The sequence below is a fragment of the Cinclus cinclus genome, chromosome 8 (assembly GCF_963662255.1).
Source record: "Cinclus cinclus chromosome 8, bCinCin1.1, whole genome shotgun sequence".
NCBI lineage: Eukaryota > Metazoa > Chordata > Aves > Passeriformes > Cinclidae > Cinclus > Cinclus cinclus.
In genome coordinates, this window is record NC_085053.1 from 27580632 (window position 1) to 27713836 (window position 133205).

At 41.1% G+C, this 133205-nt stretch overlaps 1 protein-coding gene across 1 annotated transcript; it reads left to right on the forward strand.

Moving 5' to 3' along the window:
• Positions 1-34522: 34522 nt before the first annotated feature.
• On the forward strand, positions 34523-114318 carry FGGY (FGGY carbohydrate kinase domain containing). Its single transcript, XM_062497208.1, has 11 exons — positions 34523-35019; positions 47994-48122; positions 52067-52170; positions 71672-71779; positions 75057-75118; positions 80250-80397; positions 81726-81800; positions 84944-85064; positions 87665-87759; positions 112951-113012; positions 114218-114318. The coding sequence occupies exons 1-11, from the start codon at positions 34974-34976 to the stop codon at positions 114297-114299; spliced, it is 1032 nt and encodes a 343-aa protein (XP_062353192.1). The 5' UTR covers positions 34523-34973; the 3' UTR covers positions 114300-114318.
• Positions 114319-133205: the final 18887 nt, after the last annotated feature.

Consider the following 133205-nt stretch of genomic DNA (forward strand, 5'->3'; position numbering starts at 1 on the left):
ACAATCTGTTCAATGCCTAATGATGTTTGGGGCTATTTTGGGTCTAATGAGTCAAATTCAGTTCTCATTTTTTGTCGTCTGATATTCCTGAGAACTTTGAGTTTACACAGTGGTGGTGCTAAACAACAAGACAAGAATTCACTCAATACTGTAATGATGTGAAGAGTCTTGCAGTGGTGGCATTTCAGACAGTTTCACAGTTCTGAGTTGTATTTCAATCAATTTTAGAAATATTGATGTGCCTCCTACTTCTGCCTTGTTTTGTAGTCTGTTTTCAAGATGATGCTTGAGTGGCTGTGCTGTGGAGTGTGCAGTGTACTTAGCCAGAGAGGAATCTGCAGTGTCACCTGGATTTCTGTTCCCTCTGTCTGGCAGGTCCTCTGGAGGTTAATTTGGATAAAATGTTCTTTGCTTCTTGTTCTCATTTGTGAGTGATGCAGACTTGCCAAATGCTTTTTCCTTGCACTTCCAAAATAAAAACATTTCAGCAAATTATCCCCCTCCAAACAGTATTTTGGAAAGGAATCAGGGTGGTTCGTCTCATAACCACAGAAGAAGAAAGAGAATCCCTGTAGCTGATTGAGTTAATTTCAGTTCACAACATAATTGTTCAGATTTTTTCACAGTTTTGGTTTTTGGTCACCAAAATGTTCCTTTATATTATTTAACTAAATATGTGAACTTTTTCAGGAAGTTAGGGTTCTTTGAATGAAATGCAAGAGAACATGGTGTTCCACAGTTGTTGGATGCTCACAAGCCTGATTGGTTTCAGTCAGCATTCTCAGTGCTCACCATGTCCTAAAGTTGGCTCAGAGAGCTAAAATTTCAGTTTTAGATATCCACTGTGAATTATTAACACAAATAGAATTTGAGTTTTCAGTGTGTAAGTGAAAGTGTGAAGCAGTTTAGAGCCTTGTAAGTTAAAGTGCTGAGCTGGGGTTAACCCAGAGTTAAAATAACTCTTTTTTTCTGTTTTCCCCTCAAGGACAGAACCATAGGAATGTGATCATGTGGATGGACCATCGTGCAGCGAGCCAAGTCAAACGCATCAATGCAACCCAGCACAGGGTTCTGAACTACGTAGGGGGAGCCATGTCTGTGGAAATGCAGCCACCTAAATTGCTCTGGATAAAGGAAGTGAGTACATTTAACACTGGTGCATTTTTACTAGTGATTAGTGCACTTGTTAATTCCTGAGAATGAGATTTCTGAAACAAAAGTCTTTGGTCTTAGTGTTGAATGCCAAGTTGTGCAGGGTAAGGTCAGGGTGAAGTTGTGATTTAAACCTTTTGAGGTTCTTTCTTCCTCTCAGTTTTGTAGAAATATGTTTGATTTTATTGAAATGGAGTGTTCCCTGAGAGGAACATTCCATATGCCTTCCTTATCTAAGATTATATATTTTGTATATACAAATAGAGGTACAGATAATAAGTGAAGCATCCTAGGATTTAGTTATGGAAGTGTATTTCCTACTCCAGCTGAAGCCTGGAGTGCCAGAGAAATGTCTTTGAGGCGTCCAGCAATGCAGGGTGTGATGGTCTTGGCTGCTGGTAGAGGAACTCTCCACTCCCAGCTTCAGTTTAGTTCTGTCCCATCAATAGGAATAAACCATGTATAGAGGGAAGGTGCCCTGTGTGTAATGTGGAGCTCTACCTCTTGTCTCCTGTGGTTAAATTTGATGTGTTACAATGAAGTATGGCCTCTTAATAACAACTGTCAGATAAAAGGAGGATCACTTGCCACTTGAAATTTCTATAACCTCCTCCAGCCTGTTTTTTTCCATTTGGCCTCAATGATGCTCACTGTCATTTTAACAAAGCCAAATATAAATTACTTGCTGCCAGTTTCAAGCAGCCAAATTCTCTTGTTCTTGCAGGAGAACATTATGAGACATATGAGACATTATATTCTAACAAGGTGCAGATTGGGGAAAGTCAAAGGAATTGTCTGGTAGAAGCAGATACTGACAGATTAATGATAATGGAGGGTAAGGAATGTTGTTAATGAAATATGAATATCCATCTACTAGTTCTTCCCTTCTCGAGCTATGAGTATTGTACATCAGTCATTTTATAAATAATAAAATGTAAGCTGTAAAAACACTAAGTGAATTCTTTGCTTTTAAAGCATTTTTATATTGCAAGGTCTGGGATACCAATATCTAGCTGCTCAGGAAATCCAGATTATGGGGTGCCCAGGTGTGGTCACATGAAGGTGTGAGTCTGCTGTGACCTCAAAACCCTGTGCAAGATTGCTGTGGTGTAAAGGGGAGAGCATTGTTCCCTCCTTGAGCCAGTGAGTGGGACACAGGATTCTCCTGACCCCAGGTGCCAGCCAGCAGCAGGGTTTTCCTGGCAGAAGGGTGGCACAGAACAGTGCTTGTTCACATGTCCCTTTTCAGCTCCTGACATACCAGCTAAGGAGATTAGTGTCCTTAAGAGAGGGTTTTTTACCTCATTGTCTGCCTGCTGAGCTGACAATTCCTACGTCCTCACTGCTCTGGGCGTGACTCACCATTAAACTGCTTAAGCTTGCCCTGCTTAACTCAGGCACCTGAGCACCCACAGCAGCACCTCAGCTGCTCGGGAGCAGCAGCAGTTACCCTGGAGTGGGCTGTAATCTGCTGAGATTTGGTTAAACCTTTCAGGGATTGAGAGGCTTTACTGCTTCTGTACTCCTTGCAAAGTAGGAGGGAGAAAGGAATTAAATAAAGAGGGAGGGGTTATTTCGCATCCATGGCTCACCTGACATCAGGGCTGTCAGCAAAGGGTCACGTTGGCCTCTGACAGCTCAAACTCAGCCTCATGTAATGCAAGTATCCTCACTTTTTGCCACAAAAGAAGGCAAATCTTACAATAACTTTGAATGCCAGGTTGTTCAGAAGAAACCGACAACAGCAGTTTGCACATCAGTTGTTTTGCAGTGGACTGTCTTGAACTGGGCTGCAAATATAAATTTTTTAAGTCTCTTCATATTTTTTGTTATCAACATTTTATATATAAATAACTGTAACACAGATATTACAGATATGGAAAGGTATATTACAGGTCAGGAAAAATACTTACAGAATGGTATTTAATGTATTCTTCCTGTTTTTTTTAGTTGTATCATCTTTATTTTCTGTGTTTAGTGTATTTCCCAATGGCAGAGTGAGATTTTGATCTAGCTCACACACCACAGGGAAAATATACTTTATATTCTGACAACAGGATTATTTCTTAAGCTAGTGAAAATGCGCAAACTGGCAAAAAGGAAGCTTAGTGTTCAAATTCCATGGGAGAATTGCAAATTAGCAGGTAGACACGTTCTATCCTTTTCAACTATCTGAGGGCTTTACAAAGTTGAAACTGAAATTTTCATTGTGCTTCTACTTAAGTATGATAACTGGTGTTCAGAAAATGAGTGTACTGTACCTGGTTTGACCTGGTTACTGCCTGGAAAAGTTCTGCACAGTGTTCCCTCACTGTGCCTGGCTGTCATTGTGGCTTTGGCCTCTCCAGCTTTCCTGACTATTGAGTGTAAGAGATGGGTTTTTTTTTCCTTTCCTTCCTTGTTCCTTTCTCAGTATTCCTCCCTAATGTTGTCATATATCTGACAGCATCCCAGGAAATTAAGACAAAAATAGTGGATTGGGCACATTCTCCTATGGTCTGACCATAATCAAAGCTGGCTAAACCAAGGTATATCCAGGAGTTACTTTGAGTCTTTGTTCCTTTGGTTGGCTTCATGCTTTTGGAAAGGTTTTGATCGGAAGGCTTGACATGGCTGCAACACATTCAGCACAGGGATGTTTGTGAAGAAAACAAAGCAGAACAAAACCTCAGCCAGACACTTTGCACAGTCATTCTCCAGGTCAGCATGTACACCCTAATACACGAAGAATCCCTGTTGACTTTTGCTTTGAATTCTCTAGACCTTATTTTGGACTCCTTAGGAATTTAATGTTTCTGCTATTAAATGTTTTTGCTGTTTTTCCTCTGTACATCTGCCTGGGATCGGTGCTGTGCACATTCCACAGCTGCTTGCATTCATATGGGTTTTGCAGAGAGAATGCAGTGGGGGAAAGTACTGCTTTATGTCTGAAGTGGAATAATAAAATAGAAGTTAAGCAATGAAAATAAAAAAAATAAAAGATAAATTCGGGAGATCACTAGACGTACTTTTGGAAGGAAGTTTTTGAAGTACTGATACTAAACCATGGTTGGCCTGTTGTTACACTGAGAGGTTAATTGTGTGTACATTGTTACCAAAGCCTCCCTCTCCCTTTCCATGGTGCTGCCCTGGGTCTGGAAGGCCACATTAGGAGATACTCTTGTCTCATGTTTTGCCCTGGGCTCTCCTAACAGTATTTGTAGACCTGGTCTCTGTGAGGAAGGGTTTGACACGGGTCTAATCAGCAGTTCTGGTAAGTTGTGAGTGATTGATTAGAGTGTCTCTCAAAGAAAGAAGTGGAATTTATTTATGTGGCTTGAAGAATTTTCATCTAAGCAATTAAAAGTATTTCTAAAGAATGTGACTTTGCAAATTTACTGTGAATTGGTTGGAAGTAATGAAGAAGAAGGAGAAGGGGGAAAGGATGAAGGTGGCTTACAAGACAGTTGGAGAGGAACTTTGGACAAGGGCCTGGAGTGAGAGGACAAGGGGGAATGGTTTCACACTGGCAGAGGGCAGGTTTAGATGGGAAGAAATTCTTCCCTGTGAGGGTGCTGAGGCTGTGGCACAGGTTGCCCACAGAAGCTGTAGCTACCCTATCCCTGAAAATGTCCAAGGCCAAGAAGAGCTTGGAGCAGCCTGGGATAGTGGAAGGTGTCCCAGCCCATGGCAGGGGGTGGGACTGGGTGAGCTTTAAGATCCCTTCCAACCCCAACCAGTCTGGGATTCAATAATTACCTAGTTGTGCTTTTCCATTTCCATCACCTTGTTCCTGGAACTGAAGCTGCAGATGACCTTGCTCTGAGAGGAATGAGCTAACAGCACTGTACAAGAAGTAGATACTGGTCCTTATCTCTTGTGGCTTTCTTCTTCCTCTCCCCTTGTATTTATTTGTGGAGGGTTACTGCAGGTTTTCTTCCAAGTCACAAGTTACTATCATCTGCTTCCTTCTGACTTTCTTTTCTTTACAATCTTTTCTCTCTAACATTTCATCTCCCTACACAGCGTAGAGATGCAACTAGACTGGAGGCTTCAGGGTGTATTCTCTTCTTCCAGCTCTTCATCTCAATTCCGCTTTGAATTTGAATTAAAAACCTAAATTTTTAAAGGCCACAGTACTTTTTGAGATCTTCTATTTGATTTGTATTTGCTTGCATTCAATTCAGTTTGATTTGGGCTGAATCATTTTACCCTCTGGCACCTCTTAGCATTCATGAATTTCATTGCTTGGTCTTGATGCTTGTGATTGCAGATAGGTGTTCCTATGGCAGAGCCATCCCTGCAAGTGGAGTTTGTGTGTTGGGGACAGCTGTTGGCAGTAAATGATCAGCTGAATGCAGCTACTGTGAGGCCTGGGGGGCACTCTGGTTAAAGTGTGCACATCTGTGGCTCACTTAGGAGCTGCATTGTATTTTTCTGCCTGTGTGGATCACGTGTGGTGATAGAGTCCAGTGTGAAATGCAAAATCAAACAAATACATGATTTTTTATAAAGCTTGCTTTTGTGCATGCAGCCACATTTGACTTTTGAATGTGGTCACATGAATTAAGAGCATCAACTGTAAATGAAGTAGAAACAGAGAATCCTTTGACAAATATTTAGAAACTAGCTGAAAGATGATTCTGACAAAGTCTTCCTGAAGCCAGTAAGGTAAATTTGAATCTAACGTTCACTAAAAAGGAAACTCTTCCTGGTTACTAGTTCTTTTAAAATATCCAATTAAGTTTACTCCTTTTGCTTGTATTTCCTTAGATTTTGTTATTACAATTTTCTTACAAAACATTATTGCAAGGGTTTTTTACTTCTGTAGTTGCAGGTAAGTTTTTGTGCAGTTTACTAAGTGGGTTCTGTAATTTTGGTGACTTTGGCTAACAAAATTGGATGTTCACTGCCTGACTGAGTGTGCAGGTAGTTTTGGAGGGTAGATGGCTGCATGTGAGCTGAAAATGTGAGTTCATAACTCCTTCACTTGGGAATTTTGCTGCAGGAGTTTGTCAGTGCAACCCAACTGTACAGATATCAATACTGTGCCAAGCCAGTGTTAGAGCAGTGAGAGCACAGCTCAAACACAGCAATGCAAGAACTGCAGGGAAGGGTTGTCCAGTTCCAGAATTAGCCTGTTAGTCTGTTTTTTTTCCTAGAGATAGCAGAAGAAAAAAATGTTGTTTACTAATTTCGGCTGAAAATGTTATTGTAGTTTGTGCCAAAATGAAAGGATGCGTGTTATGTTTTCCTCATATTAATGATGTTACAAACCAGCTATTTCTGAAAAATAGTCCCATTAAATGAGAGATGCTGGATTTTACTGTTTATTTTAAGTGGCTGGGGGATGTTGGACTGGGGGTAGGTATTTTCTTGGTAACTGCCTTCAAATGAAGTGCAGTCTTCTGTATTGTGTTTTCACAACTCCACTCTTAATTTCATGTTCAAGAGTGAAGAGCCTCCCTTTAGGAAAACAAACCCCAAACCATGGTGTGTCTGCTTTGCATCTCATTCTTCTGCCATTGATAACTAAAATCAATAGTCATTGAATATGTTTTTTTTTTCCTAGCAGTCAGTGATTTTCCTGTATGCTACAGTTCACATCCTCAGTTAGAGCTGCTGTTTGATCCATCATCCTTCTTCCTTGTATACACCCCTGACTTGCAGCTACCAGTGGGATCATTTGCAGAAACAATTGAAACCTCTCTTTCCCTGAAAGGAAGGATAGTGGATGTAGTGGCATTAGCTTGGCAAGTAGCTCCTTTGCTGGTGTTTGTCTTCTTCACTGCTTGCTGCCCTTGCAGCTGGCTTTTTGTCTTGTTCAATGTGACTGAATATTTTTCCATTAAAATGAATAATAAATTCTGTGTTAAATGAGAATGACTCCAGGCTGTTGAGTTTGGAACTGAACTCTTGTTTAGAATTGTTTATAAATGTTTCAACACTCTGTGTTATCACAATCCATACACAGTGCAGACACACACATGCACAAGTTGTACTTCAGGCTGAGTCTGGTTTTTAGCTGCAGTTGCTGATCAGGCAGAAGTGCCATTTAGAAACAGCACTCACAGCTGGGAGATTTGAAGCACCTGCACCTCTGAGCATGTCCTGCTTGGGCTGTCCCCTCTGTCTCCTCTCCTCTGCTGTGGGACAAGGCTCCCAGCAGGCACACACTGTCTTCCCTGCCTTGCTCCAGCTTCTCCAGCTCTGATTCCACGTGCCTGCTCTGTCCCTCTGTGGCCCTTTCTGGCCTGGACTCTGGTGCTTGCCTGCCTGTGGTGCCATGCCTGGGATGCCTCAGGGATTTAAGGATGCCTGCCCCAGTTGTCTGGGTAGTGCAGGCAGTTTTCTCCCCCTTCAGCAGCAACCTTACTCTAAGAGTTTATTTTCCAAGCCCCTCCTCTCCCCCTGCCCTAGTTCCTGACTCTGATAATTCAGTCAGTCAGTCTTTTACCAGTCAGAGTGCAAATTGTGTCAAAATTGATCAGTTTGCAGCCATGGCTCTGGCAAGGATGGAACTTCTCCTCATGGCCTATCTTGGGTGTCTGGGAATAGCTCTATCACATGGCTTGGCATCCAGTGTGAAGTGTGGGAGATCCAAGTTGTAAATCCTTGCTTTGACTTGGATCAGGGCATGGGACGTGGGTTGTTAGATCCCTGTGAGTGTGTGCATTAAGTATTCCATTGTTCCCTTTCTTCCTTTCACACAATGTGCATTTGTTTTCTGTAATTTGGAAAAAGACACCGTATGTGTGTATTTTCAGTCCAATTAAGAAATCCCACATTTTCTCTTCTTGCCTAGGAAGATTAAAATACATTGCACTACATAATTCTTAAACTCTTCAACCCCAGGGGTTTGGGATTACCTGTAACAATCTCAAAACATTATTCTGTGCAGGTGTTGCTGTAACCCAAAGCAATCAGAGATAGAGATGAAGAAAGGGCACCCCATAAGTACCTCTGGAAAGCAGAAAGATTCTGAGTTCCTTTGCAAGTGAGTTTGAAGGGTGAGTCGCAGGATGTGAATACAGCATTGGGAACGTTCCTGGATCTTTTCCACAATCCTTTTAATGTGGTCACAGACTTCTGACTGGGTGAAAATAAATTTGAATTAACTACAGTAAGTGTCGAAAACATGGAGACTTTAAATTTGTTTGGAAAAAGCATCAGGGCGTGCTATGATTTTTTTTTTTGTCTGTACTAATTAGTGATGACACAGCATCAAGATGGCAAAAAATGAATCATTTGGATGTTCATGAAACAAAGTATTTTGAGTCTCACTGACTTGTGGCTTTTGGGAATTCTTGAAGTAATAGAATAAGGATCCAAGGAGTATATTTGATGAAACAGATTTATTTGAAGAGGACAGTTATTCTTAATCCAGTTTATTTTCTGATTAAAGTAACAGCCAGACTACTCCTGTTTATTGAAGACTCTCAGGTGTGTAAACAACATGTAATAGCTTTTCTTATCAAAATAATCAGGCTGAATGATCTTTGGGCTAAAGTATGGAGCACCTTGGCATTCATATAGGAAGCTCAGTTTGATGTGAGTAGCAACCACATATGTCTGGGGGATGAGCTGAACCTGAGTGGTCAGGAACAGACATCCAAAGTTTGTGTGTTTTATGTTAAGAAGTTGTAATCAGAGCATTTATTTTTTGAATTCAATAGAAACCCAGTAAGTTTAGAACTTTTTCAAGGTTTAAACCCAAAAAGTTTTAAGACAAATTCTAGGCATGATCTGAAACAAAACAAAATTTTGCTTTTTTTGGTAGTTACCCAGTTGCACCTTAGTTTCTCAAATCCATAGATTCCATTTCAGCAATTTTCTGGACTTGTAAGATATTGGTTTGGTATCACAGAGTATCTAAATTATGTTACAGAATAATAGAATCACAGGATTATTTGGGTTGGAAGGGACCTTAAAGCTCATCTCATTCCAACCCCCTGCCATGGGCAGGGACACCTTCCACTGTCCCAGGCTGTTCCAAGCCCTGTCCAACCTGGCCTTGGGCACTTCCAGGGATGAGGCAGCCACCACAGCTTCTCTGGGCAACCTGAGCCAGGATCTCCCCACCCTCACAGGGAAGAATTTCAAGAGCCAAATGTTATTTCTCTAAAACGGAATCGTGTTCTCTTTTAGTTCAGCCTGTACATTCTTGACATTGCATAGAATTAATTTCTCTTCCCATAGATAGACCCCAGCAAGGACTTTTGTTTCTAGTGCAGGAGCTGATCTTAAGTGAGAAAAGTTTGCACTTTTCAATTACTTATGAAGCTGGTGGAGGTTTTTCAAGCAATCTTATCTTCCCGTGGAAGTTTGATTTGTGACCCTTGTGGACTTTTGTTTAGTTTTGGTATTCTCTACTTATTTTAAAGTACTGAGGTTAGAGGTGACCGTTGGGATTGCTTTGCAGGACAGTGATACTCACTGTCTGTCACACTGGAATCCAGCATTACTCCTGGGAAAACTTTCTTTCCATTCATCATGGTCTGATACCTGTGGGTGGTATGGAGATTATTTGTGGAAAAGTAGTTTTGAGAATATGCAATGCTAACATAATCTGAAATCAGACTGAGCTTTGGAGATGGAAACAAAGATGTGGCCAGCCTTTTCTGAGAGTCTTCTTGCTTTCTGGAACATCATCTCTCTGCAGGCAGAAACTCCTTGTAAATTATCTGTCTTGGTAGAAGAGTTTTTTTAAGAGTTTAGGAATGTCATGTGGCTTTTCAGAAAATGGCTTTTCATGTGATCTGTAGGCTTGCTTTGTGCACTCACAGAGATCCTCGTTCTCTTCCTACACTTATAATTAACAAACATTAACATTTAAATCTTAATTTTAAAATATTTTAAAATCTTAAATGGCTTATTTTAGAAAATGGAGATTTTTTCTGGCAAATGTTTTTTGATAAAGTTGTTGACTTCGAAACTGCTCTGACATGGAGCAGCTGATGGGGAACAGAGACACCCCAGGTTATTGATCTGAAACTTGTGCCTCCATGAACTCTTTATGGGGAACTTTGCTTATGATCAGTCTGTGCTGGGGAAAAGGCTCAGATCTCCAGGCAGTAAATCAGAGAGAAGAGCTGACTGGGAGATCAGAACAATGAGTTTGAAAAAATAGTCATTTTTACCTAAATATCAGGATTTTAATTGCATTAAAATAAAGACATGACCGTGCCTGACCTCTAATATCTAGCTTTCTAAACATATTTTTTAGAACTTGCCAGAATCATGGGAGAAGGTTGGCTACTTCTTTGATCTTCCGGATTTCTTATCTTGGAAAGCCACAGGTGTCACTGCAAGGTATGTTAATTATAACAGTATGATTTTGTCTATTTTCTTATGTACATTTCTGCTTTAATTCATTCTGACTGGACCTGCTGTTGTGTACATCTGTGTGTAATTCAGCCAGCCCCAAAACATCTTGAACCTATCTCCTGCCTCCATTGTGCATTCCTGAACACAGTTGTTCCTAGGAGCAGTGGAATTCACAGATACACTGTGTTGCTGCAAAATGTCATTTTGGAGCATAAATATGATTGCTGGAGTTCTTGTGAAATACACTTCGAATAACTCTTTGAAATCTATTTTGTTGACAAATTTATTGACTTTTTTGAGAATTGGAAATACACACTTCTTTGCCGCAGGGGAGGGGTCTGGTAAAATCTAATTTAAAATGGTCACTTCATGTAAAACAGGCAGCTGTGCTGCTCCCCAAAAGCACCCTGGAATCCTTATTGAGTAATTGAACAAAACCCTCTGAGAGAACCCCTTAAAAATCTGTGTTAAAGTGACCAACACAGATTCTTGTGAGAAGTGGGGGCCAGTGTTATTTATTTAAAATCTTGCCCAGTTCAGTGCAGCTCACACTTATTTCCATTGCAGTTTGTGGAGTGGAATCTGTGCAAAATGTAGTCTCAGATGAAAACTGGCCACAGGGCAGTTTTAGTCTCTCTGGAAATTAAGATGCCTTCCTATCAGATGCAGTTCTTTTTATTTGAGTGCTTTATTTCTCCCTAGTTAGTTTTCCTGATTGACAGCTATTGTTAGAGCATTATATATTATATATTCCTTGCATTATACAGCAGGGAAGTGCTATGATTGACTTAAAAAAGGCAAAAGGAGGAGTTGTGCAAGGACTTGCCAGATGATAATTGATAAATGGCATCTTAAATCTTCTTCCTTTGGACTTTCAGTCAGATCTTGCTGTCTAACTCTGAATTATGTAACAGAAGAACAACTCCCACCCCACAGATCTTGCAATCTAAACAGTCCTGTCACCTGACCCAGCTCTACCTTCAAGAGGATAAATCCCAGGCTCTTAGATGATATTCCAGGATCTGCATCTGTGAAAGTACTCATGACTTTGATTTAGCATTAGCACCCTTTGGTCAGGGCATGAGGTGGGGGAGGCTCTGAAAAGGGAGGGCACAGTGGTCCTGACAGCTCCATGGTCCTGCCTGGCTTTGGCTTTGTGTCCTTGGCTGCAATTTCCTGGGGGTGAAGCAGAGAATCTCTCTGAAAAAAAAAAAAACAAAACAAAAAAACAAAAAAAAACCCAAACAAAAACAAACAAACAAAAACACACCCAAAAAAAAAATCAAAAAAACAAACCAAAACAAAAAAAACCCCAAGAGTTGCAGAGGATATACTCAAAAGTTGGGATGCCTGAATTTAGACTGGCAAGTTCATGTCCAAGCAAGGATAATGTCATTTCTCAAAATCTTTTGATTGTATTGATGAATGCTGTAAGGGAGAAATGAATGCTGGGAAAAGACTCTCTGGGTAAAGTTTCTATTTTGAATAAAATAGCTCCTTTTATATCCTTCACTGTTGTCTTTAATGTGCTCCCTAAAATCAAGCCCATTGTAGTGGATTGTCTTGTAGGGTAATGAAGAAGATTGAAAAAGACAGGAAAATAAGGACAAGAAACATTTTTCTGGAATCAAGCTATTTTTTTTTTCCTTTCTCTGTTTTACCCCAGGTACACCTGTTTTCTGAGAATTTTCTTGTACATTGGTGAAGTCAAGTAACTTGTCCTGCATATGCTCATAATACAGGGGAAGTGAGAATTTATCAACTATGGAATTATTACCTCTTACCATCCTTTCTGCCTTTGAGCACAAAGGAGTCTATTCACAGGGCAAGACACTGTGTTAGTCACTGTGAATCATACAGAACTTGGCCCTGATAAAAGAAAGATTTATTTTTTAAAATTTGTTTTGATGATGGGGCTTTTACCAAAATAAATGCAATTCCGAAGGCACTTTTATAGCAAAGACCTTGCTTCTTTACATTTTTAAGGGGCTCTCTGAAAGATTTTGTATGTATTTGACATTTAGAAATTCTGTGAAGTCTTTTTGCCTTCAGTGAGGTCACTGTGCACAAAGTTAAGTAGTGTGTGAGATCAGAGTTTGACGTATTTGAAAAGCAGTTCTTGATGTGTATTTCTAAATATGAAATGCTTTGTCTTTCACCTTTCATTCTGCTGGCTTGAACAGCCTTGTTGACAGTTTTTTTTTTCCAGTGGACCTATAATAAACAATAAATGTTTTTGACCCCTGAGCTGGAGGCTCAAACATCTAGGATTTTTTACCTTCTGACTTTGAAATTGCTGTGTATCTCACTGAGCAACATCCACTCAACATCCACAGTTGCAAAGGATGAGTTCCAGTTTTTTGATTCCCATTGTTTGTTCTTGGAAAGCTGTTGCCTGTGATGCTCCATATTTAATATAGTTATGTTTCGTTATTTCTGCTTTGAGCTGATGAATGACCATTGACTTGTCCTGAATGATCCAGGCAGCTGAGTCTTCTGCATGAAAAAAAAAAAAATGTTACTGACAGCTCTTTAGTTAAAAAATTTAAACCTAGAACTTCTCAGCTTTGGCCCCCCAAGGATGCAACAAGGAGTGTTGGTTTTGCTACTTGAATAGTCAGTTGTCTTCTGTCAGAAATGCTGTGGTGGAGAGGAAGAGCTGTGACAGACACTTAGCTGTGCTTTTCTGAGGCTCAGCACTTCTGCTCGTGCTGAGTGTGACTCACTGCTCTCCCTTCCCCATCTAGAACCTCTGGTAACCTTTCCTTTTTATGGTGCTTTGGGTACAGCTGTCTTCATAAAATCTAAACTCCTCTCTGCTTTAGTTACAGGCTACTGTGTTATGGATGGGGAATTCTTACCAGAGATGCACATCTGCAATCTTAGTGTGTTTCTGGAGTCATGCTGAGGGATTGCATTGCAGATAAGAATTGGGCTGAGCTGTTAAACTGGGTCAAATCCACACACCAATTTCTCAAAGGTCATGTGTGTTTAGACCCAGAATTCTGCTTCAGGGCCGTTTCCAATCATAGGCAACTCACTCACTACAACATGAGCAAGTGTGTTCTGGAATTTAGGATGAATTCTAACAAAAGAGAGATTAAACCTGTGAAGGAGGATTTGGAAATGTAGAGAATAATGTCAGGCTGACATTACTGAGATAGAGGGTGTCCAGCATTGTGCTACAAGCCACGTCCCAAAAATGACCAAAAAAAGTTGGAACAAATTGAATATTTATGCAGATTTTTTTTTCTTCTTATTATACTCTAGATATATTAATATTTGGGGAAAGTAATGTGCTGTTTAGTAGAGACTTCATCTCATTTATGAATTTGACCCAAATAATTTTCTTATGAAAATACTTGTCCAGTCAGTCTTCAGCTGCTTGCTGTCATGACATGGGAAAGGGTGGAACAGATGTTTCATATACTTCACTTCTCTAAATGATCTCCTTCCAACAGATCTCAGGATCGTGAGTTTCTCAGTTTTATAAGAAAGAAATTAATACTGTTTGTGGTAGTGATGGACTGCAAAGGGAAAAGCAAATGCTTGTAGTTGATAAGAAGCATTTCTGGGAAGCACATGACTAATATTTGTCTGTATCTCTGTGAGAGAGGGGGATCTTTCTTCAGTATTCATTCTATTTTCAACAGGAAGATACTTGACAAATCGTTTTATTGCATTTATGAGTTCCTTGGTTTGTGTGTGTTTGAGTAGCTGGCTCTTTATGTTAAGCAGTGATTGAGTCCTTAAAGTTTGTTTGTAACCTGTTTTGAGTAGCTGATATTTAGGGCTGGAGATGGCTCCCTGTCACTGATTGACTTCCAGACAACTCCCTGGACATTGTCAGAGATGAACAGTAGAGTCTGGTCCCTTGTTGAATTGTAGTGAGGGGAGCTTGTAATAAAACAGTAAAGTCGGGGAGGTGCTCTAGAATCCAGGAATCTGGATTCAGGTCTCTGCTCTGTGACTGGGAGAAGTGAAATCAGTCTGTGTCTTTGGAGGTGTTCAGTTGGCTGAATACATGTGAGGATTTGATGTCTGTTCATCCCTGTGTTTGTTCTTCATCTGTTCAACTGATGCATCCACACACTCTTGGGAGGTTGCTTACTTTCACTGCAGTGAGGTCTCTCCTGGCTGTGTCATGGAGCCCTCACCAAATATTCTATCCAGAACAGGCTGGAAACTTTGAGGAGGGAGAGCACTTTTGGAAGAGGAGCTTATGTTTAGAGGCACTGTTGAAAAAACAAACCAGTGTGAGTTAAGTGATTATCTGAAGGATGTCTGTGTCCTTTTCAAGGATTGGGCAATCCTTTCAGAGAGATGTGGTAACTGCAGCAGCACAGACACCACTTTTTGGGGCCAGCTGCCCTTCCCTTCCTTCCTAGCCCTGCCATGACTAATGGATGCCCTTTGGTTGGGATCTGGCACTTGGATTCTTGTTGATATTTTGTGCCTACTTCAAAAGATGCCCGGTCTAAAAATCAGGCCTTGTCTCTGGAAAGTAGGGGCCTAGGGAATATTGCAGAAAGCTGTTGTGATTAGTGCTGAGCCCATGGGGCAGTGACAGTATCCTGAATTGCACTCGGGTGTTGTGTCCTGTTTATGAAATGAAACCCAAGAGTTCAGACTTGCGGACTTGTTTAGAGAAGTCTCTGGAGGAGAGAGAATTATCTTGAAAGGCTGGTTGGGAGGGGAGGGATGGTGTTTTTGTGGATTGGACAATGTACCATGAATTTCTTGTCATGGAGCCAAAAACGAGTGTCCCTGTGATGGTATGTTTGCCAAATGAGAGAATTCTATTGCTATCAGGCTTTTAATAAATTCAAAACATGTTCTTTGGAGACTGGTGACACACAGGCTGATCCAGAAAATAGGAAATGTGTAGATGGAAAAGATATCAGGACTGTGAAGGGCAGGTGCAATGTGGCCATTACTGTTAGATTTTTTTTTTTTTTTTAATTTTAAAAACTATGTATCCTTGAGTCTACCAAGTAATCTGAAAGAGTTCTGTGTGCTGAAGAAGAAAATTGTCAGCAGGTCTCGTTAGTGTTAGCCAGGAAGCACACAGGCAAACAGGAAGCTTTAGCTATTGTTATTGTACAAGTGCCCTTTACAAAATATTAGCAAAGGAAGCTTAATGTGTTTTCCACAAGAACAGGAGCCCTTTAGAGTGTCTCACTGTATCTGCCCAGTGAAGAAAAACTGCACTGTCCCCTTCCAACAGCTTCAGACATACACTGAGAGGTTGCACTGCAGAGGCTTGCATTCAGATCTTCAAATATTTACTACTTTATCTTTTGAAGTTGTTAGGATTGTTAATTAGCTGTGACAGTATCTAGCCCTTCGTTTTCAATTGTGTTCATTTGCTGCAAAAAAAAAAAAAAAAAAAAAAAAAAGCCAGCTAGGTCAGTATAGAAAGGATTGGGGGCAGTGGATGTATTCCTGGCAGTTTGCCACAGAGACACTGAACTGAGCCAACCATGAAGTCATCGTGAACTCAGGGAGTCTCACTAATCCAAGGCAATGTGTCTTAATTTGACAAAGCAAAGGCTGCTTGATAAGCAAACCCAGCTAGAAATGCTGTGAAACGGGGGTGTTTGTTAAGTGGAGATTGTGCACAAGAAATGTGGTGATATGAAAGGAATCATCTTGGTTTCAGGTCCTTCCTCCCCCAAGCCCAAAGTCAGGCTTGGCTTCCTTCTCCCCTGCAGCTTGGGCTGTGCAGTGGCTTGATGTGAAATTTGAGAAACATATGTAGTTTTCTATTTCAGGAAAATGATCTCAGGGATTGAATGTGTGTTTTGTTGGCTGTTAAGCTCTGATCTTGCCTAGTGTGGTAGTTTGAAAGTGTGTGTGCATGTGAGTGTGTGTGTGATGGTTAAAATGTACTCCAGCACTTGAAAAACATAATAATAAAAACAAATCAGAGTTCATATATTCATTGTTGTTAACGGTCTCATTTTTTCAGTCTCAAAATGCAGCATCCAACATCCTAAGAAGACTCTTAAATAACTGTACTGTGCATATCAGAAAATGTCATTTACTTTTCCATAATAGTCATTAACATTTACTTGAGCTGATGAGTGGTGCACACACAGTTTCTCATCGAAGCAAAGCAACTGTTTAAACAACCATTTCACTGTTGGTCCTGTGCAGAAGCAATGGAGATACATGACCACTGTAATTATTAACTTCTGTAAGGTTGAGATGACAACCTCCCCTTAATAATATTCATAAAGAGAGGGGTGGGAGTCTGAGATTCCTCTTGCTGACATCCTCACTAATGGTGGGACTGGATAACTGTTCTTCACAGTTAGGGGCTGGAGGGGAGTTATGAAGGAGGTTGTGGTGTTACAACCTTAAATTCTGAGGAAAAATGAGACATAAACCACAGAGGAGTTTGCTGTCTTTCAGTTCTCTTAATATATATATATTTTTTTTACAGTCATTTCAGTTCTCTTCAGAGCCAGGCTGGGTGTTCAGGGTGTTTCTTTTGCATTAGCTCCTGTGAACACCATCAGTGATCAGACCCTCATGGTACAAGGATGTAATAAACAATCTGTCATCTCCTTCGAACTCTTCCTTATGTGAAACCCCATGGAAAGCCCCCTTGTCCCCTGTGAGATGGGGTCTCTGTTCAGCCAGAGCTGTGTAACAATTGCTTCCTTGCATAAATTTGAACCAGATAAGAAAATAGCCATGTTTATGAACTGGGTCATTTACAGTCCCAGCAGTGTTTTGGTGTGCACATATATAATGCATGTATTCACTGCAAATTCTTAAAAACTACCCCCCTGAAAACAATAACATTCCAGGAGCATTCTCATCCAGGGAAGGGAAGAAAAGCTATGTAGCATGAAATCTGTGCACTGTATGTGTACATACACTGCTTAGAAGTATTAAAACTCACAGAAATTTATTATCCCATAAAGGCCTCTTTTGTCTTTTCTTCTTTTTTTTTTTTAACCCCCAAACCTTTACTCCTCTGTAATACCTTGCATATGAAAGAACCTTCATAAATTCAGCCCTCAAATGTGCTCTTAAGCAAGAAAGTGGCATTGTTATTTTATAGCTGGGAAAAGAGCCGTATAATTTGAAGGGTAACATTGTTTAAGTGTTTTGCTGGGCATCCAGCTTTCTGTCTAACTTGCAGTGAGAATTAGGTGTTGTATTCCATAGGCATTTTCACAGATCACTCTATAAACTATTTATTCTGGACCAATTCTTCCTCCAGACTTCCCAAACAAATGCTTTTCACCACTGGAGTGTTCCTCCTCTGCCTCTCACTGTAATACATGGCTGTTACGACAGTCTTGGCCTGGAGGGCAGTTTACCTACAGCTTTGCTTTATTTTTTTTGGCTGACTCTCTAAATCTGCTTAATGTTAGTAACTTTCACTGGAAATTCTCTGCGTGCTTTAGGATGACACTGATGGTGTCAGGGTTGATTTACATTATCTCTTTAAAGTAGCATTAGCTTGCCTAGGACTTTTTCTCTTATTTGTTTTAGAATTCATGTTCTCCAGAGAGGAGCCTTTTAACTGTGAAATGTAAATAACCTGACAAGGAAGACTTCAAAAGAAAATGAGTCTTTGCCCATGGCAGTGATACCAAGCTTGCCAACTCCGTAACCTTTATAACAGAGCACTTTTATGCTTGACCTGTCATCTGCCTATAAAAATAATCTTAGATCAATGATACAGTGCTTTCAAGAATGTGTCTGAAGAAAGCAGGCACTTCTATGTATGTGTTCTGTCATTTCTTCATTGTGATGGACCATCTGCTGCTTTAACTCTCCGTAGGATCTGGTTATTGATTCGGTGTCAGTGCCTGGCTCTGCCTTTTGCTTGCACTGAGGTGATGAACACTTTTACTGCAGCTTGCAAATTGATGCTGCCAGATAGCCAGCCCGATATTATATAAATATATAATGTGTTACATGAAATCACCAAGGATTTGTTTTTGCCTTCCCCCATTCTTTATTCCAGTTCCATTCCATTAAGCTGTTCTTTAGATGAAAGGTTGTAATTCAGTCTTCAGTGGATGAAATGTATATGTACTTATGGAATCAAAGACATTCCAAGAAAGGTTGTTTATTTTCTTACTACCTTCTTTAATTAAATGTCGATGGTAGGATTCTGACTGTCTGACTTCAGAGAAACAGATGAAGCACTAATGGTTGTGGTACGATCCAGCAGGGATGACTGGAGTTGTGCTTCTTGGTAGTTGGACACTGCATGCATAGGAAACTTAATTCTCCTGTGGACAGGAGAGTTGGATTTTCAGATTTCACCATGACTGTTGGTTTAGTTTTAAAATGAAGGGCAAGTTCTGGAAGTTCTATGTTTTATATTTTACTATTATGTAACTTCAGGTAATATTTGAGTTACATATCTGTTTGGTTCAGCTTGCTGACTCAGCTTGAAACTGGAGCTGGGAATCTCAGTTAAAACCTGTGTTTGTTCACTTTATTGTATTTCAAGTGCTCTGTCTCAAACTTGTCAGCCTGAGTTCTGAGCTTGCTGCTGTTCTGCAGTGTGGATGTATCCTGGGCTGCTCCAGAGAGGGTATTAGAGAGCACAGGCATTCCTCAGAGAGCTGTCCCTGTGTTCCCTGGCAGGCTGGGGCTGTCCCAGAGGCACTCCCAGGATCCATGTGCCAGTGTTGGAGTAGAAGAGAATTTATGGAAGGTGACCCAGCTATTGCCCCTAGTACCCATGCACAAGGACTTTTTGTCAAAGTGGGAAATAAAGTAAAGTAGGAAATCCCTTCATGCTCTAGGTGTTTGGGAAAAATATGAGGATGTGCAGAGGGATATGCCTGTTGCATCCAAAACTCTCCCCACCCCCAAAGCCCACTTGCGTTTATCCATACATAGTACATGGAGTTAGGATGATGGCAATAACTTCAACTTTTACTCACTGTACTTTGAAACAGTTTTGAAACTATTTAGATACTCTCCTCTTCTTCCAATCTCATTTTCCAAGGTGAGCTTATTCATCTGAGGAATGAAGTTGGATCTGCACAATAAGGTGTTTTCATATTTAATTAAAACTGAGAAGAGGGGGAGAACATGCCACAAAATACAAAAAAACCTATTTTCCTGTGGTTTCCATCTTCTGAGCTTCCCTCCATGAAACTATTTGGGAGTTTTTGATGCTGGTTTGTCATTGTATATAAAATACCTCAAGCAGACTCCTTGGAGAAAAAGAAATACCATGATGTAACTTTACTTTCAGGAAAGAAATTGAGTGTTCTTCCTGTCTTCATGGAAAAAGTAGGTGTGGTGTTGTCCTAAATTCCTTGTGCACAGCATCTGTACAGGAGGTTAAGCCCCAGAGTGCTTTCATCTCCCTACAAAGAAGGAAAAACAGGGAATGTGTAAGAGCATGATAGACTGCTGGCACCTGTTCTTTATATCCATCCCATCCCGTGCCATTCTTACCCTCAATTCCACTCTGAAGCTCTGTGGGCACATGTGCAGTCTGGATTTAGTCTCCTTCACAGATGGCATCTTTCATGTGCCATCTTGGGCCATGCTGCCCATGAGGTAGATATAAATATAAAAATATATATATATATATATATATATATATATATATATAATTTGAATGTGTATCACAAAGACAAAGTAAAGTTCTTCAGTGCTTACCATTCCCCATGCTGTTGCCCCAGTAGCACCAGGTGTAAATCTAACAGGGGGCTCTCCAGAGGGATTCCAGTTTGTTTAAGATTTTCTGGGTTTGTATATTTTGTCCCGTAGCAGCTCTTCATTTTGTGTATAAAGGCAGTTCATAAACAGATGTTGAATCTCAACATGGTGCCTGCTATTTCCTGCTATTTCTGCCATGCCTGGAACACAGACAATCCTTATTCACACCAGTTAGCTCCACTGGTAATCTCCCCAAGAACATTTCCTGATACCTTTCTTTTTTAGTCTGTCTCTTTAAATGTGGATCAAAGGAAACTCATACCTACTTAAATGTTATGAGATTTCTGATTGCCCAACCTAATAAGAGACATATTAATTAATTAAAGGAGGTGCTCATTTGCTTTGGCACAAACAGAGAAAGGAGGTAGAATATAAAGAATGATGTCCAAACTAACACAAATTAATCTTGTGATGTGATACCTGCTGTGCTGATGGAAGTCACTTCAGGCTGATTAAGGCTTCCTCCACTATCTCATTTGCTTGTTGGTTTATCTGAAAGGGCCTCTATTTGTGTGTATGTGCATAAAATAGGGACTACAGTTTTACTTCATTAAATGTGAAACTCTGCTTGGAGTAATATTGCTCAAGAAAACCACATCAGGCCAAGGTTTTGAAAATGCAGACTTGTTTAGAGAATGCATTTTAATATATTGAAGCCTCAAGCCATCTACCTCTGCTTCTGAGAGCTCTACCTGAAAACTTTCAGGGCTGAATAATTTAAGGTTTGGGGTTTTTTTAATTCTTTTTGCAAGAAATACTAGTCTGATGTTTTATTTTCTTAAAGTCTGAACTCCACATAACTTTTTTTCAGAACTGTTTATCCTCACTCCAGACATGAACCTTGGAAAGGTGGCAGAAAAAACAAACAGCTGCTGTGTTTTTGGGCAGTCTGCATTCCTTTAAACTCTCTGAGATCAGACTTGTGCTGAGATTTTCAAATTACTTGTCCTAGGGCTTAACCGCTTTCACTCCTGCTTAAAAGTCAGTGAATTTGCCATACTGGTGCTTTTGAGAGCTGTCATGCAGAGCCTTAATGATTCAAGAACTATGAATATATGATGTGTTCTTAGGGCTTTTTATTATGTTTCATTCAAACTTCACCTACCTCCCTAATCATCTTTCCATTTTTGGACTCCAGTTCTTTTTTTAACTTAAGCACATTGCTTAAGATATTCTAGGGAACTTCATATTTTGGTTTTGGAGGTAAATTTGATACATATAAAAATGTTATTAATGGACCAAGGTGGAGGTAGCAAAAAAGACTGCCACATTCCCAAGGCCCGGAGTCAGAAATTAGCTGCTCGAGTTTGGGTTTCCTTCACAAGTTGGAGACAGGAAGAAGAGCCACCGACCCTCTGGCAGCATTTTGTGCCCTCTTTATGAGGTCTCCAAAATATGTTCTGTGAAGCTGGTGGAAGAGTCAGAGCAAGGCAGGCTTGTGTGGTAAATGCATATTTAATGGTTTGGGCCCTCATGTGGATTTTCCTGCAAGAGAGACGTGGAGATGCTACTTCTGCTTGTGCCTTTTAGGTAGCCTAAATCTAAAGGGGTCTTGCAGTGTCTTTCCAGTTACTGGAACTTCCCTGAGTGCAGAGATTGGTTGTACCAGGTCACTATTCTTGTGAGATGGGTTAAATCCAAACGTGTGTTTACTAGCAACTGGAATGGACAAACAAAGCAGTCAGGCCAGTTCTGAAGGGCTTTTCAGTTAACTGTACTCATTCTTTTCTTTGGGCCCTTTTCCAGCAAAGCACTTAGGCACGTGCTTAAAGTTAAAGCCTGTGCTTAAGTGCTCTGCTGGTCTGGGTCCTTTATTTGCTGTCCAAGCATGTTGGTATGAACAGGCTGTTGGCTCTAGGAATGTTTGGGGAACTGTTCTTAACACTGCTGATTTTCCTTCTCTGAACCTTTTTAGCTACCTATGGCCCAGAAGATTAATTTGTCCTTTCAGTATGACACAGAGAACAATTTGAAAATGGTATTTGAAAACCTGTATCAGGTTATTGATTAGTTGGTACTGATTGTGAAGAAACAGTGTGTTTGGAAAAGTCAAGGTCAGTCCAGCCAGAGGAGTTTTCATCTGGTGTCTTACTGGCATCATTTGTCATATGACAAGTACTATGGATTTAGTATCCGGAAAATTCAACTTAAATAACAACTGTCTTTAGGCACTTGTTATTTTTTGATCTGTATGCAGATTTGCTTGTTTATTTATTTCTGGTTTTCACTGCTGCAGTCCAGAGTTGCCAATATCTGATTCCTGCAGGCCAGCAAGTCTTGTGCTGTCCCTCCTCATCATTCCCACACCATCCATGGCAAGTCAGGGCAGGAGAACTCAGTTAAATTCAGGCCTTAGGATTTCTCTCCAGGTCTTGCAGCAGTGAAAGTTGGCCTTTCACCTCTAGAGACATTTTAGGATACCAGGGAGTTGATTTTCTTTGTGCTTTTTTTTTTGCAAGAGTGCAAACCACTTTACAGCAATGAAAATGGCAGAATGTGCAGCTTGATACTGCTGACCTAACTGTGGAGGTAGCAAGGAAAATCCATATGGGATAAGTCAAGAGCAGTCCTGCAGTTGCTTCTGCAGACATGTGACTTACAGAAATGCCCCAGCTGACGTCAGAGACACTTTTTGTTCAGGTCAAGTTACTCACACCCACATCTCTTTAGGACCAAGCTCATAAATAAATTGTTTATGAAATTGCCTTTAGAAATTTCATTCTTAACTTCTCTCAAAAGTGTACAGTCTGTCTATGAACAGTGATCTTTTTAATTATGTCATTTAATTTGGAAAAACACACAAATTTGGATCTTTTTTTCGTTAGAAACATATACATCATTAAAGGGGGAATAAAACAGTCCTTTTTTTAGGCATCTAACACAGGGATTTTGAATTTACTTTTACTCCATTCTTCTCTGTGCTTGAAGTATTTGTGAATGTATTTTCTGCAAGTATTGGAGTGTACTTCAGGTTCCAAGGAAGGGAAAGACAAATATTTTAGTGTTGTTAGGGCTGAATGAAAGGGTTCATTAATGTTTAGAGCAGTGGTAAACTCCACCCTGCTTTCCCAATGCTGGGTGTGAGACAAGCTCAGGCAGTACCTGGGAGTCTGAGCTCTGGCTCTAAGAGAGCTGGGGATGTGCATTCCCAGGTGAAATTGTTTAAATGAATGGAAAAATGAGTTTAAATGAATGTAAAAACCAATCATGTCCACCTTCCTTGTGTAACTCTGGAATTAGAGGAGCAATTTCTTTCTTTTAGCCACCCTTCCAAGAGCCCATGGGTTGATCTGGGTGGTTGTTAGAACAAGTCAGAGTGGAGTTTATTTGGTGCAGTCCCTTCTCTTTGGCAGTGGCAGCAGAGATGCTTTCAGAGGGAAGGAGAGGAGAGAGGATCCTAGAACTGACAGCATGTTAGCATCCTTCTGGGGCCAGTGCTTTGAAATCATGCTCAGTTAATGAGCATTTTTATTCCCTTATGTTATTTTCTCTATTGTTGTGACTGGAAACAGTCTAGGTATCCATGTAATATAGCCTCCTTTTTGTTTTTCTTTTATTTTCTCTTGGTCCCAGCAATGGCCTCTTTCAATTCCAGAATGATTGCTAGTTTTCTTTGAATGTCTTTATTGCTGCCTTCTGAGGAATAATGACACCTGACCTATCTACTCTGTAACCTTCCTTATTTTCTGCATTGATCTCCATTTGTCTCCCTGCTGATGTAAATAAGCTGAAATGTTTTTTCATTCTTACTTTACAGAAATTTATGTGTTCTTTTACTCACTTCTGTTACCTGTTTCAGAGCTCCGTGGTGGAGTTTTCTTTGTTTGGTTTATGAAATCCCACAGCTGTCCAAGTAATACTGTTGATGTCTTTGCTTTTTGAGATTTGCTCAGAAATGTGCCCTCTTTTTTACATGAATACAATTACAAAGGACTGTAAATGCATACCATTATTATTAATTAAAGATACTCTAGAAAAAGATGCACTGCTGCTGTCATTTAAAATATTAAAATACAAGCATACAGTACATGTATGATGTATGTAAAGTGAGCCATCTTGCTTTTCCTTTGATTTAAATCAGCTTAAAATCTAACAAAACCTGTTTTCAAAAATTGATACTAATGGCTAAATTTTGACTGAATATATCTAGTATTTAGGCATGACTTTTTAATTTTAAGAGTTTACAACAACTGAACTGATTTTTGTGGTGGGAGGTAACAACACAGATCATTCCCTGAGTAGGACTATCTAATGTATATCTTTGATTCAGGTGCCCCTGGCGGTTCTATCCTATCATCCAGATTTGAGTAAGACCTGCAGGTTGTTTCCCTGCATGAAGGAGGGCTCAATATTCGAGTTTAGCATGTGAAATGGGATCAGCCTCCATCAGAATGCAGTTATTAAGACTTTCTTTTATTGCAGTCCTCTTGGCAATTTCCCTGCTTCTGTTCTGGTTTCACTTAGGCTTTGTCTGGCCGCAAGTGCATGACAGCCGAGGCTTCAGTTCAGCACAGGCTGACTAAGCTGGTAAAAACTCCCATTAACCCCGCTGACAGCTCTTCTGGACTTTATACTCACATGTTTGTTCAAGTACTGTGCTAAATTAGACTATCATCAGTTTGATGTTAGGAATATATACATTATTTACTCATGAATCAGTAAAATGTGTCTTTGCAGGAACGTGTGAGGAGATTTCTGGTCTATCAGTTCTCTCTCTCAAAACACCACTGGTAGGGCTGTAAGGGTGGGGTTTTTTCACACCACTCTAATTCTGTTCAATTGTATGAAGACAGCAGAAACCACAAAATGAAGTGTAGCCCTGATCCCGTGAAGATCTGCTTGGTGTCTGTTCCTGGTTGGTGCCTGGAGTGTCAGGGTGCACACGGTGCTGGCCAGGCAGCGCGCTCAGCATCTGCCACGCTTCCCAAACTGCTGGAAGGGTCAAGGGCTCCCTAAATCCTTCTGCTCCCTAAACATGGGTGCTGGGTGTGCATATCCTGTGTTTGCTTTTCACCCAGAGGAGGTCATGGAGCAGTAACTGTGGTCTTCCTGCAGCCTGCCCATTCCTGTGGGATTCCTGTTATTCCCTGTGGGATAAGGGTGTCTGGAATAACACAGTGGCCGTGTGGCCATGGCTGGGGCAGTGCCTGCTGCTGGCAGATGTGCTGGGTGATGCACGTGGGGATGTACTGCTGCTGTTGTACTGGGAGAAGCCAATTGTTGCTGACAGGAATAATCTCACTCTCTGCAAAGCCACACAATGGGGAGGGAGCTGAGACCAAACTTCCTTTTTCTCAGTGACTTGTAGCCTTTGCTTAATCTCTTTACCAGCTTCCTTGAGTGTTTGGTGAAGCCTTGAGCTGTGGTAAATTTGCTGAAGCTCAGGCTTCCAGAGGAAGCTGTTCACTGGCTCTGTGTACCAATACTTCCAGTTTTAATTGTGTCATATTTTTAACTGCCAGAAGGTAACAGGAGAAAATGTGTTTTTTAAATACAAGCTCTTAATTGAAATAAATATTTTACTTCCTATTGCAGAGTGGTTTGCTTGAAATACTGAGCTTGAAAGAATATATTTTTGTAATTAAATTGAACTGAAAAACATTGCTGATGTTGCAGAAGGCAGGAGGAATGTCCCAAGGCTGCTGGACTGCAGTGGCTGGAGATGTGGGCTCTATGTCCAGTTTTGCTTTTCATTTCCCTTCCATTTTGGCATGATGTTTTCTTTATAACCTCTCCTCTGCTTATTAAGCTTATAAAATTTAAAACAGTGGTTACTTTTAAAACAGTGATTCATTTTTATATATGTGCATGCTTTTCTTTGTTTTTTTTTTTTTTTTTTTTGGTTTCTCTCATATTTAAAGATTTGAACTACAGTTGTCTGTAGAAAGATTTTAAGATTTTTTTTTAACATGTTCAGCATCAATGTCTGAATGGTCTCTTTCTGCCAGGGTCTCAGTCTCTAGGCTGAACTTCTGGAGTTCAGGATTCAGTTCGGGGGTCTGAGTAAAGTTTATTTTTTGACCCTTGGCCAAATCCTTCAATTTTCTTTGCCTCTGTTTGCCATCATTTAAGGGACTGGACTAAGATTTGCAGCCCCACATGCTATGTCTGATTCGTCTAGACAATACATTTTTTTGTCTAGGACTGTGTCTCATTATGAGTTCTCCAACAATGCTGAAGACAATGGGCTTGAATCTTGGTTGGGTGTTGGTAACATAATACAGAATGAAATTAATAAAAAAACTCTGCAATCTGCTGACTGTTGGCTTGCCCTTGCCTCATGACATGGTGAGGCGTTTGTGGGTGGATAAAATGGTCTTATTTTGTACTTTCTGATCCAACTCAGTATGTTTAGCTAAGTGCATCCACTGAAATTATTAGATGCACACAAGGGATTCATCTGACTTGATAAGTTGCACTTTAACTGGGTGGTTCCCTACAGGTTTGGTGACATAACTTCTAGGAAAACTGAATTCAAGACTCTTAAGCCTTCCCATTTTTTGATAGTGTGTTTCTAAAGAGAAACACATTTCTAAAAAGAATTGGACTCTGTTACAAATCATAGAAGAAGCATCATCTCGTTGTGGTCAGTATGATTCACCTTCTGTTGGATGACTTTTTAGACATTTGCAGTGTTTGATGCATTTATTTGTATTTTTAAAGGGCAGGTTTAAATAGATTACAGCAAACAGGCCCATTCTCCCCATCCAAAGTAAATATCTGCATGTGTACACATTACAAACATGTGTGCGTATATTTATGAAAAAATAGAACAAGCCAGTTTCCTTACAGTACTTATGTATCAAATGCACATTTCCACATCTCTAACAACATGTGCAAATTTTAAAGTACCTCATCCAACACACAATTTTCTTTAAGTGTATTAATCCTTAGAGTGTGAGTGTCACAAAAGGGGCTTTCCCAAAAACCTCTCAATAAATTTATCTGTGTAATGTAACATCAGTCTCATACCTGCTTTGGAACACATCTACACTCTGCTTTTATCAAGAGACTTCTGTGCTTATTGTGGTGGTAATTGGAGGTCAGTCTTCGCTCTGGCTGGGTGGTCACAAGGTTGATGCTGGAGTTTAAAGCACTTCATTGCTTTGAAACCTTGTGCTGCTATGTAGGCTTTGAAAATGATCCTATTGTTCTTCTTTTTTTCCCCTTTCAAAGTGGCACCCAGAGTTTAAATATAACATGGAATCTCGTCAGGGAGTGGCTGTATTCAGAGGAGATTAATTATAGATGTGGGTGTAGAAAATTGCAAATGTGAATTGTATTTTTCATGCAATAAAATCTGTCCCTTTAAGTAAGCAACAGACTTGCTTAGAAAATCCTGTGATTTAAAAACCCTCTAAGTGTTACAGCTTGAACACCAAATATTAGAGTGAGGTTTGAGTTAATGAATACTTTTCCCCCTTCACATAGTTTGAAGTTTTGATCTGCTGATTGAAAGCCTTTGTTTCCTGCTCAGTGCTTGTTGCTGAGGGCTGAGTGGCTTCCACATGCACACAGGGTGATGTGAGCTCAGGAGAATCACAACTCCTACACCCACCCTGTATTCCAAAAAAAGACCTGAAAGCCCTGGCTGGATGAGTTTGGAAGTCCTGGTGTAATACCTACGCCTGTTGGTGAAAGTGTTGATGGATCCCAGTCCCCCAGGGGCTCTGGTGTAGCTGCCATTCCCTAAGGGCCTCTCTCTCACCTAAAAGAGAGCCTTGCTCTTTCATGGGCACTGCTTTGGCAGTGAGATTTATGGCAGGGAAAGGGAGACCTGGTTTATATTTTTCAATAAAAGCTGTGCCACCAGTCTAGTGCGAATTCTGGCTTTTCCAGATGTGAAGCCAACAGAGCTGGTGAATACAAGTTCACAGGTTTTTAACCCCAAATTTAGTCTTGTTAGTTGCGAAGGTCTGGTAGGACCCCAAGAGTTCCCTGAGTCAGCAGTGTCCAGGAAAAAATGGGGGGAATAGTGTATCATTAAACCAATGTTCTAACCACAGCTTTGAAGGAAAAGCTATGAAATGTTCACACCATATGTAGTACTTCAACATAATTTTTTTGCAGCAACGAGAAAACCCAAAAAACTTGTAAGGGTTTGGAAAGGTATTATATAAGCCAAGTATCAGATTCTGCATTACCTTCAAGCATGCAGCTTGTAGGTCCTGAGCTGTTCACTGTATTTTTGGCTGGTGGCTTTGTGAATTGGTGAATCTTCTATCAAACTTGCACACTTACTGGAAAGAGAAATTTTTCTACTCAGTCCTTTTTGTTGGAAACTGAAGAGCTATTTTCTAACACTCAGTTTTCCTCATGGTGAGGAAAAAGAAAACATCCAAGTAACTTTGTGAATATTAACTTTTAAAATTGGAGATCTGGAGTTTAATCCGATTTGACCTATGAAATATGACAAAATTGCCACTAGCCTTAGTGTGAACAAATATTGGCCTATCATCATGATATTGGATCATTCTTATTTGTATTAATATTTTCTTCTCTGCAGCTTTAGTGAAGATTTCAAAGTGGGGAGAAAGCTTTGCTTTTGCTGTGGTATTTAACTTCCTTCAAAAAATCTAAATGGTAGCCTGACTACTTTTAATTATTTATGATAAATAGAAGTGTTACCCAGAGCATAGGAAGACTGAAGCTGGTAGAATTGCTAATGCTGATTGCAGTAATTTCCTCGCAATCTTTATTGAATAGGTTTAAATCCTCAGACATGCAAAGACTGAAAGTTGAGGCCTATGAGTACAACTGGGAATGTGTCTGCTACTTGTCCCAAACAGGCTTCCCCACCTGTCTTCTTTGTTTGGCCTGTTTAGTGTTTTGTTGGAAGATGAAAACCTTTTTCAGGCAAGAGTCAAATTGCACAGCTAGCTAGGACAATGGGTTTGGGCAGGCAGGAATTTCATAGGCTTTGGGTCAAAGGCAGTAATCATAAAAAGTAATGTGTTGTAAATATTAGGAACTTGGGGTTTGCATGGCTGGGTGGCTGGAGCAGCCCCTGCCAGGTTTTACTGTGTCTACCTGCAATTGAAGAGGTGAAAGGAGGGGAGTGCAGTCAGGCCATGCACAGGCTCCCTCACCCTGAGCTTTGCAGCCCACCTGCCCCAGAGATGGGCTGAGGGACAGCAGGGACAGCTCCTCTGCAGCACTCTGAGCTCAAACCCTGCCCTGACCCCTTTCAGCAGACGTTCAGTGGGGCAGCATCTCCTACACCTCATACATTTCAAGGCTCAATGATCAGATGTCACTTCTCCTCTTTCTTGAGAAGTACTTCCTTAGCACAAATTTTTCCAATTTCCCCCAAGCAGCCAAATACACTGAGCAGGCAAAGACATTTTTCCTAACTGCCAGTGGTGGTTGTGGATCCAGCAGTCTGGTTCTGTTTCAAAGGCTATGGATTAATGGTTATGGCATTACTATAGCAGAGCAGAGAATAATTGCAGGTTTCCTATTGCTCTGTGATAACCTCCAGTGTATTTTAGGCTCTTGCAGCACCAGTGCCCAGTTCTGTTCTTGAATGCTGGGAGTATGTGTGCTGGATATTAAATTTTTCTGCCTGGGACATTTTTGCACAAACCACAGTCAGATCTGTGACTGTGTTGGGGCTGTGAATTGCCTTCTTTTGTGAAAAGCCTTGAGACTGTGGGGGTGCATAATTTGGAGGACGTTGGCAGCCTGGCCCAGATGTCAATATGTGGAGATGTTCATTTGAGCAGAATCTACGCCCTGGTTTACAATTTGAATTTAAAATCTGTTTCAAATTTAAACTTTGTAGAACAAAAGAAAAATCATTTGATGTTGTGACAGTCACACTCCATTGTTTCAGGTCTCCTCCTTGCATTCACAATGTCATAAAGCTTTCTTAGCTTTTGATTCTTTGTAGCTTTAAGTAAATCTGCCCAGCAGAGAGTTACTTTATCCTACTGCACGCTATTCCTTTTGGGATCTAACTGTACCCTATCCTTGCTTCTGTAGGATTTAGCTTTGGCGCAGCCCTCAGCAGGTGCAGCTGGCTTTAGTTCAGTGATCCAGTGATTGAACTGCTGCACTTTTAATGATGCCTACAAAATTAATTAAGTTCATGAGTTTAGGTTCATTTCTGAGCAGTCGGGATGAATGGAGCAGATCCTTTTCTTTGGAATTGAGAACAAAGCTGCCATTCACCTCAGGATGCCCCAGCCAGGGGTTCTCTGCCTTTCAGGCTGGTGACTGACTCATTTTCCAGGCTAGCTAATCTTGTACCAGCCCTCTGGAATGGAAGGTCATGTAGGAATGCCTTATGGGGTCACTTTTCAGGAAAAACCTGCTTATTTTAGTACCTTTTAATTGATAGAACTTACCTATCAACCTGTACTCAAAATAGAGATGACTTCCACAGGACAACTGCAGTTAAAGAGTAACCTCCAGGATAATTTTCATAGCAGGTGTTGATCCAGGCAGGGCAGGATCTCTGCAGTTTTGGGAATCATGTCCATGCTGGCTTTATCCCTTTCAGAGTGTGGGAGATGTGTCATCAAAGTGTGAAGCTCTGGTGACTCCTGAGTAGTTGTGGAGAAGGTTTTTGTGACTTTCGGATGCATTTTTTTTGCCACGACTTAGAGCACACCGTAATTCCCATTTTCAATGAAGGTATCTGATCTCCTTCTCTCCGAGAGGTACAACAGAGTGAGATAAAATACTGAGAATGGGCAGATAATGTGGGAAGAGCCATACAGAAACAAATTTTGATCACCTGAGTGATCACAAGTCCAGTTGCCCCAGATCCTTTTGCAGATTATTTGCTTCCAGACAGCATTTTAGTGATTACAGGTGTGTATTTACAGACTCTCAGTGTTTTTAATGTTGATATTCTGGTCATGCAGGACTTCAGCACATCCAGTCAGTCCTCAGCAAGAGACTTGTAGGAAACTCTAAACATAATCATTTTCCTGTTGAAAATCTGGTTTAAATAAAATAAAAATTTTCCATGCAAGATGGTTGGCTTTTTTTTTTTCAGTAGGAATATTCTAAGCAAAACTTTTTGTTCTGAACAGAGAAAGGAAATCTTTCATTTCATTGTGCTGGGAATATGCTTGAGGAAAAGAGTCTCCAAATTCATGGTATTTCAGACTGTCTACATATGGCTTGTGCTGTTGAGGGGTTCCATGTATGGCTCCTCAAATCCTGTGTTGGATTAGGCAGTCGGGAGAGGACTCTTCCCTCTGGGATTGCCTCTTCTCTGCATCTTTGAACCCAGCTGATCCTGGGAGTAAAGTAAGAGTAGCATTTGCTTCAACCCATCTGGTTCATCCAGCTTCAGCCAGCACAAGTCTGGTGTTTATGACCAAATAATTGAGGCAGTGCTGCCAAATAGGAAAAAGAATATATCACGGCAGATAGCAGTACTGTTTCTGTTTAATGTCTGCCCTTCAGCTCATCAAACTTAGGAGTTCTGTGAAATATAAAGTTTTCTCATAGTTGAGGCTTTCTTTGTAGGTGTACTGATTTGGTTCCTCAGGTGGTTCTTTCTCACACTGTCTTTCTGGATAGAGTTTTCCCAAGTTAGGGACTAACTTGTGCTATCCCCTTTTCAGGGTGATTCTCTGGAGAAGAATTTCTGAGTGATTTCCTATAAAGTTAATATATATAAAAATATAAATAAATATTATATATGTAATGCACATCTATACCATTGACTTCAGCAGTGACAAGCCATGGATGAACTGTTCTCTATGCATAGAGCTCTCTAGGACACACAGACTGAGCACCTCATCAGGTGAGGGGCAGGAGTTTGAGTTCATCCCATCCAGGTGCTTTTGAAGCACTTGGTGATGTTAATCCATCATGGCCATTGCAAAGAAATCCTTTCCTTTGAACTGTTATCTAAGAGAACAGAGTGCCTTTTCTACAGTATGACACTTTCTCTTTGATGTTAGGGATTTGTATGAAGCCATATTGTTCCATTAAACACTTACTTTTTGAGTACAAGATTGAATCCCAGAGAAGTGTAAACGCTCAGACTGTGTTTAAAGCAAGCATTTTCTGTTTAAAACATTTCGAGTTTCTTGCTGTAGCCATGAAAATAAAACCCTGGCAACATAATGTGTTAGTGTTTTAGCTCAGATCTGAGATTGGTTTTCATACCAGAACCTTCCACGTAGAGATCTGCCAGTCAATTCATTTGGGAAGAGTTGACTTTCCCAGTTTGTTTTCCATACTGTGTTAAAAATTCAACCAAAACTCCTTTGTTTATCCGTGCTCTGTGAGCACTTTGCATTTATAAATCTACAGCATGTGTTCAGTCCAGCCATATCCTGCCAGGGAGCTCGGATCTGCTGGAATTCTGTGGATTGGCAAGGGGTGATGTCTCCCCATCCCCAGTGATTCCATGGGCCTGTGTGTGTGGTGTGGTGTTGCACAGAGGGAGCTGTGTGGGACTGCAGGCCCCTGTTTAAAACATGTTCTTTGGAGCCTTTTTCAGGGTGTGGCATTAGTTCAGAGCTTCAGTCTAATTAGAAAAATATATATTTGGTTTTGATGATAATTTGTTATGATTTGGTATTTCCCATATTTGGGAAAACTTGATGCATTATTTTTTCACTCTTTATGTCTAATTTTTTCCTAAAGTGATGAAGTGCTTTTTATTTCAAATACCCTGTCTTTATTTTTCCTTTTAACAAGAGGTTTGACCCAATTTGGGGAAAATGTTTATTTTTTCCCAGTATTTTCTTCAGCCCAGAATTTATTTATTCACCCAGTTTTTGTCAAAGGTCCTAATTAGATTTCTGTGTCTGGCTTTTAAATCCTTGGAAATTGGAATTCCTTATATCAACATTGTCATTGCTGTAGTTACAGGTTGTGTGCTTTTTCTGTTTTCAAACCAGACAATGAGTTGTGATTGTGTGGTCTATTCTTAAACTATTAAGAAAGAAAAAAAAGGGGTTGGGGGTTGTCAGAAGTGTTTTAAGAGTAGTCCTGAAATAATCTGCATTTATTGATTGCATTTATTAATAGGGATATAAATAATTAATTACTATCTTTTTTCCCCAAAAATATGTAATGTTAATAGTTCTCTTGCAGCAGAGAGCAACCAACATACCTTTACAACCAGTGGGATATGAATGACCATCACTTGTCCTCTGGTTGTAAAAACATGGTTACTCCAGTAGAACAGGATGGAAGGAGACATAAGGCATTTAAAATACACATTTCTGTCCCAGATGGGAAAGTGGGAGTTTAGGGAGTCCATGTAACCATCCCATCTTCTGCTCAGTGTCACATAAGAAGATGTTGCTTCTTGTTGTAACCTCCAAAAACATGGAATACAAGTCCCAGATAATTTTCCAGCTGTGTGGAAGCGCTCTTCCTGTTCTTATTTGGCTTTACTCTGTCTGCAGTATCGGTGGCTATAAGCTCTGACTTTGATTTGCAGATAGAAAATAAAAATAGCTTGTCTTCTTCTGCTCAAGGCCGGAGGGGGCTTAGAGCAATCTGGGCTAGTGGAAAGTGTCCCTGTCCATGGCAGGGGGTTGGAACAAGATGAGCTTTAAGGTCCCTTCCAGCCCAACCCATTCTGTGATTCATATTTCAGTCCCTGGTTAGTTTTCTTGGACAAAAGGGAAGATTTCATTTTACTCCAAAAAAATAATTTTGAAGAGAGAAATATTATTTGGTTTTTGCTTATGCAAAACAGCAAGAAAAAGTCAAATGCTTCAGTAAAACTGAGTTTGCTTTGAAGATACATGTTCAAATTGTACCATCCTAATAAAGAGAATATGTCTTTGTAAGCTCACCTTGGCTAAACATGAGTCACAAATAAGCTGTCTTGTAAAACATCAAAGCAAATCCACCTCTGAGCAGGGTTTCTCTTTGAGAACAGTTATAATGATGTGTTCTCCCAAGATGCAAAGATGCATCTGAGTTGTCTTGCACTTGCTGGTACTGAGGTATTCCCAGGACTACACAGAGCTGCAGTTTTCAGTGGTATTTAGCATTTTAAGTACTTTTTAGTTGACTGATTTTCAAGCACAGTTTAATACTGATGTTTTGACACGATTCTTAGTGTTCGACAGAAAACTGCCTATGTAATACTAAATCATCAGGAATATTGTTCATACTTTGAGGAGGAATAAGGTTGGGGATATTGGTAAAAACCATTCTGTGTGTTAGGACAGACTTTCCTGTGAGTGTTCTTGTCCACTCTGTATATTCTGCTCCTGCCTGCGCCCTGTGGTGCCTCCTGAGAAGCAGAGTTTGACATCAGCTTCTCAGGAATGAGACTTGTGCATCTGACCCCATCATCCAATCTCCTGTTGGTAATTCAGTTGTAAGAGAAGTAAGACAGAGTTTTCCTAAGGACAGACTGTGTGCAAAGCAGCCATTTAGCCTGGAAGAGCAGCACTCTGAGCTGCCTTCTCCGGAGCTGTTGTGTTCCTGCCCTGCTCTCCCCCAGGCACATGCACAGCCTGTTATTTGACTGATTTATGCAGTGAAGTGGCCAGACCAGGAGTTGTTTCAGCAGAGAAGAATCTTAAACACAAGGTCCTTTTAAGGTCCTCAAGACGTGCACTCCAAACAGTAACCAGTTTTTTTTTGTTTTGTTTTTTTTTTTTTTATGTGAGCATTCTACTGGAGTTTTTGACCAGTGGAGAAGAGATCCTTTTGCAGGAACTTGTTCCTAGTCACAAGTTTAAACCCAAATGTGTTCATTTGCCTGACTGTGCCTATATTGTCTCTTTTCTAGGTCTCTCTGTACAGTAGTGTGCAAGTGGACATACACATCAGATAGAGGTTGGGATGACAGTTTCTGGAAAATGATTGGTTTGGAAGATTTGGAGAAGGATAAGTATGAAAAAATAGGTATATCAGGGTTGGGTTTTAATATTCATATTCATATATTAATTAATATATTACTAAATATCAATATACATTTGGATTAATAAAAAGCTTTATGTGTATATATGTAAAAAATACATAGAGATGGGGCTTTGAGCAATCTGGTCTAGTGGAAGGTGTCCCTGCCCATGGCAAGGGGTTGGAATGAGATGAGCTTTAAGGTCCCTCCCAACCCAACCCAACCCAACCCACTCTGATTCTATGAATAAAAGATATATACATATAAAATATATTTTGCTGTACTGTTGTGAATGTCAGCAGCTTCAAATGGGTTGCTGAGATGCCCATAGGGAACAGACTTCCTAAGTGCATTTTTACTTTTCATTGTTGTGAGAAACTGTTTAAATTTTTTATCTCCTACCCTGGAAGGCCTTTCTGTACTGCTCAGTCTCAACAATGGAGGAGTAAAAAGGAGCCCCAGCAACTGATGACATGAAGGACACACTCGATATGGGTATATTGGATGGCAGGCTACAAAAAAGGCTACAATATAGTAATTTATAGCTATTACTGATAACATGATTTGTGACCTGTACCCATCTCCCTTATAGTAATTTTCAAAAAAAGTGCTACTTCTGCTTGTTGTTATCTTTATACATTTTTTTTTCACTCTCAGAGCCCAAGTTTAATTAGAATAGTAGCCTTGCTAATAGCAGTTCCTACAGCAGATATTCATTAAAAGTCCATAACATTAATATACCAGAAAATTTCCAGGATAACTTTATTAGACTCTCCCTGTTAAGTTAATGGACTTTTAATGGATGTCCTAAGCAGACATGTCATTAACAAGAATATTACCAGACATGAATTAAAATATGCTCATTCATCAAAGTTAATTATCTGAAATTTCCTTTGATTTTTTTTTAATGTCAAGCACTTTGAACAAGTTTGTACAGCAGTTTAAATGCAGCAACATGAAATGGAAATGGTGGAGGAAGGATTGCAGTGAAAAGAAATGTAATGAACTCTGTAAACTTTTCTGATCATCCATAATCTCCTATCAGTCATTTTTGGGTTATCAGAAAATAGTGCTTGAAATCTTCCTTGAATAGATTTCAGCTTTTCCCCTGAAAAAGAAACTACTTATGCAGAGGTACAAAATCTAGAAGGAGAATGAGGCTTTCAGCTTCCTGAGGTTTTGTGTTGAATACAGTTCTTATAACATCTGTCACATGTGGCTTTTAGCAAATCTTCAACAAGTTAAAATAAGACTTGCAATAAATACATGTTTTTACCAGAAAATTGAACATCTTGCCAGCTGGTGGTCTCATGGAAGGGTATTTTAAAAATAAATTATTTATGAAGTGTAAGCTAAGGCTTGAATACAATATTTATGCAATGCACTTCAAGGACAGTGCAAAGCAATTTGCCATTTTAAGTAACAACATGCATGTTTTAAATGATAAAGTAGCCATTAATAAAAGGGGCCTTTTGTTGTGATGGGAGCCTCATAACACTGGCCTATATATGGCTCAACATTCATTGAGAGAGAAATCATCAATTCCCAGTATCAGGCTCCCATGTTTGTTGAAACACCACGTTTACAAAATAAATCAGTAAGTTATCTTCTGTTGCAAGGCAAAAGTGTTTCTTGTGAGTTACTGGTCAAAGTGTCTACTTCCATGGAAAACTCTGGGATCTTTTTAAAGAAATGAACCATAGAATCCCTGAGAGGGTCTTGGCTGGAGTTGGAGAAGCAGTCTGACCTCCAAAACTGCACCAAACTTTAAGCTGGTGCTCACCTCGAGAAATCCTTTGGTTTTCAGATTCTGAGGCTGATTCCCTCAGGTGAATCCACAGCATAAGACAATTTCTATTTGCATAATAATGCTGAAACCTGGCCCTAGGGAGAATATGAGCTTATTTCCCTGACCATTTGTCTAACCTTGCCTTTTTAAAAAGGAAGGTGTTGTTTATGTTATATTTAGCAGTGTGATAACATCACAAAAAGCAAGAGAGTGTCCTTCATTCCTGTGTCTGGGCAGAGGGAGCTCAGAGCTCGTGTGGAACCCAGACAGCCACCACTCCGTTCCTTGGAGTTTCTCTCCTACCCTGTACTGCTTGGGATCTCTTGAAAAGGAGTCAAAACCAAGCACTTCACCCTGTCCAGGAGCTGCTCCATGCTGGTGTCCTGGGGAAGTGCTTTGCTTTCTGCCACCCAGAAATCTTATCAGTGTCCCTGTTGTGGGGGAATGGAAATGGGAACGGTGCTCCAATGAGAGCTGGGGCTTTGCTTCTTTCGGTGTGTTCAGTAGTGATGGACTTGAGAGGAGCACTCTGAATCAGCTCAGCTTTCCTCAAATTAATCAGGAGGGTGATATTCAGCCACTGAGCAAACTGCAGCTGGAATGGTCCTGGGTAGTGGGAGATTCCTTCCTACACATCCCATGGTGTCAGCATCGGTGGGGAGGCACCGTCCTTGCCAGGAGCCCAAAACCACCCCAGGATCACACCTGGCACCAACTCGGCTCAAGCTGCATTTACAGCAGTGCTGCCCACGGGGGAACAGCCTCAGCTGCTGGAAGTGCATCCCAAGGGAAGGCCCTCCCTGGACAGTGCATGCTCCCAGAAGGAGCATCAGAGCCTGCCCTGGCTGACAGGGAAGGATGGGGAGCAGGGCACTGAGCTGCCCTGCAGATAAAGGAGCTCAAACTTGTCAGATAACCCAGGCAGGAGGAGGTTGAAAGGAGGTTGTACACGCTCAAAACCTCTTCCTGAAATGAAAACAAAACCAAAAACCTGACAGGGCTGAAGTAATTCTGGTGGAATTTCCTCTTCTGTTCTCAAGCTGCTCTAAGCCGGTGTCTGTCTGCTCAAGGTTTGCTTAGCTCAAAGGCGAGGTTGTATTTTAGTGCCTGCATGTTCCCCGTTCCCCTTGTAAAGAGACATAATGGCCTTTTTCTCATGTATCTCTCCTAAAAGATAACAAGGCTCTGAATCATAATTTCTTTTAACCAAAGCAAAATGTCACAAGATAAAATTAGCAAAATTTTCTGACTGTAACAAAAATAAATAAGAACTTTTCCAGTTTAAAATATGTAGAAAAGCTGTGTTTGTTTTGTTCTTTTTTTTTTTTCAATCTCCACTGAAATCATTATTGTTTCCAATCAGAGGGAACCAAAGATAAATAGCTACAAATAGATGATTTTTTTTTTTCATTTGGAAGCAGCTTTGACTGTCATACCACTGGAAATACGGAAATTACCTGAGAACAACTTCTTTAATGTACATATTTCTTTATTCTGGTAAATACACTTTAAGCATCACTTTTAAAACTTCTTGCCCTTTAAAAATACATTTACTGTAATCAGAGTGCTGTGGTTCCAGGGAGTACACTCCTCTTGGTTTCAGTTTAACTTAACATATGACCTTGTTGATAAGGAAGACCCTCACATCTGACCTTTAGGATCTTCCACAAACCTTTCCCATATCAGGGTGTGGGTTCACATCTGAAAACTCCCAGGCCTTTGACATTTTCTGCTTCTCAGAGCAGACTAACCTTTCAGGGAATCCACATAACAAGTTGTTTGTGATCCTTTCTGTACATCATGAATTTACTGATCAGGCTTGTGAAGGTAAAGAGTCTTATCTGGAGATACTGAAAAATTTATTCATCCCAATAATTTGCTCACCAAGAGAGTGGAAGATGACTCGTATTCAAACCACTGTGGAAGTGTTGTGTACTAGAGGCATTAGCATTTATCTGCTGTGGTAAAAGCACATGATGAGTATCTCTTTGTGGTATTATAAAACCTAGAAAGACATTAACAATTCTGTTAAAATTTCATGTACTATAGAGCTCCTAGGGAATGGGAGCGTACATTCCATTTGAAGAAAAAAGCCTGATAAATTTTCACCACAGCCTTCTACTTCAGGGTCTACTTAAGGGACCAAATAATGATTTTTTTTTATTGAATTGTAATATTTCATACCAGGTCTTTTTGGGGTTGAGGTTGGTGGCTTTGTGTGAGAGAGCTTTGTGGGTACTGCAGAATAGGTTCTACTGATCTCATAGGTTTTGCAGCTTTTGTAAAGGGCAGTTTGTCACCTTTCATCTGTGCTGGAGCAGCAAACTGATATTAATGAAATAGCTGTAGTTTTGCTTAATTTGCTTTAGTGTATAACTGGAAGAATTCTTTCATTTTTGATTTTGATTTTGGGGGTGATGGTGGCATAAGGAAGAACAACTTGTACTCCTTATACATCTCTTTACTTAAATCCCATTCTGGGTTTTTTCCCCCTCATCCTTCTTAACCACCTTCTAGAAGAATGCTTTCCATTTTCCACAAATTGCCCCTATCTTCCTTCAGTAGGACTTTTTCTGTTTGTTTGTTTGTTTGTTTGTTTTTTTAATTTATTTATTTTGGCACTGTTTTCAATTAAGAAGGGTTTGACTTGACTCTAAAGTGTACTTCTGGTTAGTGGCCTTTACTCCTCTCCATCAGTTTACCAGTTCATCACCCTTTCTGTTCCAACACTCTGCCTGTGTTTTAATGTACAGCCCCAACACTTTGCAAACCCATTTTTAACTCCTTAATTCCAGGACTTTGGGGACTGCAGGCTTGATGTTTTTATGGGTCTGGGTGCTTGCATATGCCATTTTTCAAAGTCCTGAATAAATGGATCTGTATAATTGAAAGACTGGATGTTCTTTTCTAATGCTCTTTCATTTGAAGTACTTATTAATAAATTGATAGTACAGAAAACCTGCTTTTATATCAACAGTTACATTCCTGCATGTACCACTGAATCCTTCCATATACAAAGCTAATAATGGCATTAAAGATCTCCCTTTTTACACTTTATACAGAGTTTGCTTAGGTTCTCCATTGTGTTTTAGTAGTTAGCTCTAAGACTTGGATGTTCTCTTAATTTATTTACATTTAGGCTGAAAATGGGAGATTCAGTGCAGGGTGGGAGAATATGGTCAGCAGTAGCTCAGTGCTACAGCAGCTGTGGAGGGAATGGTCAATCCATTCATTCTGCCACATTTCCCTTCTTCCAGGGCCTTTGATGCCAGATGCTCTGGAGCATATGAGGGATTTCCTTGAAGGCTGAGAGAAAGGGATGATGATTGGTTTTTTTTTTTTTTTTTTTCAGGTCAGCTTTTAGCTGCCAGTTCTTCATAAAGCTGGATTGCAGCAACAAGCTTTAAACACTGTACTTTGCAAATGATAAAGAATAATAGGTAAAGGGATCCTGTGGTGTGAGATGCCTTTATCTGTCTTTCCCTGGTCTTTTACTATCCCCAAATAAATTACAACACACTGCAATTTCAAACAAAATTAAAAGGATGAATCAGAGGATATTTACACTTACATGCTGTCAAAATCCATGGAATTTACAAAGTGAATATTGTTCCAAATATGCTAACGTTTTTCTGGCTTCCTGTCATTTCAGTCTGTCCAAAAGCTGTGGCAGCTGCAAAGGAGCTGAAACTGGCACAGTGCAAAGAGGTTTTCGGGTGTCTCCTTCCTGAGTACTCGAGGCATTATTTTGTAATACATGATTCAGCAGGAAGAAGTTGGGCTTTTCCTCAGAAAAGCTCCACACTTCTCAGATTTCTGTTTTATTTTATACTTTTTCCATCCTGAGATCACCGAATCACACAAATCATTAGGATTAGAAGGGCCCTCTTGAAATGATCAGAGCAGGGTCACTTACAGAAGGTTGTTCAGGGCTATGTCCTGTTGAGTTTTAAGTATTTCCAAAGGTGGAGATTCCAAAATCTTCCTGGGCAACCTGTTCCAGTGTCCTGACCACTTCGCCCCAATAAAAACATTTTTAAAATTTGGTTTAAATGCAATTCCCTGTATTTCAGTTTGTTCTTCTCACACTTGGAGTATTACTGGGGGCCACTGAGAAGGGCCCTGATCTTTACTCCCTGATCTTTACTCCCTCCCTCCCATCAGATATTGATAAACTCATGGACAAAATCTGCCCCCTCTATCTCCAAGCCTTCTCCTTGCTGTCTAGTCTGAGATACTCTTCCCCTTTCCAATAACTGTTCTTGACCAGGCTGAGCTGGATTCAACTGGCTCAGGTTTCTGCAGGATGTTTCCTGGGTGACATTTTCCATTTCTCTTCCACCAGGAAAGGAGCCATCCTTCACCCTGCTTATCATCAGCTTGAGTCCTGCTGGCAGGTGGTTCCTTTCCACTTCTTTCTGCTCTAGGAAGTGAGGAGTACTGTGTGCTGTCCCTCCATCCTTCATTGTTTAGAAAACTCTTGTGAATGATCTGAAAAATATTAATAAAGAAGTATTCTACTGTCCACTCATAGAGTTCTGGTCTCAGACTCTGCCTGCTGGGGGAATCGTATTTGCTTCTACTCTGGCATCACTGGGGACTTGGGAACTTTCTGGTATGAAAACTAGGAGCTTTTAAATTGAATTTCTGGTTTTACATTTCATAGAAGCTATGAGAAGACTTTGGCCTATTATAATTGTTCAATATTTAAATTTCTGAGATATTATCCTCCTTCCTTACTTTTCATACTGTTCTAAAAAAAAAGAAAAAAAAAGAGACATTTCTCAGAATAATTCTGGGTTGTTCCTTCTTTTTACCTGACTCTTCCTCTCCCTGGTCTCAATTTGTTATTCATCTTACATTTTTTTGGCTTCAGCCTCCTGCTGAGGTAGCTTTTAAAACAGTGCTGTCTGCTTTATGAGGCAGGATTCACAAAATCAGAAGGATTATTTCAAACAATTTGCTGACTTCCTCCAAGTCAGAGGCTGTTGGACTCTCTAAAATTAATGTTTAAGTAGTTTAAAATGTATCTTAGAACCAATCTTGATTTTATAATTTCCTGCAATGGAGAGCCCACTTCAGACTGAAAGATTGTTGATTGTTATTTGCTGTCATGTCTCAAAATTAATGAATTAATTAAAGAACACACTTGATTTTTCATCTGATTTAACTCCCTACTCCTGCCTGGCAGACCATAGGGACACGCTTGACCTGCACAGACTCAAATTTCCTATGATCAAGGAAAACACTGAAGTTTCCCCCCAAAACTCTTGGGTGAACTGTCATACTTCTCAATCCTTGTGATTGTTTTCCTGGCTCATTTCTGAACTTTTTGAGTTTACAGTGCATCAGTATCTTCTCAGTATGGATATTAGAACTGGATACTGTGTGAACATGGTGGGGTATAAGCTTGGCTGAAAGATTTAAAAGTATCCTTGCAGTAACTGATGAGATTATTTTTAGTCTGGCATTTATTTCAGTTCTGAAAAAGGGGCAATTATTTATTCTAAGAGGAGTTGTTATGTGAGTTACTGAAAACATCCAGTAAAAAAAAAATCTGTTAAGTAATAGTCCATTATTAATACAAGCTAAATTGCCTTTACAGTCTTAGCAATGGACTGTACCAGAGCAGAGCAACTCTGAAAGCAGAGCAATAGTCCTGCTATCTGCACTGATTTTTGTATCTGGAGAGACTCTGAGGAATATTGTGCTGTAAAGACAGACAGAAATGTCAATTAGTGCCTAGTGAAATTATTGTTTGCAAGTGAAACTTGAGCTCAGGTAGCTGAATTTGCATATAAATGCATTCCCTCTAATTATTTGGTAAGACATCAAGATTCTGCATTCTATACCTTTTGAAGACATCAAATATCTGTGTTTTATACCCAGATGCAGCTCAGCAGTGAGCAGTGAACCACACGTGGCAGGGCACATTCATTCTGCACTGCTTCACTGCAGTCTACCAGAGAAAACTCAGTCCCAGCCATCATAACGTGCCTGTTGATCCAAGGATACAGAATTTCTTTTTCCTTTTGACCTTTCACCAGGAAAGCTTGTAATTTGTACATGGAGTAGCTTTCATTCCTTGGGCCAAAAAGGCCAAGCAGTCTTTGTTGAAGTAGGCACCTCTGGTTTGCTGACCAATTTGCTGCTCAGCTTAATGAACCAGGATCTGCCTGATTTGATTTTGCCAGTGTTTAGCAGCCTAATACATCTGCCTGAAGTATTTACACATTAGGTAGTCAAGATGTAGTTCAGCCAAAGGCTCTCTGGGAGAGTGGATGGAAAAGCCCCAAATTAGATTTGCCTCAAGCTACTGTGGCAGCTCGTGTAGACAGAGATGAATTTTGAATTGAAGAAAGCCAAAGTGATTTTGTTTAACCGTTTTCCTCACTTTTAAATAAGCTGGCGTATAATATCTCAATTTGTTTTGGTTTTCCTCAATGAAAATTCTGAAGTCTTTAACTGCTGACCAGGAAGTTTTATGGAGGTTATTTGGAGGTTAAAAAAGCCCCAAATCTCACTGTTCCTAACATCTTTTAACCACAATGCATTCAGTCCTAAGAAAAAAATTGTATTATAATTTTACAGTCAGCATAATTATTCTGCTTCCTTCTGATCTTAATGCTATTTTGGCTACTCAGCTGGGGGAAAAAAAATGGCACAAAAATCAGCCATGCACATCTCAGTTAAATGTGAGTATTGTCTGTAATTGAGAGGGATATTTGATATGTAAGGTGTGTGAGATAGGGTTGGGACAATGTATATTATTTGTTGAGATTCCATGCATATCCCTTGGCATTGTGAGCATTACTACGAAACACAAAAAATGGAGATTATATGCATGCTTTGTAATGAACATGAAGGGGGGAAATCCCTTACATTTCTTACTACATTTGGATGGACAGTGCTTTTTTTACTGAAGTCCTGTTTCCTTTGATGCCTATTCAGCACTGTTTTGTTTTACGAGGTAAATTCTTCAGTGCATGTTCTCCATCACTTATTTAACAGGATATCTGTTTTCTGTGTTGTCTTTTAAATCAGAAAGCAGTTTAATTGTTCAATTTGGGTGGAGCTGTGAAATGGGGATGGGATGTACCCTTGGGTTGTGTTTCTTTCTGAGGCTGCTTGGATTTCGGCACGGGATTGTTATATCCAAATTCAGGTTTGTTTGGGTCTCGATGAAGGGAAATCTCCTTTAAAATCTCTTCCTTTCATATTTTTGTGCACTTACATAGCCAAATACACAAAGTGCAGCCCCGTTCTTTGAGATAAATGAAAAGCTGTGCTGGAGTCATCTGTGCCCTGGCTGCTCTCAGCTTTGTTGTTTGAAAAGGGGCTACATCCTGAAGTACCTCATTCTGTTAAATATTAGTGAGCCAATACAGTGAATTTGGATTACTAACGTTGACTGAAGATGCATTATCTGCCTCGTGTGTTGTGTCTGGTAAATAGCTGGTTCCTGTGGGAAGCACCTAAAAAAGTAGAGGGTCTTTGGTAGCCCATAAATTCTTTAAACAAAGCTTGATCACACCAAACTCTAACATCAGTCTTCGAAGAAGGATAAAAGAGAAGGAAGAGATTCAGACAGCTTTTTCCTTTTGTAAACTGGCTGCTTTATGGGGGAAAAAATAGCTGGAAATAGCCTGTCTGTCCCAAATGAAGGGTTTGTGGATTAAGGCACTGCATTAGTGAAACAGCTGCACCAATGTGAAACAGAAAGTCCTCCAGCTTCAGCCATTATGGGTTTGTTTGGTTAGCTCTAATTTTGGAAGTCATTATAGCAAAGGTAAATGACTTGCACAGGAGACTACTGTAAACAAAAGACTCGATACATTTACTTTGGCAGGAGCCTTGAGGAGTCTCGGGCCTTTCAGTGCCTCCTTTATGCAGCTCCTGTCCTGCTCTCACTGCTCTCGGCTGCATGCCTGTGTGCAGGCAGCTCTGCTTCCCTCCCTTCTCTCCTTCCCTCCCTTCCTCCCTTCCCTCCTCCCTTCCCTCCTTCCCTCCTTCTCTCTTTCTCTCCCTCCCTCCCCTCCTTCCCTCCCTCCCTCCCTTCCTCTCTTCCCTCCTCCCTTCTCTCCCTCCCTTCCCTCCTCCCTTCTCTCTTTCTCTCCCTCCCTCCCCTCCTTCCCTCCCTTCCTCCCTTCCCTCCTCCCTTCTCTCCCTCCCTTCCCTCCTCCCTTCTCTCTTTCTCTCCCTCCCTCCCCTCCTTCTCTCCCTCCCTTCCCTCAGTTTCTTTCCCCTGACACGTTGGATTTAAGGGTGGCAGCACCTGCTGCTGAATTGCTGGTGTGTAGTTGTAGAATACCTTCATGTTCAGGGTAGCTGCTCCGGGGTTTCTAAAGCTGCTCTGTTTTGCTCAAGTAAGAATCTACTCCCTCCCAGTCTAGTACTGGAATAGAATCTGTGTCAAAAACTTCACTTTTAATTGAGTCTCCTTATTGGTCGCTTTTTGTGTTTTCTTTAGATTGAGCTGTGACAATGATAATTCCCTTCCCAGGACTGTGCCCGTGTGGTTGAGTGAAGGCTCTGTCTTATTCCTATTTCTGTAGGTGGAGAGGCAAATTCCTGATGACAGACAGAGTGCCCAAGCAGAGCCTACTCCTTCCCTTTCACAAAGCTTCTTGGGAACATTTCCTATGGGCCTGGCAGAGATTTCCTTGATCTGTAGAGCTGGGAGGGTGAAGGAGAGGGGCAGAGTGAGAATCCTCTCCTTGTGCTCTCAGTTTCTCTGTCCTGCACTCCCTGGCTGCTGGGTGACTGAGGAACTCCCCTTTGCAATCCCTGCTATGGGTGACTTCTGACTGCTCTCCCTTCCCAGGTGCTGGGAAGTGCTTTCAATCAAGGAATAGTTGTTCAGCCATACTTTGGCTTCTAAAACATGGGGCAGACAAGTGTTAATTATTGTATTTAAAATACAAGCTGATTATGCTGCCTCTCCAAATGACAAGAAGTGCATCCCTGCATGTTCTCATGCACTTTATGCCCGTGGGGTTGGCAGTACTGCTGGTCATTCTGATAAATAACCAGTACCAAAGGAATTACAGGGTCATTTTCTTGTGCTGCTGTAGAGGAGAGGATTATCTTTATCTCTGAAATTGTTCCCTTAGTGCTTATTATCAGAATGCAGTAATTGAGATGCTGGTAGGAAAAGATTTTTTCTGATAGTAGCCCTGATCTCTAAAATGGAGTATAACTACATAATAATTACACACTGAAGTGTTTGACTGATATAACTGATATAAACTAGCCAACAATGGAATGGCATGCCTGGAAAGAGGTTTTATTTCAGATTCATTTCATCTCATGCTGTGTATATACTGTGGTTGTGCTTTCAGATCAGGCAACTGATTCTGAAGAAAAAGATGTGGGTTCAGTTGCATGAACTCTTTTGAACTTCCTTCTACCTGCAGGGTCTTTGAATGTCAGGAGAAGCAGACAGCTTTGGTATTTTTCGCCAATGTCTTAAAAAAACAGAAATGTTAATACAAAAATCTCTTAAAGAGGAACATCCTGCACTCCAGTTTATTGGGGAAAACTGCAAAAGATACATCTCTTGAAAAAGCCAGGACAGTGTTTTGACTTTACAATAAGTAATAAAATACAGAAATAATAAAATACAGAATTTTTTTCCCATGGGGAGGTGACTTAACATCCTCATGTCCTTCTGTATGAAGTTTAATGATGAGGTTTGCTTACTGCCCACAATATTGAATATAAACCCCGTGTCAAGTGCAGCAGTTTTGGCTACACAGATTTGTTTTAAATTTCCAGTGTGAGGTTCAGCCTGGAATTTTAGGGGCAGTGATGTGTGGCTGTCAATAGAACAGAAACTCTTGGAGAAATGAGCAACTGTGAAGTTGTGTGTGCTGATCCCAAAGTGCTCCATACACTGCATCCATCAGGAAGTGGGCAGAAGGAGAATGCTTCTAAAAATTAAGAACCAACAAAATTTATAGCAAAGATCTAACTGATACCTAAAATTGAAGACCTGTGAATTTAATATCATAACCTTTCATCAAACAGTAAGGTTGTATAACTGCACTTTTAGAAATTTATGCTTGTGGGAATTAGTGTATGCCTGATATTTTATGATATGCTATTCCTCTTAATTAATGTCTATTGTAGAGGATGTTTTATATCCTTTCTATGTATCAGAACATGCTTCAGGTGTAACATTCTCAATAAAATTGTAAAAATAGTCTTGTTTTATTTTAGAGAGGAGTTTTGCCAACTCTGCCCAGCTTTGTTGTATTTAGTAAACACTTGGGGTAGGTACTGAAAGCCCTGGCATTGGCAGGGAGGTCTGTGGGAATTCCCACTGAGCTTTCTGCATCTGCCCCCCAAACCTTTGGATAAATATGGAAGTGTGTGCAGTCCCAGGAGCTCAGTCTCACAGCTCCAGCTGTGGGAGGCTGAGAGGAGGCTCCTGGGGGTTTCCCTAAATTCTGGTACTTGAAAGAATCTAATTTGTTCTTCTAAGCCCAGGCAAAATTGGGTGTGTGTTATGGAAGGACCTGCCCCTGGGCTCCCTGTGGCAGGGCAGGGTTGTGTTCTTGTCTTCTTCATACTGCACAGCCAGAGAAGGCTCAGAAAGGGATTATTTAAGTCTGTGAGGAAATACAGCTGCAACTGGAGGAATTTGCTGTTTAAGCCAGTTTCTTTTTCAGAGTTTCTGTTGCTATAGCCACCTTATTCCTAGTAGAACTGCTGGAAAGGGTGGAAATGGGAAAAAAAAATGGCCAGTTCCTTGTGCATTCCTTGTGCAACAGGTGCAGTGTTCATTTGTGAGCACAGACTGAGTTGAATCTCCTTCCATGCCCAGACAATGCCTGCAGGCAGCACCTTCCACAAGAACCTGGGATTTCTGCATTTCATATCTCCTGGAGAGATGCCAAGCAGAATTTAATTGCTTGTGGTGAAATCTTTCTCTGTGGCTAGATGGGATATTGAATGCTTTTGAACTTCTAAATTGCCATGGGATGGCCTGATCTGGCAGGGTTGTGTTTAATCTGCAGACAGATAATGAAAGATACTTCATCACACAGAGTTCTTTGATGCACTTCTTTGTTTTATAGATACGAGGCTTAACTGGAGGGAGAGGAAGGGAGCTCTTGCAATAACACACACATTGGTTTTTCTGTTTGGTATATTGACAGGTGTTTGGTTTGTCTTGTGTCTGCCCAGGAAACCACGTCTTGTCTCCTGGAGAGGCTGTTGGGAAAGGTCTGACACCAGACGCTGCACAGGATCTCGGTCTCCCCGAAGGGATTGCAGTGGCAGCATCTCTCATTGATGCACATGCTGGAGGACTAGGTACTCACTCATGGATTTACTATTCTTGGAGACAGGAATTGTTTGAATTAATTTCAGAAAGCCATTTTTGTCACAGACTGCTTTTATCCAGCCATTTGCTCTGATACTATTCTTAAAGAAAACCCCAAATCATCACAATAACTACTAGTACTGCAAATCTGTTTCTAGAAAGGGGATATATCACTGTTACATGTCTTTTCAGCTGGATTTGCAAATAGTTTGTTAACTTCTGCTAGTTCCACTTTTGACCGAAACACCATGATGTTGGAATGCCAGCATGCTGAGAGTTTGCATCTTCTGTTGCTCAAAACTTTGATAGGCAAGGATAAAAAAAACCCAACAACCATTCTGAGGGAGAAGCCTCATGTTTGAGGCTTGTTCATCGTTAGGATTCTTACTAGCTTTAGAAGTGATTCATGATTTCAATCTTTAAGGTCTGATGCTTTGTCTATTTTCTTTTCCAGCACAATATTCTGATGTTCAGTCCTGGGTCCTCTTTTCTGCAGTACATTTGATGAGGCAAATCAAGTTCATTTTCTCACTATGCTGTTTGGTCTTATCCAAATACAGTCAATAACAAAGATATTCAGTGTAACTTTTGCAGCAGGAAGTTGAGGGGGTTTTTTAGTTTGCTGGCTTAGAAAACAGTCTTACCTCAGGAAGTTTCAGTGTTATTGAAACAGTACTCTTTAATATAAATCTATTTCTCACCAGATAATTTTTTTCTAGATTTAACTGAAACGTGATTAGCTGCTAAACTACCAGTGTTGTTTCAAATGTTTTGTGTTGTTTTCAATCTCACTTGTCCTTCTAGAAACTGTGGCCTGGTACTTTTTTAGTGTTTAAATCTCTTTACTTTTACTTTTGGTGAGGTTAAGTAATCATGGAGATTGCTTTTCTTTCCACCTGGAAAGGATTAGATGTAGATCTGTGTGCAAAAAGAAAGACTGAGCTTCAGTGTCATATTTTTAGGTGTGTTGTGACTGACTTGAAAATATCTGTCAGTATCCTAATTGCAGAAAAATGTGTTTAAAACAGTGTGCCCTGGCAATGTTGTGTTCTTGGAAAAGAATGTAGTAATAATCTGACCTGAAAGAATGAACTTGCTGCAAAACCGGGTTGTCACAGAGCATGTGAAAGTGGCAGTGGAAGGTCCTTGTTTAATTGTCATCATTATGGATCCAGAGCACAAAAAGTTTGCCCATTTTTTTCATGTGCTAAAATCAACCAGTTGAATTTTAAAAAGAATAGAGAGCAACTTTCTGTTCCTTGATACAGACTTCTGACATTAGAAACACTCAGCTACTGACATCCCTCAGGAAAGGGCTTCAGTGGATAGAGACAGTCTGGTAATATGAATATGTTTTCCCAGATGGCACCATAAACACCAGCAGCCTCCTGAAATGATTGCCAGGAGGAGAAAAGCAACACACAGGTTGTGGTTAGAGAGAGGGGGGCATTACAGAGGGAAGAGTTGGGAAGATAGTGGGAGAACCTGCATGATAATCACACCATAGCTCAGTGAAGTCTGAGAGAAGAGGAGGATTTACAGTGGAACTCATCCTTGAATCTGGGAAGGGTAGTAAATATATTGGAATTGATGTGTAAACTTAATAGAAAGGACAGCAAAAATGAAAATATTTTGATAGCAAAAGTGACAGCAGGAGCAAAAGGAGAGTCGAAGAGTGCAGACGTATGTAAAGAAAATATCCTGCAGGCTAAACCAGAGTGACATGGTGGGCATCTTGTTTTCAGTGTTAGTAATTTTTGATGCAGTTCAGATCTGCTTTTGGCTGGATGTGAAATGTGATTTGGCTGAGCAGGTTCCTGAAGTTTATGAAGGCTTCAAAGCTTTGAGTACAATAAAGTAAAGAATTGTTTAGTGTGTGTGTTTGAGGAGGTCATGTGTGACTCCTGAATCAGTCCATATGATACCTCTTATGGAAAAGTGAGGATCTAAGAGCCAAGAAGTTATATCTTGCATTTTGACCTACTGTACTAATTTCAGAGAGTGTGCAGATAAAACTATGAGGATGGGAGGCCAGGCTTGGCCTCATAAAAATACTGTTTACATTGCACCTTTTCAAAAGGCATCATCATTGTTTCAACAAAAGTAGATGATTTATGGTGCAGTATCTAAAATACCATGTCAGTGTGGAAGAGATCCAGAAGTACACACTGCTTGCCTTCCTAAAAATCTCTCCTCTATTCTGTGTGGTGCAGACTTCTTGTTCTCAGCCTCTGCTTTTGAGTCTGCCTCAGACTATGAAAAATTCTACCTAAGCTAAAGCTGAAAGTGACTTTTAACAGCAATTATATAACTTTTAGCCAATATTCCAGACTGATTTGCTGTCTGACTTTATTAATCACAAATAGGAAGACTGCAACAATTATAAATGCTGATGAAGCCACTGACTAAAATTCCAAAAAGGGCCATAATTCCTGTTTTGCAGAATGCGTATTTTCCTAGCAATTAAAAAGATCTTTTCAGTTTTATATTGTTTATGAAAATACATTTGCAGCATATGCTGACTAATTAGTTTAATAGATTTCTTCCCTCTCAAGTGTGAACAGTATTTTTAACTCAAGAAATTCTAATACAGTCTTGCTTAGAACAGGAATTTGCCTTGTAGACAACCCTATCCAAAATTCCTCATATGCATTCATCATGCTGGAGCAGTGTAAAAGTAAAGCCTGGAGTAGAAGCCTTACTTTTAGCTTTTTGTTGTTCCTAAGTCTCTTTATGACAGCTGTGCCACTTCATAGTTGCAAGTCGGTTTAGTTAAAGGGGCATGATTTTTTAAGACATTAAAATTTTAGCCCTTAATTTTCTGATTAATTAGATGACTTCCAACCATGGTAATACCAGGATAACCATGGTGATCCCAGTAAGGCAAACCCCATCAGACTGATAACAGCATTGCAGTGGGGATCTAAACAAGACAGTGTTAATTAAAGGTAGGATATGGACCAGCTCTAGCACTTGGCATCTTTCACAATGTCCAGCAAATGTTTTCCTGATCCTTCTACAGGGAGGGGAAGGGGAATTTTTTTATCAGTACTAACATACTGGCCTCCAAATTGAGATTTGCAGATGCAAATGCACAGTCTGGTGACCAGCTTGCTAGCTGAAAAGTGGTGTTTAAGAAAAAAATGGGGAAAAAGAGTCCAATGTGAAAATGTTACTTGTTGGCTGCATTTTTGCTGGACGCAGCACAGCGTGGTGCCAGGATGGAGCCTGAGAGAGGAGGAGAGGGCAGATTCCCTCTGTAGCCTCCCCTGAAGGGAATCAAGCAGGATGGGGTGTGTTCTGAGGCTCAGCTGCCTGGCTCCTCCCTGGCATCTCCTGGGTGTTTTCTGCTGCAGGCTGAGTGCTGCTGACTTTGTGCTCCATCCTGTCCTGCAGGCAGAGGCTCCTCAGAGCCAAGCTCGCTTCCTCCAAGGGGAGGAATAATCTGCCTCTAGATGGTTCTGACATGGATAGAACAGCAGTAGCAGTGAAGACAACAAAGCTGGCAGCCTTCCAGTCTTCTGCCAAGTTACCCCTTTCTCCAACTCATCCCCTGACAAAACACATCATCCGGGATGTTCATGATAAACTGTGAACAAATAAACACATCTGCAGCCTGCCAGTACAGCAGGGCACTTTTATTCTGCATGTCAGTGAGCTAGAATAAATATCAGGTAAAATAACACTTTCCAGGTAAAATAACACTTAAAAATCATGATGATAGACATGCATTTAGAGGAAGTCATCTTGGGTCCTTACGTCTGGAATAAATACTTTAATCTGATGGAGAAAATTATTTTCTTTATTGGCTAAATAGACTTTCTTGATTTGTGGCAGTGGTGTGAGATAGCAATTCTTTGAGTGCAGAAAAGGTCTGTTTGGTGTGGGGTGGCTTGTTCTTCTTTAACAGAGAATTTTAATTTTACTTTAATAGGAGTAATTGGAGCAGATGTGAAAGGACATAACCTTCCATGTGAGAACCAGCCGATTACATCCCGAGTCGCTATGATCTGTGGAACATCTTCGTGCCACATGGGGGTAGGTTGTATGTGTCATCCTAATTTGTGCAGAATTTACTAACTTATGTTTTTGAAGGGAAAATTGACCTTTGTCCTTCTCACCCCGTTCTTTCCTCCTTGATTTTTTTTCTGGTAACTCTACCTTTGGATATTAATTATAAATTACTGTGCATTTGCTATTAAGCAAGAACTTTAATAGTAGTAGAAATCAATACTGAAAAATGACATGGAAAGTAAAAACCACAATGCCAAAGTGGCTTAAAGAGCAGCCTGAAATCTGAGCCAAAGCCTGAGCCTGAGTTATCTGTGACAAGCCTGTCACTAATGTGTTACAGAAGAGTGTCTTTGGAGAAGGAGTGCCCGTCTTCAGTCACAGCCCTGCTCCCCCACCTCTTCCCTTAATCAATATAAATCCTTCTCCCTCTGAAAATTGCCATGGTGTGTAGAATTATGAGACATACCATGACTAAAAAGAAAGAAAACCCCCCAATAAGCAGTTTTCACTTTGCTAATTTTTCTCAGTGAATTAATACAAAAGCTTTCTCTGAGATTGCAATTAAAATTTAGTGTCTGCTTTTGAAAATTATACTGTTTTAAAATGTATGAGTCTGAGAGCATTCCATTTAGATAAGTACCCTTTTCTGCCACATTTTTTATTTAAAACTCATTTTGGTCTTAAATTTAGAATGATTAGAACTTGGATTTTTCCAAAAGGTGCAAATGGCACTGGGAGTGCCGGAGATGTAGGAGAAGACTGACATGTTTCATGGAGAAAGCTCTAGGAGAGAAAAAGAAAGGAGGCTGATAATAAAATATCAGGCTTAACAATAAGTTAAGTTGTCTCTGTAGTAATAGCATGAATCCATGGTGATCTTGAGCATGAATAAATGGTGATCTTGTGGAATGGATTGTCGTTTGGCAAAGCATTTTAGCACATGATTGAATTTAAAGAGGTGGATAATCCCACTACTGTGAAGCAGAGCATTGAGCTTAAACCCTGTAGACCAACCGGAATATATTTAGGTTTTTTCCTAAACAAAAGTTTCAAGCTTCAAACTCCATCACTCTTGGCTTGCTTTGTCTTTGAAAAATTCTGCTGGTACCTGTCTGTCTATCAGAGGGCAGGTGGGGCACCCTGGGAAGAGGTCACCCTTCAAACCCTGCCACTGCTTTCATTATTTCCAGGTTTTTTGGTGGAGGTTTCTGCCCTTTCAGTAGGAGCTGTTTGAGTGAACTCTTCCTAACCTGTTTCATTTAGTTGAGTTAGTTTAAATTGTTAAAATGAGTTCATAGAGACCTAGTACTGGACTGCAGTGAGCTGAGGAGCTCACAGGCAGCTTCCCCCAAAGGTCTAAGGGCAATGTTGGATAACTGGAAGTGGGCCAGCTGGCTCTGGCTCATTCCTTTAGCCCTGGAGGAGGACATGTATGTGGTTATTTATTATTTTTTGATAATTTGTACGTTGGTAAGTTCTTACATACTCTCAGTTCACAACAGCAGATTGTTTGACTTCCCTAACTAGAGCATGGCACATCAATATTAACACGTTTTGTGATGAGAGTTGTGGCTCCATTAAATATGCTAATGTAGAAAAAGGGATGTGATAAAATCCATGTTGAAGTTCTGTCATCAAAGCAACCCCAAAGATGAACACAAACTGCACGAGGCAGAACCTTTTAAGTTTTTTAATCACTTCAGTTCAGACCCAGGAATAGGTGGTTGTGCAGTTTTTGCTACATTTAAGTAGATTTTAACTTAAATCTACCTACTCAGCATTTTATAATCATTTCCTTAACTGCCTGCCTTCACTCATCTGCACAGGGAGGGGTATAACAATCTCTAGCCAGCAGACAATAAGAAAATTCTAAACTTCTCTGGATCTAATCTGTGAAAGGATTTTAGTTTTTTGTTCTTTTATCTATTACCTGCACAGGCTGCATGAAGTGAACCTGGAGCACACAGAGCAGTTGTATTTGTGTTTTAATGAGACCTATATGCAGCTGCATTTGGCCAAAATTAGCTGTTCCTTTTTTTAATTAGGGCTATAAAATGAAAGTATATTATACTTGTGTTTTGATAGAAATATATATTTTCTCTCTCCGCGTGCACCAAGGGACCCTGAGGGCTACAGAGATTAATCATCGAGTTTAATTTAATGCAGTGGGAGAGAGACCTGTGTGGTCAGGCGGGCATTAAAAAGTGCCTTTGATGTGCCTCAGGTGCACTGAGCCCCAGTGAGCCAGCAACAATAATACCTTTGTGAGATGATCAGAGACGAGAGAGGGAGAAAATGGCCTGTGTGGAAACTCAAGGCCATCCTTTGTTGTGGTTCTGGCAAACGAAGGAGCCAACTGTCAGGAGAAATTCAGCAAACAGAAAGCAGGGGGAAAGTACGGCTGGGTTTCTTTCAAGGGGCCATAACAGGAAACTGTTCAAAACCATCTGCAATGTCTTTCTTTTCCACCCCTTCCTCCTCCTCTGCTCAGGGCAAGGGAACTGCTCTTGTTATCTGTGTGTTGGTGCAGTAGTTCCATTCTCCAGACCAGGTACTCTGTGAGTCACAGGAGCGGGTAATGCTCGAACACAGCATTTACTTTAGACTTTGAGAGAAACTGCTCCTCGACCCAGTTTTCATTACCTCCAGGACTCTAGAGATCTTAAACAAAAGACTTTGCTAATCATGCCTTTGATATTTTAGAAAGTACAAATGTGGAACCTAATTTTACTCATGGCTATAATAGTTTAATTCGTGGTGGAGCTACCATTTTTAAGTGAGGATACGCTTTTGGAATTAACCGCTGATGGTTTGGGGTAATCAGACACACACAAAGAATTTCGTGTTTCTGTTGAATAGCTCATGAAAGCAGCAAAATGCGTGTTTTAATTAGGTTATTGACCCCAGCCCAGGTCTGAGCTGTTGGTAGCTGAAAGTCACTGCCACCTCAGGGCTCATCCATTATCCATGAGGAAAAAGGAAAGAAAAGATGGTTTTCTGAATATTTTTGGACAGTTATGCATTTTACATGATTCTCTGCTGCCTCCTTTACCTTAGCAAAAGACATGGATAGAATTTGCATTTGGAATGGCAAATAAGCTGCTCTTTCGCTTGTGAAGGATTGTCCCTTGGTTTGGGGCTGGGATTCATCCCTGCAGGTTTGGTCTCTGTGCCCAAGGGTATTTATTCCCTGACTTTCCTGGGTGGGTTGCCACTGCCATTGTGCTTTGCAGGCAGGGGCTCTGAGCTCCAGCACCCACACGTGGCTTTGGAACTTTTAGGAGCCTTTCCCGGTGTAGCCATGGTGACTACACAAAATGTGTGAGTAGTTTTTCCCAGCAAAATCACAGCAGGTTTGAGGCACTGAAACAGGAGCTTGCCTGTTATTCCTCACTGTAGTTTGCATGGGTCTAACAGACATGCTCTAACTTCTGGGAATAAGATAGTTGGTTTCCCTAAAAGCCTGTCTTCCTGCCAGTGTCTTAGGGTTTTATGGAGTATTTTAAAGGTTTCAAAAACTCTTTCTCTTCTGAAACCTTTATGTGATCGGGAGGTTTTCAGGCACAGATTTCTGTATTCCCATTCCAGTCCTGGACACAAGCGTGCTTTTGCAGGGGAAACTTGTACCATCATGAAAATATTTCTGTTTTTGTTCCAACACCTTCTGTGATTCCCAGCTGAAGAAAGTAGGCAGGGCAGCTTCCACCGGGAATAAGGTCTGGCCTAATTTTAGTTTATTAATGGGGGGAGTCTAAATTTGCTGGTATTTTGAGTGCCAAATGTACAAGACTTGTGTTCTGTTCTCTCCAGTCTCTGATATATTTCTCTCTTCATTTGTTGATATGGTCTGTGTTCTTCTTCAGTCATTCCTTCTTTATCAGTTCTCTGCACTTAACACCTGTTTTGGGGGATTGTCAAGGAATCTCTTCAAGTTTAGATGCAATCTCTTCTTTTGCGTATGTTTTTGTTACTTCTGTGACTCCTGGCTTTGGGAACGACTCACCTGGCTTGGTGCACAATTCTTTTTTCCCTGGGTGATAATGTGCATGCGATTTGAACTGTATAATTTAGTATTTTTTTCAATTGGAGAGACATAAGTAATTTATCTTCTACCTTTTCAGATTTAATACATGATCTAAAAGGCAGAGCAACTACGTGAACAGCAAATTGATCATCTCATTTTGCTGTCCCAATCTTTGCTATGGATTATTTCAGGAAGAATATCCCATACTTTCTCTCACTAAGCCTGACTAGCCTTTGAGTGTTTTCTGCTAAAGGAGCTCCGGCCCAATTTGCTTATTCTAAATTTGTTCATTTGATTCTCGTGATGACTGGCAAACACACTAGAGCTTCTTTGCTCCACAATATCCGCCCGAGCTGCCAGCTTTGTTCACACAAATAGAGTGTTAAGCACGTTTCCACCCCCAGAGCATGCACAGTACGTGTCCTTTGCAGTACATCCTGGAGAGGAGACAGCAGAGACACGCTGGCTCAAAGTGTTCTCAGAGCCTGATCTCTAATCTCAGTGGGAGCCAGACCAGCAAGTGGATTCAGTGTATTTTGGCTCTGATACCAGAGTCTCCTCTTCAGAACATGCCACGTTGTTACAGCAGCAGCCTTTGGAGTAACCACTGCGCGGGACTCCCGAGCGATGTGTGATGAGGGGAACGCTCTCGGGGCTGGGCAGGCTGGTGCTGCTTCGGCATCTCGGTGCCATGCTGCGGGACGGCAGCCCCGACTCTGAACGTGCAGTCCGGGGGGACAGAGGGACAGAGGGACAGGGGACAGCCCCTCCAGCTGGCTGCGACCCCGCGCTCAGCAGAGACAGCGCTCTCTCCTCCTCCTGACCAGGGGAGAGGCGCTGGGTTCGGGAGGAGAGCGGCAGAAGGGAGAGGAATGCAGGAGGGAAAAATAAAACCAGAAGTATACCTAGTGAGGCTGGGGCAGCCTGGGCAAGTTTGGGAAATGATATGTGTGAGCTTTATGAAATTGATAAGCGCCTGCCCTCTTGCTTTTTAAATATTGCTCTCCCCTGTAAAGCCTGTTCTGCACACGAGCCACAGAGTCTTTGGAACGGGAGAAAGAGCTGAGTGTCACAGGAGCCTCTCCCTCGCTCTGTCCTCATTCGGCACAGTTCTGCTGCCTTCTATATTGCATTTGGCAGCAGTCACAGCGCTGACTTCCCAGCTAATGAAGATGTTTTACATTTAGGGAAGGCTGCATGAAATGAAAACCACATTTGCTTCACAACTGTTGTTGCAGGTTGCCCATACTTTGTATACAGATTTAGGCTTATGGAGAAAAGGTCACAGAGCCTCTGTAGGTACCTTTTCAGCCAGTGGCCTTGGAAGGGTTATAAATCCATAAAATTGCCACCTTCTTTTACTTGTCCCTCAAAGAACTCCTCCACACCCTTTATAATGAAACTCTCTTATTCCATGTTCCAGCATCCTCAGTTTCAAAAAGAAACAAACACAACTGTAATATCCCCTTTGCTGGTATTAATTTGCCATTGTATGTTTTGCTTGCTTTGTTTTGTTTTTAAAAAGCAAGAAGTAAAATATTTCTGCTAGCAGGGCATATAAAAGATTGTTGCTTTTCTGACCTCCCTATTATATTAATAAAAGCTAGGAAGACTTCAGTAGTGGTGGGAGATCATGTGCAGGCAGCCTCCAAAACCCAAAGCACTTACTTGCAGAACTAGTGAACCACAAAGCTTAAGATCTTGAAATGTAAATAGGAAGTTGGAGAGTTTACTTTAGAGCCAGCAGTGGTTAGTCTGTACAATGTTTATTTCTGCTTGCCTCCCAGCCTTTCCTAAAGCTTGGCAGAGATGAAAGGGAGGCTTTCTCAGCGAGTTATTAAACGTTTTTGTTATGAGCAAGATTCCTTTGTTCCCGGCCTGGCATAATTCAAAGCTCAGGTATGCCTTGGTGACGGGGAGAATGGGACGTTCCTATTTAGCATATGTCAGTCCAGAGACATCAAAGTTTTGAACCCAGTGCTTTGCTGGTAATCAACCTGTGCAGGGGAACGTATCTGAAAGCAATTTAATCTCTATTGTACGTAAACTAGATAATGTTCAGCAACATTCCCACAAAACTGTACATTCAACTCCCCTTGCCTTTTGTGAACAGATCAGTTGAGTTCAAAGACTCAAATAATAGATGTGGACAGAGAGAAGGCTTTGAAAAATGCTCTGCTTGGAGAACCATGAAGGCTGATACTTGAGAGGCAACTCACTGGCATCAGTGGAAACTTTGAAAATTCCAACACACACAGTGCTTTCCATCATGTGGTTCACTGCAAGCTGCCCTGTGTAACAGAGAGGATCAGCGTGTAGGATTTAGGGTGCTGAGCCTTCAGGATACTTGCCCAGAGAAGCTGTGGCTGCCCCATCCTTGGAAGTGTTCAAGGTCAGGTTGGACGGGGCTTGGAACAACCTGGTGTAGAGGAAGGTGTCCTTGCCCATGGCAGGGGGTGGAACTGGATGATCTTTAAAGTCCTTTCCAACCCAAACCATTCTGTGATTCCATGATTCTTTGTGCAGTGTCTTTATGTTGGGCTTTCCAGGTCTGACTGCTAATAGGGCCCCTCTCCTGTTCTTCACTCCTTTCCCCATGTTTTGCCTTAGGAAGAGTGAGCAAGAGAGACTGAGCTTCTTACATTCTTATGTTGACACTACAAGGATTTACTTGGTCTGGCTGCTGGAAATATTGGGCTGCCTAGTTTGAGCCTCTCTGCTTAAAGCAGTGTGGGATTAAAGGTTATCTGTTATTAGATCAAGCCCTCCATCCCCCTTGCACCTTCATTTCTTAACTGTAACAGATGTGTATTTTAATAGGATGTGGGGAATTTTGTTTCTTTTGCTGTAGGAAGGAGGTTGTATTCTGTATTATGTGATTCTGAGAAAGTTAAATGTTTGTCTTTCTTCACTGATGTTCACATGACATTATAGGGGACAGGACAAAGCAACTTACTTTTGATTTTTTGATTAAGTAGCAATATTCAAATTTTTGTTGAATCCATCATCATCAGCAGCCTTTCATTGTAACAGAAGATTTTTGGTTTTCCTTTCCTGTATTCTTCAAAGTGATGCTATCAGATCTGACAGGTGCAACACTCCCGTCAAGGCTACAGGGTAACCAAATTTGATCACTCCTCTCTAGACCCAGAAGGATGGATTGGCCTGAGGCCCAAAGTCTTGAGCAACCCCAAGTGTTCTGCTCCAAGGAGAGCTGCATAGGGGATTTTTCTCAGATCACAAGTATAAAAATGTATAATGAATGATTTTCCAGATCCCTTGTCTCTCTTGTTTTTGTGAGTAGGCATGAATTTATTGAACAGCCTGCTTGCTCTGTGTGTCTAGATCTCAGGGAGAACAAAAAGGATTCCATTTTCTGCTCTTTTTCTTACAATAACTTTAAAAATAGCTAAAATACAAATTAAATGAGATATGATAAGGGATATTCTTGATCATCTTTTAGATTGTTTCTGGGCCCTGGAACAATGAAATGGAATTTTCAAGGGAATACAATAATTATATGAAAAACAACTTAAAGGTTTTCTGTTGGTTATAAAATTTTGGAATTAGCCTTATTTGCAGTGAGAGTTGTGAAAGCTGGGGTCAACATCCCATATTTTGTTTAGTGAGGTGGTTTGCTCTGTGTTTCACTCAGATTATTGCCTTTCCTTAGCTCTCTCACTTGCACTCTGAGCACGAAGCTGAAGCTGTGCAGACAAACATCTTTGCAATGCAAGGTGTGAGATGAGAGTACCGAGGGCTCCATGGTCAAGGGGGTATAGATGTACTGCTGTTTATTCTTCTTAACAGTAACAGTTCCCCACTCGGGCAAATTCCAACTGTCCTTGGGCATTAGGCCTCTTACTATGGCTTTTCCCCTCCATTTCCAATTCTGTTCATCATCTCAGGAATCAGTAGTTCTTCCTCCAAGTTCCTTGTTGCTGTTCCAGCTGTGAATGGGGCAATATTTTGGATGGGGCAAGTTCTTTTAGGGAGAAAGTAAATCTTTTCTCATATAATCCCTCTGGAAGCAAAGTGGGGGGAAGCATTAGCTGCTGCTTTTCTCCCAGTGCCAGCTGGGAATCACAGTTTATACTGAGTTCATTGTTTATAGCTGTGGGTGAAGGCCTGAGGTCCTGTCTCTCTGTTTACTCTGTCCTTGGGAGTTTGTCTCAGTAAGTAAGGGCTGAATAAACACCGGGTAAGATCCTCAGGATTTACCCATTTGGTTATTCAAATGTTTAAAAATATGTTTTAAATAGTGTGTGAATATATATCCCATATAATGTGAATCTACTTCCAACTCCAGGGGCATTGCAGAGGATTTATTGAACTGCAGGCATGATACTGCTGTTGGTAGTGGCCTTCACTGATGTAGAAGGAATGCTTAGACAATGGGGGAAAAGGAAAATCTCTAAAATGAACTGTATTATGCAATAAATAAATAAGGAAATCTTTAAGGTGTGTGGGAGGGGCATCCAGCTACAGTGACAAGGACTGGGTCTGCCTGGGAGTCGTCAGAGCTTGGCTGGGGTTCCTGGAGGGCTTTTCTCAAGTGCCATGTAGAGGTAGAGTTTGTTTTGGTATTTGTGGCATAGCTGTTCCATATGCACAATTCCCAACCTTTCAGTTTGGGATGAGGTATCCATAGTCTCCTAAAAAGAGATTCTGCTGCAAGTAGTATCTGAGACATGTTTGTTTAGGAGTCAGAACAGAAGATTGAAGTGCTGTGAACTAAAGGAATAATTCTGAGACTTAAGAAACTCCAGTGTTCTTGTAACAGACTTGCACTGATCTCTAACTTGTCATTATAGTAAATTTATTTTCTACTGCACAAATGGAGCTTTTGTTCATGAAAACTGGTGGTTATTTGCAGTGTCAGTCACTCCTGGAGACTTGGTTTCTTGTGTTGGTTGAAAATAAGAACAGAAATTTACTTGAACTTCATCTCACTGGAGGCTGGGAGGACATTTTAATGTAAATTACTGTATGTTTCCTGTATCTCTATGACCTTCCCTAAGCCACCTGTTACTGCCCACTGTTAACAACAGGTTAGAAGAGACTATATAGCTTTTTGGGTTTGATTTTTATTTTTTTAAACATGAGAAGAGTTAGTTCATACTGTGATGAGCTTTAAGGAATTTAACTTCCCATAGCAGCAAATTGTAGTGTTATCAAGTGCAAAATTAAAATGGCTTTGCTGGAAGATTTATAATCTTCACACAAACTGGCATTTTGTGGCAGTGAATATCTATCACTGGAGGAGAAGTAAAAAATAAATGGGTGGAATAAATGGTTGTAGCTCATTTGAGGCCCTGGATCCCCAGTGAACTATTGTTTTTGAGAGGCACAGAAGTAACTGCAGTGAGTCACGGAGCAGCACTGCTGCAGAAGGGTCCAGAACAGCATTTCAGCAAGGACACAAGCAGAAGCCATGGGGTAACCAGACAACCTTTCAGTCCATTTATCAAAGCACTTGTAGTTCCCATTTCAAGGAAGGCGACGCAGTAAATATGAGCAAATAATAATAAAAAAAAAAGGTTAGTGTGTATATCTGTGTCCAGACATTTCACTAAATAAAACAATAATATAAATCAATGCAGAACTGTTAGTGCTTAAGTGCTTAGCAAAAAGCATCTGAATCCATCACAAATGTGGGCTTTTTTTTCTGTTTTGGGTTTTGAAAACAATTTAGCAGATTAAAGGTCTGTTTTTACCAATTTCTGAAAGAAACCTTGACCTTTGGGAATACAGAGAAAAGGATCATAGGCTTCTGTGTGTCCATTGTGTACTTTCCCAAGCTGAAACATAAATAAGCTTAGTGTTAATGGATACTGATAAAAAGCAGAAGTAAATGGATGTGAACATTTAAGCTTGGAACAGTCAAAATTAATCTAATTTAAAGGGTTTGTTGCAAAGCTGAGCATTCAGGCAGGGTCCCTGACAAGACTTTTGAAGTTCTTGCATCTCTGATTTAGGCAGAAGGAAATGGTGGATGTTGACTGAGTCTGGAATGATTACCCCTGCATTCAATCCCATTTAACTTCTTCCAGAGCTGAAACTTTCAAATTGTCCCAGGCTTAATTCCAGGTTTGCTTCCTGGAATAAACAGGAGGTTAATCTCACACACAGGGAACACAAACTTCACAGAGGGGCAGACTTTCTGTGCAGGACACCAGCATTGTTTTTTCCATGTTCAGGGACAGTTCCAGAGGCAGATGTTGTACTGAGACTTGTCTGTTGTCCTGGAGACTCCTCTCACAATGACTCTGAGTGACCTGATGATCTGACACTGCTCCCTAGCCCTCCTGGGCTCTCCTTGTGCTGATCCCCCTGCTCCAGCCCCTCTCTGGGAATGGTTCCCTATTCTTGAATCCAGTCTCTCAGCCATCTGATGGTGCCTGATGAAACCCTTCATTCTACAAAGCAAACAGCACCATTACTCTAGAAAGAGAACATGCACACCTAGGCCTCTGAGGCCTTTTAGGTTATGACATTTTTTAGACCATCATTTGTTGGATCCCAAACTGATCCAGGGCTTGCCTCTTTCTGACAAGGTCCAGCTTCCCAAGATGGCAGAACTCCCTAACCCCAAGCTGCTTTTCTCTTCCATCACGTGTGAGCTTCGTGACCCTGATTCACAGATATGACTCAGAGCTTTTTGATGCTTCCTGGGTGAACTGAACCCGCAGGAATGGAAAGCTGAGAGTCTGCTGCTCACAGTGGCTGGGGGAGGTCATGGTCAGGAGATTGCTGGCAGAAGATCTCATAGGAGGTTGAGAACTTTGTCCCTATTCCACAGAATTAATTTTTATATTTGCCCTCTCTAACTGTTTTTCTCAAAGTGGCTACAGGTGGCCTGGTAGGGTGGTTAATTAGTGCTCCTGATACAGCTGTAATTAAGCCACGTGCCTCTTCTAGCTTGTCCTTTTAAGTGGACAACTTCCAAATGCTCATTTCCCATTACAGCTCCCATCTTCTGCAAACAGCAGGTAAAATTCAGCAAAGAACTGGAACAAGACTTGGGAAACACATTCAGATATGGCCCTCTCAGCTTCTCTTTTATTAAACATCTTACCATTTTTACTTAGATAATAGTAAGGCAAATGAAATTAAGAGTATTTTTCGCTTCCAGTATAATCTTCTTTTCCCCCACTCCCTGGTTTTCTGTTCTGCTTTTGAATTGAGAGGTTTGAGTGCAAAGAGAGAAAGTCAAAAGTTTACAGTAGGAGAGGTAGGCACCAGTCTTGTTCTCTATTTTCCCCTTGGGAAAATGGCAGGATTTTATAATGTGAAAAGTATTGTTCTACTTAAAACAAATATGACTTGTCCAGCTTGGTTGGTTAATGTTTAAAGCTGATATCATTGCCAGCTTCTTTCATAAGACTGGTATTTAAAAAAAAAAAAGGCGAAAATAAGATTTTAAAAATCCTTTTGTGTGATAGTGAAATAAGAGTAGGGGCAGATGAAAAAATGAACTGAGTAATCTATAGTGTGTATTTGTACCATGTCAGCAACTCCCCAGCAGCACTCCTGGCCCTGGTTTCCTGTGGAATGTGCCAGGTCCCTGGGATCTGTCACACCATACACCACAGAGAGATGATGAGTAGAGGTGGTTTTACTGGGCAACTGACCTCCAAGTTCTGCCCATAATAATTTATTCATGTGGCTGTACCCTAAGACATTCTAATACCAAACATACCTTGGGCTGAAAATTGATGCAGCCTATTGGAAAAATTACCCACAGGCAGCTCAGATGAAGAGGCTGGACCTGGCTGCTGCCTGAAAATGGGCCTCAGGAGGTGCAGGGGGTCACAGCAGTGAGTGAGTTCAGCCCCAGAGCATCCACTGTCAGAAGCCTTGCTCAGAAATGCAGCTTCAGTCTGGTTTGAATGGCAAATCTTGAGAAAAGCTGCTGATACAAGTGTAGTCTTTGACCTCTTTATTCCTTGCCTGATCTGTTGCATTTTAAACATACAACAGAGTAAAACAAGTCTGGGTTTTTTTTGGGTTTTCTGCTAAATATGATATTTTGTCAGCTTTAAACAACATTTTAATAGATGTGTTGTAACTCTTTTAAGAACCAGTATCTTCCTCATCTCCTCTACATGAATTTCTCTCTGTAACAGTAAATATAAACTACTTCTGCTGGTCTAGACTAATTCCTCTTTATTCCAATAAATATAAACTCAGTACAAGTTGAGTAATATTATTGTGATTCAACATAATCTTTTATTTAAAAAAATCATAAGTTTTAATTTTTTTTTCAAATACCTTTCCTTATTTAGCCTTGAAAATAAATCTAACTGTGCAAATGTTTAATAAACTCGAATTAAGTTTTACTCAAATTAATTTTTGTTAGATCTAGAGCTGGGTTGTGCAGTATATAGTCCCAATGACATATTTTCAGGGATGAAGCAATCAAGTTGCCCCAGGAGTATGGTTTCTTTATTGCAGATTAATCACATACCTGGTTTGGCCTCTAGTTTGTAGACCAGTTAATGTTTTATGGAGAATTCAGAAAGTTAGAAATAGTTCTGCATGTGTGTCATTCACATTTTGCTGCCCTTCTCACACAGGTTACTACTTGGAGTAAGAGGTAACAGTAGTCCCCAATAATTCATTTGTGTCTCCTAGTTTTAGGTTGTACTCAGAGTTTTGTCTGGGAGGTAATTAATACAGGGATTGAATTTCCCAGGTCTCTGTGGCATAGCTTTGGCAATAAGTGATGAAGTGCATACTCAGTGAGGCATTCATGGAAGTGTTTTGTATCCCCTAAGCCAGAATTCTTCAGCTGCCTGTAAACAGGTTACCAAAATCATCCGTGGGTGGGTGAGCTCAGGCAGAACCCCAAAGTTCTCGTTCCCTCTCTGTTGTTATTGTCACTTGTGTGACTTCCATCCTTCCAGTGGGATAAAGTGAGCTCTGTGCAAAAATTTTTGTGGTCTGGTCTTAATATCATGGCAGAGTAAATCTGTCACTGAGTGAGGCTCAGGGGGTGCCAGCCTGTCACGTGGAGCAGAGCTGGTGACTTGCCCACCACAAGCTATGCAGCTGCATAGCAGACCCATGATGGCCAGGGGACCTGAGCTTAAAATATAAGCAAATAAATTGCTGTCAGTATATGACCTGTAGGAATCAGAATATTAATAAAGTTTAATTTCATTTCTGTCCTCAAGTATGTTTCTTGTGTTCCAAGACCTTATTTTCTTAAATATATCTTACATCACGCTGAAGCTAGAATACTGTTTTGTGTTTAGTATGTAATTATTACTACTAATAGACATATTTTAAGAAGTTGACTTGGTGTTCCATACATTTAACTTAGAAAATAGCCTCCAGAGTTATGGGGAAGCTTAGTTTTAAACCCATTTAGGGCTTGAGAAATAATGCCAGGATGGCAATTTTAGAGTAGGCATCAGTTCACTGAAAACACAATTTCATGCCCCAGCTCTGCCCAGTTTATATATGTGTATATATATCTATATGCCACCAGGAAGTGCTGTTATTAAATCACACATTCAGTAGCTATTACTATGACCTAAGTTTGAACCAGAAACCTAGAAATGAAACATTCTTGGGTTTCCCTTTGAGTTCTTTCCCTTCTTTTATGAATCTCTTTCATTCTTTGTCAGAGAGTTTAGGTTGAGTAGCTCTATAAGACCCATCTGTCAGCAGAAGCAAAATGATACAGTTTTCTTAATGCAGGATTTTATGCATCAATGTAAAGTCCCTGAATTGAATGATTGTCAGTATTCTCAATCTACAGTCAGTCAGAAACTTTGAAAGTTAAAAGTCAGCAGAAAAGTTAATGAAAGTATTTGACTTGTCAATGATCAAAGTCCAGAACTGTAAAGAGCATTTATTAGTTGGTGACTGATACGGTGCTTTTCCTTGTTTCTTTCCCTGCTCTCTCCATTAATATCTTAGATCTTTTCTTCATACCTGTCTTAACCTAACAAAAGCAGCTGTTATTCTGAATTTCTGGCTAAAGAAGCTGATTAGTGAGGTGATTTTCAAACAAATTTTCTGACCTAGCTTCTCCTTAGCCAATTATTACTTTAAAAAGTTTTGACTCTAATGTGACTCTACTCTAAAAGTAGAATAAAGGATTAAACTTGCTTTCAGGGAAGGGCATGTAAGTCAAAAATAGCCCACATAAATGATTTCCTGTCTCTATGGCATATTACAAGTAAATAGAGAATCTGATAGTGATTGCAGAATGCTGCCACATATCAGAAGCTCGACATTAGAAAGCTGAAATTAAAACGGCGGGAGATGGATATAGCAGTATACTTTGTTAATATTAAGGTTTGCTTTTCAGGTGATAGCCAAATTCTCCAAATTCTCTGTCAGTTTTATTGAAGGAGTTTGTGTAAGCCTATACCAGCAGCAGATGGTGTCAACTAAAGAAAATTCTGCTGAAATTCATACTTCCACAAAGCTGCTCTCTCCAGTGTGTGGTGTGCTTTATTTTATCTTGTCTCTGATTGCCGTAACATTTACATAAAGCTGAGGAGGAAACACAAGCATGTGCCTGATCATTATGGCTGGTCCAGGAAAACAAAGCTAAGTGAAACAAATCTCCCAGTGCCACTTCTCCTTTGATGGCATGGCTGGGTGCCTGGGAGATGCTTGTCTGAGAAGGTCTGTGTTCTGTTCTGTCCTTGAATCCAGGGACAGTCCTGAGAGCTGAACTTGGGTTAAAGGCACTGACTCCTCTGAGTCACTCACATGCGCTGTGAATTAGCCTCTCCTGTGTTTTTTCCAGGTATACTTTTATAACAGAAGTAAATGTTTTTGCCTGCCTTTGTTTTAGAGGAAGAGGCAAATGGGAAGGACTAATCTAAATTAAATACATTACAGATCTCATATTAATGCCATTTAAGCAGGTCCTTCCTTAATTTACCTTAGTTCTATATAGCCTTTTCTATTTTAGAAACATTTTTCATTTCTGTAGGCTGCCAGATGTGCTGCTGATACCTTCTGATCTTAGGTAGTTTGACACTGATTTTCCCAGCGCACGCCAGGGTTCAAGTCTGGCCTGTAACTCATCCAAATGATCTATTCATAACCAAAAGTGCCTTCTGGCAGTTGCACCACAGCTGAATATTGTTAAACTGAATTCATCCTTTCATTTGTTTCTGATTGCTCTATAATGTTTACATATCTTACATATTAGTATGATCTTTTATAAAGCACATGCTGAGGTTAAACCCGCCCAGAGAGAACTCTATTTCCCTTCTGCCTTTCAGAAGGTGTGGAACTCTTTTTTTTTTTTTTTCCCATCAAACTAGCAGGAATCTTGGAACTGTTTAGTGCTGGTTTCATCCAAAATGATGGGGCTGAGCAAGCAGGAATGTGTGTATTGGGGCAGCAGGGAAAGTGACACTTCCATGCACAGAAGGATTCTCCCCCATTCCCGGAGAGAGGAACTGGGATGGAATTGCATGTCTGGGTGTAATCCTTGCCTAAGCTGGCATCATCACCCATGAGGGCAGCAGTCCCTGTGTGAACACGTTCAGCTGAAATATTTATAGATGCAGCTTATGACTCAAAGTCTGAACAGGTTCAGATTCCTCTTGTCTTCTGTCTTCAAATTTCTGCTGCATTAATTTTGTGCAGAGATCACTCTCACCTCTAGCAGAGGACATCCTCTCTGTGTTTCAGTTTCACTCTATATAAAAGATAATAACTGTTACTGTGTCTCACAGTGGGAGTGTGTCACAGGAGGAATTTCAGTTAAATGGAAGGCAGAAAATCTTAGGTTTCCTTTGAATTCGTATTTTAACTTCCAGAGAAGGATGACATCTCTTATTTGCTTTAAAAATAAAAAATCAATTGCCCATAAATCTGAAACACATGTTGTTTTTCTACTAAAAAGATTAAGGATTTTCTTAAGCTCATTAAAGAAAAAAAAAATAATGACATTGATCGTCCTATATCACCATAAGAATGTCTGAAGGCAATTGAAAGCTGTAAAAGAGACATGGTGTTATTGTAACAAAAATAGCCCTGAATCTGGCAAATTGTGCTTTTCCTTTCTTCTGGGTTCTGCATCAGACTTGCACTGTTTCTCCAACCTTATGCCTCTGTCTAGTCATGTGTTTTAGTGGGATTGAGTGGGATGTATACTCAAACAGAATTAGGACCTTTTATTATGAAAATACAAATGCCAGCTGCTGCGTGGCTTGAAAGATTTAATCACCGTCCAAATATTTCAAGGAGGGGAAATGGAAACCATTTGCTGTTTCTGATGCATATAGCTGCAGGAGGATGCTCACCCTGTTGCTTCTCAAAGATTGTGTATCTGTTTTGGGGACTTTGTTATTCCCAGTTTTCCTTCTTTCCATATACATCAAAGCCTAGAGTCTGCAAAATGTGAATTAAACTCCTTAAGTGAAAGGGGGAAATGGGAAATCTGATTATGCCTTCTCATCAGTAAAGCCAGGATGACAGCCAGTGTTCTTTATTCCAGTTAAAAGTTCCCACAGCAACAAAACTGATAACCAAGTGCCTTGCTGGCTTTATTCATCAGTGTGGCAATTCCCAATGCCCTCGTTTGCTCTGTTCATGTGTTGAAAGTTAGCTGGAATGTGTACAAATGGTACTTTGGTAGTAAGAGGATAGGAAGGTCTCAGTGTAATGTGAGAAGAGCCAGCATGGAAATTTCCTGTCCTAAATTCCTGTGAGTGTCCAAAACATTAGGCCAGAAGTACTGGCTACAGGGAGAATTTGTTCTTTTAATGAATCTAAACATTTTGGTGTTGTCAGACCTACAGGACAATTTGGTAAATTATGGACTAATGACAGAAAAAAAATAAAGTGGGTTTTGTTTTTTATTTTATAAACTCTATTGTCCTTCTTGATGTTTGGATTTTGCCCTGATTTCATAAAGCATCTTGATGCCTTTAATGTCCTTTGGCTACTTGTTTTTTTCAGGTAACACAACAGTTAGATTTCAAGCTTCATCCTTTTGCCATAACCAGATTCTTCTTTCAACAGACTTCAGAACCCTTCAGACTTCAGCAAAGTTTGCTGCATCACAAATAAGCCTTCAAAACCCCAGGCCCCTTCTGTCCTAAATGTTCCTTGTCCCCTCCTGGGACACTGTGCTGTGTCTGTGGCTATAGGGTGGGAATGAGTTGGGATGTTTGGGTTCTCCCCATGCTTCCATCAGCAGTTCAGAGCAGACACTGACTGGTAACTTTGACTACATGCTGTGTTCTCTGTAAGGTCAGTGAAGTGGATTTGGTCTAAAAATCAGCTTGTTTGAGGATTTGCTTTTTGTTGCACTTTATTTTGTTATTGAAATCATAAAAGAAGGCTTGCCCCACTGAGGTGATGAAAACTCAAAGCTGTATTAATTTGTAGTTTTAAGAGAAAACAAAACAAAACCAAATGTCTTTGCAATGTTTTTGACGTAGCTTCGTCCACTTGGAGTCATAAATGCCTTTGTAAATTCAGTGCAGCTAATCTTGCTCTATAATGGGTTTAGTCAGCCAAAATCTTGCACAGACACACAGACACATGTGTACACATATGTCTGTAGGGAGGGTAAGTCAGGGCATCAGAGCTGATAAGGGAGAACCAAGCAGGATTCCCAGATTTGGTAGATGCGCTCCTGAGAGAAATCAGCATTTCTTGACACTGTGGTGATGTATTTTGAAAAACAAATTTTCGTTGTTTTGTTTTCCTACTTAACTTCCTGACAAGAATCAGCTGTATGGTAAGTTTATGGCTTGAGCAGACTATTGTTTGTGCAGAAACCTCCCTGCTGCTGTATTTACTAAACATGTGTGATGCACAAATGCCAGTAAACTGCATCTTGGAGCATATTCCCTAGTGGCTAGTAAAAACTGCCTTTAAAGTTCAGCCTGTTTAAATATAGAGAGAATGTGCATGAAGTTTAACAGGAACAGGCCTGAATCTTTAATTTTTCTCCAAAATTGTTTTGATGTGAAGTCCAGGCTTTACTGAATTAAACAGCAAACCTTGAGCATCCTTTAATGGGTCTAGAATTTTGCTATTGTGGTGTGAGGTCTAAGTGCAAAAAGCCCCATTGTCCCATTAACTAAGACCTCTCTTTTTGCTCCTCAGCACTGGAAACAAACAGATTGATTTTGTTAGGGAATTAATTCTCTTGTATCCTTCTCTACTAGTAGTTCCCACCTTCTAGAAAACAACAGTTGCAGATTTAGCCATCATCAGTGGGAAGTGCAGCATAAATCATGGGATGGTGTAGGACTGCATTGCTGTTTTCTTTTCCCAGTGAAATCACAGCTGTGTCTAACTTGAGTGTATATATGTGGTCCTGGAAGAGAAAACATGGATCCTGCCTCCAAGGGAAGCCTGGAAGAGCATGGATGGTCTGTGTCCTCCAGTCCCTGCTCCAAGAATTCCATGTTCAGCCAGTGGGGAAATTACAATTAGTCTTTGGAGCAAGTACTGGGACCCAAGTCCCACTATCCCAGTTCCTGGTGTGTGCTGGGCCTTATTTGCTAGACTGGAAACAGTGTTCTGCTGAACCAGAAAGTCTGTCTGGTCTCTTGAAAGTGAAACCACTTTGTAAGAGGAAAGAAAATGCCCTCCACCCTTATAAACTGGTAATTTGCATCTTCTGAAGGAGAGAAAGGAAATGACCCAGTGTCTCCCACATCCTGAGTGGTCTAACCACGAAATCAGGGGGTGCAGTGCTGCACTGTGCTGGGGTTATTTGTGTGCAAGTGGTGCAGCACAGCCCTGCTGCGTGCCTGGGAGACACGGCTCAGATACCTGCCTGATCACAGGTGGGAAGGAGGGGGTGCTTTGGGTAAAGCTAAGCCTAAGTAAGAGGCAGAATCTGGTGTTTACCCAGGCACGTTCGCTGTTGAACCCAAGCAGATCCCAGCCCAGGTTTGCAGCCTCCACCTGAGGCACCAGACTCTCCTGGCAGTGTTCAGAGGGCACTGGAGCTTGGGGTTCCACTGCCTGCATGGGAGCTGATGGCACATCTTGGGGGACATCACTGTCCTGGGGGACATCCACAATCCTGTCAGCATGATTCCCTCCTGATTCCCAACTCTCCGAATGTACAGGATGGGTGCTCTGCAAACTCCTGTGGCTGATTGTCCCTGTGTTTGCCCCTGCCAATGGAGCAGAATGTTGTATCCCACTGGTCACTCTAAATAAGGCCTTTTTCTGCAGAAATGAGGCAGTTTCCCTTTCTCTGTGAAATACAGCTCTATTCCTGAAATTTCTTACTTTCTGTTTGACCAGGCCCGGCTGTTCTGTCTGTGGGGGTGAGTGGGTTGTGGGCTGTGTCTTGTCATCTAAAAATTATGTTAGTGGGGGAAAACATTTTTTCACTTTTTTTTTTTTGAGTAAATTTCTACCTGCACATCTCCATGTCTGTTGGTAATTCCAGTAGAGAAGCAGAATTGTCTCAGTATTGGACTCTGATAGCTGCTACTTTGACACTAGAGCACTTTGATTCACTAGAGCTTTCTGTTGCTTTTCCAGGTGAGTGAAACTCCCATTTTTGTGCCTGGTGTTTGGGGACCGTATTTCTCTGCGATGGTACCTGGGTTGTGGTTGAGTGAGGGAGGCCAGAGTGCTACAGGAAAACTGGTGAGTGTTTGGAGACATGGACAGGCTCTAAGACTGCTGCTATTTGGGATATCTTCACTGGTAATTCAGACCTGAAACACCTCTATAAGATCATGTACCAGGCTTCTGAAAGCAATTAACAATTAGATGAGTGTTAGGCCTGTTACATAATACTAATTTGCATAGAGATAGGGGATTATATACAGGGCAGTCTTCCTTTTATGGTGGTGGTGATGATTATTGTAATTATCTTACAGGCAAATAGGCTTCATTCTTTGCTTTAGCAGGAGGCTGAAACAGATTGATGTGAAGACAATGATACATATTGTGTTATATAGGTCAGTTGTGTTCATTGATGGGTGTAAAAGAAAGATACGTAGACAGAATGGTAATATAGTAACGTTTTATTCCCTCACCTCAGTTCTTTCCCTGAATACAAAGAATCTAACAGTATTAGGTTAATTTAATTTACCAATAAAAATTAAAGCCAAGCAGGGTTCACAAAAAATTGAATTTTCTTATTTACAGACAGAACTAAAACGCCGATATCGTATTTAAAGAAAGGCTACATGTATGCAACAGTATTTAGGCTCGAGTCCAAAAGTGTCAGGAAGACCTTGTTGACACTTGGTTATTGCTTAACCCTGGAGCTTCTGTGTCTCCTTGTCACCTTGCCCAACCCGTGGAAACCCTGGCTGCCCTCAGGGCTGAGCTGCAGGAGAGGCTCTGGAGAGGCTGCAAGGAGCCAGCCCCAGGCCTGTGAGTGTCCCCTGGAAAGCCCCAAGTGCAGGTGGGTTTGGTCTGTCACAAACTGCAGCTGTAATCACTCCCTGACTCAGCACCACCCGTCTCTTTAAAAGCCTGGAGCTGGGAGTACATGGCCAGGAAATGCATTGGGGCATCACTACATTTAAACATTCCATAGGGCACAGTCACTGAATGAGAAGCAGAAATCCTCCTGGGTCAGGAAGTCCGGACACACCCCAGGCTGAGCTGTGAATGGGGATCCCTCCTGTGCTCTCTCCTGGCCAGCTTGACATTCCTCTGTGTCACAGCTTCAATGGCACAGTCATTCCTCCTCCTGCAGCCTGGCTTCCCACCCCACCTCCAGCCCATCCTTAGCCTTGTGGCTAAAAACTGCTTTTGCAGCAGGTGGGATGTGTGTGCTTTAAATTTTTCAGGTCAAGATTGGGCTAGGACCAAAAAGTGTTCCATTTTACAAACAACTGCTACAAACAGACAAAAAACTAAATAATGCCCATATAAAATAATAAATATATGCTCATAGCACCACCATTTTTCAAGGAAAATAGCAAATGTGTGTTGCTTTGTAAGAACACTTTCGAGAGTAAAGTTTCTGTGTGCTTAATTCTTAGCAGGTAAATACACTTATCTAAACTCCAGACAGGATATAGGCAGTCAGTAGTTTTTCTTGGCTGGCTCATAGTGGTTCCACACTTAAAATGTACAGTTGAGAGTTAAGGCATTTTAAAAAGATGATTTTAAAAATCCTTTCCTTTCTTGTACCAGGGAACAAGGCGTTCCTGAATGATTAAAGAAATTACTGGAAAAAATGAATGGTTGTATTAGGACCCATAGCAAAAGTCATCTTGCAGTACTGTTAGGAATATTATAGAAAGTGTCTCATTAAAACACTCTTGGAATATCACATGTGGTTTTCTTGAGGTGGTATGAACAGAAAACAAACACATAGGGAGCTGTGGGAGGAGACAGTGCCATGTGCATTGTGCAGGGTATATTGCATTTATTATCTCTGTCATTTCAAAGCTCCTGCTTTCTCACACCTAAAGTTTGGGAAAACAAACAAAAAAAAAAGGACACACTTAGGGATTTTTTTTTTTTGTTGCTTGATTAACAACCCAAGATAAATTATTTCCATGAAATTTGAACAGTCTGATCAACTTCTTAAAAGTAAAACCGATTCCTTTAAAAAGCTCTAATTTTTGGGGGGATACAGCTGCAAAAGAAATCAATTGGATTTTGAAAACTTGTTTTAGATAGAGTCCAAATGAAGATTCAGTAAGTCCTTTGTTCTGCAAATTCTTGTTTAGTTGTATATTCAATGAGGTTTTATACTGTATTTTCAAAATTTATAAGAAGAAAGATATTGCACAATGGAGACAAAGGATAGCGTGACATCATTACAAACTGTGAAATAAAAAGTAGCAGGAAAGGCTTTCTAGATGCATCCCTCATGTGGCCATGGCTTGAATTAAGGGCAAACTTCATAACTCCTGTAACAGTTCTGTGTAACAGTGGTTTCGTAGCATACGCCTATATATGATGTTTATTTACGGATTTATTTCTGTATTTATGAGCTGTCCTGTGCTCTGAAGAGATTCTGAATTGCAGAATTTGGGCCTGAGCTGTGTTTCTAGTGCATGCACACGTTTGACCTCTGTTTTTGATGCTGATCTCAGGGAGAGCAGACATGCATTGTTTTCTTTACTGTGTTCACATGCGTACGCTTCATTATGTGGTTCAGGACTAGACTCATGCTGTGAAGATTAAATACTAATGTGTTTTGCTGTCAATAAATACTGCCAAATATATGCAGTGCTCTTGAGTAGCTAGAGTTTTGCCTTCTTAGCTTTTACTGTCACCTCTGATGGGATATTACCAAGAGGCCACAAAACCTGCTGAATTACTGTGTTAAAAGCCCATATTATTCTACCTGATACATTGTTTTGTGACTAATGGTAACCACTCTGGAGAGAAAGGACAAGCTGATTTATAAATTCAGCATAAGACAGAGCTTATATTGATCTTCTTTTATAGCAATAATTGCTTCTCAGGGTATACATTTTGTTTCCTGCAACGAATGCATGAGGCATCCATCAGGGTGACAACACACCTTGTGTTTTATCATAACAGTGTGATAGGAAAATATGATGTAGGGATTTGGGCCAAGAAGATGCTTCTGGTAGAATTCCATTTAGGATATCCATGCAGAATGAGAGAGACTAGAGGACATGCAGGGGGTGTTGGACAAGAGAAAAGACATCCTTTCACATTACTCTCCTGACTGAAGAGCTGCATGCTTAGCATTTGGCTGGCTTTGGTGCAAGGTTGTTTGTTTCTCTTACTGTTTATACACCACATCCTGAATTTCAGTGGGAGTTTTGCCATTGGCTTCGCTAGGACTAGGATTTAACACTTTATGAGTAACTTAGAAGCTCTCTTGTCTTTTTTAGAGCTATGACACTGCCTTTCCCTTTTCCAGGATTGCATTTTCAAGATGTAATCATCCCCAAAATGTTGCTTTTCTCTTTTTCAGATTGATCATGTGGTGCGAGGCCACGTCGCCTTCCCAGAATTAGAGGCAAAAGCTGCAGCCAGGTCACTGTTTTATTCCTTTATCACATACCTGCCTTACAGACTGATGCACTCTGTATTCCCAGCAGTGGCCTCATTCTCAGTCATGGGAATTAACAGTCTGATAGTGGGCTGTGAATATTTACAAATACTTTCCAGGTGATTGCTCCTAAATATAAGGTTTAAATTCCCTTCAGATACCTTTGGCACATCTAAGTAATCATATTAACTTTTTGCTTTTCTATCCAGCCCAAGGTGTTTCTTGATTCCATAGCACCAGCCCTGTTCAGCACACCTTCATGCCTTGGGCTAACAATATGTCTTAATTTTTAGGTGAAATGATTAAGCTCCAAGGATGGGATATAACTTAATTAAGAATATATTTATTCAGTATTTATGAAACAGTCATCTAAAGGAAGATGTAGCCATTGTATGAGAAACTCCTGCTTGGCAGCACAAATAGAACAGAGAAATCCAGGATGATTTTTCAGACAAAACTTTAAATGGAGGGGTGACTTGGAGTTAACTCCAGGATTCCTTGAACTGTGTGTGATGTGGAATTTGAGCTTGTTCTGCTTTAGAAGTGGATGAAGACAGTTCAGATACTTCTGTCAGGCCTGGACTTCCTCAAGCTTTTTTGGCTTGGACTCATTCTAAGATGGTTCACATCACACCCAGAGAGGTCTTAGCTGAATGGTTGGGCACGTTGGATGAAAATGTGATTCTCTTTTAATGTCTTTTTCCTCCTTAGATTAAAGAAAAAACCCAGCAAGCTTGGCATTTTCCCTTCAGTTTCTCCCTCTAGTCTGAGAAGCAGGGTCAGTCCTGACAGATGGATTAAGCACGTGCTATTACAAAGTTATTTTCAGTCCTCTCTGGGGAGATAAAGCTCTACCTGGTTTCTCTGGATGACCCTTCCTTGCTTTGCAGGGCCCACTGCCTTACTTGTTTGTTAAGAACTTGACCAGGATTCCCAGAAATGTACTGGACTTCATTCAATATGAAACAGATTCATGCTTCCTAGAATTCTCTTTGTTGTTCTCTGGAAAAGGAAATCAGGAAATAAATGCATCTGTGTATGTTTGGAATAAAGATTGAACTGGGTCTTTTTCAAAATTCTGACTTCCAGGCCATTTTTCCAGTGCCCCCATTTGAAGCACAAGCACAAGACAAACAGCTTAGTCTGTAATGCCAGGATAAACTATTTTTTAAAAAATTTCTATGGAGTAGCCTACTTGTGTCTGCTGGGTCTGATGCTGAACTGACTGACCACAAACAATGCCACAGTGCAAAAACTGAGATTGTGATATGAACAGGACACTAAACACAGAATATTGGCAGTAGAACTCCTTATTATCCAAGGGTATGGAGTAATAACTTTGAATTTGAGTCTCCTGTGGTTAGTAACATGGTGTAGAATAGCACTGATAGTAAAAGTTGTAATATTTTATAAAAAGAGTGATAATATTTTATTAAGTTAATTTGCTCAATGGTATTTTTATAATGCTTTCCAGGTATCACTCTCCTAATGAAACACTGGTAATGCTGTAAATCTACTAAACAAGTCTTGTATTAATTCTTTCATCTTCTGTCTCCCTGTTCTTCTCAAATATTTGTTAAATTTGAATAATTTAATTTGAATGACCAAAAATCAGGAAAGTTGAAATTGGAACTTCTTTCCCCTTATTTTTTCCTTTATATTTTTCCATGATTCTCCAAACTTCAGCCTTATCATGGGTACAAGTAGCAAGCAGCTGCTGTTGGTCAAAATTCTAGATTATGTGTTTACCTACATTAAGTCATGTACACAGAATAAAAATAGTCCCAGAATCACAGGATGGTGTGAGTTGGGAGGGACCCAGTCTCACCCCTGCCTTGGGCAGGGACACCTTCCACAATCCCAGATTGCTCCAAGCCCTGTCCAACCTGGCCTTGGACACTTCCAGGGTTCCAGCCACAGCTGCTCTGGGCACCCTGAGCCAGGGCCTCAGCACCCTCACAGGGAAGAATTCCTTCCCAATATCCCATCTAACCCTGCCCTCTGTCACTGTGAAACCATTTCCCCTTGTCCTGTCATTCCTGGCCCTTGGAATTGTCTAGAATTGTCTTGAATTTCACTGGAATTCTCAGCAGAACAGTTCAGAGAATTTGGTTTATTATGTTTAAGGGTATTCTCTGTGTGGCTGTAGGAATTTGAATCTGTTCAGCCATTGCAAATAGCCATGGAGGGGAAACCAAATGATAATTCCATACTTTGGTGGGCAGTTCCATATTGGCTTTACTTCCCATGCTGGGTGCAGTGCAGTGAAGAGTTAAGCACGTGCATGTCTGGATCACTAAAAAAAGAACATCAGAGGTCACAAATGCTTGCCTCTTGCTTGTTGCTGCCTGTCACCTCCTTCTGCTCCCCAAGCCTGTCCTCCCTTTCTCCTGATGCTGCTAAGAAGCAGGTTTGGAATGGCAGGTCCCTGCTGAGCAGCTGACCTGGGAAGTTTCCCTGGGCAAACTTTCCTTTGCCCCCATCAGAGCAGATTTCCAGCTGTTTCAGCACCGGTGTAGGGATTTGTGGTGACTTGTGAGGGTGTGAGAGGCTCAAGACAACCAGCTCTGACCACTGCTGCTGAAGGCCAGGCTTGTGCAACACTCCCAGTCCCATTCCTGGGTTCCTTTTTACCCTTCTTTTACTGGAAGTGGGGAGGGTTGGATTACACAAGGATTTTCTGGACAATTTAAATTTAGCATTTGGTCTATCTGATGGGAACAATCTGTGAGCACCAAAACATGGGGTTTTTCAGGCAATTCAGCAAGTTGCAGAAATTGCTGTGATGTGTCACTTTTGCTCTTCATCCTTTGTAATGTGTAGGTCTGACATTTAGTCATCACTGCTCTGTTAAATCCTGTGCAGGTAGATCAGAGTAGGAAATGAAAATAAATAATATGATCATTTTTGCTTTTAAAGTCTAAATAATTCTGTTTACTAGAATGACCATTTATAATCTGCTAGAGAAGAAAAGTGTCTAACTGACAGCAAAGTTTGTGTGTCCACTGGGGCTTGATGAAGTGCTGTTTTAGGGCAGAATTCCCTTTCCTATAGATCTCAATGCCATTTATCCATCTAAAGAGATATCTCCTGAAAAGAAAGCATTGAAGTTACACAGCATCCACCAGCAATTCTGGGATCTTTCTAGCAGAATAGAAGAATCATATTTTGCAGTTCTCTGTATCTCTCCTTGGTTTAGAACCTTTATTTTTAAATTTAGAAATCCAAAATTTTTGGATTTTTTTTTCCCACTTAAAGATACCTGCTGGCATCTTCCATGACTCCTGAACAGATTAAATACCAACCAGTGGTTGCTTTCTGAAGTAGTTTCCCACGTATGAACATAACTCTGGGCAGACTTGCATTGATTTCTTATTCTCCACTTTCAGCACAGTTCCTTTCTCATGGCAGCAGCTTGAGCTCAGCTATGCTGGTCAGAGGCAGCTGCCACTGATACTTTCAGAGAGAACTGAGTAGAAGAAGCTCCAGGAGGTGATGGTGTTATCCTGTATTAAACACAAAGGTGGTAAAACAGCATCTGGCAAGTGTTTGAGGGATTTTGCTGGTCACTCAGCCCAAATGTAGTGCCTTTAACCCTTATCTGTATTTAGGAAAAAAATAAAATGTGAAAAGGTGTGGGAAAAAAGTATAATTCCAAGGTTATGTGGATCTTAAGTATATTTGGCTCAACTTCAGCCTCCTTTTGTTCAGTCCTTGAGTTCTGACAGAGCTGCACAAATGGCTAATCCTTGTGAGACCAATCAGCCAGGATGGAGAGGATTGGAGAGAGAGGCTGGGATGTCTGATGGGTCTGTGGTTGAGTGAAGCTTTCCTTTTGTATCCTTCCCAACAGTCAAACCATGATTGAGACTGGAATTAAAATGACTTTATCCTTAGCATGTACTGCTTGTAGTGGAGTCTTTAGGGATGGAGAAAACAGGGCCACTTTTACAAGAAAGAGAAAGAAGTGATGGTGACCTCCAAATTATCATAATTTGGGTCCAGGAAGACACATAAAATACATTTTAAAGGACGTGAATAATGATGTAAATTAGTTATTTTAATGTCTTCCAAGTGTACTTCGTTTTGAATGATATCCTCTGATAGTGTACACATGGTAAGGTATAATTGAAAAAACATGCAGCTGAATGGTTGAATGCAAAGTATAAATATACAGCTGCTAGTGGGTCAGAAGTCAAACTAGTAAAGCATATGCCAAATTCCCTTAGGGATCTCATTAGTGCATGATTGAATATACATGTAGAGGCTAAATGAATATCACTGTTTGGGTCTGCAGTGGATGAGACAATGACTAATCAATTGTAATTAGGGTTAGATGCTGTTATTGACCCACATGTCTAGAATTAAATGCCCCACTTGGAGATTTCCAAGGGATTGGAAAATATATGTGGGTTTGTTTGTGATAGGATGAGTGTTTGAAAAAAAGTATTCTGAGCATAATTGCAACATTTTTAAAATGGAATGTCACTGGAGTCATTGCCAGCTAAGGCACTGAAGAATTCACCATTAGTCCTAAGTCCAGGAAAAAAGTCTGTTGGATATTGTGGAGTTGGATGTAGCATCTGAACTTAGATACAATCATATTTAGGCCCATGTTGGGCTCCTCCCTAAATTAGCAGCCACTCACTTTCTCTCCTCCACCCTTAGTGCTTCATTTTAATCATGACACACACTGAAATAATTATGGTTTAAAAAAGGAAAGCTGTACATCCAGCACTATTGATCAATCAGAGAAATTTTTAAACATTTGCAAAGGAATTTGGTTTTCATTTCTGTCTGGAATCCTCCTTACTCCTCCCTCTCAGCTGTGGGAGAGGAGCAGCAAAAGCCCCCAAATCTCGAACAGCTCTGGGGACTCTTAGCAGTCAGTGGACAAACTCAAGGTCACATAACCTCCCCTCATCTCGGGAAATTAAGGAATTCTGATACCTGTTGAGCACATGTGCACAGAGAGATCCCCTGCAGTGCCATGGCTTTGGCAGGCAGTGGGATTTTGCCATGCTTTGATGGGGTTCCTGCATTTGGTGGTAGTACAAATGTTTTATGTTTGAGGAATAACCTCCCCCCTCTTTTTCCATCTTGTTTTTCTTACAGTGCTCACAATATATATACATACTTGAACAGTCACCTGGATCTGATTAAGAAATCTTTGCCTGTGGGTTTCCTCACTGTTGATTTACATGTTTGGCCAGATTTCCATGGTAACAGATCTCCCTTAACAGATCTGACACTAAAGGGCATGGTAAGAAACAGCCTGTCTTTGCAAAAAGGTCAATACAGGGTAAAAAAAAATGCAGTTTGGAAGGAGCTTTTCTTCAATTTTGAGTGTACTCTTCCTTAGCTATTTACACTATCCCAAAGGACTTGGGTTTCTTGCTGCATTGCTGATGTTTCAATAGAAAGCCAGAGATCATTGTACTTGAGATATCATTGCAGCCACTTTAATTTTCTAAAAACTTGGGGAATGTTGTGTGTGTCCAGGTACCTTTCCTAGGAATCACATTTCACAGCTCTTGCTGTTGTTATCTCACCTGTGTACCAAATCTTACAATTTGTTGCAATGAATTTCAAGAGACATTTGAGTAAACCTGTCTGGGTAAGGAATGAAATATTCTGATGATTAGTGGTTGATTTAAACAGTTTTTCATCCCATCATTCAGAGTTTGGGCGTTCCTCTTCCTTGAATTTACAGTGGTAGATCAGCTCACTCACAAACCAGGGCTGTGCAGAACTGTAACAGAAGGGTATCATGAGAGTGTCATTTGACTGTATCAAAATACCTGGTGATGAACGCAAAAATCTCCTTCAAAATGCCAAATTGTCCTTGAAGTGAGCCTCTCAAGCTACTCAGCAGCACCAAAATCTGTTGTATTTAAGGCTAAGATAGGAAAGGCATAAGCACTGCTGCATGTTTTAAGCCACAAATGAGGGAAACATTAAAAAAAAGGGCCTATATATTTTTGGGTCCTAATAATACCTCCATTATTTTATGAAAGAATTACAAGCTGCAGCAAAATCAGAATTTCTTGGGTATGATTACTGTGTGCAAATACCGGTAATAGCAACCCATTTTTTCTGCCACAATTGTCTGTGTTCAGGTCTTGCCTGATATTAATCCAGAGTAACTACAGTGCAGTATTGATTTATGTCAGCGTAAAGGAGGTTAAGATATAGTATTTAATTATTAATTGTGTTTCAGTGTTAGGGTGCTTGGGAGGGAGGGGGAGAAATGCTTTTAAAAAGTTATTTTTATGTAATAGCATTTTCATATTATTACATTAAATACATTAACGAACAATATCTGAGTCATAACATAAAACTGTCAGAGTTAATCTATCTATAATCCCATACAATATGCTGTTTGTTCTTTATTTCTTCACAAGGGCAAGGATAATTTATGTGGTTCTTCCCCAGATCAGGAATAACATGTTTAACATAACATTATGTGTACAGCTCACAGGAGTGAGGCTTGGAATTAGCACTTAAGACTTGTTACAACAAGAAGCCATAGAGAATAATGGAGTTTTAGTTTGGCTGGATTTTTACTTCTTCTTTTTGATCTTTGCACAGGTTGTTGGACTAACATTGTCTCGGGGTCTGGATGAACTTGCCCTTATCTACCTGGCCACGATCCAAGCCATTGCTGTAAGACATTTTTAGTGCATAAAAGAAGAAATGAATTGTCTCGTGTTCTGTGCAGACTGATCATTCCCTTCTGCTAACCAGATTTCTAATAATACATGAGTTCACTTAATGGGCTTCTTAAAGGAGCAAGATACTGTTGACCCACATTGGTGACCACTCCCAGCTGGAGGATAATCAACAGACTGTGGGGGAAGATGTTCTCCTAAAATAAAAAAATCTTGTCCTTATGGCAATTCTGTACGTGGAGCTTTTGCCTCTGGTGCAGATGTGAAGGAGGAGGCTGACAGCACAAGGAGCAGTGTTAACATCCCAGCTGTCTAGAGGGAGGCTGAGAGAGGGGGAGAAAAGCTCTGGCAATTGTACAAAGACCTCTGTGCTGCCCTGAAAAGCCTCAGCTTCAGATTGTTCCCATATCCATGGATCTGCCTTCCCTGCCCGGTGGGTGAGGCAGAGCTCTGTGCCAGGCTGAACAGGGCTGTGCTTCAGACCCACCAGGGCACGTCTCCCCCTCGTGTCCCTGCCCCAGGGGGACAGTGCCAGCCTGTGGCCATGGCTGGGCAAGCAGGCAGGGCAGGAAATGTCCCTCGTGCTTGCCAGCACACAGGGATGGGGAATTGTATCAGTATACTTTTCTTTCTGCCCTGATTTTCTCTTGAACCCAGGATTTCCAGTTCACGAGAAGTTCTGTTTTGAGGTGAAAGCCTGGCTCACACAAGTGGTTTGGAAAGCCTGGCTCAGGGTGTTTCCAGGGGGACATGCTGTCCCCAGCTCGCTGGTGACTGAAATCCACATTCCTTTAACATCCTTTCTGTTAGCAATTTTTTTTTTATTTTTATTTTTTTAAGGTTTGTTGAGGTGTTTTTGCAAAACATGAACAGTCTGAAGAATTGGGGAGTTTTCCTGACAAAACTCTGCTCAGTTGGAAAACTTCCAAACTCCTCTCCTGGTTAAACAACAACTTTTCTAGGCTGGGTCAGCCATCTGGGATGGAGAGGGTGGGCGGCTGCTGTAAATTTACTGGGAATTGTTCATCTTATCTGTTAACCTTCCCTCTTCAGCAAATAACGAGAACTTAACCCCTGCCTGGGATTCATTGTTGTGAGTTTGGAGCCTTTTGCAGATGAATGTAGCTGGGTTATACCTGATGCTTCAGTATAATCCCACCATTGAAAGAAGAATGTGGAGGAGAGGCTAAACAATGCCAGGGACTGATCCTGCCCCTGAAAGGAACTTCCCAGTCTGGAACAGGTGCCCTGTGATTATCTCGTGCTAACGAAGTGGAAACCTTCTCTGCTGGAAATCCTGGGAAAGTCACCTATTATCTCATTATATGATACAGCTCAAACTTTGTTGTAAAACACAAACACTAGTCTTGAGCAGTGAATTCAGCAGCTGCATATCTTTTGGAGAGCTGATTGGGCTGATTTAATATAAAAAGGCCATATTGTAGTTTTCTTTTCACTGTAAGTTAAGGGAAATTATTTTCCCCCAAAGCGTTATTGAAACAGTAGCTAAAAGGTCGACAGAGAACATTGGTTTTTACTTGATAAATGTACTAATTGCTAATGGGATACCTAAGAAATTAAATTTTCACTCCCAAACTTAGCTTCACTTTCATTGAAGGAAACAGTTGTAGTAATCCTGTACCGTTAACTGTCTTCAATGGGTGCAAGATAAACTTTAAACCTATGTAAAAATCTTGTACAAAGTATAGGCCTGCCCACAGAATGTTAATCTCTAGTTTTCTTTTCAGCAGGAGATGCTTTTTCCTTTTTATATAAAATTTGCATTTGAAGCCCCTCAATTTGCATTTTCTCTAACCCAGGATTAAATTAGTTCCCCCCCACCCACAGTGAAATAAGTCTGGCTTTAATTTAAATTGCTGTGTGAATACAATTTTCCAGGCAGGTAAACACAAAATAATTTTCACAGCATGTTCTTTCTCAGGGTCTTTGACGTGTGTATGTTGTGAGAGAAGTTGTTAATAAATTTGAATTTCAGAAGCAATGAAAGAGAATCTCCTTTTAACTATTCTCTGCAAAATGCAATGCAACAGTTGGTCAGATGAGAACATGATCAGAGATGCAATTGTGGCCGTGCAGCCTGTTCTGGGCAGGCAGGCTCCTTTTGGAGCAGTTTATTTTTCCATAATTAAAATCGTGGCTGTGCAATTTGGAAATCAGCCCTGTGTGTCAATAGGGAAGCCATGGATTTAGTCAGCTGGGGCTGGGGCTGCTCAGGTTCCTCTGAACTGCTTGTCTAAAAATCAAAATACATTTGAAGGCCTGTCCAGAATAGTTCTGGGCATTCACTGTGGACGTCTCCAGCCTGGTGGAATCCTGCAAATTCAATTTTTCAGTAACTTTATTTGAAGAGGGGTTTGCTGTAGCTGCAGCCCTCTTAACGAATTGCAGCACGGACTAAAGAAAACTTAAATAACAGTTTATGAAAACTCTGACCAGATTGTGTTTTGTGAGGTATCTGCCTGCCAAGAGTCAGCCTGGGCAACATTTTGCCTCGAATTTGACATTTTGTCAAGTCTGAGCTTCAAATTTAACTTCCAAGGTGTTACAAAGAGCTGGGAATTATTTTTGGTCAAATAGTTTATCAAAGAAATGGAAAAATTTTTGCAAGAGGGAAATAGGTAGAAGGTTGACTTCAGTGAGGAGGGAAACAAAGCAAACAAAAAGGATTTTTTTATTTTAATGGCAAAGCATTTGCTTCTGCCATTCTGATTCAAGTTTCTCAGAATGGAGGCTGTAAATGAAAAGTTTAAAATATTCCTGCATTCTAGATGTTGCAACTAATCCAGCCATGAAGTGGAACATTTTATTTTGCATAGGGCAAAGGCCAAGAGAAATAGTTAAGCCAATACAAAATTGTTCGGGTTTTCCTTTTTGCTGAAAAGACAGAAAACAGTTTTTTATTTGCTGTTCTCTTTTTGTTCCATTTTTTTTGTTCTGTTTGTTTCGCTGTTTGGCTTCCGAATTGAAACCTCTTTTCTGGAGCTGGATTTTCAGATGCTGTTGTACAAAGTAAAGAGAAGGTTTTGATGGGGATGTCTTTGCCATGCCGGTGTAGTTCTGTTCCTGTGGCTTCTCTCCTGTGCTCACCTGGTTCTGTTTTTCCCTCCCTTTTTGAAGCTGGGAACAAGACATATTTTGGAGGCGATGCAGGCTGCAGGACATGACATCACCACGCTGTTCCTGTGTGGTGGGCTGAGCAAGAACCCTCTCTTTGTGCAGATGCACGCTGACATTACTGGTAAGCTTGGGCAAGTGCATGGAAAAGAGTGTAAATACTCTTTTTTTTTTATAGGTGTCTAAGTACTTTGTCTTGGGAAAAATGGAGACTTTCTTTATATAGCACTGTATGTTGCTGCATGGCCAAAAACGTGTGCAATGAAATGTTCCTTCTATTGGCTCCATCCTATTTGACTTGTGACACTTCCTGCTCATGCTGGGTATTGTATCTATTCTACAGAATAATTCTTTCCTGAACTGTGCCTGTGTCACTGATGTGCTTTAGAGGACAACGTCTGGATCCTTGCTCCTGCAAGGTGTTGCACTTGGTTTTGTAGAATTCTTGGTGGGTGGAAAGCCCTGGGTATGTGTTTCACTACAAGAGGAGCTCTCAGGCCTCCATGGTTTTTTGGTCTCCCTTCAGCCTGTATGTGTTGGACATCTCTGCACACCTGCAAGTCAGTTGAATACACTTCAAAAAAAAAGTGGAAAAAATAACAAAATTTAGTGTAAAGGATTTCAGAGAAACCTTGAGTGATGTGTGTTTTGGGTTTATTTCAAATTAAGATCAGTTAAGCTGTGATAAATTAAGTTTAAGGCCCAAATCTGGGGCATTTAGTGTGGAGATCTGACTTGCCCGAACATCAAACCACATGTTATAACCCTTATGGACAAACAAAAAATATAATGCCTGTTGACCTTAAAATTCACTAATTATATTGGAGTCGAAGTGACCCTTTGTGAAAAATCATGTTAAGTCCATGCCTTTCCTTCAAAAACTCACATATTTTAGGTGATTTTCAGCTATACATAGAGTGGGGCTGCTGGGTTTTGATGTGTAAAAGAAAAGGTTTGTGAAAAGGTATTCTGATTAAAATGTAATCACAAGTTCTTTGACTGTAACTAATGGCCAAGTACAATTCAGTACAAAAAGGCCTTTTTGCAGTCTGGAGTTCTCCCCCATTTGTAAAATCAGTGACTGACAAGGGATGTCAGAGTTCATCTGACTGAAATGCTCTTGGTTATGTTGAACTCATTAGAGCCTATCAGATAAAATAACTAACATTCCAGGATCAATCCCCCATTCTTTCCTGAAAAGAAAAAAATCTGAATATATTATTGTTACCGACAAATGCCCATGACTCAGCCATGCAGACATCCAATAGATAATTCCACAGGCCACTTAAAAAGTATCTTGATCTTTTTGTTTGCCTGGTAAGAATTCCGCATTCATTCTGACCATGCGGGAAATGGGCAGTAAATTTTAGAGCACGCTGAAAATTGCTCACTGACGCCTGGCAAACAGCCACGGAGCTCTGAGCTTCAGCTTTAGATTTGCTGTTCCAAGCTGACCCAAGTCCTGAGCTGTGCTTCAGCTGAACTGGAGGAATGCTCAGGTGACAGGGCAAACTTTGCATCAAGTAACTGAATGCCTGGTGTGAGGTGAATTTGCTTTGTGTCAGTAATTGCTTTTTATATTATTAATTTTATTTCTCTTTTTGCTAAGTGTGTGTTTTGCCTTTTTCCTCTATAGAAGTTGTTTGTGGCTGATTTTAGGACTTCACCCAAATTTCAGCTCCTTCTAATCTTCCAGGTGGCTCTCAGGAGCAGCATTTTTTGGGGCAAAATATCATGGTGACTGTTCTGAGTAGGAATCCCTGCTCCCACCCCTGTGTTTGCATCATCATTCACTGAATGACATTATCTCAGTACTGTTAAATACAGACACATGCCAAATACTGCAGGATTATTAAATTTTTCAGCTTAGTGAGGATAAGCATCTCAAGTGCAGCTAGAAAAGTATTTAGATTTATGCTCTTGGTTTAGACTTTTCAGGGGAATTAAGAAAGCAGGCTAATTTTTGTTTGCTTTTTTAGCCTTTTCCTGCTTTTCTTTGCACTAGTGAAACAGGTCTCAGAAAATTCTGCATAAACCAAGGGAAAGTATGTTCTTGATAGTACCCATGGGTGATGAAACACTAATGTTCAATTCTGCTTTAGAATATATATTGTTCACTTGTTTTCCCAGTGTTTTAATTTTGTTTTCGAGTGTCTCGCACAATTTGGAAGACAAGATTTCTCTTACTATTTCATACATAGCTCGAGAAAGTTTACTAGTCATGTTTTCATGTCTTCCAGCAAAACCAGACTGGCTTTGTCGGCCGTATGTTCAAAACCAAACACAAAAACAATCTTTTTGTTTGTTTGTTTGTTGAAAACGAAATAAAAAGGAGACTGCCTTGTTTTCCCCTCCAGGTCAGCTTTTAATAGGCACGTGGGTTTGGAGGGTGTGGGTAACAGGTTTATACCAAGCTCTTTGAGTGAGATAAGTAGCCAGTGTAAAAGATCTGAGGGGGATTGTTTTTTGTGTGCTTTATGTTCTGCATTATATTTTACTAAAATGATTTTATTTAAATGCCACACTTTCCTTGGAACTTGGAACCACAGAGCAGAGACATTTACATTAACCTACAGCAGGTTGTAGCTATGAATGGGGGTTTTAATAATGGTTTTCAAGCCCTTTTTTTTCCCTTTTTTATGTCTGTCTTTTTGGGTTTTAATCATTTGTGGAGCTGCTGGTGCTGCTGTGTTCCCTAACAGAGCCTGGCTCTTCCCTCTGCAGGCAAGCCTGTTGTGCTGTCCAAAGAAGTGGAGTCTGTTTTGGTGGGTGCTGCTATTCTTGGAGCTTGTGCTTCTGGGGATTTTGCATCTATCCAGGTAAGCAGCACCTGATTGTATGTAATTTTTTGTTCAGTTGTAATGTGTTTTACACCTTGACTTCTGGCACCACACACCCACCTTAATCCAAGTGGAAAAGTTTGTCCCTTCTGCACAGCCAGACACGATCCAGCATTGCTTTCTCTCCACCCCCTGTTTAACTCCAGATATTACTTAGGTGTGTTGAGGACTCATTTGTCTTTAGGCTGTGGGGACATGCATAGAAACTGCTGTGTATGAAGTTAGCCCATGTAATTTTACAGACAAAACAGGGAATTTGGCAAGGCTCTGATCCTGCAGGAAGGTCACACTTTCATCTCAGTTACATTTGTCCTACTTTCCTTCCTTCATATGGAGGAATATTAAGCATCAGAAGAAACATAGCATTATTTATGCAGTAAAAAATAACACATCTTAGCTCTTGTCTTGCTCCCAGTGAATGCAGAGTTAATAATGAGGATGGAATTTCATGTTCATTCATGTTACTTCAGTCCATTAACTGCTGAAAAAGTAGCAGAGAGGCTTTTATTTTTAGTGGATCCATCAAAGCTTGTCTTAGCTGCATTTATACAAACAAGAGTGGCATCAGAAACCCATAGATGGGCCTGACTACCCCAAATCATGCCTGTTTTCCCACCTGGCAATCCCATAAGCCATGTCCTCTCTGATGCTGCACAAGGAAACTGAACAGCATAATGCAGTTGGACAAAATGATTTATCAGGATGGTCCCTAATACGTTTGTTGCATTTTTCTTTACAACATCAAGCACAGATATTTGTGTATGAAATTTTGCACAAAAGCTTATCTGGAGATACTTTGTGAATAGGGAGTTCAGCTCCTCGACCTGGTTAAATTGGTGCAGTTCCACTGGAATCAATAAACGGCTCAATATAAGCTGAGGAGCTGGGCTGTGCTTGGCACTTCTCCAAATGGGAATATTTACAGTGCTGTGTAGGTTAGCAGGAAAAGCAGTTTCATGAGAATGTTTCCATTAAAATGAATCCCACTGCAGCAAATACACAGTGCAACATATATATCTATGTGTAATAATTCTAGTGCTTGTAAGAAGGCCTTATTTTTATAAATGTAATTTCAGTAGCAACTTGTTGGTGACAGGACTTCATATTTAATTCTTACTCTTCTGTTAATCTTCTGCCTTCAAACACATATTTCATTCCATGTTTTCCACTACTGTACAATAACTGAACATCTCAAAACTGATTTTAAGACTGTTTTTATCAGCATTTGAAAAATATAATGTTGTGAAGTTTTCTGTGTTGTGTTTTACACAATTTTCGTGTATCCACTTACTTCTAGTTTTTAACCCTGCCCTTATAAAAAAAAAGATTAAATAAATAAAATAAAAATATTTCAGAAGAATATGCAGCAATGTCACAACAGATACGAATATTTTCTAATGATTTTAGGTACGTGGGATCACAAGGGAGAAACTGAATACATTTATTTTAGGGTCAGGGAAGTGTGAATGTGTATCTACCATTGCAGGTCAATAACCTCCCTGACATTTATTTTTGTAACACATCTTCCAAAACATCCCTTTCTTAGAGGTGCTGCTGGAAACATTCAGCAGCTTTGTAGACTTTGCAAATACAGGTTATTACCTCTCCTCTAATAGATGGTTTGTGCTTAATTACTGTGCTTTCCAAAGCTCTTTGTTTGCTCAGTGTAATAATAAAGGAGACAACTGTGGGCTTTTTTACAATAACATCTTTCCTTATGTCTATGGTTTTTTAAAGGGGATTTTTTACTTCATTTTTCCCAGTCACTGGTCACATTTATCAGAATAATTTTTGGACATTTCCACTCAATGTCAGAATCAAAACGTTTAAAAGCTGCCTGGTTTTTATGGGTTGCCTGTTCTCCACTTTCTAAAACTCAAGCAGTTTTAGAAGAGTTTGGAAGTAGCACCCAAATCTGGATCCCTCCAAATCACTTCTACTAATCTTAGTCAAGCTTTGCTGTGCTCTGCTGACAAGAACTCTAGCTGCTGCCCACCAGGGATGCAGAATTAGATGGAATGTGCATCCTGTAGGTATTTGGGGCATGGGGCAGCCAGGTCAGAGCAGCTGCATCACTCAGAATCTGGACAAAAAGGCAAGATCCTCAAAATCTCCCAGGACATCCTTTTCAGCAGAGGAAAGACAAGGTTGGTCACCTAGGGAAGAGCCAATTCTGTGGTAAACTTGTGGAGTAGTCAGAGTTAGACTTTATAACTGAACAGGGTAAGAAATATGTTGGAATTGGGTGGTATTTCTTGGGGTAGGTCTGTGGCTGTGGTGGTGGCTGCACTGTCATCCTCCTGCACAGCCCTGGTGCTAGGTTCTGTGGTGCCCCATCACTGAGGTTTGCAGATGGGGGATCAGCTGCTTCAGAAGATGTTTTTTCCAAGGACAGGCAGTCACTCACCACATGTGGCTGTTAATGCACCCACCCCACGTGGGACAGCAGGAGCCTCACCCTGACCTGTCTTGGGCAGTGGGTCCTGGTGGCTGGAGCACTAAACAACTTCTCCTTTATCTTTGGTATCCCTAAATAAGTTTATTCTCACAAAGAAACAAGCAACCACATGCCTCTTGTCTCTTCTCCCTCCACACACTGCAGCTCTTTGAACAATTCAGCATTTTGTTCATGTGTTTTTCTTCATATTTCAAGTGATTTGTGCAAAGCTTTTCATGCTTTCTACTGACTACATCTGTATTAGCACCAAAATTCTCAATATGTTGAGCCTTTACATAGAAGCCTTGGAAATAAAGGTTAATGCAAAAGCTGTGACCAAACAGTTTAATTTGCAAGCTACTAGTGTGGATTGAAAAGTTGAAGCCCCTTGAAGCTGCAATTTCTTCTTTAGGTAATTCTATCAAGGGAAGATTTATAACCTCCATCTCTCAGGCCTGGTCACCATATGCTGTTGCTTCAAAGAATGTTGACTTCCCTATTTTCCTCTTCATTTACTCTCCCTGCATTTTTCTCCTCTGTGGTAAAACAATTGGTCTATCCAAAAAGAAAAAAAACACACAGTGTGGTGAGTTCTTCCCCATTTCATCTCTTGGTTATTTAGTCTCTAGAAACTCCGGAAAGGGGAGAAAATCCTCTGAATTTCTTCTTTGTTTATCTTTTAATTTGCCCCTACAAATGCTGCACACTTTTTCTCTGAGTGGTTTTGTGGGAGCTCTAACCCAGCCTGGCTGGACCCCAGCAGACAGTGCTGTGTAAAACAGTGTGACAAAAAGATTTTTGAAATCTAGAATGCATTTTTGGAGTTTAGATTTTTGAAATACGTGTTGTATTGAATGAAATAACCTTAACATGGCTGGTTTAGATGGGTCAATTTATTGGTTCTATTCCTTTCATGCTGAGCAGCAGGATCCTGCTTTTCTATGGGATTGTTTCTACAGTAAAAATACAGTTTCCGGTTGAGCCAGCCAGCAATTCCTTCTCAGTAAAAATGTTCAATAAATAAATGTCAAAGTTTCCAGTATATCCTCGTTACTCTGCCTCACTTGTACGTAATTGAAAATGGGAAGAAGGTGCTGTTTGATTTGGCAGTCATCCAGCTAATTTTTTTTTTTTTTTTTTTTTTTGGATAGCCCACTCTTTGGGACAAAGCTATACACCAAGGGACAGGATTATTGCCTTATAAAACCCTGCAGCCCGCTGACTATTCCTTAATTGCATATTAAAGCAATTCATAAAATTACCTGTATGGAACCAGATTACCAGATTTATTTTGGATGTGCTGCATTCACGTGGGGCATTGTTGCTGGCCAGCATGGGGGAGAAGAAGCTCTGATTTTCTAGAATGCATTTTGTTGGTAGCACGCTGTAATCAGCTTTCTGTGAACATTTTTCATGTGAAACACTGAGCTAGAATTCAGAATCTACATGACTACAAGATTTTTCAAGTATCAAATTGACTTTTGTGGGAGGTTTAGTCTATCCTTTGTTGGTTTTGGTTGTTAAGCAAGTTGATGGTATATCCTGCAAAATGATAGGGAAAAGCCTTTTCATTGTTTCTATGAAGTGTATCACAGGTATGTAAAAATGAGTTGCACTCTATAGGAAGAACTGTTAGGTAATTATCTTGTGGATTATCTGAATTATTTTGCAGCAGTGGCATCTGAGCAGGTGAAGGACCCCCTGTGTCCTGTCTGCAGCCCTGGAAGCTGCCCCAGGAGCTGTGGGGATCGTGGTCCCCTGGCTCAGAGTCTGTGGACTGTATTGCAGGTGGGAGTTGAAGTTAAGGTGGTGCAGAGAAATAATTCACTCACAACTGTACTAATGGAGTCTGTAAGAGTTTTGTTCATGCCCTGCTGGGTTTTGCTTCATTTAATGGACATCTCCTCTCACTTGTCTCAGGGTGATCTTGGGTGGTGGAACACAAAGGGAAAAATCAAGTAACAAGCCCCACAGATAGCACAAGTTTTATAAAGATCAGCCAGGAAGAACATAGGATACATGGAGTGTTTGCCTTGTAACAATTGAAGTGTTGCAGGCAGTCATGCATGTAAAGAAGTTCCTGAGTACAATTAGTCCACAACCTTGGTAATAGACCAACTGGCAATGGGGAAGAGACAACTTTCTCATAAGAACACCCATAAATAGTACTGAGACATATTCAACTTTTGTGCTGACGGGACTGGAGGGGGTTAGGCCATTTCCATTTCTGGATCAGGCCGTTTCTGGTGTAACTTCGTTCCACTTGTTTCAGTGGACATACTGCAGTTGATGATCTGATCCTCTATTCCTCTTCCAAAGCATCACCTGTCAGGCCATTGATTGAAATTCATGCAAGCGTCCTGTGATTTCCATATTTTCAAAAGCAAGGACTGAGTGGAAGATCAGGGAAGGGATAAGTTTTTCCTTAGAAATGGTAATAACCTGGGAAATCAAAAGAGGAAATAAAATTACTTCTCCCTGTTGAGTTCAGGAATGCTGCCTTCCCTCATCTCATTAAAAATTTAAAGCACTCTTGTTTTTGAGCAGGGTGAATTAGTAATTAAGTGCTATAATCAACTTGTGTAAACATAATATTGAAGGAGAACAGAAAATTAATCATTTCGTTGGCTTGCCTTACCTAATTAATGCACCTTTTAACAAAGGCCTTCCTACCATGTTGTTTTTTTTCTCTCGTTCCCTTAATCAGAAGATTTTGGAAAGGAAGAGGAAGGAGATGGTTTTTCTTAGGCACCATGATGCACACAAGGAGTGTGTTATGGTGCTGTGACCTTGCCTTTCTTTTCTTCAAGAACACCAAATCTGGGCATGTAGAGTTTGAGCCTAAGATTTAGTGGAGACCATCCTCGGGCAAAAAATAAAAAGCTCTTCTAGGTAGGCATTGGTTTGTGTGGCCTCTTCTTCTAAGAGACTTTGAGAACCAAACTATTTCATGTAAGATGTTCATTGGCTCTGAACAATATTTACATCTAACCAAGCCTGGGCTCAGGGCAATGACTTGGCAGTAGAACTCCATCTCTTTACCTCTTTCCTTGGTGTTTTGACACTGAAATATGGCTTTCCCTAGTTGAGAGGTTTTTTTTTTCCCTTGTGTAATAAAGTTAGATTTAATATGGCACGCATGAAACCACCAAGATACTGGCAATTCCTCTGGCTTTTGTATAGAGTCAGCTGCCTCCTTACCAGAAATCTTGAGAGAAATATAGATGAGAGAGAGAAATGAAAAGGCAGTGATTTGATGGCCACTGTCCAGTTCCTTGTGGCCTAGTGTTTATGGTACAAAGAGTGCCTTTTTAGTTAGCATATTTTGGCCTTACTGTCAGAAGTCTTTGCAGTGAGGGTAAAAAACAGATGAATCACTACTACTCTTTTGCCCTAAGGATGATCCTTCTGTATTAAAGCTGAGGAATATAAATGCTGGTTTGTCTCTGCCAAGCATAGAATGAGCTTTCAATCAGTTTGAGAGTGTAACTTCTTTTCACTTTCCAAGCCACAATAAATATATAGAAACCTTTCTACTTTCTTTCAGCTGACTGCAGTGGACAGCATTTCCATGTGGCTGGAGTTCCTCTCTTGGTGGGAGTTAAGTCACACACGCAAACACCACCATGTAGGGATCACAAATCTGAGATGTGGCTGTAGCTGCTCGCACGATGCTTTCACAAAAGTGCTCAGAAAAGTACCCTGTGCCTTGTTGCTGTTTACTGACATGTGATACTGGGTGACATCTGTTGCCCTTCTCATTTGAGGTCTGTTTGCTTTACTAACTTTAACATTTCCACATTGCTGTGCTGCTGAAGTGCAGATACACAAATCTCCTTGCAGTCCCCAAGGTCCTTTTATGAGAAGCAGAGCTGCCATCATTTGATATCGTCGTGTTGGCTGCCTTTTATACTGGAGTGGAGAGAAATAATTCTGTTGCTGTGAAATGTTCTTGGGGGAGTGCAATGTCTGGTGCTATATGTTGTCATACATTTGATGTATTATCAGATCAGTACATGCTGTGCAGTAGTGTTTAGTTCATTGTCACAGCAGATGATATGTGGTTGGTTTATATCACTTGAAATTATTACAGGTAAAAACTTGTCTAAGTAAATGTCAAAGTTTGTCATAGCAGGTCATATAGCTGCTGCACTGACAGATGATCTTAGTCCACAATCCTAATGCAGCATTCCCAGTTAATGGAAATCAGGGTTGCTCCAGGATTTCAGAGGAGTGACACCAATTTACTCCAGTGCCCCAGCTCAGTCAAGCACTGGGGTGCATCATCTGACTTTAAAGCAGGCAAGAAGCTCAGCTGGAGACAGGCTGAAGTACTTTACTGGATCAGAGCCCAGATGGGAATCTGACACAATTCACTGGGAGATGACACATCTTGAGATGATAAAGGTGATTAGAGCTCTTGCAGTTGGTTTGTGTTATTGCTCCTTCAGGAACAAGTTGTGGATGCTACAGGTAATGGGATACAAAAGCTGTGTCTTTTGTTAAGTGCTGTCGTTTTTGTGGAAGCTCAGCGTGCTGCATTTGAAATGTCATGCAGTACACAAATGTTCAGATTTGGAATTTCTCAGTAACTCTTTAATGACAGGGAAAGGCAGCTGCAGTGAGTCCATGTGATAGATTTGCTATAACAGAACTGCCCATTTACAGGAGCTGAGTGTTTGGCACAGCTCTCCTAACACTGGAGGCAGCAACCTCAGCAGTCTAGTACTTAGGGATGTGGCCTTGTTGTTGCTCTGAAAGCAGAAATGAGCATGAAATACCACATTAATGAAGTAAAACATGTCCTTTAATTTGGGCATTGGTGGAAGGAGATGGGGCACCATGTGTCAGGATATCAACGTGACTTCCCTGTTTATTAATTCTGGCTGAGACTGGTGATAAAGATTTTATTACCTATTTTTCACATTTACAAGGAAGGACTGAAGTGGTAATGAAGACCTCTTGGAGAAAAGCATTACAAAAGAAATCTATTTAATCTGTCTTTATGCTGAAAGTGTAGCTGGCTTGGCCCAGTGGCACAGCTCCACTGACTTCTCCCGAGTTCTGGATCTTTCACACCTGAATTACTGTGTTAGAAGCAACCACATGTACATGAATATGACCTCTTCTTGTCTGTAGGATTAACACTTACATTGTCATGTCTTTCAGCTTTTTAAAAACTCACATCAGCTGATGCTGGCAAAGAATAAGATATAGTGTTTTGTTAATCTGCACAAGTTGAGACTCTTACTAAACCAATGGTGTTTTTCTCATCTGTCAGTAAGCCCAGGACCTGGCAAGCAGGAGAAAAAATGCTGCCTGGAATAGTTCAGCTTCTGCTGCTGAGTATTTTTGTAACAAACCATGAAATGACCACAGTGGAGCTTGTCTAAGGAGATGTACAATTAGTTGCTTTTTTTTTTTTTTTGCTTTTTTTTTCAAGAAGAATAAGATTAAGATCAGCTTGTAGAAGTTTAATAATATCACAACTTTACAGTTTTTCCAGCTTGCTGACCCTGTCTTTTCTTGAGGAAAACCATAAATATGAGGAAATCATAAATGTGTCTTTTTAGTAGATAGATACTTTCTTAAAAATGTACTGTGATCCTTCTCCTTTCTATTTTAAGGACCAATTTTATCCATGTACTCAGAGACACAGCTGAAGTCATTTGGACCTTGGACTCCCCTTCTGTCCAGGCCATTTAAGCAGGGAAAAGTGTGATGGCAATATTTTATAGGAAGGATGAGGACAAAGGAGGGTACCATGGATCTTCAGTAACTGTCAGTACCCAAGAAGGTCCTTTTCAGAGCAGGTCTTGCTTAAATGATGTTTGGGATGTCAAACAAGTTAGAGTCTCTCTGCCCTCACCTCTTCAGTAGCTGAGCAGAACAACCTTCAAGTTATGCACTGGAGAATTGGAAACTCAATCTGGCTGCATTGTGAGATTAATTTTCCATCTGGGATTTGCACTCTTGCAATGTCAGCACAGGGATCAGACTGTTCCGTGGCGAAGCATGAGCATGTGGAGTCACAGCACTGTCTGAAATGCTTCACACTGAAGTTTGTGAAGGACATTATGACCACTTAGTTGTGGGATTTGGTGCCACTAATTCAGATCATTATGACATACTTTTGCTACCCTATATTTGAAAAAGTTTTATGTTTTACATGTCCTATGTTATCCTTGCTCCTAAAGATGTCTAGAGGGGTTTGTTTCTTAACATATTCTCTCTATGTATAGTTTAACAAGACTGTTTACTATCTCAGAGTGTGCAATACATTTTATTGTGGTTAACAGTAAAGATATTTTTCTTTATTCACTTTCATATAATCACGGATCTGAAATGCTGAAAGAGAGATCCCATAACATTTATTAGAAGGCAGCTGCTTTTTTAACATGTCTTTCCTCAGAATTGGAATCCAATTCTCATTCTCTTTTCTTTGTTCAATCCTGTGTTCTTGTTTCCTTGGTTTCTTAGATACAGACATATAACAACCATCCCCAGCCCTTTCCTTCTTGTTTTGAAACTTTTCACATGTCCTGTGTTTAAAATTTCTGAGGCACAGTTTGAAGTTGGGCAGCGAGGTATAGAGAATCCATATGAAATCCCTTTGTGGCTCTGTTTTGTTTTTACTGGGACATGTGTCCACATAATGAGTAGCAAGACCATAATTGTCACTCTTGAGGGAAATAGAGGCAGAAAAGCTGACCACCAAGTGGGCATGGAAAAGCCTGACTTGCAGATTTTGCACAAAGATATTCCTCCAGATGAAGCTTGGAAAACAGTGGAAGAGCACAAACAGGGAGAACTGCTGTGCCCATTTCTTGCTGTGCCTTATAAGTTCACAGCAAAAGCGAGCTGGGTTGTTGTCTTAGGAATGATTTATGGGGCATGTTCTCAATGTGTAGCATTCCTGGGAGATGAATTCCTCTGAGCATCACTAACCCTCAGTACAGAAATACCTCCTGACCCAGGCAGGGCCTGTTTGTGTGAGCACCTGCTGTTTGCCACACAGCTTCCAGAGAGTCTTTTGCCAGGTAGAGGTTTTAGAGGGGAGTGTGGGTGTGGGAGCTCTGAGGGGAGCACAAGTTTTGGGCAAGGAACAGAGAGAAAAATGATGTGGCAATGGACTCCTCACTAATGAGGGATGGTTAGATCTGACCATGTCATTTCTTTGGGAGCTTGGGAAGCACAGGGGACCCTTTGAGGGAGAACACTCTGAAAAGTAAAACAACTTCTATTCAATAGTTTTTCTTTTGAAGAGTCTCTGCATGAGAGGCATATATGGGATGCCTGTACCATTGTCCATCCCAACCTCTCCTTCCCAAAACCATGGGGTGGATGATGATAACACATCAGCTTTGAAAGGTGCCTTCACTGCCCAGCCCTGTAGCACAAACACCTTGGATGTATTCAGCAAAATACTGCTGAGCCTTAGACCCCTTTTGCTTTCAAAATGTCTGGTAAGACTTAATTTTCACCTAATTTTCCCAGATTGGTGGTTTTCTTTATGTTGTTGTGAAATCACCCATTTCTGTTAACTTTAAGTAGTTTAGGTATTGAATGCTGTATCTTTAGACCTGACTGAGGGAAGCAGCTCATGTGTCTTGCAGCAGATAAATGGGATGTGTGTTAGGCTCTAGATTGGGAGCTGGCACTTAACTTAGGTGTGGGAGGTGAATAATGGCCCTAAAGATGCTAAGCTGTGTGAAGCCCTTCTGATAAATGGGGCTTTTTTGTGATGAGCTCTCCTCACGTTCCTGGACTGGTTGGCATAAAAGCTTTGAATATGCAAGCACATTACTCATTATTTACTGGTTGTGGTTGCAAGGTCGTTTAATTTTGCAATAGTCCCATCTAAGGGATGATTCTTGCATTGCATGAAAGGGAGACAAAACAAGATTCACTTTCTTTTTTTTTTTTTTTTTAATTTGCTCTGTATAACTTTACCCCTGTAGATACTCAGCACATTTGCCATAAGACACAAAGTGCCAAATGTCAAATGTGTGGCTTTCTGGACATGGCCATTCCACTCATTCCAGAGGAGAATCAGGCATGGACAGAGAATAAAGATGGGAATGGGGCTTTTCTCTTTCAGCACTAAATCCCCAATAGCCACCATCTCCCTCTCCCTGCTCCCACTCAGATGTTGTTTATTCTTTCCCCTTGTATTCTTGCCTCTTGTTTGTGCCTCTTTTGTTTAGTAATCTCTCTTCTCTCTTCTCTCTCTCTCTTCTCTTCTCTTCTCTTCTCTTCTCTTCTCTTCTCTTCTCTTCTCTTCTCTTCTCTTCTCTTCTCTTCTCTTCTCTTCTCTTCTCTTCTCTTCTCTTCTCTTCTCTTCTCTTCTCTTCTCTTCTCTTCTCTTCTCTTCTCTTCTCTTCTCTTCTCTTCTCTTCTCTTCTCTTCTCTTCTCTTCTCTTCTCTTCTCTTTCCACATCTGATTCCCTTACCTGTGTCTTCAGATAATGAAAATCAAGAAATCAGGGATGGTTTGTGCTTCACTCAGTGCTGATCCTTCACCTCAGGTCCCCTCTCAAGGCTTGCAGGACTTCAGTAAAGCCTTGTGCCATGTCCTCTGTTTTATGGGCACAGCATATGAACAGAGCACTGACTGGACTGTGCCAGTGTTCTTGGACTGGAAGAGGGAAGATTTATGATGGCACTGATCACAGTGCTAAAATAAACTGTCCTTCCTCAGCCAGAGGAATAGGGGTTTGTAAATGCCAGCATTTTATACACAAACTGAAGGACAGGGCTGAGGGAGCCAGCTGCCCAGGTTAGCTGCTCAGGATCTGAACATGGCAAGGCTTTAAAAGCGGAGAGCCAGAAGAAGTCATTTATATTAAAACAAACTCTGTCATGAGTCATTTGATTTCTTTTTCTCTTACACACATAGTTTATGTCCCAGGCCTTCTAAGGCCGGGGTAACATCTGATACTCTTTAAGCTGAGCTGGCTCTAATAGGAGTGGGATCCTGCTTCCACTTACACTGTACCATTTAGAACTCTATTTGAGTCTTGTGTTTACAGGCTGTAACTGTTACTTATTTGTCATTTTTATGGTAATAAAAAGATTGTCTGTGATTCTGTCCTTGCTGTGCTGTTGAGTAGCTCTGTGTCCTTCAGCAGCAGCAAAGGAAAAGAGGGGCTTTTGCTTTTTACCTCATTCATTTTTCTCATGCAGCTCCAGTCAGGTCAGCAGGTAAGAGGGGGTGCAGGTTCTTCCCATCCTCCCCAACCACCGTCTCAGTCTACTGATGCCAGCACAACATCACTCCACATTTTTCACACCATTTGAATGACGTGAATGTGATTTTTCCTCCCTTATCCTTCAAAAGAGCCAACACCAAAGAGTACCCTGTCTGCAAAATACAGCTTTATCTCTTTTACCATTTTTCTTACCTTTTAATTCTCTCCTTTATCTCATCCCTTCTGATCCAAGGTTTTTATGTAAACATTTTTGCCAGGTGCAAAAAGTAGTTAATTGCAGGTAGGAGATGTGAAAGGTATATGAATTCTTCAAGTCTTGTTCTCTGCTTATGCCAAGGCCTATAGAGACCTGAAAGGGGAGAATGAAATACAGACAATGGGCAGGAAAGCTTTGTCCCACTCCAAAGTTTACAGGGAAAGGCTTCAATCCCTCCCCATCCAGCTTCCCTGGGCAAGGATAGCCCTCCGGCCCCTCTGCTGAAAGAAGCTGCACCTTAATTAAGAGCATGACTCTTGTTCCCTCTAGTGGCTAATTGCACAGCATCTCACACCACTGTCATTCCACTGCCTTCCTGCTTCCCTGCCCAATTTTCCTCCCATGCACCTTTTTTAATATGTCTTGTAACTGTCTAAATTTCTCCAAATTATGGTATTTGCCATTCCTTGGACTGTGCCTTCAGAAAGCTGGAAACTCTCCCATGGATAGATGCAGCACAGCAGTAGGATTTAGAGCTGGAGAGGTTTTTGCTCATATTCCACCCATGGTGGATTTTTCTGCAGCGTTACCAGGAAGGGTTAAGGAAAAAGGGCTTTTCTTGGTTTATCAGCACCCCTGCTCCTATTGTAATTCCTTAAGTATGAACAGATATGGATGTCCAGAACTGTTGGACACCTCAAATCCCAGGCTTGCTTCATGTCCTGGAGATAAGGAGTGAGTTGCCTGGCTTTCCAGATCAAACAAATAGCCTGTAAAATGTAGTGTAGTATTTCCTAAGGACGCAGGAAAAATTTGGTGTTTGCCAAAGTAGTTCTTTTTAACAACCTGTAATGGGAGGTACTCTGAGCTAGTTCAAATTGCACAAACTACTGCAGCACTAAGTTCTTCTGAGTATAAATAAAAGCAGAATTTTGCAATGAGAAAACAATCTGTGTTAGCTAACTTGAGAGGCAGAGTACATAGACTTTATTCCCACCTCAGCTGCTGACTTTGTCTGTGACTTTGTTCAAGTTGTGTAACTTTGTTCTTCATCCTCTTGACTTGTGAAGCAGAGATCTAGTGATGTTTACATACCTCAGAGGTAGGGTTTATTGTTGCATTAAAGTGATAGAACAAAAAGTGCAAATAAAATCTACGATGATGCTAAATGAGCTGTCCTAGTGGGTTAAAATAAGTCAGAATGGAAAGGTTGCAGATTGACAACACAGTTACACATAATTGGAACATCTTTTGACTTCAAAATCTTACCTTAGAACTGCAGTTTATTACTGTGTCAATTTTCATTGCTATGTATATAATATGGAGGATGGTTTATATACTATGGCGTGGTTACAACTCTGATGCTTATATCAAGTTTACATTTACAGCATTCAGAACATTTAAAGATTGTGTTGTACATCTGCACAAAAATGCACTTCATGTGCAGAATTCTTGTTTTTAGAGAATACTTGGGCAGGAATGGGAGACCACATCCTTTAAAGCACAAATTCACTCAGGGTTTGGATTGGCAATTTCTTAGGAACAGCAAAGGCTAATTCCAGATCAGCATTTTCATTCCCAGCCTGAAGCTTTAGATATCTAACACTGCCCAACACATAACTGAGGTGCTCTTTTTGCTCAGACCCTTCTAAACTGCAGTTGTAGACATTTATGGAGATTTCTGAAAGTCAGATGTTGCCCTTTTTGACTGCAGTGGGACCAGGATTAGCAGAAACAACAGATGCATCTTGTATTGCTGGGCATTTTCTTTTCTGAGGTGCATCTGAAACTGATTTGTGACAGGCCAGTAACCCAATGAGCGTAATGTAAAACAACCAGCAGGGTAAGACCTCCTCCATAGAACTGTATCCTTTTTCTTGCATGCCTGGGTTGCATTTTTTTAAATTAAGTTACTGAGTTGTAGAATGACCCGCATTCCTTTATTCCTGTAAAACCATAATGACTGACAGCTTTTAATTGCATGTACTCCTACGGTTTGTTGGGAGAGGAGGGGGCAGGATGGGATTCTACCAAATGTTTGAAATAAGAAATTGAGAAAAGATTGTTGAGCATGAAAAAAATGGCTTCTTATCAAGGGTCTAGTTAGATATGTTGCTGATCCTGTCTGATCTTATACAGGTCTTCACTAATTATTCCAATGTCAGTAACCAAGCTAGAGCTGAACAATGGATAAGTGTGTTTAGAAAGGTGTGCAGTAAAATTCAGACTTACATCAGATAAAAGTAATTTAATATCTTTCCCTCCATTCTATACTTGCCACAGCCCAAGAAATACCTTTGAACAAAAACTAGTTGTTTTTTTTTTTTTTTTTTCAGATTTGCTGCATTAAGCAATTTCCAAACTACAGAATTGCTGCTAATGGAAAAGTGAAACAAATCTGGGATTTTGAGCTAGTGGAGTGTTCGTGCAAGTGATTAGGCTGTACAAAAGGAGCATTCATCTTGAAATGACAGATAAGTGCTAAGGACAGGACTGAAAACTGTAAATATGTTAGCACTTTAAGCGAGAGCACAGCTTCAGCACTTGCGAGACTCATCAGCTGCTGTAAACAATATGGATCTTTGAGCTGATCTCTGCAGAGATCTCAGCACATCAGATAATGATAGAGTTGTTCATTTTTGCTTCCTCTGTTTTGTTTTGGTTTGTTTTTTTTTCCCCTTCAGAAAGTACTTTCTGCAGATAACAGACCTGTGGTGCTGCCAGCACACAGTCACCTCCCTCCTGGACCAGCTGCTTTGGGGAGCACAGGACAACCCCAGGGTCGGGCTCTGCCTCTCCCCAGTTCTGCTCCAGTAAGGAACAGAATGTGCAGCTGCACTCCCACTCTCCTTGCAGGGCTGTGCCCCCACCTACGGCTGGGGAAGGCTCTTTGAGCTCCTCCAGTCTCAGTTCACAATCAGGACACTTCTTCAAGTGTGATTTTAGAAGGAAGCATTCAGGTGGTGGCAGCAGTTTCTCCTTTTGGGCTTTGCAAACGTCTATCAGTGGCTGAGCTGTGACAATGGAGTATTTCATGTTGGGAAAACTACTTACAATAGGAATTAATTTGAAACCAATAAATCCCCTTTGCAGAGGACACGATAAAAAGCTGGCACCCCACCATAGCTCCCAAGACTCACTGACCTTGCTGAGGTTCTGCTCAGTGACCTACAAGTGAAAAGCTCCATGAACCATTTGGGCCCCTGCTAGTCATCTCTTTTTCCAGCTTGCTGTCTTTAAATATAAGGACAGGTTTTCAGCAGCAGGAATTGGCTCAGTTTTTAGGACCAGCTGAGTCGTGAAGCACAAAGTGGTTTTTCTTTAATTGTGTCCCACTTTGGCCAGATTTTCCTCCTGAGTGTTTGGTATTAATCTCATGGTGTTAATGATTATCATGGAATACATGAGGAACCGAGGTGCAGGAGGCTTCACAGGATCACAGAAGATTCTGAGTCAAATGGGCCTACAGGGATGATGAAGTCTATCTCTTAAGTGAAGAGTGGATCAAATTCACACCCCTGGCATTATCAGCACCATGTTCACCATGTTCAGCTGAGCTGATCTCAGGGCCTGTGTGGCTTGTCCAGGGTTGAAATTCAGAAGCCAATGAATCCAGTGACTATAGTCATGAAAGGTGTGCTGGGAAGAGCTTTTTCCCTCAAGCACTTCAGGAGCAGTGGGTTAGGAATTTCTCATTGAAGTGGCTGAAGGGGCAAGGGTTGCTTGGAAGCAGGAGCCACAAAGTGCAGCTCACAGTAGCCTGCTTAAAAAGCTGGGAAAATAGGATAGGATAGCAAAGTAAAAGTTGGAATGGTGACTGGCTGGGTGTTGTAAGGTGAGGATATCCCTCTGGAAGGATTTGGTGTTTGCCTTTCCTGGAGATAAAAAGGAGACCTTATAAACCAGCTCCCCAGGGTTCCCACATGGCCCCAGCCTTGAGGTGGGAAGGTGGAGACTGTCCTGGGTGCTCTTCTCTGCAGGATCTCAGCTTTCAGGATGGTGCTGTGTTGGATCTCAGGCTGTGACCAGCCCAGCTCTGGTGTCACTGGTGCCTCACTCCCACAGCAAATGCACTTCTAATTCCAACTGAGGTGCTTGCAGACAGAACCAGTCTTTGTTTTGGGCACGGGCAGTTACAAAATGTGCTCTTTTTCTATTTGCCAAATGAATACAAGTGCTTTCTTAGAACATCTGCTAAGGGAAAAGATGCCTGAGGTACCTTTAGAACTCCTGCTGGCAGTGCTGGGTGGCAGGTTTGGGTTTGCTCAGTAACAGAGGTTGTGCAATATTACTGTAGTCTTTCTGGTTCTGGGGCAGGTGGGACTAAACAGCCATTAAGTTTGGTTTTGTATAGAAAAATGTCAGCCAGAGTGGTGATAAAGGTAACCCGACATTTGCCAGTAAGAATAGTTTATTCCAAATTAATTTGTTCAAGTTGGTGCCTACAGGTTTTCTGCACAATAAATGTGGTTGCAGTACACAGACATTGTGCACATAAAGAGATTCCTGCTCACAGAGAAGTTTTAGTGCTAAAGGGAACTGTATTTACCATTTCCCAGTGATCTCCAAAAGAGATACAAGCTGAAGTTTTTAGGAGCAAAGGGAGAAGAACGCCTATTCTGGTGTGACTTTTGCAGTTTTTTCCTATTAAACTCTCCCCATTTGTGTCCTTGGGAATTCCACAGCTCAGGCTGAGCTTCTCCCTTGCTGCTCTTAGAGCACATTTGGCAGCTGACTGGCCATCCCATCCTCAGACCAGGCTTCCCAGGCTTTTAAGGAATCCTTCCCAAAATAAAATTGTTTATCAATATATATCCAGCATTTAAAGTGCTTTCTTTAAGAAAGAGCACACTTGGAGAACAGTTCTAGTGGCAGAAGACAAATTGGAGCATCCCTGGCTGGTTTTCAGATCTGGAGAAGAAAGGATGCTCAGTTTTTAACAAAACAGGACAGTATCATTAGCTGATCACAGAATCATAGAATATATTGGGTTGGAAGAGACCTTTAAAGGTCATCTAGTCCACCCCCCTGCAATGATGAGTGTGCTTTGCTTCAGCTTCACTCAGTTCAGTCACTGCTAGCCTTTAATTTGGGAAAGAAAAATACTTTCTGGAGCAGTGTGCTGGAAAAGGTTTCTGACCCCTTGTCTGTAGCAATCATGACAAGGAAACCAAATGCCTTGTGCCATGGAAGATGCCTTTTCTGTGCTGTGCAGTCCAGCCTAAGATCCAAACAGATTTCTCATTTCTTCTAGGATTTTTTCTCTATTCACCACTAGTTGGATATCTCTGTATGCCTTAAGTGATTTTTTTTTTGTTGGACGTGGGATATCTGTAAGGTTACTAAAAGGCTCTCTCTATATTTTAATGCCGTTTTACTCTCTGTTTTAACATCTTAACCTTCTACTGTCTCACAGTAGTGAAAGACTTTTTCTAAAGGTCTCTTGTTTTTTATGAGCCCCTGTCCAGGGTAATTTCCCAAATGCAATCCAGATTGGGTCAAATATAAGCATATTTCTGAGGTACAGTTTTGTTTTTTTTTTTCTTTTAATAGGAAACCACACATCAGATTAACCAGATAAAAAATATTCCCAAATCAAAACTCACAGCAGGGATTTTCCTCATTAACCTCAGGTAGACACTGGAGCATGGCAAGGCATACATTTGAAAGATGAGGGGGAAAGGAAAGGAAAGGAAAGGAAAGGAAAGGAAAGGAAAGGAAAGGAAAGGAAAGGAAAGGAAAGGAAAGGAAAGGAAAGGAAAGGAAAGGAAAGGAAAGGAAAGGAAAGGAAAGGAAAGGAAAGGAAAGGAAAGGAAAGGAAAGGAAAGGAAAGGTCTCAGTGTTGGAAACAGGGAAAGAATGAATAGATGCAGAATAGTGAAATATTGCAAATAATTTTGCCTTCTTGATGGAGTAACCCTAAAGCAAAATGTAGGCAGAAGTTAGTTTTATGACAATCTCAGCTAGGCACCCCAGAAATGCTGAAACTGCCCAAAGTGGGGAAATGAACAGAGAGACGTGTGTGGATTAATTAGATTGAAAAAATGTTTTGACAGCATAAGTGAACATATGGAATGAATTGAGAGAACCTGATCCAGTTCCCCATGTGTAAATGATGCCTTAGCCATAGCTCATAAAGCAAATACAGATGAAAAAAAAAAAAAGCCCCTTTCCTATCCCCTCCCCCCAGTAAAGACCAGTCTGTTGCCAGATGGCAAATAAAAGTTTGAACTTGGTGACTAAATGTGAGGAAAGCTGAATGATCATCATGGATGTGGAAAGAAATCAGACAGATAAATCTGAGTTTTCACCTTGGAAGAAATGCTGCAGTTCAGCTAAATACTGTGTGGCGTTCCCAGCTTAGTGTTAGGATCCCCTGGGCTGGGTCTTCAGTGTCTCTGTTTTACCCTTCCTGGTGTAAATGAGAATCATAGAAAGGTTTGGGCAGGGGCAACTTCCACTCTCCCAGGTTGCTCCAAGCTCTGTTCTACCTGACCTTGGGCACTTCCAGGGATCCAAGGACAGCCGCAGCTTCTCTGGACACCCTGTGCCAGGACCTCCCCACCTCACAGGGAGGCATTGCTTTGTGTCCAGCTCAGTTTTTGGTGTCTATGTCCATGTGGAATCACATACCTGCCCTGACTGCCCCGAAGACTTGACCACCTAAAATTGAGGGTGAAAGCACTGGGACAGGTGCTGCAAGCAGAGGGTGAGGAGGGAGCCAGAGAAGCAAAGCAATGTGTTGCAGGTCATGCAGAGGAGCATCCCCTGGATTAGTTTATTCCATCCCCAGGAAGGATGAGTAGGGAGAGGCTTGAATGGGCAGTGCCCTGCATCAGGAGCTGGTGGAGGAATTTGCTCTCCTGACTCCCAGTTGAGCTTGTGTTCTGTTAAATACAGCTGTCAGCATAACATTTCCAAGCCTAAAAACTGTGTGAAATCAATATATTTTCATGTGGTTTCAATGGACAGACCTTCTTAGTCTATTTTATTAGTGATGCTGTGTGTGGTTAAATTTATTCCACCTCAGAATGGTGAGGGAGATGTGCTGCCAGTGCAGTGCTGGAGTCAGGAGACTGTTCCAGCTGTGACATCAGCACCACATGGGCTGGGACCTTCCCACACAGCCACTGAAGGTACAGTCCCTTCATGGAGAAGCTGCATAGGCTCATGTCAGGGGAAGAGCAGCTAAAGCCTGCCCCAGACTGCTTGGGTGGTGCCCACAGACTGGATTCATGGCACCCAGTGCCAGCAGTCTGTGAAGCTGAAACAGGAGCTGAGCACTTGGGCTCTTTCCATTGCCCAGGGAAGCTGAAACCCCTGCTAAGCTGTCAGGTTTGTGTCCAAGCACCTTAGGGCATGAAGAGGTGCCAGCAGCAGAGCCCTCACAAAGCAAACTGCTTAATTACTTGCTAGTCAGAGGCAACTTGGGGGAGTGCAGACTCAAATCAACAACTAACCAACCTATATTTAGCAGTAGAGTGGCTAGAGCTTAGACCCAAACATAGTTTCCAGCTGATAGATGATGTGGCAATCAGAGCTGACCCTCGTCCCATTCTAAATCTGGGCTATGGAATAAGTAATTAATACGGCTGGCACAGCAAGGCACGTTTCCAGCAGCTGCCCTGCCACTGCTGCTCCTCTTAGGGCTGTGCCTGTGGCTGGCCAGGCTGGCTGGGCTCTGGGACACCAAACTGGATGGCCACAGCCTGGCTGGCACTGTGGAGACACTGAGGGAAAAGCAAAGTCGGTGCTCTGGAGGCAGAAGTGATCCTGTGGCCTTACCTGTGCTTGTCTCTGCTGCTGTGAGAGCTCTCTCTCTTTTCCATTACTTGTTGTACTAAGGAGTGAAAAGCTGCTCTGGTGGTGCAAAAGAGGTTGGGTGATCCATCCTTCAGTGGGATGTGGAAGGTGCAGTGGGGCCGGGAGCTCCCTGTGGTACACACTGTGCAAAACTGGGAGCACACCTGGAGTGTGCAAAGTCTGTGCCCCAGCCAAACCTAACTGGAGAAATGGCACAGCCCACTGCAGAGAGAGGTAACTGAAAATTAAAAGAGTAAAATACGTGTCCCAGATAACTCCAGAAATCTCTTGAAACTTTGGAATCTGATTCAGTGCTCGAACCAGAAATCCACCTTGTCTCAGTGCTCAGGATCCATCTTGAGTTGGCTTCTGTCAACTCAAGCTGGATGGTTGAAGGCTAGAATGATGTTGGGCTATTTTTGAGCTGCCTCAGTGTAACAAACAAATACATAAAATATTCCACTAAGAAGGGCCAGTGCTGTTACTGAACATATGGACAGAGAGACTCCAAAGGCCAGTGACTTCTCCTGGAAGACAGACTCAAGTCCTGAGCTGGTGTCCTGCTTGCCAGCCTTCCATCCTTCAATCCTCTCTTCCCTCCTCCTCTCTATATCACGTGCACAGACAGAAACTCTTCCTCTCTCTTTTTCGCTCTCTTTCTGAGGTTTGACACAGACACAGAAATCGATGTTGGATCAGAGCAAAAGGAAAATACAGACTTGTGTGAAATTTTCCACCTTTTCACTAAATGAATCAAAGCCAAATTTTCACACTTTGGTCTTAGGTGTGAAATTTTTGCTCAGCTCTAATATTTATCCATAATGTGTTTTAAAACTTGGCTCACTCCATGCAGAAACCCACAGAGAATTGAGTTACAGATTCTGGGCTTTGTGCATGCTGCCAAGATCTGCCCCTGTAACTCAAACAAATTTAAGGGGGGAAAAAAAAACCACTAGAAAAATATTGTATATGGTCTATCACATGCTTTCTTCGTGCAGTCATATACCACTAAAAAGTAATGTTCTGCTAGGCCTGTGTTACAGAAATACCCTCATGTAACTCTTGTAAACACAGATAAGATGAATTTTGCATCTCCAAGCTGTGAAACAAACAATTAAATAAAAGCCTAGAAGGAAATAGCACTCTTTCTTAAAATTCTTATAAAAGTTTTAAAGTATTTCTTCAACATCAGCATTTCAAGAAATCTATTTATGCCCATTGAATCCAAATATATCTGTCACTGGACTTCTTAAAATGGTGCTAAAGACATCTGTTAGCTGAGTTTGTGTGTGTGGAATAGAGATGAGTGAGAGAGAGAGGTTCTTCACTGCTGCTGAACAGTTAAAATTATTACATAGAACATTATTTGTTTTATTTGTTGTGAGGACTAGAAGTGTAAGGAAAGTCACTCTGATAGTTTAAAGGTTAACACCTGCTGAGTCCTGAAATCAGGACAGATCTGGTGGGAGGAATGTTCCTACATTTCAACCTGTTGTGAATGGGGCAACTTTTATTTTCCAATTATTTTCCTCCTGCTGCTGGATCAGTGACAGGAGAACTGAACAGAAACACTGGAGAGGTGAGACTGGCCTGAGTGTGAGCATCAGATCCCTCCAGTTTGGTGCTTTGCTGCTCCATGTGCAGCCACGTGCTTCCAACCACTGTAATGGTACAGGAGAACTTGAAATGATCTGTGATTGTTTAATTGTTAATAACTACCTTAGGTTAAAGTCCAAGCATTTCTTGCCATTACCAAAATGACTGAGTGGTGAGAACACAGCTGGGAAATTGTGCTTGGACGCCTTACGCTTTAACTTTGGATACAATTTTTAAAGTCTCAAAATAAAGAAAAAGCCCAATTGGGATTCTCGTTACTTGACTTTCTAAACTAAGGCTGATGCCCCTAAATCTGATTTCTCATCTGCTGTGTATTTCAAGGGCTCACATCCCATTAATTTTCAGTAATACTCAACCTCATCAGCCCTTGAGTCACTGCTGAAAATCAGGTTTGGGGATTATTCTAGATTGGGCTTAATTATTTCCAAGGCCTCTTCCAGCCTAGCTGATTCTGTGATTCTATCCACAAGTGGGCTTTCCTGGCCTCCCTGTGCAGTCCCAAGGGATGTGGGCTCTCCTTTTGGGATGAGCAGGATCATGCTGGGTTTGGTGAGGCAGCTCTTGAAGGATCCCAAGAGCAGGGGATCAGGGAAGATGGATCTCCCAGACTGAAGCTATTCCCTGTGTGCACTTTCTGTGGCTCCTGTGCCAGGCTGATGGGCTTCTCCTGGTGCTGCCTCCCACACAGGGTTAAAAACATTTTCCTTCCTATTGAAGAGACAACAGTTGAAATTTCCAGCTTTTACATGCTGTGTCAAATATGAGCTTCCCTAGGAGGCAGGATTTTCCCAGGGTTCCAGTAGAGTTTCCCTTGGAGATCCACTGAGGTTGCCCTGGATTCCTCAGCTGGGTAAGTGTTGGATCCCCTGCCCCAGATGATGCTGGAGAGTGGAATTCAGCCACCAGGACCGAGTGGATTTGAGTGGCTGCTGATCTTCCCAGCAGCAAAATGGAACCTTGTTCTGAGATCTTGGTGGGCCTTGGGGAGTTTGGTTCCCTGTCCCTTCCCAGGCAGGGATAACCCCTCTGGGCTGGGTCTCTCCATGGAGAGCAGAGTGTTTACTGGCTTGTATCTGTCTCAGCGTTGACACTCCAACAAAAGGTTAGAAATCATGAATGCATCCCTTTATTTCTGCTGCACAGTGCCTCTCTTTTTTTTTCTGTGTAAACCCTTCACTTGCCTCTTGCCCAGCCTTTAGAAACGACGATCAAATGCGAACTTTCAGGGTTTATTTATAGCGTAGCCTTTATGGAAAGAGAGAAAAGAAATGATTAAAAAGCAATTTTACAAAATATTTTGTTTTAAGAGAGAATTCATTGTGTTTTAAATCACTGTATTCATTGTACTGTCTAGACTGGCAAACAAAGAAGATAGAGTGTCATTCAAATTAAGATTGTGAAATCCTTGGTGACTGGAATTATGGATCTGGATGTCAACCCTCAAACAAACTATTTCTGAACGGCAGTATTATCACTTTGCTATATTTAAGGCTTTGTTGGAGACAGAGCAGTGCACAAGGTTGATCCGATTCAGTAATGCAATTCTAATGTTCCTTTGTTTCCCATTTCATTATAAATTCATATTTTCAATGTTCTGTTCCTTTTTGTCCCCAGAAGATTGTTGAAAATACTCTCCTCTGGGAGTAAAGTTTTTTTGTTCAAGCTAACAATGACCAAACTGACTATAAAACACAGAAAAACACACAACTAAAATGTGAATTCAGAGAGGGAATTAATTTAGGACATTTTGAGCAGCATAGAATGGGTGAGTTGTTGAAAATTGCTGGCTGTGTATTTTTTTGCCATATTATTCCACAGAACCATAGTAGTTGCTGTGATGCTTGCATGCTGTGGATTCTCAAAGGTCTGTGTATTCCCAGTAGATTTAAAAACACCGAAGTATTTTAGCTGATAAACTGGAAGACTGATGAACTTGGGAATCTTCCTCTTTGGCTCACGGTGGATGATGGGGGTGCAGCAGAAGAGAAGCAGCAGCTTCTGGAAGCTCTAAGAGTAAAGCAGAACAGGAGTGCATGGAGCACCCATGTCAGAGGCAGAACATACCCTGGGAATGGTGCTGTGTCCTGGTCCTGAGTGTGCACAGAGAGGGGAATGCAAAGTCTGGCCCTCCCTTTCATTTTTGTTGCACCTGTGGTAAAAGATGGGTTTGCCTCTTTAGACGCTTTAGATGTCGTGGGCTTATTTTCGTGCAGTGTCTCCAGGTTAGTTCAAAAGGAGGTGTAAAGCAGGGAGCAGAAAGGAAGGTGACTCTTCCATTAGTGAGAGAGTGTTTCAGGGGGCTTTGTTTTCCCTAAGGCACAATGGAAAAGCAGTAGCCATTGTACCCGAGGGAATTGGCTTTTGAATTGTTTTTTTTTTTTTTCTGAGTGTTCATTCATTTTTTGGATAGTCTGTAAATCCAGCTGGCCATGTAAGGGAGTTGTAAGAGACTGACTATTGTAAACTGGGACAATGCTTGAGCATTGTCAGTGTCACCTGTTAAAGGACAGGGAATAAAATGCCCATTTCTTTTACTTGGAAGGATAGCAGCCTTTCCATGGCAGTATTTTAATCTGGCTGCTGTGCAGAGTCTCAGTGCCAGCAGGCTCACATGTCCCAGGGAAAAGAACACACTATCTCTCTGCAAGTGTTATTTCAAGGGTGTTTCTTGGAGAATTGAAGTACAATCAACCTCTGCACCTCTGTATGAAATGGAATGGGCATATGAGAGCACAGAAATATTCCCTGCTGGTGTATCAGCACCCTTAGCAGAGTGAAGTCCTGACTGCACACCTGGCAATGCTTTTGCCTTCAGTAGAACCTGCCCTGGGCTGCTGACACTGCACTGACATTGCTCATCCACATTGTGAAGTGCTGTAAGATCCTCTGTTGTCAAGTGCTGGATTAGTGGAAAGCACAGACTTCACTAGAGCAGGTATTCCAGCCTGTAAAATCATCCAAACCCTTTAAAAATCCAGCTGTAGCAGCCAGCTGGAAGGTTCCAGCAGCAGCACAGGCTGCCTGTTCTCCAGGGTCATCCTCCTCCTTAGGCACTGCATTGAAATAGGTTCAGGGTCCTGCTTAGAAACTCTGAACCCTGATTTAGTCACACACTGATTCTTGAGTCCTGACCTTTAATGCTTTTAGCATTCTCCCATCTAAAAGCTGGTGCTTTGATTTTCCTTGTGAAATCACTGACTTTACAAAATCAACTTCATCCTGAGAGCTCCGGCATCTTAACTTCGGTGATTCTCATTCCAGTGGGATTGCTTGGGAGAATCCATGGAAAATCAGAATCCCACAGAGATCAGGAAAGGAACCAAATTACTCATCCCTCTCCCTTCCACATGTGACTATCCTAGAGACTCCTGCAGGGGATTCTGTGAGCTCTGACTTCATTTTGGCCAAAAGCAGAGCAGGAACCGAATTTGCCTCTTACACCTTTGTGCTGGAATGTGAGGGCAGCTGTGAGCTGCAGAACAGACCTTCCCAGGTTACCTTTAGCTTGTGGAGCACCCTTGAGTCCTCACTTGCTGCAGAGAACCGATACTTTCACAGTATGATTTCAGGATCTCAAGTACAGTATCATTTTATTTGAGAACCCTCCCCTCCGGTGACTCAGTGTTTAACATTTCCTTTGGTTAAAGTAAATAATAAAAGATAAGTCTGTTCTGCCTGGGACTCCCAGTGAGAGAGAGGAACAGATTTTGGTTACTGAGGGTCTGCAGAGCTTTGTTCTCTTGACTATTTTATAATGGGATTGAACATATTTGCTGCCATCTGGCCTGTTCAGCCGAAACAAAATACATCACTAATGTTCCGATTGGTTTTGAAACATCTTGTTCTTGTCAAAAAGTATTTTAAATCAAAACAGGCTTTTCCAGTTGGTGTTTGTATTTTCCTAGGAGGCAATGGCAAAAATGGGGAAAATTGGAAGAGTTGTGCAGCCCAACCACGAGCATAAAAGGTAATGCTGGCTCTGGTGTGTTCCACTAGGAGAGTTCAAGGGAGATGAACTTGGGGATCTGGAGATGAGGTTGGGGTGTGTCTATTTACAGCCCTGCTCGACTTCGGTAGTGTTTAGCATACGGATACTTTAAGAATCACAATATATTATATTTTTAAGAATTGTTCATACTGTATTTCTAAGGATTATTTCTATTAACTTTAAAATCCCGATTATTTGTGTTATATTTTAAAGATTATTGCTATCACATTTTACATTACTATCTCTGTGAGTTTTTAAGGATTTTATTCTATTACGTTATTATTTTAAGGGTATTTCGCGTTACATTTCGGAGGGCTCCGGGATCCATGGGCGGCGGCGCGCGGGCTCCCCCTGGCGGCGGCGGCGGCTCCGGCCTGAGGGGAGGGCGGGACATGGCGGGGGGACCCGGGGCCTGTGTCCCGGACTGGGCCCCGCAGCACAGCGCAAACATTGCGGTGTCTGCCCCTCGGCGTGTCCGGAGGAAGGGGCTGGAGCACCAGGAGAGTCTGAGGGAGCTGGGAAGGGGCTCAGCCTGGAGAAAAGGAGGCTCAGGGGGGACATTGTGGCTCTGCACAAGTCCCTGACAGGAGGGGACAGCCGGGGGGGGGGGGGGGGGGATTTGGGATTTGCTCCCAAATAACAAGAAACAGGACAGGAGGAAACGGCCTCAAGTCACACCAGAGGAGACTTAGACTGATATTTAGAAAAATTTCTCCATGGAAAGGGTTGTCCAGCCCTGGCACAGCTGCCCAGGGCAGGGGTGGAGTCCCCATCCATGGAGCGATTTTAAAGCCCTGTGCATGTGGCACTTGGGGACATGGGGCAGTGCTGGCCTGGGCAGTGCTGGGGGAACGGTTGGACTCTGTGATTTTGGAGGGTTTTTCCCACCTGAATGAATTCTGTGAAGCTCTGGCATCTCCTCACTCTGATGACAGAGAACTCTGGGGAAAACTGTCTGAGCACCCAAGCTGGCTGTAGGGAAATGAAAGGTGGAATTGCAACTGGAAATCACAGTTTGGGTGGAAACTGCCCCAGCAGTGCATAGGGAGGGCTCTGACCCTAGCAGCAGCTGTACCTAGGAAAGAGTCAAAGTGTTTTTAATGCTAAGAGAAACAAACATCTATATTGCAGGGGATTTAAATCCTCAAATCTCAGGCTTTGCTGACATTAACTTTCATACACAGATTTTATGACAAGAAATACGAAGTATTTTTGAAGCTTGTGGAACACCAGAGAGAGTATCGTTCCATCATGAGCAGCTTGTGATCCAGAGGCATGGGATCTGGGAACATCAGGGATAACAAATTTCCAGGCATGTGTGATGCGAGTAATTCCTTCTTACTGTACTGTCCACATTAAAAATATACTTTTATGATTTAAAGTTTACATTTTAATTTTTAATGAGAAATAAAATGCAGTCACTTTACTGTGAAGCACTGGGTATTTTCTGTCAATAATCCCTGCACACAGGGACAAGTAATATTCATTTGTTCCAGTCAGAGAACACATGACAACCAGTTGCAGGTACCCCAGTGCCAGTATTTGGACTGCACAAGGAATAACATGATTCACTCAAATGGACTTGAGTGCATGGAGTCAGTGTTCACACAGATGGACTTTACACACTTAGCTTGAGAGAAATGCCTTATTTAGTATTGACCTAGGCTGCAATTCCCAGTTAAATGCAAACAGGAGTCACACAATAACAAAATTACACTTGGGTTATTTGGAAAATAATAGTTTCTGACTTTTTTTTAATCTTAATAGTCAGCCCTGAAAAACATCTGGTAATTTTTTAAAAGAAACAATGCACTTCCTGCCTTATAGTTCATGGAAAAGCAATTGTTGCTATTTCCAAAGTACCCATTGTTAGGAGAAACAGCTTTACAAGTTCAGGGACATAATTAAAGACAATGAAAGGGAACTGATGTGAATAAAATGAAGAAACATCATAAAAAAAAGAGTAAAACAAGCAAGAAAATGACTCTGACATAGTGGGGTGTCAGAGCTCCCAACTCAGGGACATGATAAAATCTGTCAGCTGAAAAGACAGAGTGGGAAAAAGCAATTGGAGACCAGTGTGCTGTAACCAATAAGTATTCATAAATTTTAATATCTCTATTTTAATATGCAATTAGTTTGTAAAAATGTAGTCCAGAGACTCCAAATGGGTAGCAAAGGTACAGGTTATACAGGGACAGATGCGCAGGAATGGCTGGCACTGCACCAGCACTTTTACCTCTTTGCAGCTCAACACAAACAACTTCAGCAAAGCTCCCATAAACTTCCTGCTATTTATATAATTATCCTCAAAGTGGCCTCGATTTCTCTGGCTGAACTGGTACCAAAACTTAGCACAAGGGGCGTAGGGAGTCTAGAAAGGGAACTGACAATCACTCTGACGTGGTGTAAAATGTAGATGCACAGGGCTCAGGGACTCTGTGCCTTGTGTGGGCTTGCACAACACAGTTACAGAGATTTGTTCACATTTCCTGAATGGTCTTTTAATGCCTTTCTCTCCTTGTGATACTTGTGCTTTATAGTTGCATTTTTGTTCCAAGCCAGTGTTGCTACCAGTTTCATATGATCCATTTTAAAACCAGAGCTGTAAGAACTCTGTATCCCAGTGGCTGAGTAATCAGCTGTGGTAACACAAACACTGCTGCAGGATTTTGCAGTGAGACTGCCTGACCATCCTTGAGTTATACAAGACTTACTTGTTCAGTTTGCCAACTTCTCAAATTAAAATTTAATTCAAATCGAGCCAAGAAGTAAAATGTTAAAACTCAAGAGTTCTAATGCTCTTCAGCTGCAGGTTGATGGGCACTGTAATGTTAAACTGATTGTGGCTTGAGGCATTCTTGTAAAACTGCCCTCTGAGGGCTCCACATTGAGTGCCTTGGCCATACCAAGCACTGCTGTGTCTTTCAGCCTGTGGCAGCAGCACAGTGACAAACCCATCTCACTGCCCCAGTCCAAGAGAAGCCTCAGTCATGGCTTGAGGAAGTCTGGCTGAGGGCCCCAGCTGGGGTTAGTCAGGCCTTGAGCTGCAGACCCTGCCACCCTCACCCCTTCAGGTGCAATTTGCTGACAGATTTTTATCATGCAAATTAAAAGAAGAGAAGCAACCACCATGTCATCAGCTGCTCCAAAAGTCCTGCAGAGAGGCCCAGGCTTCACTCACACGGAGAAGCCAAGAATATGATGGTTCCAAAGAAGCAAAGAGCAACTCTTAGGAACAAACTCCATGAGACCCACCCAGGTGAAGAGCCCTCACAAGGCAAGAGTCAGGAATGACAGCCTGTCATACAGGTAACCTGCAAACTGAATGTTCACATGGGATTGGTTATTGTTATATGTTATATTTATGTTATGTGTTATAATATGTATATTGGTTATTCTGATGCATTTCAGTTCCATATGTCTCTTAAGCGCTTTGAAAGTTAAAAATCTCTTGAATGCAGAATGTTACTGTGCTGGGCAAATGCCCCTACACTGTTCAGTCATGGTATAGTTTCCAGAGGAACCCTTCTGAAAGGGATCCCTGCTGCATCAGCACTTGGAAAAGAAAGTATTTGGCTTGACATAGAATCCTTATGGGAATTGGGATTCCAGCCTTAAGAAAGGGCAGAGCCAGTGTGGACTGTTTGGATTTGGCAATACCTAGGGAAAAATCTAGCTGCTTTCTACACTGGAATCAGATTTGAAATTTTAGAGGCAAGTTAAAATCCTGCAGTTCAAATCTGAGTGATATTTGAAAGGTCCAGCCTGGCCCTCTCTAGGTCTGCCTTTGAATTAACCAGACTTTTCATTGCATGCTGTGTTCTCCTCCCTGCCAGGGCGACTGCAGGGCTTCTCCAGGTAAGAATTCCAGAAGCACCTTCACTAGAAGGTTCTGGATGCAGCCATGGATGGTGACACTTCCACCAGAGTATTGCCAGTAACTGCATCAGAAGGTAATCACATAATGGTACAGACTGGTTTTCTTTGCTGGGTCTTTTTCAATCTGTTTGTTATGTACTGCTCACTCAGTAAATGCCGATTTATAAACACTTAGGGGTCGAGGTTGTTTCCTTGGTTGCATCTCACAAGAGGTGTGAAAAGCAACACAGTTCCACAATAAAGAACACTTTCCTTTTTTCCTCTGTATCCAGTCTCCCAGAACAACAAGCAACCTCTGACTGGAGCCTGGTGAGATTAGGAACTTCCATGCTGCTTTTTGTGGAATGTTATCCCAGTGATTCAATAAACTGCACAAAAGCAAAATGCTGGAGGCCTGTTTGATATTTCACAGAGTTGTTTGATCTGACATGTGTCAAATGATAAATGTGAATGACTGCAGGATCATTCAAGCCCAAGTGGGTTTTGAAATGCTGTGGGAAAATTAGAGGATAAGTAAATCTGATCCCAAGAGCTCAAGCTTGTTTGGCATGTGTCAGAATGCAGACAGAGGTAAATATTACCTATGTCTGCAGGAGGGTGGGTTAATGCTACTAAGCAGGGACTGTGCCTCCAGCAGGGGGTCAGGCAGCAACCTTCCAAAAATTAAAAAATGAACATATGCTAAACATATTAGAGGTTACTTAATGTTTACAAAGAAGTTAGGACTAATAAACCCTCTTTCTACAAGGGACTGTGAAAGTGAATGTAGTTCTTTATTTTTAATACATGTTTTTCCTCTGCAAATTGTGCAAAAATAAAACCTTTGCTCTTCTACACTGGTGTGTGCAGAGATTCACAGATCAGCTAGGGGAGGGTTTCCTTTCCACAGTTTCTTTCCACACTTTCTTTCTGTGGATCTTACTCTGGAAGCTCCCTGGGTCATGGTTGAAGCCCTCAGGAATATGGGTGGGTGCCCACGGATAGAAGCATTGCAGCTGCATCAAGGTGGAGTTGTCCAGAGTGACTTCCAGGGACAGTTATCCCAGATAAACCATCAGGCACAGCCAAGGAGTAGCTTGTACCTCAGGAAAAGCCAATTACCACGTCATTTTTTAGCCAGACTGCTCTGATTTCTAAATACAACATAGAGAAGTTTCAGGAGCAAAAGGGGGCAGAGTGTGAAGACAGTGAGATTAGGCTTCACATGCAGTGACAGCAGTGAGTTTGTGCTGTTCAGAAAACAGGAAAATTGGATGTCAGGGCTGGCACCACCAACAAACCCAGCAAAGCACAAACAGCATCTCAGCAGAAGCAGCACAGCTTGACTGGCAGCTCCGGGGCACAGCGAGCTGTGTGACAGGTCAGGGAAATAAAACCTCAGCATTTCAATTGATGCGACTTGACAGGGAACCCAGTGAAAACAGCAGCACAACATCATGCTGCCATTTTGATGGCATTGTTCTGTTGAGCTGAACAATGATCTTTGTTCTTAAAAACAGCCAGCGAGGAGTTTGTGTGAGCTGTGCTGTAATGAGAAGTCTCCAGGAGCCCTCAGTGCGGGGGCTCTGCACTCAGCATCACCTAATCTGCTGTCACTGAGAAAGGGAATTTGAGAGAAACTATGTTTGAAATCCAGAAAAAGAATGTTCCCGATGCGATCAGTTACATCATGTGTACAAGGACTGGGGATGTGAAGTTTGGCCCAGAGGTATATTTATGAACCTCACTCCAACTTGTGCTTTTTACTCATTTTCACTGGAGTGCAGGGTTTATCACTGTGGCTCTTGTGCTTTGTTTGCACACACAGAGCACTTGGCTAAGCCCCAGCTGTGTTTATTCCTAAATCCCCATCCAGTCTGTATAAACCCAGTCTGGCATCCAGCTTCCAGCTTCTCCTTGAGCTTTGTGTTTGGCACCCATTACCTCAGACCAGCTTTGACCCACTGGGAGGGTGGATCAACATCTGGGGATCCCCATGGCTGCACTGCTGTGCCTGTGCTCAGTCCTAGTGAGTCCAGCAGGGCACTGATGGATCCCAGAGTCCTTCAAGGCTTTGCACAAACGAATCCCATGGAAATTAAGATTTGCTGCACTCAGAATCCTTTGTTTGGTAGAACAGGAAAGGAAGGACTCCTCTGAAGTTGACCCATTTGTGCTTCAGTGAATTTTTCATAAAATAGACAAAATCCTGTTTTAATCTATCCCACTCCACAACCTTCTGAGGGACTCTGTAGGTTTCTCTAAAATACCTCTGTGGTTATTGTTAATTAGAAAAAAATAATATTGCTGAAGGATCACTTTTCAGTTGAACTTCCTGAACATATGGTTCAAACTGAAGCTGAAAAGGAAAACTTCAGGACAAACTGTATGAATTACTACTAATAATAAAATCAGACATTTTTTATAAGTCCACATTAATCTTCTTTAAAAGCTTTGGGTTAACCACATTTTTTAAATAAAACTTTTACCGGAGCGGAATTTATTAAGAGAGCTCAGTGCTGCTTTAGCTCTGTTCCACAGGGCATCAAGAGAAGTTTTATTACTGATTTCAGTCACAACAGACTTAGATCTACACAGAATGGTTTTGATAAGCCCAATGTAGAAGTTTTATTGGTTTAAGACATGAAAAACAGACATGTTACAGAGACCACTTCTACTCTATAAACAGCCATAACATGGATAATGCATTGCACTGGAGTCAGTGCTCCAGAGTGTAAATAATGGTGTGGAGGGAAGGAGAGCCTGGCCAAGTATGTACAGCTAAGAAAAACAACATAGACCCAGCTTGTATATGGTACTTCTCCTCTGCAGATCTCAAAATTAAATACAAATAAAGTCTGTATCATTAGGTCATACTCACAGATGGAAAAGGGAAAATTAACCAGGCCAGGGAAATAGGAAAGTTGATGCTCTTTGTTGTTATGTCTATCTTTGTATTTGAAACTGTAACTACTGGGGCATTATTTGAAACAGGTTTTGAGGCCATGTGGTTGCTGCTTGTCCCGGATGGGTTCTATTCAAAGCCTCCTTTTCCTGTATGTTATAAAACAGTGTTAGGAAAACATGAAACAACCTGAAGTATTACATGGTGTCTCTCCTGAGGTGTCGGTGGCTGTTGGGGATCCACTGATTTGTTGTGCTCCCAGAGGATGGAGATAATGGCAGTGGTGACACGGGGCTGTGCTCTGTTATCTTTATCCTAAAGAGAAAAATGTGCTTTTATTGCACCAGCATTAAAAACAAAGCCCCTTGTTCTCCTCTGTACTTAGATCTTTTTATAGCGTGGTGAAAAAAGTGTGAATGCCTTGTAAATATAACTGGCACTTGCTTCAAGGTGCCAAGCTCACACTAGCTCCACTGGTGCAGAACGTGTGCCTTAAAAATCCTGAAATCCCTTTCTAAATGCAATTAGGAATGTACCTCCCTCCACTGTTCTGTTCTTCATCCTTGTATTCACTTGGAAAAACTATTTAAATGCTGTAATCCCAACCATATGGCTCAGAGCCTCAAAGAAGGCATTTAGCAGACACGTTTGTCTGGAGAATTAGGGTTTTACACAGATTATCGAGTGCCTGGAGATGCTCTGGGGGACGACAGGAGCCCACACCAGGGGCTGGCTCGACAGAAGGACCCTCTAAATCTGCTCTGTCCCTTTCCTTTTAAACAGATCCTGGGCTGGAATAAACAGTTATTGAACTTACATTGGGATGAGACATCTTTGAACAATTTTCCTCTGTAAGACTACACAGATTTACTTAAAAAACAGTAAACAGATTTTAAAAACCTTTATGTATGACTAGAAACCAACTTACTGAATTGTTAAAAATTAATCTTCTCCTACTTTTGTTTGTGTAAAAGGCCTTTACAGAACTGCAAACCAATGTAATTATGGCTAGATCACTGTTTCATTTTAGGGAAATGCTTCACTTGGGAAGCAGAAATTGTGGGACAGAACCAGACCTAAGCGAGTTCATGCTTGAAGATGAGACTTCATGTTTGCTACATCTCAAGCTTTCACACTTACAAATATTCTGTTCTGATTGTTGGACTGTTGTTTATTGTAATAGGTTGAGGGGGTTTTTTGTATAATCAAATACAAATTGTGTGATTTTTTGGTGCATTTTGCCCATTCCACAAGTTCATATTGTAACTTTACAGTATCCTCTGAGATCATCTGTTACTTTTTGGCAGCCTAAGACTTCATGGACATTTCAAAAATGGCACCCTGTAGATGTGAAAGCAATGAGCAAATAAAAATACAGTTACTTATTTTTTTGGGAATTTAAAAATGGGATTTCTCCTGCTTTTAGTGAGGGAACCTACATTAATTCCAGGGAGAAGGGTTTCGTCCTGGTCCTTACACAGGCCTCGAGATTGCTGCCAGAAGAATGCCTTGGCATGGTTTAGTAGCCTCTGTAAGTACTGCCTGCACTGTCAGTCCAGAATAAATTTACCTCAGAATAAATACCCACAGTTGGTTTCTGCAGGGAGAGGGGCTCACTGGAGGCAGGTGGGGCAGCTGGCAGCTGTGGTTCCTGGGAGAGACGGAATGCAAAGTCCTCACTAAATTAGTAATTTGATTGACGTATTCAATTCATTAATAATAATTTACTCTGATTAGCAGAGAGTCACAGAAACTCAGCGTAGATATCACACATAACTAATTGTCACTATTTTCCTCCTCCTCTGCAGTTGTGTCTGTCACTTAAATGTATTGAAATAACGTCTGGTGTGTTCTCTGCCTTCCTGGGGTGCCAGAATGGGATTATCTCTGTACCACAGGCTGAATGGCAAAAAGAATCCAGGTGAGTGTGCAGGAAACCAGGACTCTTGCCAAACCTGTGTCTAAAACTATGAGTTCACCAAATGAGTAATTTTAAATCAGCACCATTCATACCATTCTTTCCTTCTGTTATGAGGACATGTAAATAAGAGCAACTGGAGGTTTTAAAAGAATTTGCCTTAACTTTGATTCAATGATCTTCGAGGGCTTTTCCAGACTTAACATTAGCATTTCTATAACTACTGGAAAAAATCTTGCTCCTTTACTATGAAGTTATAAATGTATTAGTTTTCATCCTCAACAGAAAAATGTCAGATGCCAAAAGCCTTTCCATTGTTTTCAGGTTTTCCTTTCCCTGCACTGATAAGATTCTCTCCTGCAGAGATAACAACCACACAGCAAAAGATGGCTGGGTAGGAGTAAGACACCACAGTGATGGTCAGATCCAAGTCCAGGACACTGAACTCCAGGCAAGCAGTTTTTATTTAACACAATTGTGCTTAAAATTCATCTGGCACATCCCATTCCATTCTGACTTCCTGTGCACAGATCCAGAACATCTCAGTTGGACAAGCAGTGATGGTTTCTGTCAGCTGCAGCCCAGAGCAGTTGTGTTTACAAACACTGCACACACACAATCCCTTTAGGTATCTGCTCTATTTGTGCACAGGAATAACACCCACATTTCTTTAGCTTTGTCTCCTACAACAAAGAGAACGGAATTTGTTTCTGATTATGCAATAGATACAGAGTCAAGGGAAGCCCAGCATTCCCAGACCGAAACCAATGGAAATTCTGAAAGGCTCCCTTGCCCTTTGCAACCTCAACAAGTAGAAACCTCTTGTGTATTTTGTACTAGCTTGTACAGTAATTAACTTATATATGACTCCTAGGGGACAAGTGATTATGGTTTATTTCCAGATGACTCATGAGCAAGCCTGCAGAAAGAGAGTTCGTGCTGCTCAGAAAACAGGAAAATGGAATATTTAGTGTTGCTGATGATACCAGTTCTTGCTGCTGAGCTCAGGCAGCAGGCGAAGGGGCTGGAAACTCATCAGCTTGAGTGCAAGGGCCTGTTGAGACCCTGCAAATGCTCAAGCTCTGCTTCCAGAATATTTGATTAGGACTAAGAATTACAGCAGAGGTCCAGGCAGTGACCCTCCGCTGTGTGAATAATATGCGTGTGTATAGGAAGAATAAAAATCATTCAAACATCCTTGAAATCCAGGATTGTGACACCACAATTTTAAATTTCCTTGTGATCTCTCTCTCACTGAGTGAAGCAAGGTGGAAAACTCAATCAGCTTTTGCAGGATGACCAGCAGGTGGCAGATCCAGAGGGAGCAAAACCAGGCAGGTCATCACACACACAGTAAAGCCATGGACATTCCTACGGATGCTAGGAATTTCTGAGTCCAAGGCAAGGTAGCCCTGGTTTCAACTGATATGGACATTCTTTCCTCCAATTGCATTAATAGAGCATTTGGGAGGAAAAATGGACTTGGAGTCACCTTCAGCAAAGACATCAGTGGCTCAGTCTTGTCCTGAGTTGATCAGCTGGCAAAAACATGCCAGGTCTGCCATTTATTTTTAGTAGATTATCTGCATATAATAAAATTTCTGATTTATTGAGTCCAAGCACTCCCAGTGATGGTGGACTTGGCTCTGTCCTGGTTATGAGGGGCCTGCCCAGCTGAATCTGATAGAAGGAGAAGACAGATGATATCTGAGATTGCTGTAAGGCTGCCAGAACTAATTTACTCCTTCCAAAATCCTGAGCTGGCCTTTGAACGTTTGAACTGTGATTAAATAAGAGATTGATTATGGCAGTCAGTGTTTGTGTCATGAGGTTTTGAGGTTTTGATGGCACTAAACAGTCCTAACAAAATAAAATATTTAGCATGACTTTGCCTAAAATGACAAATTTTTAGGGAGCTCCCTCTTGTGCAGTAATTCTATGTGTTATTTCAAACAGTGCTATTAAAATTGTAATTTCTCCTAATATTTGAGGCTGGAAACTTTGCAGGTGCCCTCAGGAAAGAATTCACAGTCTTGTATTTGGATCTGGGTGCCTTTGGTTATTCTAACCCATATGTTGTTGGGAATCCTCAGCTAGAACTGAGTGATAAAATGTTTAGTCCAGTAGAAGTCAATTTAATTCATTTTGAGGAAATGAAAGAAAAAAGCCCAACCAAAACCAAACCCCAAATTCAGAAGCAAATTATTCTGAAAAACAGAATTAGAATTCAAAGATCCAGAGAAAGCCCTAAAGTTTTTCAGGAATCCACCCCTTCTGTTTCTATTCCTTTCTCAGGGCACAGCACAGGTGCTCACTCAGGTCATATTTCCACAGGTCAGATTTGCAAAGGAATTCTTCATGTAGGAACCTCACCAGGGGCCAGGCTTTGAAACTGTGACAGTCAGATTTTTGAGAAGAAGGAGCTTTTCAGATCTGGGCACATCTTTTGGCTTAAAATGAAAGCTGAGCATTTCAGAAAATAATTCTAGAACTCTGCAAACCCAAGGCCATTGTACTAAACCCCAGCCACCAGATTTGATACATTTTTAATTCTTGCCCACAAAAGGAAGGCGTGAAGCACTGATCTGTTTGTTGGCTATGCAGCAAGAAGCTCTTGGGTATAAACCTTTATCTCTGTGACACAGCTCAGCTCACAGCATCTTCCAGTTTTACCACAAGGAAATTTAGCTCTAAAGCATCAGTGCTGAGTCTGTTCTCATCAGCATCTTTGAGGAGGGGTATTAAAGTTTAAAAAGCTCTTAGCAGATGGAGCACTCACAAACATTTATTGGATTTTCCATGAGCATGTGGTATTGTTCAGTACAGCAGCCCCTGCTTTGTGGTTTGAAGTTGTCAGGGAGGGGTGACAGTGTCACTTTGCTCAGGTACAAGGCCAGTTCAGATGACAAGGGAGGGTACACTGGACAGCTCATGGTTTGGCAATCCAGATCTAACCTAATCATAAGCAAATTGAAACCAGGACATTTTAGAAAGAATAAGTGATTCATGTGGATTTTCCAAAAGTAGTTTAATGATAAAAAGTTATGCTGGTTTTACCAAGACAAAAGTCTAAATAAATACTTCAATTATTTATTAATAATCAGTCTAATGAGCTCTTCTTACAGTGGTCCAGGAGACCTACATGAGGTTAAGCTTGCCATTCCTCTTTGCAGAACTGTTTGAGAGGAGCTGAGTCAGTGACAGTCTTGGTGTGGAATCATTCAGCGAGGCAAATAATGCTTTATTTGCCAATTAATAATTTAATTGCCCAATTTAGTTGCCTTTATTTGCCAATTATCAATTTAGTTGGCAAGGGACTCTGCATTTTTCTAAATTATTAAATGAAATGTAGGTTTTTTTCCATCTGAAAATAATGCCTGCCCTTTCTAAATCTTCTCCAAAAGACATTTAACATAATTGAAAACGTACCTGAGCCAAATAAAAAACTTGCATTCCTATTTTTAAATATTAACTTGAATCAAGGGCACACTGTAGGTATTTTGATCACCTGACAGAGTAGCAGCTTATCAGTGCTGTTGTGAAACATCTCTGAAACTTGCCAGACACTTGTGATTATTTGGGATTGCATAACAGCAGACTTAGGTTGTGTAAGACAAATTTGTCCACATCCTAAGTGAAGTGCAGAATTAAAGCAGAAGGTCTAACGTGTTGAAGTAAGTTTTAATGATGGGCATTTATATGCCATAGGGTGTTTATTCTTTGTCATGTTCTACGGTCCTTGAGGAGGGTTTGAATTATGTAAAGGTGTTCTTCAATTTAATGTTGTAAAATTGATAAGGAGACCTGTTCATGGCTTGGTTTTGTGCAGTGTTCACCATCCTGATCCTGATTCAACAAGGCACTGAAGCACAAGCCGAATATTCAACCCTCAGGTAATACATAACCTCTTATGTGTCAGTAATATTGGAATAGAAATACACTTAGAACAGAAATACTGCCCGTGGCATTCCTGCTGAAGCACTGATAAGCTAAACAGAGCACTTTTCAAAGCCTAATAACCGGATGGGATTTGTAGCATAAACAATGCTCCTTGTTATTCACCAGTCCCCAGGGCATCTTCCTCACTTTGTTACAGATAAATTAGCAACAAATGAAATGCTGTGTGTGATTTCCTGTCATGGGTATGCCTGTGTGCTCACGTGCCAGTGTGAGAGCTGTCATTTATTATTTATCCAAGAACGTATTCATGTCCACAGTGTGATTTAATTACTTATTAAAGGTGCCAGACTTGCAGAGGCAGAAGTTGGAGCAGTTTGCTTATCCAGAGAACATGGTATGGGCAGTGATACCCTCTCCAGGATGTTCAGTGCTTCACTCCATTTGGACTTGCCAAATCTCCAAGCACAGCTCTTTCCAACCTTTTCCCAGGTTCTCTGCTCAATGTGCTAAGGTCATAAAGGCTGCTAACAGAGATGTCAGTCCTTCCTGTGGTTTTTTAGACAGGAATATTGATACTCTGGAAAACAGTTTGAACACATAAGGTCAGTCTGTTTTAGATAGACCACTCAAGCTTTGGGTTAGTAATAACAGAGGTGAAACCCCTTCTAATTAACTAATAGCAAAAGATATTATTTGTAAAGTTAGAATGAGCCCAGAAGATCTTCTTCTGCTTACCAGGGACTGTGTGCACAGTGCTGTGACTCTTCTGCAGTCACTCAGGCCTTACACAGACACACTTGTCTTGGAAACTACACTTGAATTCTGCACTGTTTGAAGAAACAGCATTTTGGGTCCATTTTTTTATGTCACTCTAAGCCTATTACTGCTCAGTTGTGCAGTTTAAAGCACTTCTCCTGCCCCCAGGCACAGCTGGGTGCAGGACAGCAGGGAATCTTCTCTCACTTCCATCAGTACACAGGCTTCAGTGGGGAAACTGAGATTTTATTTGGCCTAACTCACTGAATTTGACCAGAGAAAGGCTGTTAAATAACAGCAAGGTTCCTTTCACATAGCTCCAGAATATTTTGAGGAAGATAATGAACACAGGAAAATCCAAACTTCTTTGACTCTGTACATTAAATCGGTCAATCCATTATTGCCCCAGGCCAGCCATTCCCTCTTGCCTTGCTGACATTTTGGTTCCAGTACATATGTGAAAGTTGGAATCCTGAATCTGTTTTGTCTAAACTGTAGGTTGGGATTTTTTGGTGCTCGATCTTTTGGGTCTGTAAAGCACAACTGCAGTGCCAGTAAAAGTGTTAGGTCTTAATGAGTGTCTTGTTTTGGCTCTGGAGTTGGAGCTGGCAAACACTGCCATGCCTATTTTAGTTTGCACAGTTGAATAGTCCCATCAAAGCCAACAAGTCTGGACATGCCAACCGCTGGCATTGCTGCATTATTAATTCCCAATTTTACACATCCAGTCTCTTGATGTACTCCACAAAAGCCTACCTAACCGAAAACGGAGCCTGTGAGGTACAAAGATGGGGCTGAGAGGTGTGAAGGTGTGAAATGCTTCTGGCACTGTTCTGGAGCAGGGCCTGCGTGGTGGCCTTTGACACAGACTGAGGGGGTTTTGACTGAGATGGGCTTTTGCATGATGCACCCCCAGTGAATCCCATCTGTGACTGAATTCCATCCTGGAATGTGAGAGTGGGGGTTGCTGGATACGTAGGAGGCTTCACAGAGCTTAGCTCAGAACCAGTGACCCTGGTTCCTGTGCCTGAGCAAAACAGAGCAGCTGTTGGAGAGAAGCATGAAAGCAAGGGAGAAATCTCCAAATGCAAACAGAAGGGACAGACAAGATTAGCCTTTTTCTTAAAAAAATATTCAAATGCAAAATGCAGCAACTAAAAATATAATTGCAACCTCCCTGGCAGTCTGTCCAAGAAAGGCTCGACCCCTGCTATGACAGTTGGCTTTCCCTCTTTGGAATATGCCATAGCAAGAGAGCATTCAAACATCAAGGAAAATGTGTTTAAAATTATGAGGCAAACAGAAGTCTATTTTCAAATAGAACCAAGAAAAGTTACATTGATATGGAAATGATGGGAAATTTGAACTTGGTTTTGACAGGTAGGTACACAATAACTTGTTTATTTAGTATATAAATGTTGCAGTGTCAGGACAATTCACACTTCACGCACCTGTAACTCTCCTACTCTGACAGCTGTGCTTGGGTTTGAGACACTGTTGTGTTATTCAGTAGCCAGTGTTGGCTGTGACATTTTCATCCAGTATTTCTATTTCTGAACACAGACTCTTCTTCTCTTAAAGAATACTTTTTCAATACTCCATTTAAAAACATGTCTTTTAGTGCTTTTCACACTAACTTTCAGATGTTGAGAAAGGAATATTCTTTAATAACTTGGTTGTTAATTTTCCATTTCAAAATAATGAACAAGTTATTAATATTTTATTTGGTGCATCTTCTATGCTGCTAATACTGTTTCTGAATAATAAGATAATGGTATATAATTGGTATAATGGAACAGAAAGTTCTGAAAATTATTTTCTTCAAAGAGATTAGAGATATTCCCAGAATTAGTTTCCCTAGCAGTACATACCAGCATCCTGGCACAGAATCAAAGGGGTGTTACTTCTTGGAAATTGAGTTTGTGATTCCCCCACTCTTGAAAAAAAACACGTTCCTGATCTTACCTGTGAATTAATCCCTGACTGTGGTGAGTACTAGAGGTATTTGGTGCACAGTATTAAGTGTGAGGATACTCTCAGGATCAGAACCGATATGGCACAAAACTGGGACACAAATCCACCTGCTGAACTGGTGCCTTAGGAGTCACCTTTCCAGCACACCTGTGGGAACAGGATCTCAACGTGTCACTATCTTCATGACCAGCACATCTCTGCCATAGTTCTTATCCCAGCGCTGCATTTTTGTCCTGGGCACAAACTGAAATTGTATCTGAGACATTTAATACATGTCAATTTGCAGAGGGGCTGCTGCCATGACACTGCCAACAGTTCCATGATGTCAATTGACGTCAGCTGGATAATGCTGGAATTGCCAAAGCCCACTCTCACTTGTGACCTTGTTCAGTAAAAAAAAGATAAGGGTACTAAAATAGAAGTGCAGATATCAGAAAGTAAATGAAAAGGCAGAAATAAAAAAGCATAGACTGGAGACGAACAAATGTTAAGGAAACAACCAAGGCAGCGAGAGCCGGGGAGGGAAGCGTGCAGTGCCAAAATGGGGCTTTGGTGAACAGAAATGATGCTGTAGAGGTGTAAACATTTTATTCTGTTTAAGTCACTGTTCTTAAAAGTTGCCAATTCTGAGATGTTTCCCTGAAAGTTGAAACAGATCATTCCTTAAGGATGTTACTGTTTCTCTCTTGCTGGATGGAGCCAAAAGATGCAATTTCAAAATCTGGTCACAAGTCTCCTTTATAAATTTAGGACAGTAGTTTTCCACCTCGGACCTGCTTTGTCTCCAGTATAGCTTTTTATGGAATTTAATGAGATATCACAGATTTTGGTTCTGTGGCTCTATTTCTGTCTTTTCTGTTTGAGTTTATCAATGCCTACCTCACTGGCATATGATAAGCATTAAGTGTTATTTGGAAAAGCAGTTGGGTTTTTTCCTGAAGCGCCTGTAGTAAACAATATTATTATTCTGTGTGAAAGGTGTGCATGCACTTATGCTCTTTATACACACTCAGTGTATCACATGGGCTAAGATAACTCTATCTGGAAGTCTGCAACCGAGGAGCCTAGGAATTACTCCAGTCAAAACAAAATCAATTATAAAAGACTAGAAGTGCCACCCCAAGCCTTCAGAGTTTTAATGAGATGACTGTTTTTTACCAGCATTAAATCTATGGGGATAAGGAAATGTTCACTGCGTTAAGATATGCTAAGAAAAGTGTAAAGAAGAGCATAAATGGCTCAGGAATTTCAGGAATCCCACTGGCTTAAACACTCTTTTATTTAAAGCAAATGTTCTCATAGTTGAATGACTTCCAAGAAGGGCCTCAAGTGATGAAAGTATTTCCATCTAATGCGAAAATACTTGAAAGATGCTTATTCCATGTGAAAATATTGCCACCTTTCAGAAAAGCCTGAATACAAGACTCCTTTAATGAAGATACTCTCAGGCAAGGTATTAATTTTCAGAACACAAAAATATCCAGAATTCCTACTAATTTGATAATGAATAGATTTTAATGACTTTCATGTCCTATATCAGCCAGGGAAAAGATTTCAGAGTATTTTACAAAAGAGATACTTCAGTAACAGAGTGAAAAATTTTACATTCATCATCCTGACATTGCTCCCTTTTCCCTCAGGGCATGACTGACCTGGAAACTACCATTGAACATCTGCAGGGAAAAGCAATGGGGAAAGAAAACCTGTAGAGACCAGCAAGACATTGAGAGCCTTTGGCCAATCAGACAACTCCAGTTTACAGCAGTGGCTTTTTAATTCCTATTTTACGATTTTTAGATATTAATTTACGCTGAATAAACTCTGTTTAATTACTTCTAAATTGGCCACATGTGGAGAATAAACAGATAGTCAATGTTTTCATGAAAACAGAGTAACTTCCAATACAAAGCTTGATCCAAAAGTGGGAGGAAGGTGCCAGAGATTGTGACAGGGTGTGAAGGGATATGTGGCCCAGCAGGTATCAGAGCAGTTTGTATTGTGTGATAATTCATTGCATGTACATTGGAAATTGGTTCGATTCTGGTTTCTGCATATAAAAATTCAGATGTGCCTCAGTACTACAGAGCACCATCGGGCTTATTGGATGCCCCTAAAGATTTTTAAAGATGCTCAGGAAGTGCACACTTCAGAAATCAAATCAACGGAGCTACTAAATTTGATTGGAAAGCGGAGGGAGATTTTTTATCTTGTTTTCTAGAGGCAAGAAATGTGCAAGTACATGACTAACCACCCAGGGTCAGTGTTTGGTGTTTTTGCACTCTGTCATCTTTGTTCTCAGGTGCTTGGAAAATCCCTTTTAGATGCTGTCCTGTAATTAGGATTTTTCAACAGTACTTTTAAACTACCAGTGACATGCATATGTGCCATACCAAGTATGGGAAAATTCAAGTTTCTGGATATGGGGCTTTTGTTAGCCAGCTACGCAGTTATGTCTGAACTGAGTATTGTTCATATTCCAGGATATAATGATGAAAGTCCCATTGAAAATAATAAAAAACCACCCTAGGAACTGCATTTTATTTTTATGAATAGCAATTAAATTATTGTAGCAAATGCCATTCTTCTATTTTATTAAGAAAGTTAAGACAGCCCTTGCTGAGAGATTGTCAGGTGCTTTGTCAAGATGGCAAGGGATGCACTGTCAAGAGGAGTGAACACATTTTAAATAAGTTCCTGTTGAGAGAGGTAATTGAACCTGACTTTAAAACGTAGTAACAGTGGATATTAGACATCAGGAGACTGAGCTGCAGTCTGGCGTGAGGTGCAGGCCTGGCTGGCCTCCCCTGTTTCTGGGATGTTAATATAGGTCATAATCCTTGATTGGCACAAACCCAGAATGTACTGACAGACATTCATATAAACTGCAGCACATGAAGAAATCTCCAACCAGGCTTAAAAAATAAACTCAAGGCACCTTACTCTACATAAGGCAGATATCCCTTTGTTCCCTTTCTGCCCCATGGCTGAGCTCCAGGCACAGCTGCCCAGTGCTGGGGAGTTTCTGATGTGCCCCTTCTTAGCTGTGACTTGAAAGATGTAAAAACCAGGCAGATTCCTGTGTGGAACTGATTCTATTTCTCTGTAGATGCAGCCAACCCTTGCAGTGCTGACACTGCTCTGTCTGGGTGAGCCACCCGGAGCCTGTCTGACCTGGATGCAGCAGCCAGGAGCACATGGGTGAGCTGATCTCTCCTGACATAATCCCAGATTACCCAACCTGCACAGCCTGCCTTGTTTTCACATGGATCTCAGCCTCACTCCTTGCCCTAGCCAGTCTGGATCACCCTTCCAGCACTGCCATCCCTTGGGAATAATAATTTCTGGATGCTTCTGAATGAGGATGAACCCTCAGGAAAGGATGCAAAATTATGGAAACTACAAAGTAAAGAGGGATAAAATAAACAAAAGCTACTAGAAATTTTAAAAAGAGCAAAAATATTAAAAAAACTAAAATGAACATACTAAGCAGTACAAATCCTAGCACAGAACTCTGGGGGATTTTACTGTAAAAACCTTTTATTCCTTATTCTATTTTTAATAAGGATTTATGTTAATCTTCCATGGCAACCAAATCTCTTTAAGAACCTTTGGTGAAGGAAACAGTTAGAGGGTTTCCAGAAATCCAAGTCCACTCTGGAGTCTTTATCAGTTCTGGAGAACACTAGGAGGGGAAATAGTTATGTAAATATCATCCATATCATCATGGCAATTTTAACCTCTGTGAGGCAAAGTAGAATCAGTAGCATAAAATTAAAGTATGTATCTTGAAGAGCAGCCAAAAAAAAACCAGCAGATGCTGCCTGTAGCAGTTATTATTCGAGTTGTTTAGTCCACTCTTAGGCTGACCTAAACACTGATGTGTCTAATGCCATCCTGTACACTTCAGTAACAACAGGCAATATGGAAATGGTCATAGAATTGAATCAGGTAAGAAAAAAATAATGGTTCAGATTAGTAAAGGAGGCAGGGGGAGGGAAAATTTAAGTGAGTTCTTGTGCTGAAACAGGAAAGGGACAGAATGAACATATCTTCTTAGTGTAAGGTACTGAGACTTTTCTGTGGAGTGTCTGAGGCAGGGTGCTACAGCAGACAGGATCCTGGCTCAGGCATCCACAAGTTCTGAATAAATAAGGCTAACCTCCTCCTACGAAACAAATACAGTATTTTCTGGAACAAAAAAAAGATCAAACAGAGAAAAGTACTTGTACGTTTTAGCAATCATGTAGTGCACTAAGCGAGATGAAAAGAATGCGTGTGGTGGGGTTTGATGTGCAGCGAGGGCTGGATGCAGAGCCTTGGCTGCGAGAAGGAGCTGCTCCGGAGCAACAGCTCACACCTCGCTGGCAGGTGAAGGCACTGGAGTCTGCTGGGCTTTGGGCAGTAATAACTCTGAACCTGAAAAGAAGAAATGACAGTATGAATTAAGAATAGGTAAAACTGTGCAACCCTTCTCAATCCGTCCATTTGGAAGGGGGCACGTTCTCCCACCTCTAGAATAGAGTTAAAGCAGTTGTTCCTCACTTTCACTTCACCTCCCCAGATAACTGAATTGGCATTTTCGCCTCATTTATATATGTATTTTTTAAAATTTAATTATTTTTAAAGCAATTCTTTATCCTCCTCTGAGAGCAATGTTTGTGGCGGGTACAGGTACACTGACGTACCTACACCTTAAGCACAGGTAATTCTGCACCACGACAGCAGCTCTTCACCAGTGACCTCCACGGCCCGTCCGTGCCCGCGGCAGCGCTGACAGCCGGGGCGAGGCGGGCAGGAAGAGGCAGCACCCGCCATGTCGGGACGGAGCGGCGCCTCCCGGGCCGTGCGGGGGTAACGC

What these genes read in the sequence shown, in the direction of transcription:
- FGGY (XM_062497208.1), top strand. Translation starts at nt 34,974, where the DNA reads ATGATTGGTTTGGAAGATTTGGAGAAGGATAAGTATGAAAAAATAG. An exon ending in GGGATTTTGCATCTATCCAG is followed by an intron (nt 87,760 to 112,950) that starts GTAAGCAGCACC and finishes GTATTTTCCTAG; the next exon opens with GAGGCAATGGCAAAAATGGG. An exon ending in CCCAACCACGAGCATAAAAG is followed by an intron (nt 113,013 to 114,217) that starts GTAATGCTGGCT and finishes TTTCATACACAG; the next exon opens with ATTTTATGACAAGAAATACG.